This window comes from Trichomycterus rosablanca, chromosome 11 (genome assembly GCF_030014385.1).
Source record: "Trichomycterus rosablanca isolate fTriRos1 chromosome 11, fTriRos1.hap1, whole genome shotgun sequence".
Classification (NCBI taxonomy): Eukaryota; Metazoa; Chordata; class Actinopteri; order Siluriformes; family Trichomycteridae; genus Trichomycterus; species Trichomycterus rosablanca.
Window position 1 is genome coordinate 39,543,788 of NC_085998.1, and position 141,854 is coordinate 39,685,641.

General features: G+C 41.5%; 12 protein-coding genes across 12 annotated transcripts; 2 read left to right on the forward strand and 10 right to left on the reverse strand.

The window, feature by feature from the left end:
• Positions 1-783: 783 nt before the first annotated feature.
• LOC134323433 (extracellular calcium-sensing receptor) lies at positions 784-4,909 on the reverse strand. The gene is made up of 6 exons (XM_063004960.1): positions 4,746-4,909; positions 4,289-4,574; positions 3,420-4,208; positions 3,090-3,317; positions 2,892-3,015; positions 784-1,691 (listed from the first exon to the last, which is right to left on the reverse strand). Exons 1-6 carry the CDS (start codon positions 4,892-4,894, stop codon positions 784-786), a joined length of 2,484 nt encoding a protein of 827 aa, XP_062861030.1. The 5' UTR covers positions 4,895-4,909.
• A 6,871-nt stretch (positions 4,910-11,780) lies between these two features.
• Positions 11,781-17,155, reverse strand: LOC134322970 (extracellular calcium-sensing receptor-like). The gene is made up of 7 exons (XM_063004374.1): positions 17,111-17,155; positions 16,071-16,348; positions 15,653-15,941; positions 14,272-15,009; positions 13,189-13,416; positions 12,975-13,095; positions 11,781-12,694 (listed from the first exon to the last, which is right to left on the reverse strand). Exons 1-7 carry the CDS (start codon positions 17,153-17,155, stop codon positions 11,781-11,783), a joined length of 2,613 nt encoding a protein of 870 aa, XP_062860444.1.
• A 1,185-nt stretch (positions 17,156-18,340) lies between these two features.
• Positions 18,341-23,817, reverse strand: LOC134323434 (extracellular calcium-sensing receptor-like). The gene is made up of 6 exons (XM_063004961.1): positions 23,621-23,817; positions 23,196-23,484; positions 21,773-22,528; positions 19,787-20,014; positions 19,567-19,690; positions 18,341-19,254 (listed from the first exon to the last, which is right to left on the reverse strand). The coding sequence occupies exons 1-6, from the start codon at positions 23,812-23,814 to the stop codon at positions 18,341-18,343; spliced, it is 2,505 nt and encodes an 834-aa protein (XP_062861031.1). The 5' UTR covers positions 23,815-23,817.
• Positions 23,818-26,073: 2,256 nt separating this feature from the next.
• Positions 26,074-33,721, reverse strand: LOC134323435 (extracellular calcium-sensing receptor-like). The gene is made up of 6 exons (XM_063004962.1): positions 33,525-33,721; positions 33,116-33,404; positions 27,844-28,599; positions 27,514-27,741; positions 27,301-27,424; positions 26,074-26,987 (listed from the first exon to the last, which is right to left on the reverse strand). The coding sequence occupies exons 1-6, from the start codon at positions 33,716-33,718 to the stop codon at positions 26,074-26,076; spliced, it is 2,505 nt and encodes an 834-aa protein (XP_062861032.1). The 5' UTR covers positions 33,719-33,721.
• An 850-nt stretch (positions 33,722-34,571) lies between these two features.
• LOC134323437 (extracellular calcium-sensing receptor-like) lies at positions 34,572-39,650 on the reverse strand. The gene is made up of 6 exons (XM_063004963.1): positions 39,454-39,650; positions 39,038-39,326; positions 37,439-38,176; positions 36,899-37,126; positions 36,686-36,809; positions 34,572-35,485 (listed from the first exon to the last, which is right to left on the reverse strand). Exons 1-6 carry the CDS (start codon positions 39,645-39,647, stop codon positions 34,572-34,574), a joined length of 2,487 nt encoding a protein of 828 aa, XP_062861033.1. The 5' UTR covers positions 39,648-39,650.
• Positions 39,651-41,946: 2,296 nt separating this feature from the next.
• On the reverse strand, positions 41,947-46,784 carry LOC134322971 (extracellular calcium-sensing receptor-like). Its single transcript, XM_063004376.1, has 7 exons — positions 46,725-46,784; positions 46,111-46,388; positions 45,703-45,991; positions 44,039-44,776; positions 43,613-43,840; positions 43,396-43,516; positions 41,947-42,860 (listed from the first exon to the last, which is right to left on the reverse strand). Exons 1-7 carry the CDS (start codon positions 46,782-46,784, stop codon positions 41,947-41,949), a joined length of 2,628 nt encoding a protein of 875 aa, XP_062860446.1.
• Positions 46,785-48,311: 1,527 nt separating this feature from the next.
• Positions 48,312-52,117, reverse strand: LOC134322972 (extracellular calcium-sensing receptor-like). The gene is made up of 4 exons (XM_063004377.1): positions 51,965-52,117; positions 49,917-50,144; positions 49,718-49,841; positions 48,312-49,225 (listed from the first exon to the last, which is right to left on the reverse strand). The coding sequence occupies exons 1-4, from the start codon at positions 52,115-52,117 to the stop codon at positions 48,312-48,314; spliced, it is 1,419 nt and encodes a 472-aa protein (XP_062860447.1).
• A 1,893-nt stretch (positions 52,118-54,010) lies between these two features.
• LOC134322973 (extracellular calcium-sensing receptor-like) lies at positions 54,011-59,664 on the reverse strand. Its single transcript, XM_063004378.1, has 6 exons — positions 59,471-59,664; positions 59,051-59,339; positions 57,812-58,549; positions 57,246-57,473; positions 57,026-57,149; positions 54,011-54,924 (listed from the first exon to the last, which is right to left on the reverse strand). Exons 1-6 carry the CDS (start codon positions 59,662-59,664, stop codon positions 54,011-54,013), a joined length of 2,487 nt encoding a protein of 828 aa, XP_062860448.1.
• A 12,816-nt stretch (positions 59,665-72,480) lies between these two features.
• On the forward strand, positions 72,481-78,237 carry LOC134323438 (extracellular calcium-sensing receptor-like). The gene is made up of 6 exons (XM_063004964.1): positions 72,481-72,596; positions 73,633-73,918; positions 74,015-74,836; positions 75,831-76,052; positions 76,169-76,292; positions 77,339-78,237. Exons 2-6 carry the CDS (start codon positions 73,658-73,660, stop codon positions 78,235-78,237), a joined length of 2,328 nt encoding a protein of 775 aa, XP_062861034.1. The 5' UTR covers positions 72,481-72,596; positions 73,633-73,657.
• A 3,711-nt stretch (positions 78,238-81,948) lies between these two features.
• Positions 81,949-87,178, forward strand: LOC134323439 (extracellular calcium-sensing receptor). The gene is made up of 6 exons (XM_063004965.1): positions 81,949-82,025; positions 82,194-82,482; positions 83,493-84,317; positions 85,287-85,517; positions 85,699-85,822; positions 86,271-87,178. The coding sequence occupies exons 1-6, from the start codon at positions 81,949-81,951 to the stop codon at positions 87,176-87,178; spliced, it is 2,454 nt and encodes an 817-aa protein (XP_062861035.1).
• Positions 87,179-88,987: 1,809 nt separating this feature from the next.
• Positions 88,988-93,635, reverse strand: LOC134322974 (extracellular calcium-sensing receptor-like). The gene is made up of 7 exons (XM_063004379.1): positions 93,484-93,635; positions 92,552-92,662; positions 92,190-92,481; positions 91,299-92,099; positions 90,948-91,178; positions 90,586-90,709; positions 88,988-89,993 (listed from the first exon to the last, which is right to left on the reverse strand). Exons 1-7 carry the CDS (start codon positions 93,633-93,635, stop codon positions 89,095-89,097), a joined length of 2,610 nt encoding a protein of 869 aa, XP_062860449.1. The 3' UTR covers positions 88,988-89,094.
• Positions 93,636-102,358: 8,723 nt separating this feature from the next.
• On the reverse strand, positions 102,359-127,952 carry LOC134323440 (neprilysin-like). The gene is made up of 23 exons (XM_063004967.1): positions 127,890-127,952; positions 121,602-121,772; positions 120,627-120,662; positions 120,103-120,264; positions 118,603-118,686; positions 118,278-118,373; positions 118,074-118,192; positions 116,493-116,558; positions 113,782-113,916; positions 112,861-112,962; positions 112,593-112,729; positions 110,158-110,251; positions 109,932-110,060; positions 108,988-109,086; positions 107,762-107,839; positions 107,556-107,659; positions 107,277-107,335; positions 104,904-105,023; positions 104,403-104,536; positions 103,600-103,665; positions 103,376-103,471; positions 102,603-102,679; positions 102,359-102,505 (listed from the first exon to the last, which is right to left on the reverse strand). Exons 1-23 carry the CDS (start codon positions 127,948-127,950, stop codon positions 102,406-102,408), a joined length of 2,325 nt encoding a protein of 774 aa, XP_062861037.1. The 5' UTR covers positions 127,951-127,952; the 3' UTR covers positions 102,359-102,405.
• Positions 127,953-141,854: the final 13,902 nt, after the last annotated feature.

A 141,854-nucleotide genomic window follows, 5' to 3' on the forward strand; every position in this document is an offset into this window, starting at 1 on the left:
TGGGTAACACACAGCACATTCTTGTCAGGGTTACTGTGGGTCAAGTTTACCCAGAAACACTTGGTGCAGGGCAGGAATATCCTGGACAGGGCGCTAATCCATTGCAGGGCTTAGACTACAGCCAATCATGTCTGTTTCTATACGTGTCCAGTTAGCAGCACAACTGAGATTTGAACCCGGATCTGGAACAGCCCTGACCAGGATGAAGTGTTAAGTGGAAATAAATTGAAACTCCTAAAAATATTAGGCAGCGAGTGAACATTTTATCCTCGTGAGCGTGAGGATCTCACCCAGACGACTGGGTCAGAGCATCTCCAAAACTGCAGCTCTTGTGGGGTGTGTCCCGGTCTGCAGTGGTCAGTATCTATCAAAAGGGCTCCAAGGAAGGAACGGTGGTAAACCGGCGACAGGGTCATGGGCGGCCAAGATGCCCGTGTGGTCCGATCCAACAGACGAGCTACTGTAGCTCAAACTGCTGAAGAAGTTCATGCTTGTTCTGATAGGAAGGTGTCAGACTCCAGGCCTTGATGGGTCAGGGCTGTTTTGGCAGCAAAAGGGGGACCAACACAATATTAGGAAGGTGGTTTAGGTTATTATTATAGGAATTATAGGGTAGGCTCTGAAACCATTGTGACTGGTTAGAATAATGCAGTTACTTAAAATGAATAAATGTCTAAATTAATAATTATTATTACATTAAATTTATTGTTGGATTTGTTAGAGGATTATGCACAATTACAAATATACAGTCAGAACAATGAGTTTAATGTGAAACGAGAATCACTATGATTTTACACTAGCTTTACCCATCAGATGTTTTCTTGTGTTCTTTTCTGGTTTGAGTAAAATAATAAAACATTTAGGAAGAAAAATACAGAACAGCAAACTAAAACTTGAGGCCAGAATAGCAAAAATCTCCACAGCTACAGTAAATTTACCAGGTGAACTGACATACGCTGGAATAAAAGTGATCCAAACTGCACAGAATATCAACATGCTGAAGGTGATAAATTTAGCTTCATTAAAATTATCAGGAAGTTTTCTAGCCAGAAAAGCCAAAACAAAACACAGAAGAGCCAAAATCCCGATATAACCCAGAACAGCCCAGAAACCCACAGTTGAACCCAGATTACACTCCAGTATGATTTTATCATTGTAGTAAGCCATGTTTTTTAGAGGTACTGGAGGTTCCAGTGTCAACCACAGAACACATATGATGACCTGGAAAAGAGTGCAACAGAAAACACTCAGTCTCTGAATGGGCATCGAACACTGAGGAAACCTGCTGCCTGGCACCGTGGCTTTAAACGCCATTACAACTGCGATCGTTCTCGCCAGAACGCAGGACATGCAGAGTGCGAAGGTGATCCCGAACGCTGTGTGTCGCAGCATGCAGGACCAGTCTGAAGGCTGACCGATGAAAGTAAGTGAACAGAGGAAACACAGAGTCAGAGAGAAGAGCAGCAGAAAGCTGAGTTCAATGTTACTGGCCTTAACGAGTGGCGTATCTCTGAAGTAGAAGAACACCAGTCCTATAGCGATGGTTATAGATGCTCCTGTTAATGAAACGGCGCTCAGGAGGATCCCCATGTTTTCATCGAATGACAGAAATTCCACTTTCTTTAGAACACACAGACTGTGGTTTTCATTGGACCAGAACTCCAGAGGACATCTGATGCATTCAACAGAGTCTAAATGAGAGAAAATAACCACAATGATTTTAGAGACCTAGTCAGTTAAAACCACACGACATTTAAGCTGTTCTAGCTGCTTGTGGTGGCCCAAGACCTTACTAAGATATTTCCTGAATGCCTAGAATAAACACAAATACCCACATTTAACTTTATGTTTAAGGCTATACTGCTTGACTGGGAAGGGGGGTGCTGGAGCCTATCCCAGCTTTTCAATGGGCACAAGGCACACTGTAACACCCTGGACGGGGCACCAGTCCATCGCAGGGCAGACACACATACACACCCATTCGCCTATAGCGCAATTCAGCTGACTGCATGTTTTTGGACTGTGGGAGGAAACTGGAGCTCCCAGAGGAAACCCACGCAGACACGGGGAGAACATGCAAACTCCACACAGAAAGGACCCAGACCACCCCGCCTGGGGATCGAACCCAGGACTTCTTGCTGTGAGGCCACAGTGCTACCCACTGAGCCAGCCTATTTGCTAGATTTTTTTCAACTGGGTTGGTTTAAATGAGCGGCCCTCTGTTGTTAAGAAGCATTATAGTATTTATAGTTTATAGTTGATATTTTATAGTATTTAAAAAGGTTGTCGTGGTCTAACACACTAGCACACCACTGAATGTTGAAACTTGCCTAGCGTGGCTCTCTGCACGTGATAAGATTCTTTTTGGGAACCCAAGACTGGCTGGTGATAAGAAGTGGCCGCAGATTTGACACGTTTTGGAGGGGCATGTGGTGATACAGGTCTCCTTATTCAGATCGGGGGTTGTGGATGAACAGCAGTGGATTGAAATTGGGAATTGGACATGACTAGACTGGGAGATGAAGGAGAGGAATAGGAAAAAAAGAATGGGAGACAGAATAATTAGGCACATGGCACAAAATGGTCTAGACGCTCTTTCTGACAGACCATTTGTGTGTGTGTGTGTGTGTGTGTGTGTGTGTGCGCGTGCACTATTAGGTTCGGTGCAGCTTCTCATCAAAACGATGTACGGTGATGCAGGAAATGGGGCACGACATTATTACCAGCACTGTTTGTTTAAAAGTATATGAACACCTGAACATGTTGACCTTGTTGGAAATTCCATTTCAAAACCAGTAACAGCATTTACAGAGGTTATGGAGGTTATAATTTTTATATATAAATGTTTTGTAACTTAGGATAACGTACAGTTAAACAAATATATGAATTACCAGTATCGTTGCTGACTTCACCCACAGGGCATGGTACACATGCAAAGCAGCAGGGTGGTCGCCCTTTAATTTGTGCCTGTCGAAACCCAGCCTGGCAGCTCTCACTGCACACAGATCGTGGCCTCTACCACAAATTAGGAATACGTATAAAAATATAGAAATATATATTACAGTTCGGTTGCACTGTTATGAACTTACCGTGTTACTATTTCCAGCCCAACCTATATCGACAGGGTTCATGACGAACTGCTTGTCACTTGGCAGAGAGGCATCGTAGTAACCAACAGTAACAAAGTTTATATCCCCGTCCGCATTTTTCTGCCAGTTTACCAGCTCATACTTCGCAGTAGGGTCTCCATTCTTGTTGAAAAATACACGTTCGCCTAGGGGCATTGTAAAGTTCACACTCTGTAAGGCTTGAAGTACCTGCAGGAGGAAATCATGAGCTATTTGTATGAGCATGTTTATTTGCGTGTAAAACCTTACAAATGGAAATGTACAGATTTTTTTATTATTATTTTCATTTACCCGACCCAATAGAAGCAAATCCCTTTTGTTGCAGATTCCTTCTGCGTTGCAGGCCAGATTATGCAGGGCGTGAGCTATTGCATAAACCGCCTTGTAGACGTTGTTAGAAATCCTCAGCTCTGAGACGTCAGTGAAGGTGTTGTTTATGTTTTTGAGATCCTCAAATCCAGTACAAACCTTCACATCATCAGCTTTCGGGAGAAACTGGCATCCGAATGTCGTCTCCCAGAACTCTAACAGAAGGGAATTTGAAGGACTTTGGGATGGATGGACTTTAAGAAGGAAGTCTTTCAGGCCTGGAATGGTGGATTTGCTGATGGTGAAGCCTAGTGCACTGCTGATCACTTTCGAAGTCCTTTCAGTAGCCAAGTATCTAGCGGTTATCCAGGATTCACTACCTACCCACTGTAGCCCCGTCACATTCTGAGCAAAGGCTTCTTCTAACAAAACATCCATCTCATTCTGGGCCAGAAATGCTACCAGCACCTTAGATGTTCCTTTTTTGATGATTTCCACAACTTTAGCAATGGCCTCCTTGAAACTTGTTCTTAGAATGGCCTCGGAGTACTCAATGCAAACCCCTTCTTTTTTAGCAGCCTCCACAAAGGTGGCCATACCATTGTTGCCATAGTCATTGTCGCTTCTTACTGCTCCGACCCAAGTCCATCCAAAGTGCTTCACTAGCTGAGCCAGTGCTCTGCTTTGGTAGTAATCACTTGGAATGGTTCTGAAGAACGCTGGATACTCTTTTCGGTTGCTCAGGCAAGCGCAGGTTGCAAAATGACTGATCTGTTGGAAATAAGACACGTTAAAGCAGGGAAGGAATATTGCTTGACTTTAAATGTCATCTAACTAAAAGCTTATTTTACCACTGGAATCTTGAACGGTCCCGTTGCCCTTGACATGACGATGGTTGAGGAGGACTCAGATTCTCCTATAATGGCCTGTACGGCTGAACTGTTGGAGCAGGTCTGCTGTGCTGTAAGCTCCTGACCATTTATTAAAGCCATTGCCGATCTCATAGATGCTAATGTGGAGCCACAGCTATCAAATATTCTGTATCCAATAGAAATATTAGGAAGGAGGCTACTCTTGTTGATCTCGTCGATAGCAAAGATCATGGTCTGAACAAAACGGAATTCTCTGAAATTCAGGCTGAGTAGAAAAAATATAAACAGAACAAACACATTTAGTTAAAAGTGTCATGTCGTGTAGTATAGAAGTTTTGCATATATTGAATAATGGTTATGTTCTATTTTCTTGTGTTACCTTTACTAATCAAGCAGTATACCATATAACAGAAGTAAAAGTACAGAAGAAACAAACCTGGTGCAGATTAGACGCCGAGGTCTCTCAGTAAACGACTGTGTCTGTAATATAATTTTGCTGTGAATTGAAAAAGCTCCACCAATTATAACATCCCCGTCTTTGGAAAGCAGGGGGTACTCTGGGTTCCCGATCATTTGGCAGTTCATCAGTTCCCCCTTCACTTTAGAGTCACAGAGAAGCAGTAATACACAGAGAAACATGACCGAGGCTCCGGGGCACTTTTTACATTGCTGCTACGACACAATGGGGTAACTTTATAGGGATTGATGCACCAGTATTGGTTCATTATGTGTGCAATCATGTGAACGTTTGTGTCTGATCATGTGATCCAACAGAGTGATTTAATTGGATGCAAGTCTAAACCAAATCTAATTATTCATTGTTTTGTTTTTCTTATTATTATTTAATGTTTTAAACCATGAGAATTAAACTACTGCTTTAGTTAAATCATCAGGAAGCTGATATATCTCAAACCAGCTCAAAATAAAATAACAACAATAATAAATAACTTTCCAATAGTCCACAAAATGTAATCTACTTAATATGGACAAAAGTACTGGGACGCCTATTCTAATAATTAAATTAATGTGTTTCAGCCACAGCAGTTTGTGTGAGAAATCAATCATATAAAGGAAATTATGTGCTTCTGACTAAGCAGCAACACTTTAGGGAGGTCTTTTCCTGTTCCAGCATGACTGTGCCCTCATGTACAAAGCAAGCTCGATTTAAAGAAACTCCAGTGGCCTGTACAGAGGCCTGAGTTCCACCTCACTTAACAGCTTTATAGCTCTATATATTTGGCTATGGAGGACATGGATATATATATATATATATGATGGCTAGATGACTGGGTCAGAGTATCTCCAAAACTGCAGCTCTTGTGGGGTGTGTCCCGGTCTGTAGTGGTCAGTATCTATCAAAAGTGCTCCAAGGAAGGAGCAGTGATAAACCAGCGACAGGGTCATGGGCGGCCTGATCGGTGTGTGTATATACTGTATATACAGTGTATCACAAAAGTGAGTACACCCCTCACATTTCTGCAGATATTTAAGTATATCTTTTCATGGGACAACACTGACAAAATGACTCTTTGACACAATGAAAAGTAGTCTGTGTGCAGCTTATATAACAGTGTACATTTATTCTTCCCTCAAAATAACTCAATATACAGCCATTAATGTCTAAACCACCGGCAACAAAAGTGAGTACACCCCTAAGAGACTACACCCCTAAATGTCCAAATTGAGCACTGCTTGTCATTTTCCCTCCAAAATGTCATGTGATTTGTTAGTGTTACTAGGTCTCAGGTGTGCATAGGGAGCAGGTGTGTTCAATTTAGTAGTACAGCGCTCACACTCTCTCATACTGGTCACTGAAAGTTCCAACATGGCACCTCATGGCAAAGAACTCTCTGAGGATCTTAAAAGACGAATTGTTGCGCTACATGAAGATGGCCAAGGCTACAAGAAGATTGCCAACACCCTGAAACTGAGCTGCAGCACAGTGGCCAAGATCATCCAGCGTTTTAAAAGAGCAGGGTCCACTCAGAACAGACCTCGCGTTGGTCGTCCAAAGAAGCTGAGTGCACGTGCTCAGCATCACATCCAACTGCTGTCTTTGAAAGATAGGCGCAGGAGTGCTGTCAGCATTGCTGCAGAGATTGAAAAGGTGGGGGGTCAGCCTGTCAGTGCTCAGACCATACGCCGCACACTACATTAAATTGGTCTGCATGGCTGTCACCCCAGAAGGAAGCCTCTTCTGAAGTCTCTACACAAGAAAGCCCGCAAACAGTTTGCTAAAGACATGTCAACAAAGGACATGGATTACTGGAACCATGTCCTATGGTCTGATGAGACCAAGATTAATTTGTTTGGTTCAGATGGTCTCAAGCATGTGTGGCGGCAATCAGGTGAGGAGTACAAAGATAAGTGTGTCATGCCTACAGTCAAGCATGGTGGTGGGAATGCCATGGTCTGGGGCTGCATGAGTGCAGCAGGTGTTGGGGAGTTACATTTCATTGAAGGACACATGAACTCCAATATGTACTGTGAAATACTGAGCAGAGCATGATCCCCTCCCTCCGGAAACTGGGTCGCAGGGCAGTGTTCCAGCATGATAATGACCCCAAACACACCTCTAAGACGACCACTGCTTTATTGAAGAGGCTGAGGGTAAAGGTGATGGACTGGCCAAGCATGTCTCCAGACCTAAACCCAATAGAACATCTTTGGGGCATCCTCAAGCGGAAGGTGGAGGAGCGCAAAGTCTCGAATATCCACCAGCTCCGTGATGTCGTCATGGAGGAGTGGAAAAGCATTCCAGTGGCAACCTGTGAAGCTCTGGTAAACTCCATGCCCAGGAGAGTTAAGGCAGTTCTGGGAAATAATGGTGGCCACACAAAATATTGACACTTCAGGAACTTTCACTAAGGGGTGTACTCACTTTTGTTGCCGGTGGTTTAGACATTAATGGCTGTATATTGAGTTATTTTGAGGGAAGAATAAATTTACACTGTTATATAAGCTGCACACAGACTACTTTTCATTGTGTCAAAGTGTCATTTTGTCAGTGTTGTCCCATGAAAAGATATACTTAAATATCTGCAGAAATGTGAGGGGTGTACTCACTTTTGTGATACACTGTATATACAGTATATATACTAAATTAAAAAACATTGTTTTGATTAAAATGCTTTTGCTCATATAACTTATACTTGGCATTTGTGATATATTGGCTTACAAACTAAAAGATCAGATGAGGGAATATTATCCTTTTTATAAGGCATTGTTTATTTTGCCTACAGGAGTGTTTACATTAGGATTCAACTTTTTACCTGTATCCAAACTACACATTGCTTACTTGTTCTACCAACAATGTCTTGATTTGAAATCTATTTTATTAACCATGTTATCTCTTTTCTCTTTAGCATTTTACTGATTTGTTTGACATCTATTTAATAACTAAAGGGTGATAAAATATAGATTTAGCAAACTGAAGTGGAAACTCAGCACTTGACTAGTAAGCATAAGGTCTCTGGGTCAAGCCTAACCACTGCCAAGTTGGGCACTTAAGCACGGCCTTTAACCCTCAATTAACCATCAAACTGTATTCAGTCATAGTTGTAAGTCGCTTTAAAGATATAAGATTGCAGATTTTTGTTGCTCACAATCAATTTATACACCTAGCTCTTGGTTTTCTGCTATTAAGACCCAGACTATTTTATAAAATTACTACCTGAAACTGTAGCCCAAAGTCAACTGAAACTAACACAGTTTTCCCTCAGAATGCAAACAAAGGTGATAAAGAAAAAAAATCCAAAACTGTACGCTATGAAACTGATTTAAAAAACAAGTCTGACTTAATAGCTACTGGTCACTGAGTGTGTGATACGTATGTAAGGTGTGTAGTTGTGAAGATATGCTCAAAACCTGGAGTAGATTTTTTTGAAGATGTAAGTCTTACAGTACGAAGGCATGAGGCCCCTATGGCCCTGGATGCTGGGCGGTACGCAAAGAACGCAGCTAGTAATGTGTTCTGGTCTCGGTTACGGCCCTGACTAAGCATTCCTCTTATGGGGCAGTTCGCAAAGAACGCAGCCTTATCGAGATCTGGAATGGATCAACCTTGATATGGTATGTTTTGGCCTTGGTTACGGCCATGTCTCACTTGCAGAAGCATTCCTCTTGTTTGCTAAACTGGAAAGCTGAAATGCACAAACCCTTACCTCACCCAACCTTGATGAAACTTGGCACAACGCTCAGAAAGGGGGAGAGACTGGCCACCTCACCCCCGTTCTTACGCGAAGGTTCTAGTTAACCACGCCTAAATCACTATATCAAGGGGAAAAGTCGCTGGGTCAGTGTGCGTCGCCCGGTATTTCTGAGTTAAGTTGATCTCCTGCCAGAGCTGAAGGGGCTCCCCAGCTGATGAGCTGTATTAAATTATATGTATAAAATTCATTTATTTATATATTTAGTTTTACTAGCTGCCTTTACTAGCTGGTCAGGGTTTTTATCAGGTCTGGTACCACCTGTAACACTAAGAACAAGGCAGGAATACTCCCTGAACTGGGCACAGGCCTAAGGGAGAGTTAGAGCAGCCAATCCACTGCATTTTTAAATTGCGAGTTAGCCAGTTAGCCAGTAGCTGGGACGGCACGGTGCACAATGGGTTGCCTCCCAACAAGAAGGGCCTGGGTTAGATTCTTAGGCCAATTGAAGTTACTAAAAATTGCCCTAGGTGTGTTCGTGTGTCTGTGTGTGTATTAATAATGTTCTTTTATTATTATTATTATTATTATTATTTTGTTTTATTATTTTTATTATTGTTATTATTATTGCTATTATTATTATTGCTATTATTATTATTATTATTGCTATTATTATTGTTATTATTATTGCTATTATTATATGATTGTTATTGTTATTATTATTATTGCTATTATTATTGTTATTATTGCTATTATTGTTATTATTATTATTACTATTATTATTGCTATTATTATTATTATTGCTATTATTATTGCTATTATTATTATTATTGCTATTATTATTATTATTGTTATTGTTATTATTATTATTATTGCTATTATTATTATTATTATTATTATTATTATTAATATTATTATTATATACACAAAACATGATTTGTGTCAGCAAGGCCTGTGTACACCACATTTCCCCTTTAGATCAGGTAAAAACAGAAACACTTACAATTGGGACATGTCTAAACATTATGTCTTTTAGGGCTCAGGTTTTAATGTTAAATTCCCCCTGTGACCTTTGAATAATACAAAAACAATTAATCTTTTCCACCTGATTTAACGGTGTTTTGCATCATGTCGTTCTTACTGACTCACTGTTGATCAGAGGAAGCTGTTTAGGACTGTTTATGAGGTTCCTGCCAGCTGTGGTTTCATTAATAGGGCTGTTATTAATGATTACGGTGTTGTGAGGATCCTGTCAGACTGTTTTCCAGACGTCTGCTTTGTCACCCTGTTTTTCAGGTTCTAACATGTCACAGTGGTAAATCCCTTGACTCTGCGCCCCTGTTGTTGCTGTTGCACGGCCCCATCTGTACTGCCACCCCAAAGTTTCCACCTACAGGAAATCTTGTGTTGAACTTGGTTGTCTGTATTTTTATACATATTTATATTAAATATTATCCATGTTTATTATATGAGCATGGTCATGTAGAGTTATTTTAAATGTTTTAATATTCTATTATTTTAAATATTTAATTCCTCATAATAATTTGTCTAAAGACCTTTTGACTGGTGCAGTGTCAGCACAAATATCTGTTGTACTGCCCTCTGCTGACCAACAAAGCAACTGCTCAATATAAGTTTGTTTGTTTATTTACTAGGATTGTAATGTGATGTTTTACACTTTGGTTCCATTCATGACAGGACAGGTAGTTACTGCTTACACAAGATTCATCAGTTCAGGTTTTAATATCAAACACACTCATGAACTATTTTATATCTCCAGTTCACCTCACTTGCACATCTTTGGACTGTGGGAGGAAACCGGAGCTCCTGGAGGAAACCCACACAGACACGGGGAGAACATGCAAACTCCACACAGAAAGGACCCAGACCGCCCCACCTGGGGATTGAACCCAGGACCTTCTTGCCGTGAGGCGACAGTGCTACCCACCGAGCCACCGTGCCGCCTGCTGAATATAAGTAAATAATGTATTGATGTTTTAACATATATACAGTTGAAGCAATACAATTCCATACATTCGCAGGAGTTCCAACTGTTCTTTTTTTCTGACTGAATGATTAAAGCACTTATTTGACCAAATTCTTTATATTTTCATAATAAAGTTGATTATTTAAAACACTGGAAATCACGTATTTGCACTTTTGTCAGAAAAATAAACAAATCAAACATTTCACAGTGAGCAGGTAAATTGAAATAAGGTGAGGAAATCAATACTGGGTATAAAAGTCTGTATAAGCAATGATGGGGCATTAACATCCCAGTCCATGTAGGACAAGGCCAGAAACCACTATATATACTGGGACTGTGCTTGACCTTTAAACCCTGAGATGGAAAAATGCCACTGTATTATGAAAGAAAATTTATTTCAAAACATTTCTGGATGAGTTTATTTTGAGAATAAATATTTAGGGCAGTCGTAGCACCACAGGTGAGGTACTGGACTTAAAAATGTAAAGTTGCTTGTTTTGCCCCACCACCTTTATCACCACCAGGTTGTCACTGTTGGGCAATTGAAGAACAACCTTAATTGATTTTACTGTATTCTATAGGTGACTTTTGGTAAAAACATCAGATAAATGGCAAAAACGTTTCAGTCTTTTGTCCTAATCGTTGACCAACATACTTTGTAAGAAAACTCACCAGCTAAATATATAAAATTATAAATCATTATATCATTATCACCAAATAAATAATGCACAGAAGTTGCAGCATGTAAACCACAAAAATCTTACAATAAATCTTCTATTTTACTTTATTGGCAGTTTTGACACGTGAAGACAAACGTGTAACAAATTCTAACATTAAATTCACTAAAACAACCTGAAAAAATAACTAGAGGCACAACACAGGCAAGTTCTGCATGTAGCAATAAAACGATGAACATTTTACTATGGTATGTGCTGTTTACATCATTAAAAGAAAATGATGGCATGATTGAGGTCATGTTGGTATGGAGGACATTATGTTAGTACGAATGTTCACTGTTCCATGTGTTTCACGGTATGTGTGGCATTCATCAAGATAACAGTACAGACCTAAATGCTTGACCTTTATGGTAAGAGGTTCCTGTGGTTTTGTTATGCAGTAGGCCGTATTTTGCTTTCTATTGTGAGTGGACTATTTTAGGATGACACTACCCTAGAATATACTTCACCATTGCAGTTCCCTTTAGCTTCCTTTATCCTGTATATAGGCCTAAACACTAGCATATACTTGTTTAGACATAGTATATAGAACACGGCACTGGTGAGGTATTATATATACATGTGTGTATACCTCAGGAAAGGAAATTCAAGTGATTTTATTACAGTGTTTTTGCAGCAGTTTTTCCCATCAAACTTTTCTTTGTATTGAGTTCAGGTTTAAACAGGATAATATAGCATTTAGGTGTAAATATACAGAACAGCAAACCAAAACTTGAGGCCAGAATAGCAAAAATCTCCACAGCTACAGTAAATTTACCAGGTGAACTGACATACGCTGGAATAAAAGTGATCCAAACTGCACAGAATATCAGAATGCTGAATGTAATAAATTTAGCTTCATTAAAATTATCAGGAAGTTTTCTAGCCAGAAAAGCCAAAACAAAACACAGAAGAGCCAAAATCCCGATATAACCCAGAACAGCCCAGAAACCCACAGCTGATCCTAAACTACATTCCAGTATGATCTTTTCCTTGAAGTAGCTCATATTTTTGTGGGGAAAGGGAGGTGAAATTATTAACCAAAGAACACAAATAATGACCTGTATTAAAGTAAAAGCAAGAACACTGAGTCTCTGCTGTGGAGGCCCAAACCATTTCATGATGTTACTGCCCGGAAGTGTCGCTCTGAACGCCATCAACACCACTATTGTTTTCCCCAGAACACAGGAGATGCAGAGGACGAAGGTGATCCCGAACGCTGTGTGGCGCAGCATGCAGGACCACTCGGAGGGTCGACCGATGAAAGTAAGTGAACAGAGGAAACACAGAGTCAGAGAGAAGAGCAGCAGGAAGCTCAGCTCAGAGTTGTTGGCCCTGACAATAGGAGTGTCCTTTTTAATGAGAAACAGAATTGATACCAAGACAGATAATGCTGCTCCGAACAAAGAAAAACATAACAGTACTATTCCCATCACCTCCGTAAATGACAGATATTCTATTTCCTTTAACACACATTTATCTCTCTCTGCATTTGACCAGTATTCTCCTGGACACTGCTCACAGTCATTTGAATCTGCAAAATAATCAAAGTTTATTAGAAATAAAGACACACAGTAGCTGGATTTTCATCCAAAACAGGATTAGAAAAGCACATGAAGCTGCTTTTAATTGAAATTTGGGGTTATGTACATGGATGTAGTATGAATAAATATAAAACTTTACACGTTTCACATATTTAACATGATTTATTTACTGACAGTGTTGTTTTAGGTATTGTACCCTAAATAACAAGAGAACAATACAGAACGTACAACAAACCAGTTTTCTTTGGAATTTGGTAAGTCCAAAAATACCTGTGTCATTACTGATCTCTCCTTCAGCGCATGGTATACAGTCGAAACAGCAGATCGGCCTTCCTTTCTGTCCAGCTTTCCTGGTGCCTGGAGGACAGCTCTCACTGCACACAGACCTGGGCTTCTGATATGAACACAAACTTCATTTAACATCTCCATTATTACTTCTTAAACTGTAATTAAGTAAAAAAATTTAAATGAATGTTTTTCACACCTCAGCTTTTCCTCCAGCCCAAACTATGTCACGTTCATCTAGGACAAACTGCTGTCCAGGGGGCAAAGAGGCATCATAATAGCCCACTACCTTAAACTGCACCCCTCCATCAGGTCCTCGCTGCCAGTTCACCACTTCATACTTTGCAGCTGTTGCCCCAGTGCTATCAAACCACACATGGTCTCCTGATTTAGTGGTAAAATTCACCTTTTTCAGATATTCAGTGACCTAGGAGGAGGGAAAAACTATTTTATATATAAAAGCAAATAATACGAATACAAATACGAATCTTTTATTGTCATTGCACATTGTACTTGTACACTTGCACAACGAAATTGGAATACAACCCCCCCCCTTCCCCCTCGGTACAAGGAAAAAACAGCAAACAATAAAAAGTACTATATACAAATATGAATATAAAAATATAAAACAGTATTTAAACAAAAAGAAGCAGAACCGGAGCTATTGCACATGTCCTATTCAAATTAAATTAAATAAGAAGTTGCACATGTCCCATTTAAAGTGAAATTGCACAATACCCATTGAATGATGCATATTTGTGTCACGTTTGTGGTTAACAGAGCTATGGCCCTGTTGTAAAAACTGTCTCTTAGTCTATTAGTCCTTGTTTTTATTTGCCTGTACCGTCTACCCGAGGGCAGCAGTTCGAACAGTCGGTACCCTGGGTGTGTGCAGTCTTTTTTAATTTTGTGTGCCCTCCTGAGACAGCGGGTGCTGTAGAGCTCCTTTAGTGATGGGAGAGGGTGCCCAATGATTTTCTGATTTTCTAATCTTTGGTCCCCTGAAAATTTATTTAGCCCCTATACTTTCCCTTGTCTCAGATTGCACAGTTAGAATATACTGTAGTGAAGTACAGTCATATTTAGGTCAACTTGATCAATGAAATTATATTAGATTGAGCAAATTATATCCTCAAGTGTTCTAATTAGAGCCCTGGTTCTATTTTACAAGACCTGTTCATCACCATAAATTGGACAAATGTATGATTTAACTATTAAAACTCTAGTAAATTTTACCAATTCAAACTAATGTCACTTTTTCATGTTTGGATTATTTTATTACCTGTAAAGGTTGTATTTTCTGGCCTTTCATACAACTCTGGTTCTCTGTACATCTGAGCAGGCTGTGTAGAGAATGTGCCATGGCATAAATTGCATTGTAGATATTATTTGCAAATCTAAGTTCAGAGATATCATCATTGTAGTTTTTAAAGGGAATCATTTCCTCGTATCTGCTGCAGTCGATTTTTTTTGTCTCTGAACAAGGAAAAGCTGTTTCCCAAAACTCAGTGAGAACATACTCAGGAAAACCAGCAATGTTGAGTTTTCCCACATCAAATCCGAGGGATCCAATCAGGACATTGTAACTTGCTGGGGTTGCGAGATTGACAGCAGTGATCCATGATTCTACACCAATCATCTGGTAGCCTGTCACATTATTTAGAATCAGCTGGTCTATCAGGATGTTCATCTCAACTTGGGCAAGAAACAGAATGACTACTCTTGCCGTCCCTTTCTTAATGATGTCTGCAACGCTCATGATTTTGGCAAATTCTGATCGGTCAAACTTCTCAGAATACTCCACACATATTCCCTCCTCTCTAGCTGCATTTCGAAAAATGGCCATTCCGTTGTTGCCGTAGTCATTGTCACTGTTCACAGCTCCCACCCAAGACCAGCCGAAGTGCTTCAGCAAATAAGCCAGCGCTCTGCACTGGTAGTAATCACTCGCTACAGTCCTGAAGAAATATGGGTATTCTGTTCTGCTGCTTAAACATTCACATGTGGCACCATGACTTATCTGAGTAGGAAAGAAAAATGTGGTGTACACATGATTACTGATTTTCACTGATAGAGATTCATTTTAAATGTACAATAACAAAACTTACTCACTATAATAATAGAATAATGCACATTGTTTATTTTATTTTTTTCCTTTTAATACAACAAACCTTAAAAATAATAATTTGGTAACATGGCATGGTCTCCTAACTGCTCGCTGGTGATTATGATTCTAAATGACTACGTGACTGGTAACTTTTTACTGCATCCATAACTAATCGGCTGGTTTTACTGCACACATTACACATTCTGTATTTTAATGGTCTCCTTAATCTTAGTGACTACCCTGCAAAAAAGAGGCTATTGCTTCAAATCAGCACCTTAAAGCTGGAATGTGGTTTGTCACTTAATAAATAAGCAATGAAAAACAAGAAAACAGGCCTCTTTCTTGTGCAGCAGTATTTCTCTACATGCTTTTAGTGTATGTACATTTGTGACCCCATTAGGTTTTATCATATTATAAAAGAAAATCCTTAATAGACTTTAAGGCCTTGTTTTCCAATCAACTGGTCACAAATGCAGTAACTATATGAACAATTCATAGTTTAACTGAAGCATTTTAAGATTATAACCTTAATACAGGGTCAGTAAATGATTCTTACCACTGGGATCTTGAACGGTCCTGTAGTTCTTGTGAGTACTATAGTAGGAGAAGACTCAGATTCCCCAATAATGGCTTGTACTACCGCTTGTCCAGAGCAGGTTCCATCTGCTGTTAGGTCCTGACCATTCATTAAAGCCATGGCAGCCTTCATGGATAATAATCTTGTACCACAGTTGTCATAAATCCTGTAACCAATCGATATATTTGGGAGCAAGCTGCTGCTTCGATTGATTTCCTCAATCACAAAAGTCATGGTCTGAGCAAAGCGTAATTCTCGGAGATTAAATCTGTTGAAATATGTAACCAGAGACAAGTGAACAATCTAAATTAAATATCAAATATATAATAAAGCACAATAATCATCAATACTTAAAAAAAAGGTCAGTGTGTACAGTAAACAGCCCACTGTAACGAACCTGGTGCAGATAAACGGTGGAGGTTTTTCAGTATATGATAGTGACGGCACCTCTATACCACTGTGTATTGAAAATAAAGCACCGATTATCACATCTCCATCTTTAGACAGTAGAGGACTCGCCGGATCATCCAAAATCTTACAATTATCTGCTTTCACCAGGTTGAGAGAAAGCAAAAGTAGATGAAAATACATCACCAAGGCTGTTCCACTGCTCGTGCTGCATGAATACTGAACAGCTACAACATTCTGAGTTTTATAGATAAGCTCGGCTCTCTTCTGGATATGAGCGTTTAGTATGGACAAATCAGAGAGCTTTACATTTGTGATGTCATCAGTGTGAACGCTAGATGCTTGACGTGTTTTTTTTGTATTAGGTTTGATTTTATTTACTCTACACTGTTTTGTTTTACATATATTTGTAAGAGACGTGTAAAGTACAGCATATCATATCTAAAAGTCTACTCAACTTAAGGTTCCAATATTATCTGTACCATGGTGTGGAACAGTGGTTTTTTTAAAAACCTAAACTGTCACCTTATGCTGAGAGAGAATTTGTCGAAATGTGTCTGTAATTCGTCCCCATTGGTTATGGATGCTATGCAGGGGCCAGAACTTGGGCGTTGGCTTTCTCCTTTGTTCTCTTTGTTGGACCACAGAGCACAGAGGTCAGGATTCATGGTATGCAATCCGGTGAAGGCGTTGGTTTCTGTATGTGCAACCAAATTAGATTTAAATAAGTTTACCCTGCTAATACTAAATGCAGGCGATTGGATCCAAATCCCAGTGTGCTCTTTAGCTTGATGTAAGCAGCGCACTAACCTTGACCAGTTTACTATGAGTGTGAATAACGGCGTAACTTGAAAAACCTCCACACCTTGTTCTCAGAACAAGAACCAGATTTGGCAGTTTCCTCTGTAAAGCACCACATCCACCGCTGCAGGAAAGTCTGGAGAACTGTCGAGGCGGTCCTGTTAACGTCCCCGACCTCCACCCAGCGTTCAGCCAACCGCTACCAAAGACCCAGTACCCAGTACCTACCTGGTCAGTCTGGTCAGACATATGCGTGTTCACCCCGTTTTCCATGTCTCACAGGTAAAGCCTGTCCACCACTCCAACCTTTGCCCTCCTTCAAAACCCCCTCCACCCGCCGGCTCAATAAAGGGCACCCAGCCTACACAGTCCGCCGCCTAGTTGACTGGGAGGGCTATGAGCCTGAGGAATGCTCTTGGGTTCCTCGTTCGGCTATTTTAGATCCCCACCTCATCCAGGAGTTTCACCAAGACAAGTAGTGTAGGTCACCGGGAGGCGCCTGTTAAGGGGGGAGTACTGTCAGGAGTTCCATCTGGGCAGGTTTATTCATTGTGCTAAACCAAGGATGCGTTGGAGACATCTGGGGAGCTTAAGAGAACTGCACCAGTCTAACTGCCTCTGCAGCCCAGCCAATGGATCTCTCCCCTGGCTAATTAGACACACCTGGTCTCAATCAGCTCCTCATTACCCTGCCTTCATAAGCCTCTGGTTTTCCCCCACTCTTTACCAGATCGTCCGTTGCTGCCAGTCTGTTTACTGCTCAGCTCTACTGTTTTTTAGAATTCCAATTTATTATATTTTGTGTATTTTTTCTTTGGATTTCCTACCCTCCAGGTTCCTCCTGCCTCCTTTCTAGTCTCCTGGATCCCTCGCTGCTCCTTTCTAGCACCTTCTGCCCTGAGTATTTTGAATCTTGAGTCCTTAATAAATTAGTGAAATCTTACCTCTGTGTCTGGTGTGTGTGGTGTTTTTACTGGTTTACTGCCAAACCTAACAAGAGCGTTGTCATTGGTCAGCCTAGGTGGCACCCAACACGTTAGCTACAAAAAGAGCGTTTCACTGGAGGTTGTGTGGTTGTTGAATGAAGTCATGAATGTTTTTTTATTTATTGTTGATTGTTTGATGTACATTTAAATGTTGCTCATCAAACTCAAACAAAAGTCTCAGAATATTTCCTAATCACACACACGTGCTTATTGGGTTTTATTTGCACACATTCACTAAGGTCACAATTAACAGAAAACAATGAAGTTGAAAGGTCAAAACTAATTAATTTTATTTGTGCTGTTTTCAAAGGTTATAAACACCGGTTACAGTGAATTTACAAATTACAGATCACTGCTTTCTAATTTTATCTGCCTTTTTTAGACATAAAACACATAAGAGGCATCACTAATGGGGGCAAAGCAGCAGTTTACAGTTCATGTACAGTAAATATACCAGTGATTATTATTGTTATTACAGTGATTTTGCAGCAGTTTTTCCCATCACATTTTTCTTTGTATTGAGTTCAGGTTTAAACAGGATAATATAGCATTTAGGTGTAAATATACAGAACAGCAAACCAAAACTTGAGGCCAGAATAGCAAAAATCTCCACAGCTACAGTAAATTTACCAGGTGAACTGACATACGCTGGAATAAAAGTGATCCAAACTGCACAGAATATGAGAATGCTGAATGTAATAAATTTAGCTTCATTAAAATTATCAGGAAGTTTTCTAGCCAGAAAAGCCAAAACAAAACACAGAAGAGCCAAAATCCCGATATAACCCAGAACAGCCCAGAAACCCACAGCTGACCCCAAACTACATTCCAGAATGATTCTTTCCTTGAAGTAGCTCATGTTCTTGATGGGAAAAGGAGGTGAAATTATTAACCAAAGAACACAAATAATGACCTGAATTAAAGTAAAAGCAAGAACACTGAGTCTCTGCTGTGGAGGTCCAAACCATTTCATGATGTTACTGCCCGGAAGTGTCGCTCTGAACGCCATCAACACCACTATTGTTTTCCCCAGAACACAGGAGATGCAGAGGACGAAGGTGATCCCGAACGCTGTGTGGCGCAGCATGCAGGACCACTCGGAGGGTCGACCGATGAAAGTAAGTGAACAGAGGAAACACAGAGTCAGAGAGAAGAGCAGCAGGAAGCTCAGCTCAGAGTTGTTGGCCCTGACAATAGGAGTGTCCTTTTTAATGAGAAACAGAATTGATACCAAGACAGATAATGCTGCTCCGAACAAAGAAAAACATAACAGTACTATTCCCATCACCTCCGTAAATGACAGATATTCTATTTCCTTTAACACACATTTATCTCTCTCTGCATTTGACCAGTATTCTCCTGGACACTGCTCACAGTCATTTGAATCTGCAAAATAATCAAAGTTTATTAGAAATAAAGACACACAGTAGCTGGATTTTCATCCAAAACATGATCAGAAAAGCACATAAAGCTGCACATTTTATTAATGGCTATAACATATTTTTCATATTAATTGAAATTTGGGGTTATGTACATGGATGTAGTATGAATAAATATAAAACTTTACATGTTTCACATATTTAACATGATTTATTTACTGACAGTGTTGTTTTAGGTATTGTACCCTAAATAACAAGAGAACAATACAGAACGTACAACAAACCAGTTTTCTTTGGAATTTGGTAAGTCCAAAAATACCTGTGTCATTACTGATCTCTCCTTCAGCGCATGGTATACAGTCGAAACAGCAGATCGGCCTTCCTTTCTGTCCAGCTTTCCTGGTGCCTGGAGGACAGCTCTCACTGCACACAGACCTGGGCTTCTGATATGAACACAAATGGTTTGCAATTAGATTTGCAAGATGTTACTATTTTAGACAGTATTTAATCGATATCTTTAAAATGAGACATTTTAATACCTCAGCTTTTCCTCCAGCCCAGACTATGTCACTTTCATCTAGGACAAACTGCTGTCCAGGGGGCAAAGAGGCATCATAATAGCCCACTACCTTAAACTGCACCCCTCCATCAGGTCCTCGCTGCCAGTTCACCACATCATACCTTGCAGATGTTGCCCCAGTGCTATCAAACCACACATGGTCTCCTGATTTAGTGGTAAAATTCACCTTTTTCAGATATTCAATGAACTAGAAGAAGGGAAAAACACTATCTTAGAGTCCTGGTTCCATTTTACAAGACCCGTTCATCACCATGAATTGGACAAATGTACAAAGCGGATTCCAAAAAAGTTGGGACACTAAACAAATTGTGAATAAAAACTGAATGCAATGATGAGGAGATAGCAAATGTCAATATTTTATTCGTAATAGAACATAGATGACAGATCAAAAGTTTAATCTGAGTAAATGTAACATTTTAAAGGAAAAATATGTTGATTCAAAATTTCACAGTGTCAACAAATCCCAAAACAGTTGGGACAAGTAGCAATAAGTGGCTGGAAAAAGGAAATTGAGCATATAACGAACAGCTGGAAGACCAATTAACACTAATTAGGTCAATTGACAACATGATTGGGTATAAAAAGAGCTTCTCAGAGTGTCAGTGTCTCTCAGAAGCCAAGATGGTAAGAGGATCACCAATTCCACCATTGTTGTGCAAAAAGATAGTGCAGCAATACCAGAATGGTGTTACCCAGCGTAAAATAGCAAAGACTTTTAAGTTATCATCATCAACCATGCATAACATCATCAAAAGATTCAGAGAATCTGGAACAATCGCTGTGCGTAAGGGTCAAGGCCGTAAAACTCTACTGGATGCTCGTGATCTCCGGGCCCTTAAACGTCACTGCACCTCAAACAGGAATGCCACTGTCAAGGAAATAACAGAATGGGCTCAGGAATACTTCCAGAAAGCATTGTCAGTGAACACAACCCACCGTGCCATCCGCCGTTGCCAGCTGAAACTCTACAGTGCAAAGAGGAAGCCATTTCTAAGCAAGCTCCACAAGCTCAGACGTTTGCACTGGGCCAGGGGTTATTTAAAATGGAGTGTGGCAAAATGGAAGACTGTTCTGTGGTCAGATGAGTCACGATTTGAAGTTCTTTATGGAACACTGGGACGCCATGTCATCCGGACCAGAGAGGACAAGGATAACCCAAGTTGTTGTCAACGCTCCGTTCATAAGCCTGCATCACTGATGGTATGGGGTTGCATGAGTGCTTGTGGCATGGGCAGCTTGCATGTCTGGAAAGGCACCATTAATGCAGAGAACTATGTTCAGGTTCTAGAACAACATATGCTCCCATCTAGACGTCATCTCTTTCAGGGAAGACCCTGCATTTTTCAACAAGATAATGCCAAACCACATTCTGCAGCAATCACAACATCATGGCTACGTAGGAGAAGGATCCGGGTACTGAAATGGCCAGCCTGCAGTCCAGATCTTTCACCTATAGAGAACATTTGGCGCATCATAAAGAGGAAGGTGCGACAAAGAAGGCCCAAGACGATTGAACAGTTAGAGGCCTGTATTAGACATGAATGGGAGAGCATTCCTATTTCTAAACTTGAGAAACTGGTCTCCTCTGTCCCCAGACGTCTGTTGAGTGTTGTAAGAAGAAGGGGAGATGCCACACAGTGGTAAAAATGGCCTTGTCCCAACTTTTTTGGGATTTGTTGATGCCATGAAATTTTGAAACAACATATTTTTCCCTTAAAATGATATATTCTCTCAGTTTAAACTTTTGATCTGTGATTTGTGTTCTATTCTGAATAAAATATTAGATGTTGGCACCTCAACATCATTGCATTCAGTTTTTATTCACAATTTGTTTAGTGTCCCAACTTTTTTGGAATCCGGTTTGTATGATTTAACTATTAAAACTCTAGTAAATTTTACCAATTCAAACTAATGTCACTTTTTCATGTTTGGATTATTTTATTACCTGTAAAGGTTGTATTTTCTGGCCTTTCATACAACTCTGGTTCTCTGTACATCTGAGCAGGCTGTGTAGAGAATGTGCCACGGCATAAATTGCATTATAGACGTTATTGGCAAATCTAATTTCAGAAACATCATCATTGTAGTTTTTAAAGGGAATCATTTCCTCGTATCTGCTGCAGTCGATTTTATTTTGAGAAACGCTTCCATTTGTCTCTGAACAAGGAAAAGCTGTTTCCCAAAACTCAGTGAGAACATACTCAGAAAAACCAGCAATGTTGAATTTCCCCACATCAAATCCGATGGATCCAATCAGGACATTGTAACTTGCTGAGGTTGCCAGATTGACAGCAGAGATCCATGATTCTAAGCCAATCATCTGGTAGCCTGTCACATTCTTTAGAATCAGCTGGTCTATCAGGATGTTCATCTCAATGTGAGCAAGAAACAAAACCAGTACTCTTGCCGTCCCTTTCTTTATCATGTCTACCACGTTCATGATTTTAGCAGATTCTGATCGGTCAAACTTCTCAGAATACTCCACACATATTCCCTCCTCTCTAGCTGCATCCCGAAAAATGGCCATTCCACTGTTGCCGTAGTCATTGTCACTGTTCACAGCTCCCACCCAAGACCAACCGAGGTGCTTCAGCAAATAAGCCAGCGCTCTACTCTGGTAGTAATCACTCGCTACAGTCCTGAAGAAATATGGGTATTCTGTTCTGCTGCTTAAACATTCACACGTAGCACTATGACTTATCTGAGTAGGAAAGAAAATTACATTTAAAAATGTGGTGTACACAAACTTTCCAAGATTTTCACTGATATTCATTTTAAATGTACAATAACAAAACTTACTCACTAAAATAATAGTAAATCATGAATAGAATAATGCACATTGTTTATTGGATTTTTTTCTTTTTAATACAACAAACCTTAAAAATAATAATTTGGTAACATGGCATGGTCTCCTAACTGCTCGCTGGTGATTATGATTCTAAATGACTACGTGACTGGTAACTTTTTACTGCATCCATAACTAATCGGCTGGTTTTACTGCACACATTACACATTCTGTATTTTAATGGTCTCCTTAATCTTAGTGACTACCCTGCAAAAAAGAGGCTATTGCTTCAAATCAGCACCTTAAAGCTGGAATGTGGTTTGTCACTTAATAAATAAGCAATGAAAAACAAGAAAACAGGCCTCTTTCTTGTGCAGCAGTATTTCTCTACATGCTTTTAGTGTATGTACATTTGTGACCCCATTAGGTTTTATCATATTATAAAAGAAAATCCTTAATAGACTTTAAGGCCTTGTTTTCCAATCAACTGGTCACAAATGCAGTAACTATATGAACAATTCATAGTTTAACTGAAGCATTTTAAGATTATAACCTTAATACAGGGTCAGTAAATGATTCTTACCACTGGGATCTTGAACGGTCCTGTAGTTTTTGTGAGTACTATAGTAGGAGAAGACTCAGATTCCCCAATAATGGCTTGTACTACCGCTTGTCCAGAGCAGGTTCCATCTGCTGTTAGGTCCTGACCATTCATTAAAGCCATGGCAGCCTTCATGGATAATAATCTTGTACCACAGTTGTCATAAATCCTGTAACCAATTGATATATTTGGGAGCAAGCTGCTGCTTCGATTGATTTCCTCAATCACAAAAGTCATGGTCTGAGCAAAGCGTAATTCTCGGAGATTAAACCTGTCGGAATATGTAACCAGAAACAAGTGAAAAGTGTAAATTAAATATCAAATATACAATAACATACAATGATACTTGTTTTGTAAACTCATTGATTAAGTTCAGTGTGTACAGTAAACAGCCCACTGTAACGAACCTGGTGCAGATAAACGGTGGAGGTTTTTCAGTATATGATAGTGACGGCACCTCTATACCACTGTGTATTGAAAATAAAGCTCCGATTATCACATCTCCATCTTTAGACAGTAGAGGACTCGCCGGATCATCCAAAATCTTACAATTATCTGCTTTCACCAGGTTGAGAGAAAGCAAAAGTAGATGAAAATACATCACCAAGGCTGTTCCACTGCTCGTGCTGCATGAATACTGAACAGCTACAACATTCTGAGTTTTATAGATAAGCTCGGCTCTCTTCTGGATATGAGCGTTTAGTATGGACAAATCAGAGAGCTTTACATTTGTGATGTCATCAGTGTGAACGCTAGATGCTTGACGTGTTTTTTTTGTATTAGGTTTGATTTTATTTACTCTACACTGTTTTGTTTTACATATATTTGTAAGAGACGTGTAAAGTACAGCATATCATATCTAAAAATCTACTCAACTTAAGGTTCCAATATTATCTGTACCATGGTGTGGAACAGTGGTTTTTTTAAAACCCTAAACTGTCACCTTATGCTGAGAAAGAATTTGTCTAAATGTGTCTGTAATTCGTCCCCATTGGTTATGGATGCTATGCAGGGGCCAGAACTTGGGCGTTGGCTTTCTCCTTTGTTCTCTTTGTTGGACCACAGAGCACAGAGGTCAGGATTCATGGTATGCAATCCGGTGAAGGCGTTGGTTTCTGTATGTGCAACCAAATTAGATTTAAATAAATTTACCCTGCTAATACTAAATGCAGGTGATTGGATCCAAATCCCAGTGTGCGCTTTAGCTTGATGTAAGCAGTGCACTAACCTTGACCAGTTTACTATGAGTGCGAATAACGGCGTAACTTGAAAAACCTCCACACCTTGTTCTCATAACAGGAACTAGACCTGGAAGTTCCCTCTGTTGAGCACCACATCCGCCGCTGCAGGAAAGTCTGGAATACTGTCAAACCGGTTCTGTTAAAGTCCCAGACCTCCACCCAGCGTTCCGCCAACCTCTTCCAAAGACCCAGTACCCAGTACCTCCCTGGTCAGTCTGTCTGGTTATCCTCCTAAAACATCCCACTGCGCACCGACTCCAGAAAACTGGCACCTCGTTTTATTGACCTCTACACAGTCCAGAAAGTCATCAGCCCCACTGCAGTCCGTCTAAAGCTCCCCAGACATATGCGTGTTCACCCCACTTTCCATGTCTCACAGCTAAAACCTGTCCACCACTCCAACCTTTGCCCTCCTTCCAAACCCCCTCCCCCCGCTGGCTCATCAAAGGGCACCCAGCCTACACAGTCCGCCACCTCTTTGATTCCAGATGCCATGGCCAGGGCCTCCAATACCTAGTTGACTGGGAGGGATATGGGCCTGAGGAATGCTCTTGGTTTCCTCGTTCGGCTATTCTAGGTCCCCACCTCATCCAGGAGTTTCACCGAGACAATCCTGACAAGTAGGGTAGGTCGCCAGAAGGCGTCTGTTAAGGGGGGAGTACTGTCAGGAGTTCCATCTGGGCAGGTTTATTCATTGTGCTGAACTTTAGGATGCTTTGGCGATGTCTGGGGCGCTTAAGGGAACTGCACCAGTCTAACTGCCTCTGCAGCCCAGCCAATGGATCTCTTCCCTGGCTAATAAGACACACCTGGTCTCAATCAGCTCCTCATTACCCTGCCTTCATAAGCCTCTGGTTTCCCCCACTCTTTACCAGATCGTCCGTTGCTGCCAGTCTGTTTACTGCTCAGCTCTACTGTTTTTTAGAATTCCAATTTATTATATTTTGTGTATTTTTTCTTTGGATTTCCTACCCTCCAGGTTCCTCCTGCCTCCTTTCTAGTCTCCTGGATCCCTCGCTGCTCCTTTCTAGCACCTTCTGCCCTGAGTATTTTGAATCTTGAGTCCTTAATAAATTAGTAAAATCTTACCTCTGTGTCTGGTGTGTGTGGTGTTTTTACTGGTTTACTGCCAAACCTAACAAGAGCGTTGTCATTGGTCAGCCTAGGTGGCACCCAACACGTTAGCTACAAAAAGAGCGTTTCACTGGAGGTTGTGTGGTTGTTGAATGAAGTCATGAATGTTTTTTTATTTATTGTTGATTGTTTGACGTACATTTTTCTTCTAAATTGTTTAAATGTTGCTCATCAAACTCAAACAAAAGTCTTAGAATATTTCCTAATCACACAGACGTGCTTATTGGGTTTTATTTGCACACATTCACTAAAGTCACAATTAACAGAAAACAATGAAGTTGAAAGGTCAAAACTAATTAATTTTATTTGTGCTGTTTTCAAAGGTTATAAACACCGGTTACAGTGAATTTACAAATTACAGATCACTGCTTTCTAATTTTATCTGCCTTTTTTAGACATAAAACACATAAGAGGCATCACTAATGGGGGCAAAGCAGCAGTTTACAGTTCATGTACAGTAAATATACCAGTGATTATTATTGTTATTACAGTGATTTTGCAGCAGTTTTTCCCATCACATTTTTCTTTGTATTGAGTTCAGGTTTAAACAGGATAATATAGCATTTAGGTGTAAATATACAGAACAGCAAACCAAAACTTGAGGCCAGAATAGCAAAAATCTCCACAGCTACAGTAAATTTACCAGGTGAACTGACATACGCTGGAATAAAAGTGATCCAAACTGCACAGAATATGAGAATGCTGAATGTAATAAATTTAGCTTCATTAAAATTATCAGGAAGTTTTCTAGCCAGAAAAGCCAAAACAAAACACAGAAGAGCCAAAATCCCGATATAACCCAGAACAGCCCAGAAACCCACAGCTGATCCTAAACTACATTCCAGTATGATTCTTTCCTTGAAGTAGCTCATGTTCTTGATGGGAAAAGGAGGTAAAATTATTAACCAAAGAACACAAATAATGACCTGAATTAAAGTAAAAGCAAGAACACTGAGTCTCTGCTGTGGAGGTCCAAACCATTTCATGATGTTACTGCCCGGAAGTGTCGCTCTGAACGCCATCAACACCACTATTGTTTTACCCAGAACACAGGAGATGCAGAGGACGAAGGTGATCCCGAACGCTGTGTGGCGCAGCATGCAGGACCACTCCGAGGGTCGACCGATGAAAGTAAGTGAACAGAGGAAACACAGAGTCAGAGAGAAGAGCAGCAGGAAGCTCAGCTCAGAGTTGTTGGCCCTGACAATAGGAGTGTCCTTTTTAATGAGAAACAGAATTGATACCAAGACAGATAATGCTGCTCCGAACAAAGAAAAACATAACAGTACTATTCCCATCACCTCCGTAAATGACAGATATTCTATTTCCTTTAACACACATTTATCTCTCTCTGCATTTGACCAGTATTCTCCTGGACACTGCTCACAGTCATTTGAATCTGCAAAATAATCAAAGTTTATTAGAAATAAAGACACACAGTAGCTGGATTTTCATCCAAAACAGGATTAGAAAAGCACATGAAGCTGCTTTTTTATTAATGGCTATAAAAAATGTTGCATATAAATTGAAACTTGATATTATATACATGGATGGAGTATAAATAAATAAATAAAACTTAAAACGTATTACCTATTTAACATGATTTATTTACTGACAGTGTTGTTTTAGGTATTGTACCCTTAATAACAAGAGAACAATACAGAACGTACAACAAACCAGATTTATTTGGAATTTGGTAAGTCCAAAAATACCTGTGTCATTACTGATCTCTCCTTCAGCGCATGGTATACAGTCGAAACAGCAGATCGGCCTTCCTTTCTGTCCAGCTTTCCTGGTGCCTGGAGGACAGCTCTCACTGCACACAGACCTGGGCTTCTGATATGAACACAAACTTCATTTAACATCTCCATTATTACTTCTTAAACTGTAATTAAGTAAAAAATTTAAATGAGTGTTTTTCATACCTCAGCTTTTCCTTTAGCCCAGACTATGTCACTTTCATCTAGGACAAACTGCTGTCCAGGGGGCAGAGAGGCATCATAATAGCCCACTACCTTAAACTGCACCCCTCCATCAGGTCCTCGCTGCCAGTTCACCAGTTCATACCTTGCAGCTGTTGCCCCAGTGCTATCAAACCACACACGGTCTCCTGATTTAGTGGTAAAATTCACCTTTTTCAGATATTCAATGACCTAGGAGGGGGGAAAATGACAACAGCAAAAAATAATTGAAGGAAGAGAGATAATAAATCCTGAACCATTTCAGTTTTATACCCATTTTGATACTTTTATTACCTGTAAAGGTTGTATTTTTTGGCCTTTTCTACAACCCTGGTTGTCTGTGCATCTGAGCAGGCTGTGTAGAGAATGTGCCACGGCATAAACTGCATTGTAGATATTATTGGCAAATCTAAGTTCAGATACATCCTCATTGTAGTTTTTAAAGGGAATCATTTCCTCGTATCTGCTGCAGTCGATTTTATTTTGAGAAACGCTTCCATTTGTCTCTGAACAAGAAAAAGCTGTTTCCCAGAAGTCAGTGAGAACATACTCAGAAAAACCAGCAATTTTGATTTTTCCCGGATCGAATCCGATGGATCCAATCAGAACATCGTAACTTGCTTGGGTTGCCAGATTGGCAGCAGCGATCCATGATTGAACACCAATCATCTGGTAGCCTGTCACATTCTTTAGAATCAGCTGGTCTATCAGGATGTTCATGTCAATGTGAGCAAGAAACAGAATGACTACTCTTGCCGTCCCTTTCTTAATTATATCTACCACGTTCATGACTTTAGCAGGCTCTGATCGGTCAAACTTCTCAGAATACTCCACACATATTCCCTCCTCTCTAGCTGCATCCCGAAAAATGGCCATTCCACTGTTGCCAAAGTCATTGTCACTGTTCACAGCTCCCACCCAAGACCAGCCGAAGTGCTTCAGCAAATAAGCCAGCGCTCTACTCTGGTAGTAATCGCTCGCTATAGTCCTGAAGAAATATGGGTATTCTGTTCTGCTGCTTAAACATTCACACAGGGCACCGTGACTTATCTGAGTAGGAAAAAGAAATAAATGAAGAAAAACTAAATGTAGCAGAAACATGTTTAGTACAAGGGACTGGCAAATTCACAATTAATGTCATTATTGTATTGATAGAGATTGCACAGCTCCCCTGGAGCCAAGGGGGTTACAGTGGCTGTATGGCAGAGCCAGTAATCAAGCCCACAACCTCTAATTGTTAACCCACAGCTCTACCCACTAGGCCGCCACTGTCTGTTATTGACCACAATTTTGAAAAAGGACTTGGCACAACATTGGCCTGTGTAAATGGAGCTAAATACAACCATCAAACTTAGACTCTCTTGGATGGTTTTGGCATTGTTCGGACAGTATCTGTACCTGCAGTCAAAGTCTAAATACACCCTATAAATTTACTGTTAACACACAAAAATGATATTAAAATACTATAAAGTAAAAGAACTCAGAATTTTTTGCACCCACAGTGCCATAAATGATGAAAATATATTTTATTCACACAAAGCCTCACATTTATAATGTGTATTAATTTTACTTTGTGTGTTAATTTCAATTTGCAACATACATAATACATATTCTAGTGATGAACATAAACGTCACAGCAGTGTCGAGATTTTAATCATTTCTGCACCTATTTTTAACAGTGGCTGAATGATTCAACATTCTGATTGTATCTTTAACATGAAATATTTAAAATAATAATTTGATGACATGGTATGTTCTCTGGCCTCCTTGTTGGTGATTATGTTTCAGTATAACTAAAGCTAGGGAGTGTCAGGACAGTGGTAACCTAGTGGGTAGAGCTTTGGGCTATCAACTGAAAGGTTGTGCGTTCGAATCCCAGCTCTGCCATGCAGCCACTGTTGGGCCCTTGAGCAAGACCCTTAACCCTATCTGCTTCAGGGGCGCCGTGCAATGGCTGACCCTGCGCTCTGACCCCAGCTTCCAAACAAGCTGAGATATGCGAAGAAAGAATTTTGTTGTACTGTACACCTGTATATGTATATATGGCAAATAAAGCCGTTCTATTCTATTGTATTCTATTCATATATAAGAGGCTGCTTTGACTGCACACATTACAAACAATGTGAAGTGATGTCTCTTTAATCTTAGAGGCAGAACCTAAAAACTCAAATTTGGTTCATAAATAGAAAATAAGTAAATGGGCTATTTTTGTGCAGCAGTATTAAACCTATAAACGGCTCTCAAATCAGAATCAGAATCACTTTATTTCGCCAGGTATGTTACACATACGAGGAATTTGCTTTGGTGATACACTCAATGATACACACAATAGTCCACACAGTAGTACACACAATACACATAATAGTACAGATAATTACACATGTATGACATGTAACATAGAACATATTTAACAGACCCGACAGCACACGGACTGTTAACCAGTATTTACCAACATTTACCCAAGAGAACAACTTTGGTTAAAAAGTGTTACAGCTCTGGGGAAAAAGCTGTTAGCGTGTCTTGATGTGTTTGTTTTTATTGTCCTGAGTCTTCTGCCAGATGGAAGAGTTTGAAAAAGGTTATGTCCAGGATGAGAGGGGTCTGCTGTAATTTTGCCGGCACGCTTCAGCACTCTGCTGTTGTAAATGTCCTGAAGCGTTGGCAGACTACATCCAATGATCCTCTCCGCTTTCCTGATTATACGCTGGAGTTTGGCTCGTTCATGTGATGTTGAGGAACCAAACCAGATGGTGATGGATGATGTAAGGATGGACTCTATTATTGCTGTGTAGAACTGGATCAGCAGACTCTGGGGCAGGTTGAATTTCTTCAGCTGTCTCAGGAAGAACATTCTCTGCTGAGCCCTCTTGGCGATGGAGAGTGTGTTCTTTTCCCACTTTAGGTCCCTGGATAAGGTGGTGCCCAGGAACTTAAGTGACTCCACCACTGAGGCCATAGAGCCATTAATTGTGAGGGGGTGTAAGGAGGGAGCGTTGCGCCTGAAATCCACCAACAACTCTACAGTCTTTTGTGTGTTGATCAGCAGGTGGTTGTCGCTGCACCAGGAGACCAACTGCTCGACTTCTTTTCTGTAGGCAGACTCGTCACCATCGGTTATGAGGCCCACCACAGTGGTGTCATCAGCAAACTTAAGGATCTTTACAGCTGGTTCCTTACAAACACAGTCATTGGTATAAAGACTGAAGAGAAGGGGTGAAAGCACACAGCCTTGTGGTACACCAGTACTTAGGTTCCGCTGGTCTGAAGTGTGTTTTCCTAGCCGTACCTGCTGTGTCCTATTTGTCAGAAAGTCCATGATCCACTGGCAGATGGCATCCGGCACTGACAGCTGGGACAGTTTGACCTGCAGCAGCTCTGGCACTATGGTGTTAAAAGCCGAGCTGAAGTCCACAAACAGAACTCGAACGTAGGTTCCAGGACTGTCGAGATGCTGTAGCATGAAGTGCAGGGCCACGTTGACTGCATCATCGACAGATCTATTTGCTCTGTATGCAAACTGCAGGGGATCCAGTAAAGAATTTGTGATGGTCTTCAGGTAGGCTAGGATCAAGCGTTCGAAGACCTTCATGACTACAGATGTCAGGGCTACAGGTCTGTAATCATTCAGTCCAGAAATGTTCGTTTTTTTGGGGACTGGTATGATGGTCGATGTTTTGGAGCATGAAGGAACAGAGCAAAGTTCTAATGATCTGTTAAAAATGTGAGTGAAGGTAGGTGCCAGTTGATTGCTGCAGTGCTTAAGGGTGGATGGAGAGATTCCGTCTGGCCCAGGAACTTTTCTCACCTTTTGTTTCTTAAACAGTCTGTTAACGTCCCGCTCGTTGATGGTTAAAGGAGCCGGGGACAGAGGTGAGAGAGCCAGGGTGGAGGAGGAGGATGAAGAATTGGCTGAGAAAGGCTGAGAATTGTCCTTATTGTATTCGAATCTGCAGTAGAACTCGTTCAGGTCGTTGGTGAGTTGACGGTCATTCAGGAGAAGGGGGATCTTTCACACCTTGTATTAGTGATCTCTTCGAGGCCCCTCCAGACTGAAGTTGGGTCGTTAGCAGCAATCTGGCTTTTCAGCTTTTCTGAATATTCCTTTTTTGCTGATGGGATACCTTTCTCCAGCTTGTATTTGGCCTCTTTGTAGAGAACTCTATCTCCACTCCTGAATGCTGACTCCTTTTCCCTCCGAAGCTGTCTGAGTTCAGCCGAGAACCACGCTTTATTGTTGCTGTATTTTACCCGTGTTGTGGTAGAAATACAGCTGTCCTCACAGAAACTGATGTATGATGCTACAGTGTCTGTATATTCATCCAAGCTGTCTGTCGCCTCCTCAAAGACAGACCAGTTTGTGCATTCAAAGCAGTCTTGTAGCATTTCGATGTCTTCGCTGGTCCACTTCTTCACTGTTGTAATGACAGGCTTGTTAGTTTTGAGTCTCTGCCTGTAATGTGGGAATGAGGTGAACGAGATTGTGGTCGGAATGTCCGAGAGCCGCACGCATGACGGAGCGATAGGCATTTTTAACAGAGGTGTAGCAATGATCCAGAATGTTTCCTTCTCTTGTGGCACAGGTGACATGTTGCTTGTATTTCGGCATTTCTTTGGTAAGATTTGCGCTGTTAAAGTCTCCCAGGATGATGAGCAGTGAGTCCGGGTTCTCCCGTTCTGCTTTCATTATCTGATCGGCCAGCAGTTTCTGTGCATCTCTCATGCGCGCATCCGGCGGAATGTAAACAGCGACCAGAATGAATGAAGAAAACTCTCTGTGAGAGTAGTACGGTCTACAGTTAATGAAAAGTGATTCTAGATGAGGAGTGCATGATTTTAACAGTACCGTTGCATCTTTACACCAGCGTTCATTGATGTAAAAGCACAGTCCTCCTCCTCTTGTTTTGCCGCTAAGCTCCGCGTCCCTGTCCGCTCGGTGCAGCTGAAAGCCAGGGAGATGCAGCGCACTATCCGGGGTCAGCTCCGAAAGCCAGGTCTCCGTAAAGCACAGCGCAGATGTATTTGAAAAGTCCCTGTTAGTTTGGTTGAGCAGGAGTAGTTCTTCCAGTTTGTTGTGCAGAGATCGCAGATTGGAGAGGAAAAAAGACGGTAACGGTGTTCGGACTCCACGTCGCCTCATCTTTACGAGCACTCCGGCTCGTCTGCCTCTCCGCCGCTTTCTTGCCAGGTTGAGTAGAGTCAGCGCACCTGTTGTGAGGATTTCCAAAAACTCTGAAGGATTTTGAGAAAACTCCGGAATAAAAGTTGGTGAAACATTGTCTCTGAAGGTCAGTAACTGTTCTTTGCTCCAACTGACCGAGTTTGACGCACAATAAATAACATTAACAAACATAAACCAACACAAAACATAGAGAGCTCTCACCGAGGCAGCCATCTGCGGCGCCATCCCATACCATTCTCAAAGCCTGTGTTCCAATAATCCAGTCAACATAAGAACATCATTAACATCTCCAAACTGCAATAACATCCATGTCACAACTGCATGTATAGTTCAACTGAAGCATTTTAAAATTATCCCCTTAATACAGGGTCAGTAAATGATTCTCACCACTGGGATCTTGAACGGTCCTGTAGTTTTTGTGAGTACTATAGTAGGTGAAGACTCGGTTTCCCCAATAATGGCTTGTACTACCGCTTGTCCAGAGCAGGTTCCATCTGCTGTTAGGTCCTGACCATTCATTAAAGCCATGGCAGCCTTCATGGTTAATAATCTTGTGCCACAACTGTCATAAATCCTGTAACCAATCGATATATTTGGGAGCAAGCTGCTGCTTCGATTGATTTCCTCAATCACAAAAGTCATGGTCTGAGCAAAGCGTAATTGATGGAGATTAAATCTGTTGACATAAGTGACTACGAATAAGTAAAAAAGTGAAATGTCAAACATATAATAAAGCACAATAATAAATACTTTAAAAAGGGTTAGCATGTAAAGTGAACAGCCCACTGTAACGAACCTGGTGCAGATAAACGGTGGAGGTTTTTCAGTATATGATAGTGACGGCACCTCTATACCACCGTGTATTGAAAATAAACCTCCGATTATAACATCTCCATCTTTAGACAGTAGAGGACTCGCCGGATCATCCAAAATCTTACAATTATCTGCTTTCACCAGGTTGAGAGAAAGCAAAAGTAGATGAAAATACATCACCAAGGCTGTTCCACTGCTCGTGCTGCATGAATACTGAACAGCTACAACATTCTGAGTTTTATAGATAAGCTCGGCTCTCTTCTGGATATGAGCATTTAGTATGGACAAATCAGAGAGCTTTACATTTGTGATGTCATCAGTGTGAACGCTAAATGCAGAAAAAAAAAAAAACATGATGTGTTTTTTTGTATTAAGTTTGATTTCATTTCCTCAACACTGTTTTGTTTTATATGTGTTTGTAAGAGATGTGTTTGTATCAAAAAGTTCTGGTGTGAGGCATAGTTACCTATTGCACCAGTCAGTGGGTGAGACGTGAACACAGCACAAGACGTTTCTTTGCTATAACTGGTAACTTTTGTTAAAGGTTCTGGTTTGGAGCGTCATCATTGGTCAGCCTAGGTGGCAGCCAACACGTTAGTTACAAAAAGAGCGTTTCACTGGAGGTTGTGTGGTTGTTGAATGAAGTCATGAATGTTTTTTTATTTATTGTTGATTGTTTGACGTACATTTTTCTTCTAAATTGTTTAAATGTTGCTCATCAAACTCAAACAAAAGTCTCAGAATATTTCCTAATCACACACACGTGCTTATTGGGTTTTATTTGCACACATTCACTAAAGTCACAATTAACAGAAAACAATGAAGTTGAAAGGTCAAAACTAATAAATTTTATTTGTGCTGTTTTCAAAGGTTATAAACACCGGTTACAGTGAATTTACAAATTACAGATCACTGCTTTCTAATTTTATCTGCCTTTTTTAGACATAAAACAAATGAGGCATCACTAATGGGGGCAAAGCAGCAGTTTACAGTTCATGTACAGTAAATATACCAGTGATTATTATTGTTATTACAGTGATTTTGCAGCAGTTTTTCCCATCACATTTTTCTTTGTATTGAGTTCAGGTTTAAACAGGATAATATAGCATTTAGGTGTAAATATACAGAACAGCAAACCAAAACTTGAGGCCAGAATAGCAAAAATCTCCACAGCTACAGTAAATTTACCAGGTGAACTGACATACGCTGGAATAAAAGTGATCCAAACTGCACAGAATATGAGAATGCTGAATGTAATAAATTTAGCTTCATTAAAATTATCAGGAAGTTTTCTAGCCAGAAAAGCCAAAACAAAACACAGAAGAGCCAAAATCCCGATATAACCCAGAACAGCCCAGAAACCCACAGCTGACCCCAAACTACATTCCAGAATGATTCTTTCCTTGAAGTAGCTCATGTTCTTGATGGGAAAAGGAGGTGATATTATTAACCAAAGAACACAAATAATGACCTGAATTAAAGTAAAAGCAAGAACACTGAGTCTCTGCTGTGGAGGCCCAAACCATTTCATGATGTTACTGCCCGGAAGTGTCGCTCTGAACGCCATCAACACCACTAATGTTTTACCCAGAACACAGGAGATGCAGAGGACGAAGGTGATCCCGAACGCTGTGTGGCGCAGCATGCAGGACCACTCCGAGGGTCGACCGATGAAAGTAAGTGAACAGAGGAAACACAGAGTCAGAGAGAAGAGCAGCAGGAAGCTCAGCTCAGAGTTGTTGGCCCTGACAATAGGAGTGTCCTTTTTAATGAGAAACAGAATTGATACCAAGACAGATAATGCTGCTCCGAACAAAGAAAAACATAACAGTACTATTCCCATCACCTCCGTAAATGACAGATATTCTATTTCCTTTAACACACATTTATCTCTCTCTGCATTTGACCAGTATTCTCCTGGACACTGCTCACAGTCATTTGAATCTGCAAAATAATCAAAGTTTATTAGAAATGAAGACACACAGTAGACACAAAATCTACACAAACCTACACTTACACAAATGAGTAAGTAAATAAAGATTTTACAGGGTTATTGATTGATGACCCGCAGCTTTTTATGGCTTGTCACAATTCTACATATTTATGGTCATGACAGGGTCACACACTGTCATAAACACACTCATATATAACATTACTGTACAATAATATGTTTAAAATGGGCAAACTGATGGTACAAACAACACTTTTCCCATCCCAAGCAGGTTTCAAGGTATCACGGCAGTGCAAATTAAAATATTTAAAATGTCACTTAATGTATAATTACTGATCTGTAAGATATCATTAGTTTATTAGTATTATGTTTTTATGAGAATATTTGGCCGGTTTTCCAAGCATTTTGACGGATTGTAAAATACATATTCATACTGTACCAATCTGGCAACCCTAATAACGGTTAGATTTGCTTCAGTAGTAGCATATGTGAGGTGTTTCTATTTGATTTTAATACTTAAAATGCTCATAAAGTAGATGTTTGAAATATTACTAACCCTGTGTTTAGTTTAATTCCCTAAACTAACTTTCAGTTTGTCTCTTCAAGTACTGAATACAAGTCCCTGGGAGATGCTAACGTTGCTAACATTAGCGATAGATAAAATATCAGTGCAAAAATGAATGGAAATTGTAGCCTTTGTGTGTGTATCCATGTACATTTTTGTAATGAATAATTTATTTTTTATTTATTTTAAATAATAAAAAAACTCTGAAAAATCTTTTTTGCTGACAGTTTGTTATTAGTATTATAATGATTAAAAGTAGTAATAGTAGCAGTATTAGTATTATAATTTACATATCAGCATATCAGAGTAAACAACCCAACATTCATGGTAAAATTAACCCAGTATTGAGTAAAAAAGAACCTTACAGTTGGGTTGTTGTAACAAATCAGCACAATGGTTAAATTGCATACCCCAAATAACCCAGTGTGTGTTCTGTCCAATATTTACCCAGCACTGGGCTGCCAAATAACCCAGGTTGGGTGGAAGAGATGGATGGAATCCCCCAGATTGTTTTACTGTGTTATTTACTGACAGTGTTGTTTTAGGTATTGTACCCTAAATAACAAGAGAACAATACAGAACGTACAACAAACCAGATTTCTTTGGAATTTGGTAAGTCCAAAAATACCTGTGTCATTACTGATCTCTCCTTCAGCGCATGGTATACAGTCGAAACAGCAGATCGGCCTTCCTTTCTGTCCAGCTTTCCTGGTGCCTGGAGGACAGCTCTCACTGCACACAGACCTGGGCTTCTGATATGAACACAAACTTCATTTAACATCTCCATTATTACTTCTTAAACTGTAATTAAGTAAAAAATTTAAATGAATGTTTTTCACACCTCAGCTTTTCCTCCAGCCCAAACAATATCACTTTCATCTAGGACAAACTGCTGTCCAGGGGGCAGAGAGGCATCATAATAGCCCACTACCTTAAACTGCACCCCTCCATCAGGTCCTCGCTGCCAGTTCACCAGTTCATACTTTGCAGCTGTTGCCCCAGTGCTATCAAACCACACACGGTCTCCTGATTTAGTGGTAAAATTCACCTTTTTCAGATATTCAATGACCTAGAAGGAGGATAAAACACTTTTCTTTTAATGACAACAGCAAAAAAGAAAAATTAATCACCTGAAAAATTAGAACTACAGCATTTTGTAGTAAAGTAGGTTCTGAGTTTTTAAGGTCCACGTGATCAACAAAAAATGTTCATTATGACAAAAAAAAACAATGTTGTGACGTCTTTCATTTCTCTGTGAAAGAGACTCTCACAAAAGAGTCAAACTATGTACAAAAGATAAGATAAAACTGCATTGGATGAGGGCACGTTCTTGTCTCAGTGTTACTAAACATTGATTTATTTATACTGATTATTTTATTACCTGTAAAGGTTGTATTTTCTGGCCTTTTCTACAACCCTGGTTCTCTGTACATCTGAGCAGGCTGTGTAGAGAATGTGCCACGGCATAAACTGCATTGTAGATGTTATTTGCAAATCTAAGTTCAGAGATATCATCATTGTAGTTTTTAAAGGGAATCATTTCCTCGTATCTGCTGCAGTCGATTTTATTTGTCTCTGAACAAGGAAAAGCTGTTTCCCAAAACTCAGTGAGAACATACTCAGAAAAACCAGCCATGTTGATTTTTCCTGGATCGAATCCGATGGATCCGATCAGAACATTGTAACTTGCTGGGGTTGCCAGATTGGCAGCAGCAATCCATGATTGAACACCAATCATCTGGAAGCCTGTCACATTCTTTAGAATCAGCTGGTCTACCAGGATGTTCATCTCAATGTGAGCAAGAAACAGAATGACTACTCTTGCCGTCCCTTTCTTAATCATGTCTACCACGTTCATGATTTTAGCAGATTCTGATCGGTCAAACTTCTCAGAATACTCCACACATATTCCCTCCTCTCTAGCTGCATCCCGAAAAATCGCCATTCCGTTGTTGCCAAAGTCATTGTCACTGTTCACAGCTCCCACCCAAGACCAGCCGAAGTGCTTCAGCAAATAAGCCAGCGCTCTACTCTGGTAGTAATTACTTGCTATAGTCCTGAAGAAATATGGGTATTCTGTTCTGCTGCTTAAACATTCACACAGGGCACCATGACTTATCTGAGTGGGAAAAAGAAATAAATGAAGAAAAACTAAATGTAGCAGAAACATGTTTCGTACAAGACTGGCAAATTCACAATTAATGTCATTATTGTATTGATGAAGATTCATTTAATGTGTTTCTACAACAGAAACCAGTAATCTGGGGCAGATGGAACAGAACGTCTTTATTTGTCACATATACAAATATTCTTGTTCCACATATCTCAGCTTGTTTGAAAGCTGGGCCAGAATGCATTGCACAGCTCCCCTGGAGCCAAGAGAGTTAAGGGCCCTGCTCAAGGAGCCAACAGTAGCTGTATGGCAAAGCCAGGATTCAAGCCCACAACCTCTAACTGTTAACCCACAGTTTTACTCAGGCTACCACTGTTTGTTATTGACCAACATCACAGTATATAATAAAAATTAACTTAATACAACAATCAAACTTAGGATTGTGTCTGTACTTGCAATTTTTTTGTGCAACTAAAGTCTAACAATGCCAAAACCATCCATTAGAGTCTAATTACACCCTACAAATTTACTGTTAACTTTTTCACATTTACTATGTGAAGTCATGGTCTCTTTAATTTTAGAGGCAAAAAATCAGCACCTTAATGCACAAATTTAGTCAATAAATATACAAGAAAAAAACAAGTAATTGGGCGTCTTTCCTGTCCAGCAGTATTTCTGCACATGATGTTGATTTATGTTTTCACTTATAAACGGCTCTCAAAGTCTGTGTTCCAATAATCCAGTCAACATAAGAACATCATTAAAATCTCCAAACTGCAATAACATCCATGTCACAACTGCATGTATAATTTAACTGAAGCATTTTAAGAATATAACCTTAATACAGGGTCAGTAAATGATTCTTACCACTGGGATCTTGAACGGTCCTGTAGTTTTTGTGAGTACTATAGTAGGTGAAGACTCGGTTTCCCCAATAATGGCTTGTACTACCGTTTGTCCAGAGCAGGTTCCATCTGCTGTTAGGTCCTGACCATTCATTAAAGCCATGGCAGCCTTCATGGTTAATAATCTTGTGCCACAACTGTCATAAATCCTGTAACCAATCGATATATTTGGGATCAAGTTGCTGCTTCGATTGATTTCCTCAATCACAAAAGTCATGGTCTGAGCAAAGCGTAATTGCTGGAGACTCAATCTGTTGGAATATGTGACCAAAAACAAATAGTAAAAAAGCGAATTAATACATATATAATAAAGCACAATAATAATCAATACTTAAAAAAAAGGTCAGCGTGTACAGTGAACAGCCCACTGTAACGAACCTGGTGCAGATAAACGGTGGAGGTTTTTCAGTATATGATAGTGACGGCACCTGTATACCATCATGTATCGGAAATAAACCTCCAATTATCACATCTCCATCTTTAGACAGTAGAGGACTCGCCGGATCATCCAAAATCTTACAATTATCTGCTTTCACCAGGTTGAGAGAAAGCAAAAGTAGATGAAAATACATCACCAAGGCTGTTCCACTGCTCGTGCTGCATGAATACTGAACAGCTACAACATTCTGAGTTTTATAGATAAGCTCGGCTCTCTTCTGGATATGAGCGTTTAGTATGGACAAATCAGAGAGCTTTACATTTGTGATGTCATCAGTGTGAACGCTAGATGCTTGACGTGTTTTTTTTGTATTAAGTTTGATTTTATTTACTCTACTCTGTTTTGTTTTACATATATGTGTAAGAGACGTGTAAAGTACAGCATATCATATCTAAAAGTCTACTCAACTTAAGGTTCCAATATTATCTGTACCATGGTGTGGAACAGTGGCCCCATTGGTTATGGATGCTATGCAGGGGCCAGAACTTGGGCGTTGGCTTTCTCCTTCTTTGTTCTCTTTTTGGACCACAGAGCACAGACTCATAGTATGCAATCCGGTGAAGTCGATGGACTCTGTATGTGCAACCAAATTAGATTTAAATAACTGATGGGTTAATGGGACTGGAACTTCTCGGGTTTCTGGTCTAAGCAGTTTGGCTAAAGCATATTTTAGGCCTCAGTATGAGTGTTCTGTAGGTTATGTGGTTAGCTAATTTTAGTGGTATTTGGCTCTTTGTCACTTTGGTCACTATGCTATGGGGTGACGTCTGCCAGAAGGTGTGTTTGCTGGTTTACAGGTGCTTTCTCTTTTCCACTCTAATCCTCTGCACTTAGCCAGTAGCGCCAGCATATACAGTAGATCACATCAACATCATGGTGGCACTATTTGCCTGAAGGTGTGTGTATGCTGGCCTGCCTGTTTTGGGTGGGTTTGAGAATATTGGTATCAGAAGGTTCTGCTGTGATGCATCGTTACCTTTTACTCCAGAGACGTAAACACAGCAGAAGACGTTTCTTTGCTATTACTGGTAACTTTTGTTAAAGGTTCTGGTTTGGAGCGTCGTCATTGGCCGGCCTAGGTGGCAGCCAAAGTACAAAAAGAGCCTATCACTGGAGCCACGGTAGTTTTGCATGTTACTTTACTTTGCTTTGGTTCTTTTTTATTTGAAACCTGGTTTGTTTCGTTACCTATTTTTGTATTTTGTATTTAAGATTTTCCACATATTGTTTAATCCTTATTTTTGTTATTTTGCCTGCTTATTTAATCTAATTATTCATTAATCATTTCTATTGATTGAATGTTTTTTTTCGTTCTGTTGCTTTCGTACTTTCTTGTTTACTGTTGGAGCTTCAGGTTTTCTGGCTGTAGGATCATCTGGAGTTTATTTTAGTTTGGTATTGATGGTTGTTTGTTTTTTTCCCTCTCTTGTAGAGTATCTCGGTGCGTGCAGTGTCCCTGCGGTTAGTCAGTCATTTTCATGGAGGCATTCCTTTCTTTCTTACCTGAAGTGGTAACGTCTGCAGTGTATTAAATAATGTATGTTAATGTTTTGTGCCTGTGTGGTTGTGTCTAAGCGTGCAGTCATAGGTGTATAGGATCATGCTCTTGTTTACTAATATATACTAATAACTGTTCCTGTTTGGAAACATGCACACCCAGTATACCTGACCTTTTACCTTTTTCCATATACTGTATGCTATTCAGTAATACAGGCATAATGAGGGTTCCTTTTAATATGTTTTTTTAGGGCCTAGTGATCTTAAAATGGTGTATTAATTATGTCATGAAGGTGTGTGTATGCTGGCCTGTCTGTTTATGGGTGGGTTTGAGAATATTTCTATCAGAAGGTTCTGCTGTGACGCATCAGAACCTATCACACATCATTACCTTTTACTTCAGAGACGTGAACACAGCACAAGACGTTTCTTTGCTATTATTGGTAACTTTTGTTAAAGGTTCTGGTTTGGAGCATTGTCACTGGCCGGCCTAGGTGGCAGCCAAAGTACAAAAAGAGCGTTTCACTGGAGGTTGTGTGGTTGTTGAATGAAGTCATGAATGTTTTTTTATTTATTGTTGATTGTTTGACGTACATTTTTCTTCTAAATTGTTTAAATGTTGCTCATCAAACTCAAACAAAAGTCTCAGAATATTTCCTAATCACACACACGTGCTTATTGGGTTTTATTTGCACACATTCACTAAAGTCACAATTAACAGAAAACAATGAAGTTGAAAGGTCAAAACTAATTAATTTTATTTGTGCTGTTTTCAAAGGTTATAAACACCGGTTACAGTGAATTTACAAATTACAGATCACTGCTTTCTAATTTTATCTGCCTTTTTTAGACATAAGAGACTGGCATCACTAATGGGGGCAAAGCAGCAGTTTACAGTTCATGTACAGTAAATATACCAGTGATTATTATTGTTATTACAGTGATTTTGCAGCAGTTTTTCCCATCACATTTTTCTTTGTATTGAGTTCAGGTTTAAACAGGATAATATAGCATTTAGGTGTAAATATACAGAACAGCAAACCAAAACTTGAGGCCAGAATAGCAAAAATCTCCACAGCTACAGTAAATTTACCAGGTGAACTGACATACGCTGGAATAAAAGTGATCCAAACTGCACAGAATATCAGAATGCTGAATGTAATAAATTTAGCTTCATTAAAATTATCAGGAAGTTTTCTAGCTAAAAAAGCCAAAACAAAACACAGAAGAGCCAAAATCCCGATATAACCCAGAACAGCCCAGAAACCCACAGCTGACCCCAAGTTACATTCCAGTATGATCTTTTCCTTGAAGTAGCTCATGTTCTTGATGGGAAAAGGAGGAGATATTATTAACCAACACACACAAATAATAACCTGTATTAAAGTAAAAGCAAGAACACTGAGTCTCTGCTGTGGAGGCCCAAACCATTTCATGATGTTACTGCCCGGAAGTGTCGCTCTGAACGCCATCAACACCACTATTGTTTTACCCAGAACACAGGAGATGCAGAGGACGAAGATGATCCCGAACGCTGTGTGGCGCAGCATGCAGGACCACTCCGAGGGTCGACCGATGAAAGTAAGTGAACAGAGGAAACACAGAGTCAGAGAGAAGAGCAGCAGGAAGCTCAGCTCAGAGTTGTTGGCCCTGACAATAGGAGTGTCCTTTTTAATGAGAAACAGAATTGATACCAAGACAGATAATGCTGCTCCGAACAAAGAAAAACATAACAGTACTATTCCCATCACCTCCGTAAATGACAGATATTCTATTTCCTTTAACACACATTTATCTCTCTCTGCATTTGACCAGTATTCTCCTGGACACTGCTCACAGTCATTTGAATCTGCAAAATAATCAAAGTTTATTAGAAATAAAGACACACAGTAGCTGGATTTTCATCCAAAACATGATCAGAAAAGCACATAAAGCTGCACATTTTATTAAGTGCTACGAGGGAAAAATCATGACAGTGGAAAGCAGTTAAATTTCCTTTAACAGTGTTAGTTTTCATTTATAAACTTTAATTATATATGTTTGCTGCACATTTGAAATATTAGATTATATATTTTGGACTAAATCAGTTTTCTACACAAACATGATTGTCTACGTCTGCGGAAGGGTGGGGGTTGTTATGGATTGGAACCCTGTCCCAGTATTTCCCATGGGAGCCATACCCGCCACAGCCCTGACTAGGATAAAGTGGGTTAATGGAAATGAAATTAAATAAAAGTTAAAGAGATGGATGGAAACCCCCAGATTGTTTTACTGTGTTATTTACTGACAGTGTTGTTTTAGGTATTGTACCTTAAATAACAAGAGAACAATACAGAACGTACAACAAACCAGTTTTCTTTGGAATTTGGTAAGTCCAAAAATACCTGTGTCATTACTGATCTCTCCTTCAGCGCATGGTATACAGTCGAAACAGCAGATCGGCCTTCCTTTCTGTCCAGCTTTCCTAGTGCCTGGAAGACAGCTCTCACTGCACACAGACCTGGGCTTCTGATATGAACACAAACTTCATTTAACATCTCCATTATTACTTCTTAAACTGTAATTAAGTAAAAAATTAAATTAAATGAATGTTTTTCACACCTCAGCTTTTCCTCCAGCCCAAACTATGTCACTTTCATCTAGGACAAACTGCTGTCCAGGGGGCAGAGAGGCATCATAATAGCCCACTACCTTAAACTGCACCCCTCCATCAGGTCCTCGCTGCCAGTTCACCAGTTCATACCTTGCAGCTGTTGCCCCAGTGCTATCAAACCACACATGGTCTCCTGATTTAGTGGTAAAATTCACCTTTTTCAGATAATCAATGACCTAGGAGGGGGACAAAAGCATAAAAGACAATTATCAGTTCCTCTACATTTTTCATATTTCATTGTCTCGGATTTCAGGCTCATTTCACATATTCTATAGTGAAGTAGGGTCTGATTTTTTAAGGTCTACTTGATCAATACAACAACATTGTTCATTATGTCAAAAAACATCTTGTGACGTCTTTCAATATTTTATTACCTGTAAAGGTTGTATTTTCTGGCCTTTTCTACAACCCTGGTTCTCTGTACATCTGAGCAGGCTGTGTAGAGAATGTGCCACGGCATAAACTGCATTGTAGATGTTATTTGCAAATCTAAGTTCAGAGATATCATCATTGTAGTTTTTAAAGGGAATCATTTCCTCATATCTGCTGCAGTCGATTTTATTTGTCTCTGAACAAGGAAAAGCTGTTTCCCAAAACTCAGTGAGAACATACTCAGGAAAACCAGCCATGTTGATTTTTCCCGGATCAAATCCGATGGACCCGATCAGAACATCGTAACTTGCTGGGGTTGCCAGATTGACAGCAGTGATCCATGATTGAACACCAATCATCTGGTAGCCTGTCGCATTCTTTAGAATCAGCTGGTCTACCAGGATGGTCATGTCAATGTGGGCAAGAAACAAAACCAGTACTCTTGCCGTCCCTTTCTTAATCATGTCTACCACGTTCATGATTTTAGCAGATTCTGATCGGTCAAACTTCTCAGAATACTCCACACATATTCCCTCCTCTCTAGCTGCATCCCGAAAAATGGCCATTCCACTGTTGCCAAAGTCATTGTCACTGTTCACAGCTCCCACCCAAGACCAACCGAGGTGCTTCAGCAAATAAGCCAGCGCTCTACTCTGGTAGTAATCGCTCGCTGTAGTCCTGAAGAAATATGGGTATTCTGTTCTGTTGTTTAAACATACACATGTGGCACCATGACTTATCTGAGTAAGAAAAAGAAATAAATTAAGAAAAACTAAATGTAGCAGAAACATGTTTAGTACAAGACTGGTAAATTCACAATTAATGTCATTATTGTATTGATGAAGATTCATTTATTGTGTTTCTACAACAGAAACCAGTAATCTGGGGCAGATGGAACAGAACGTCTTTATTTGTCACATATACAAATATTCTTGTTCCACATATCTCAGCTTGTTTGGAAGCTGGGGCCAGAATAGAGCCGGGAGGATTAAGGGCCCTAATCAAGGAACCAACAGTAGCTGTATGGATTCAAGAGCCCAGGATTCAAGCCCACAACCTCTAACTGTTAATCCACAGCTGTCTGCACCACTGTCTGTTATCGACCAACATCACAGTAAATAATAAAAAAGGATTTAGCACAACATTGGTATGTGTAAATGGAGCTTTGATTATTATATTTTTCCTTCAATTATCATAATACAACAATCAAACATAGAACAGTGTCTGTACTTGCAATTTTCTGTGCAATTAAAGTCTAACAATGCCAAAACCATCCATAAGACTCAAATTTACTGTTAACACACAAAAATTATAATAAAATACTACAAAGTAAAAATACTCTGAATTATTAACACCCACAGTGCCATAAAACTGCACACATTACAAACTATTTGAAGTCATGGTCTCTTTAATCTTAGAGGCAGAAAAGCAGTATTTCTTCACATGATGTTGATTTATGATATTGATACCCAGCAGATTTTGTCATATTTGTACTTATTAAACTTATAAACGGCTCTCAAAGCCTGTGTTTCATTAATCCAGTCAACATAAGAACATCATTAAAATCTCCAAACTGCAATAACATCCATGTCACAACTGCATGTATAATTTAACTGAAGCATTAAAAGATAATAACCTTAATACAGGGTCAGTAAATGATTCTTACCACTGGGATCTTGAACGGTCCTGTAGTTTTTGTGAGTACTATAGTAGGAGAAGACTCGGTTTCCCCAATAATGGCTTGTACTACCGCTTGTCCAGAGCAGGTTCCATCTGCTGTTAGGTCCTGACCATTCATTAAAGCCATGGCAGCCTTCATGGTTAATAATCTTGTGCCACAACTGTCATAAATCCTGTAACCAATCGATATATTTGGGAGCAAGCTGCTGCTTCGATTGATTTCCTCAATTACAAAAGTCATGGTCTGAGCAAAGCGTAATTCTCGGAGATTAAATCTGTTGGAATAAGTGACTAAATGTCAGTGAAATATCAAATATATAATTAAGTACAGTGATAATATTTGTACAAAAAATGTAAGTTCAGTGTGTACAGTGAACAGCCCACTGTAACGAACCTGGTGCAGATAAACGGTGGAGGTTTTTCAGTATATGTTAGGGATGGAGGATTTATACCACCGTGTATCGAAAATAAACCTCCAATTATCACATCTCCATCTTTAGACAGTAGAGGACTCGCCGGATCATCCAAAATCTTACAATTATCTGCTTTCACCAGGTTGAGAGAAAGCAAAAGTAGATGAAAATACATCACCAAGGCTGTTCCACTGCTCGTGCTGCATGAATACTGAACAGCTACAACATTCTGAGTTTTATAGATAAGCTCGGCTCTCTTCTGGATATGAGCATTTAGTATGGACAAATCAGAGAGCTTTACATTTGTGATGTCATCAGTGTGAACGCTAGATGCTTGACATATTGTTTTGTATTAAGTTTGATTTCATTTACTCTACTCTGTTTTGTTTTACATATATGTGTAAGAGACGTGTAAAGTACAGCATATCATATCTAAAAGTCTACTCAACTTAAGGTTCCAATATTATCTGTACCATGGTGTGGAACAGTGGTTTTTTTAAAACCCTAAACTGTCACCTTATGCTGAGAAAGAATTTGTCTAAATGTGTCTGTAATTCCTCCCCATTGGTTATGGATGCTATGCAGGGGCCAGAACTTGGGCGTTGGCTTTCTCCTTCTTTGTTCTATTTGTTGGAGCACAGAGGTCAGGACTCATATTATGCAATCCGGTGAAGAACAGGAACTAGACCTGGCAGTTTCCTCTATTGAGCACCACATCCGACTGTTAAAGTCCCAGACCTCCACCCAGCGTTCAGCCAACCGCTACCAAAGACCCAGTCCCCAGTACCTCCCTGGTCAGTCTGTCTGGTCATCCTCCCAAAACATCCCACTGCGCACTGACTCCAGAAAACTGGCACCTTGTTTTATTGACCTCTACACAGTCCAGAAAGTCATCAGCCCCACTGCAGTCCGTCTAAAGCTCCCCAGACATATGCGTGATCACCCCACTTTCCATGTCTCACAGCTAAAACCTGTCCACCACTCCAACCTTTGCCCTCCTTCCAAACCCCCTCCCCCCGCTGGCTCATCAAAGGGCACCCAGCCTACACAGTCCGCCACCTCTTTGATTCCAGATGCCATGGCCAGGGCCTCCAATACCTAGTTGACTGGGAGGGATATGGGCCTGAGGAATGCTCTTGGTTTCCTCGTTCGGCTATTCTAGGTCCCCACCTCATCCAGGAGTTTCACCGAGACAATCCTGACAAGTAGGGTAGGTCGCCAGAAGGCGCCTGTTAAGGGGGGAGTACTGTCAGGAGTTCCATCTGGGGAGGTTTATTCATTGTGCTGAACTTTAGGATGCTTTGGCGATGTCTGGGGCGCTTAAGGGAACTGCACCAGTCTAACTGCCTCTGCAGCCCAGCCAATGGATCTCTCCCCTGGCTAATAAGACACACCTGGTCTCAATCAGCTCCTCATTACCCTGCCTTCATAAGCCTCTGGTTTCCCCCACTCTTTACCAGATCGTTCGTTGATGCCAGTCTGTTTACTGCTCAGCTCTCCTGGTGTTTTGAATTCCAGTTTATTATATTTTGTGTATTTTCTCCTCCTTCCACCTTCCTACCCTCTGTTCCACCGGTTCCTCCTGCCTCCTTTCTAGTCTCCTGGATCCCTTGCTGCTCCTTTCTAGCACCTTCTGTCCTGAGTATTTTGAATCTTGAGTCCTTAATAAATTAGTTAAATCTTACCTCTGTGTCTGGTGTGTGTGGTGTTTTTACTGGTTTACTGCCAAACCTAACAAGAGCGTTGTCATTGGTCAGCCTAGGTGGCACCCAACACGTTAGCTACAAAAAGAGCGTTTCACTGGAGGTTGTGTGGTTGTTGAATGAAGTCATGAATGTTTTTTTATTTATTGTTGATTGTTTGACGTACATTTTTCTTCTAAATTGTTTAAATGTTGCTCATCAAACTCAAACAAAAGTCTCAGAATATTTCCTAATCACACAGACGTGCTTATTGGGTTTTATTTGCACACATTCACTAAAGTCACAATTAACAGAAAACAATGAAGTTAAAAGGTCAAAACTAATTAATTTTATTTGTGCTGTTGAATTTACAAATTACAGATCACTACTTTCTAATTTTATCTGCCTTTTTTAGACATAAGAGACTGGCATCACTAATGGGGGCAAAGCAGCAGTTTACAGTTCATGTACAGTAAATATACCAGTGATTATTATTGTTATTACAGTGATTTTGCAGCAGTTTTTCCCATCACATTTTTCTTTGTATTGAGTTCAGGTTTAAACAGGATAATATAGCATTTAGGTGTAAATATACAGAACAGCAAACCAAAACTTGAGGCCAGAATAGCAAAAATCTCCACAGCTACAGTAAATTTACCAGGTGAACTGACATACGCTGGAATAAAAGTGATCCAAACTGCACAGAATATGAGAATGCTGAATGTAATAAATTTAGCTTCATTAAAATTATCAGGAAGTTTTCTAGCCAGAAAAGCCAAAACAAAACACAGAAGAGCCAAAATCCCGATATAACCCAGAACAGCCCAGAAACCCACAGCTGATCCTAAACTACATTCCAGTATGATTCTTTCCTTGAAGTAGCTCATGTTCTTGATGGGAAAAGGAGGTGAAATTATTAACCAAAGAACACAAATAATGACCTGAATTAAAGTAAAAGCAAGAACACTGAGTCTCTGCTGTGGAGGCCCAAACCATTTCATGATGTTACTGCCCGGAAGTGTCGCTCTGAACGCCATCAACACCACTATTGTTTTACCCAGAACACAGGAGATGCAGAGGACGAAGGTGATCCCGAACGCTGTGTGGCGCAGCATGCAGGACCACTCCGAGGGTCGACCGATGAAAGTAAGTGAACAGAGGAAACACAGAGTCAGAGAGAAGAGCAGCAGGAAGCTCAGCTCAGAGTTGTTGGCCCTGACAATAGGAGTGTCCTTTTTAATGAGAAACAGAATTGATACCAAGACAGATAATGCTGCTCCGAACAAAGAAAAACATAACAGTACTATTCCCATCACCTCCGTAAATGACAGATATTCTATTTCCTTTAACACACATTTATCTCTCTCTGCATTTGACCAGTATTCTCCTGGACACTGCTCACAGTCATTTGAATCTGCAAAATAATCAAAGTTTATTAGAAATAAAGACACACAGTAGCTGGATTTTCATCCAAAACCTACACAAATCTACACTTATAAGTAAGTGAATAAATAAAGATTTTACAGGTTTTTTGATTGATGACCCACAGCTTTTTGGGGCTTGTCACAATTGTACACAATCAGAGTGATTAATTCATATTTAATATTTCTGTATAATAACGTTTAAAATGGGCAAACTGAGGATACAAACATCCCCTTCCCAAGCAGTTGAGAATTGGGAAATTTTCCATAAAAATGAATGTTTTTTTCCACTATTTTGTTTGTTTATTGTCTTTCTGATACATATTCAAAATTTAAATTAAAGAGATGTTTGAAAACCCCCAGATTGTTTTACTGTGTTATTTACTGACAGTGTTGTTTTAGGTATTGTACCCTAAATAACAAGAGAACAATACAGAACGTACAACAAACCAGTTTTCTTTGGAATTTGGTAATCCCAAAAATACCTGTGTCATTACTGATCTCTCCTTCAGCGCATGGTATACAGTCGAAACAGCAGATCGGCCTTCCTTTCTGTCCAGCTTTCCTGGTGCCTGGAGGACAGCTCTCACTGCACACAGACCTGGGCTTCTGATAGAGACAAAGATTTGCAGTTAGCATCTCGAGATGTTACTAATTTATTTAGTATCTCCAAAATTGTCATACCTCAGCTTTTCCTCCAGCCCAGACTATGTCACTTTCATGTAGGACAAACTGCTGTCCAGGGGGCAGAGAGGCATCATAATAGCCCACTACCTTAAACTGCACCCCTCCATCAGGTCCTCGCTGCCAGTTCACCACTTCATAACTTGCAGCTGTTGCCCCAGTGCTATCAAACCACACACGGTCTCCTGATTTAGTGGTAAAATTCACCTTTTTCAGATAATCAATGACCTAGAGGGAGGAAAAAACACTTTTCTTTTAATGACAGCAGCAAAAAATTATTGAAGGAAGGGAGATAATAAATCCTGAATCTTTTCAGTTTTACATCTATTTTAATTATTTTATTACCTGTAAAGGTTGTATTTTCTGGCCTTTTCTACAACCCTGGTTCTCTGTACATCTGAGCAGGCTGTGTAGAGAATGTGCCACGGCATAAATTGCATTGTAGACGTTATTGGCAAATCTAAGTTCAGAGATATCATCATTGTAGTTTTTAAAGGGAATCATTTCCTCATATCTGCTGCAGTCGATTTTATTTGTCTCTGAACAAGGAAAAGCTGTTTCCCAAAACTCAGTGAGAACATACTCAGGAAAACCAGCCATGTTGATTTTTCCCGGATCAAATCCGATGGACCCGATCAGAACATCGTAACTTGCTGGGGTTGCCAGATTGGCAGCAGTGATCCATGATTGAACACCAATCATCTGGTAGCCTGTCACATTCTTTAGAATCAGCTGGTCTACCAGGATGGTCATGTCAATGTGGGCAAGAAACAAAACCAGTACTCTTGCCGTCCCTTTCTTAATCATGTCTACCACGTTCATGATTTTAGCAGATTCTGATCGGTCAAACTTCTCAGAATACTCCACACATATTCCCTCCTCTCTAGCTGCATCCCGAAAAATGGCCATTCCACTGTTGCCAAAGTCATTGTCACTGTTCACAGCTCCCACCCAAGACCAGCCGAAGTGCTTCAGCAAATAAGCCAGCGCTCTACTCTGGTAGTAATCGCTCGCTATAGTCCTGAAGAAATATGGGTATTCTGTTCTGCTGCTTAAACATTCACACAGGGCACCATGACTTATCTGAGTAGGAAAAAGAAATAAATGAAGAAAAACTAAATGTAGCAGAAACATGTTTAGTACAAGACTGGCAAATTCACAATTAATGTCATTATTGTATTGATGAAGATTCATTTAATGTGTTTCTACAACAGAAACCAGTAATCTGGGGCAGATGGAACAGAACGTCTTTATTTGTCACATATACAAATATTCTTGTTCCACATATCTCAGCTTGTTTGGAAGCTGGGGCCAGAATAGAGCCAGGATGATTAAGGGCCCTAATCAAGGAACCAACAGTAGCTGTATGGATTCAAGAGCCCAGGATTCAAGCCCACAACCTCTAACTGTTAATCCACAGCTGTCTGCACCACTGTCTGTTATCGACCAACATCACAGTAAATAATAAAAAAGGATTTAGCACAACATTGGTATGTGTAAATGGAGCTTTGATTATTATATTTTTCCTTCAATTATCATAATACAACAATCAAACTTAGAACAGTGTCTGTACTGTAATTAAAGTCTAACAATGCCAAAACCATCCAAGAGAGTCTAATTACACCCTACAAATTTATTGTTAACACACAAAAATGATACTAAAATGCTATTAAGTAAAAATACTCCGAATTATTAGCACCCACAGTGCCATAAAACTGCACACATCACAAACTATGTGAAGTCATGGTCTCTTTAATCTTAGAGTCAGAAAAATCAGCACCTTAATGCACAAATTTAGTCAATAAATATACAAGAAAAAACAAGTAATTGGGCGTCTTTTCTGTCCAGCAGTATTTCTGCACATGATGTTGATTTATGTTTTCACTTATAAACGGCTCTCAAAGCCTGTGTTCCAATAATCCAGTCAACATAAGAACATCATTAAAATCTCCAAACTGCAATAACATCCATGTCACAACTGCATGTATAATTTAACTGAAGCATTAAAAGATAATAACCTTAATACAGGGTCAGTAAATGATTCTTACCACTGGGATCTTGAACGGTCCTGTAGTTTTTGTGAGTACTATAGTAGGTGAAGACTCGGTTTCCCCAATAATGGCTTGTACTACCGCTTGTCCAGAGCAGGTTCCATCTGCTGTTAGGTCCTGACCATTCATTAAAGCCATGGCAGCCTTCATGGTTAATAATCTTGTGCCACAACTGTCATAAATCCTGTAACCAATCGATATATTTGGGAGCAAGCTGCTGCTTCGATTGATTTCCTCAATCACAAAAGTCATGGTCTGAGCAAAGCGTAATTCTCGGAGATTCAATCTGTTGGAATAAGTGACTACATGTCAGTGAAATATCAAATATATAATTAAGTACAGTGATAAAATTTGTACAAAAGATGTAAGTTCAGTGTGTACAGTGAACAGCCCACTGTAACGAACCTGGTGCAGATAAACGGTGGAGGTTTTTCATTATATGTTAGCGATGGAGGATTTATACCACCGTGTATCGAAAATAAACCTCCAATTATCACATCTCCATCTTTAGACAGTAGAGGACTCGCCGGATCATCCAAAATCTTACAATTATCTGCTTTCACCAAATTGAGAGAAAGCAAAAGTAGATGAAAATACATCACCAAGGCTGTTCCACTGCTCGTGCTGCATGAATACTGAACAGCTACAACATTCTGAGTTTTATAGATAAGCTCGGCTCTCTTCTGGACATGAGCTTTCAGTATGGACAAATCAGAGAGCTTTACATTTGTGATGTCATCAGTGTGAACGCTAGATGCTTGACATGTTAATAGTGTTTGACTATTCTTGTATAGGTGTCTAAAAGTCTACTTAACCTAAGGTCCCAAGATCATCTGTACAAAAAACTTTTACAAAATAAAAGTACAAAATATATGGACTTTTTGCCAAGATTAAGGGAAAAAAAACTGTAGCTTATTTAGGTAGATCATTGATTGATTGAAGGAACCACCATGGTCTGCTTACATTAAATTTTTTTGGTCCGAAATTGTAATTTTAGCCTATAAAAGATAGAATTTGATCGGTTTGATTTGTGTCTCATGGTGCCACCAGCCTGGTCGGGTATTTAACAGTTTCAACTGGAGAAAGAACCACCTTACTACGTTCTCCACCAAAGTTCTAGGTATCATTCATGTAAGTGTGAGGAAAAAACTCACACTTTATTCTTAATACCTAGGAATAAAGTATTAGGTAATTATTGGTACTTACCATCATCCAACTTACAATCATTGACAAAAGGATTAGGGTTAGGCAGCTTCACATTGGGCAGTTTCACCTTTGAATATCTGGTCCTTAGACTCTTATTTTGTAGTCCTGGTTCTTGGTGTTTTTTTTATTCTTCCTGACAACTCATATTTTGAGCAGTGGTTGAACTACAGGACTAATAAATAGAGGGTTGCTGGTTCAAGTTAGATTCACCACCCACAGGTAACCACAGTTGGGCAGTTAGGCAAGATCCTCAATTTCTTGATTAGTATTTGGTCACAATTGTTTTGCTTTAGATAAATACCAACATTAAAGCCCTATTTTAAGGAAAGTCACCAATTTTTTTTTACTAATAAAGTGGTGCATTTAAGTTGCAGCATGTACAGTATATTTATAACTTATGAAGCCCAAAGTAAGCTAATCAGACAACTGCTGTCATGCTGACATGTTCAAAAGTAAAAAATGAGACTACACTGGCAGTACAAACATGTAGACCAAATGTTTTTAATGTCTTTGATTGGAATTAAATTGTGATTATTACCAATAATGGAAACAATCACTGCTCTGTATGTAGATTACATAATTTATGTGAACATATAGATAAAAGTACAACCTGAATAAATGAAGAAACACAACACAGATAAATGCTTTCAAAAATACATTCTGCATGTAGCAATAAAGCACCTTAAGTCTTACTACAGTCTCTAACATTAATAAAGTCTTAGCAGGTCCAGCTGCCAAACATTGGTGATTGGTCATTTTTTTGGATGGCAATTCCCCCATCCAAAAGACATAATGATTCAATCTTCTCTTTCTTTATAAATCTACCAGTGGTTTTTATTACAGTGATTTTGAGGCAGCTTTTCCCATCAAACTTTTCTTTGTATTGAGTTCAGGTTTAAACAGGATAATATAGCATTTAGGTGTGAATATACAGAACAGCAAACCAAAACTTGAGGCCAGAATAGCAAAAATCTCCACAGCTACAGTAAATTTACCAGGTGAACTGACATACGCTGGAATAAAAGTGATCCAAACTGCACAGAATATGAGAATGCTGAATGTAATAAATTTAGCTTCATTAAAATTATCAGGAAGTTTTCTAGCCAGAAAAGCCAAAACAAAACACAGAAGAGCCAAAATCCCGATATAACCCAGAACAGCCCAGAAACCCACAGCTGATCCTAAACTACATTCCAGTGTGATCTTTTCCTTAAAGTAGCTCATGTTCTTGATGGGAAAAGGAGGAGATATTATTAACCAAAGAACACAAATAATGACCTGTATTAAAGTAAAAGCAAGAACACTGAGTCTCTGCTGTGGAGGCCCAAACCATTTCATGACGTCACTGCCCGGAAGTGTCGCTCTGAACGCCATCAACACCACCACAGTTTTGGCCAGAACACAGGAGATGCAGAGGACGAAGGTGATCCCGAACGCTGTGTGGCGCAGCATGCAGGACCACTCCGAGGGTCGACCGATGAAAGTAAGTGAACAGAGGAAACACAGAGTCAGAGAGAAGAGCAGCAGGAAGCTCAGCTCAGAGTTGTTGGCCCTGACAATAGGAGTGTCCTTTTTAATGAGAAACAGAATTGATACCAAGACAGATAATGCTGCTCCGAACAAAGAAAAACATAACAGTACTATTCCCATCACCTCCGTAAATGACAGATATTCTATTTCCTTTAACACACATTTATCTCTCTCTGCATTTGACCAGTATTCTCCTGGACACTGCTCACAGTCATTTGAATCTGCAAAATAATCAAAGTTTATTAGAAATGAAGACACACAGTAGACACAAAATCTACACAAACCTACACTTACACAAATGAGTAAGTAAATAAAGATTTTACAGGGTTATTGATTGATGACCCGCAGCTTTTTAGGGCTTGTCACAATTCTATATATTTATGGTCATGACAGGGTCACACACTGTCATAAACACACTCATATATAACATTACTGTACAATAATATGTTTAAAATGGGCAAACTGATGGTACAAACAACACTTTTCCCATCCCAAGCAGTTAAGTATTGGGAAATTATTCATCACAATGAATGTTTTATCCACTATTCTGCTTGTTTGTTGTCTTTTTTCTACTTTTTCTTGCTGTTTTTCTGGTACATATTGAAAATTCTAATTACACTGTAAAACGCAGGGTTGAGGCAGTTGAGTTACTTTGCTGGGTTATTTTCTGCTCAGATAACCAGATTGTTGGGTTAGCAGGTCCTGTTAAGAATATAAATGTACGTTTGTAACAGCCTGTGTTGCCAGATTGAGCGGATTTTATTTGAAATTGACGGAAATTGGCAGGTTTCAAATTCAAGGTATTACGAAATTGCAAATATTTTAAATGTCACTAAATGTATAATTACTGATCTGTAAAATATCCGCAGTTTATTAGTATTATGTTTTTATGAGTATATTTGGTCGGTTTTCCAAGCATTTTGTCGGATTTTGAAACGTTTTGACGCTGTACCAATCTGGCAACCCTAATAACGGTTAGAAACTGCAGTTCGGAGATATGCTTCAGCAGCATATGTGAGGTGTTTATAGTTTATTTTAATACTTTAAATGCTCATAAAGTAGATGTTTGAAATGTTACTAACCCCTAATGTTTAGATTAATTACCTGAAAACTTTCAGTTTGTCTATTCAAGTAACGTTGCTAACATTAACGATAGTACACCGATCAACCATCAGCTCCACTAACCATATAGAAGCACTTTGTACTGAGAATTCGTCCATTAACCAAAAATATCCAGCCAACAGCGCCCCGTGGGCAGCGTCCTGTGACCACTGATGAAGGTCTAGAAGATGACCGACTCAAACAGCAGCAATAGATGAGCGATCGTCTCTGACTTTACATCTACAAGGTGGACCGACTAGGTAGGAGTGTCTAATAGAGTGGACACGGTGTTTAAACACTCCAGCAGCGCTGCTGTGTCTGATCCACTCATACCAGCACAACACACACTAACACACCACCACCATGTCAGTGTCACTGCAGTGCTGAGAATCATCCACCACCTTAATAATACCTGCTCTGTGGAATTTGTGAATTTCCCTCAGGGAAACGTTTGTGAGTGTGGGCAAAAGAATTGTAGACATTAAACCGTAATGTTTCTAACCATGTTTATTATTTCTTGCTACTTTTTTAACAGTCTGGAATCAACGTGGTGCAGCGGTAGGAACACAGGAAGCTCTTCCCATTTGTATGATCCTTAAGAACAGCATCTCTTATCCAAACCTAATAAATAATCTGTGGGCTGCAATCAAAGATATGTACAGTATGTAACACTTAAATAAGTGTAAATAATATATGAATCTGTCTGATTTAATGTTAACCTTTTCCAAATTAGTTTTCTGTGTGTATCCATGTACATTTTTGTATTTAATAATACATTTTTTATTTATTCTAAATATTTAAAAAAACTCAAAAACATCTTTGTGCTGACTGTTTATTATTGTTATTAGTATTATAATGATTAAAAGTAGTAATAGTAGCAGTATTAGTATTATAATTTACATATCAGCATATCAGAGTAAAAAACTGAACATTCATGGTAAAATTAACCCAGTATTGAGTAAAAAAGAACCTTACAGTTGGGTTGTTGTAACAAATTGCATACCCCAAATAACCCAGTGTGTGTTCTGTCCAATATTTACCCAGCACTGGGCTGCCAAATAACCCAGGTTGGGTGGAAGAGATGGATGGAATCCCCCAGATTGTTTTACTGTGTTATTTACTGACAGTGTTGTTTTAGGTATTGTACCCTAAATAACAAGAGAACAATACAGAACGTACAACAAACCAGTTTTCTTTGGAATTTGGTAAGTCCAAAAATACCTGTGTCATTACTGATCTCTCCTTCAGCGCATGGTATACAGTCGAAACAGCAGATCGGCCTTCCTTTCTGTCCAGCTTTCCTGGTGCCTGGAGGACAGCTCTCACTGCACACAGACCTGGGCTTCTGATATGAACACAAATTATTTGCAATTAGATTTGCAAGATGATACTATTTTAGACAGTATTTAATCGATATCTTTAAAATTAGACATTTTAATACCTCAGCTTTTCCTCCAGCCCAGACTATGTCACGTTCATCTAGGACAAACTGCTGTCCAGGGGGCAAAGAGGCATCATAATAGCCCACTACCTTAAACTGCACCCCTCCATCAGGTCCTCGCTGCCAGTTCACCACTTCATACCTTGCAGCTGTTGCCCCAGTGCTATCAAACCACACATGGTCTCCTGATTTAGTGGTAAAATTCACCTTTTTCAGATAATCAATGACCTAGGAGGGGGACAAAATCATAAAAGACAATTATCAGTTCCTCTACATTTTTCATATTTCATTGTCTCGGATTTCAGGCTCATTTCACATATTCTATAGTGAAGTAGGGTCTGATTTTTTAAGGTCTACTTGATCAATACAACATTGTTCATTATGTCAAAAAACATCTTGTGACGTCTTTCAATCTGCTAGAGACTCATATAGCTATAGCCAAACTATAATGAAAAGAGCCCTGAAGTTCCTGATTACAGATAAAACAACCTTGGATAAGGACACATTCATCAGCATTTATTCTTGATTACCATTTCAGTTTTTATCTATTTTAATTATTTTATTACCTGTAAAGGTTGTATTTTCTGGCCTTTTCTACAACCCTGGTTCTCTGTACATCTGAGCAGGCTGTGTAGAGAATGTGCCACGGCATAAACTGCATTGTAGATATTATTTGCGTATCTAAGTTCAGAGATATCATCATTGTAGTTTTTAAAGGGAATCATTTCCTCATATCTGCTGCAGTCGATTTTATTTGTCTCTGAACAAGGAAAAGCTGTTTCCCAAAACTCAGTGAGAACATACTCAGGAAAACCAGCAATGTTGAGTTTTCCCACATCAAATCCGAGGGACCCGATCAGAACATCGTAACTTGCTGGGGTTGCCAGATTGACAGCAGTGATCCATGATTCTACGCCAATCATCTGGTAGCCTGTCACATTCTTTAGAATCAGCTGGTCTATCAGGATGGTCATTTCAATATGGGCAAGAAACAAAACCAGTACTCTTGCCGTCCCTTTCTTAATCATGTCTACCACGTTCATGATTTTAGCAGATTCTGATCGGTCAAACTTCTCAGAATACTCCACACATATTCCCTCCTCTCTAGCTGCATCCAGAAAAATGGCCATTCCACTGTTGCCATAATCACTGTCACTGTTCACAGCTCCCACCCAAGACCAGCCGAAGTGCTTCAGCAAATAAGCCAGCGCTCTACTCTGGTAGTAATCGCTCGCTATAGTCCTGAAGAAATATGGGTATTCTGTTCTGCTGCTTAAACATTCACACGTAGCACTGGGACTTATCTGAGTAGGAAAAAGAAATAAAGAAAACATATTGTGGCAGAAACATATCGCTTCTATAAGGGACGGACTGACAAATATGTTAATATTTTTGCTGATACTTATTCATTTTGTATGTGTCTTTACAGAGGGAGTTAAAATCTCAATAACCTAACCTGACCAACGTAATAATAAATAATAATTAATCAGTACTTAGCACACTATTGGCCTACTTAAATAGAGCTTTGACAACCATATTTTGACCAGCAGAATATAACAATCAAACTGTCAGCACAGGTAAAAATCCAATCTATTAGCTCTCATAATGCCATCAAATATGTAGATGCATTTTAATTACAAAAATCTCACATTTATAAATTGTATTTTTCAGAACACAAAAGAGGCATGCATGTCATAGTGTCGGGATTTAACTGCACTGACATACAGTACATACTAGTGCAATTCTTATTAACCGTAGTATTTTAAGATTATAACCTTAATACAGGGTCAGTAAATGATTCTCACCACTGGGATCTTGAACGGTCCTGTAGTTTTTGTGAGTACTATAGTAGGAGAAGACTCAGATTCCCCAATAATGGCTTGTACTACCGCTTGTCCAGAGCAGGTTCCATCTGCTGTTAGGTCCTGACCATTCATTAAAGCCATGGCAGCCTTCATGGATAATAATCTTGTACCACAGTTGTCATAAATCCTGTAACCAATCGATATATTTGGGAGCAAGCTGCTGCTTCGATTGATTTCCTCAATGACAAAAGTCATGGTCTGAGCAAAGCGTAATTCTCGGAGATTAAATCTGTTGGAATATGTAACCAGAGACAAGTGAAAAGTCTAAATATCAAATATACAATAACATACAATGATACTTGTTTTGTAAACTCATTGATTAAGTTCAGTGTGTACAGTGAACAGCCCACTGTAACGAACCTGGTGCAGATAAACGGTGGAGGTTTTTCATTATATGTTACCGGTGGAGGATTTATACCACCGTGTATCGAAAATAAAGCACCGATTATCACATCTCCATCTTTAGACAGTAGAGGACTCGCCGGATCATCCAAAATCTTACAACTATCTGCTTTCACCAGGTTGAGAGAAAGCAAAAGTAGATGAAAATACATCACCAAGGCTGTTCCACTGCTCGTGCTGCATGAATACTGAACAGCTACAACATTCTGAGTTTTATAGATAAGCTCGGCTCTCTTCTGGACATGAACTTTCAGTATGGACAAATCAGAGAGCTAAACATTTGTGATGTCATCAGTGTGATCGCTAGATGCTTGACGTGTTCTCTTCTATTAGGTTTGATTATTGTTATTATTTTTAGATAAACTGTGATAATCAGAGTTCATTTAATTCATTACAACATGGAAAACTACAAGTATACCAAGACCTACTCATTAAATAATTCTGAAATACTGTAAATCGTAGCTTATTGGGATTAAAATATTGGTTGATGGTTATATGACAATATGTTTTGGCAACAAAAATAAACTAAACATAGCCAAAGTATGTGGATGGCCGGTGTTGTGCCGAATTCCCACTCCCCTGCAGAATCCGGCTCCCATTCGCCTGCCGAAATCATACTCCCCCCCATGATCTCAGCAATGCAGAGTCTGAATCACATGTCATTTATTTTTCTAGCATGTGTTGGTATGTATTTTGTGTCCTGAAAAGCATTTTGCCCTACGTTCAACAGGGGGGATTTTATTGGGGGGGAGTATGATTTCGGCAGGCGTCATAATAACACTGCTGAAATCATACTCCCGCAAAATACCCCCCCTTCCCATTGAATTTAGTGACATATGCTATACTGTAATCCACAAGCGAAGATAAGCCACGAGAATTAATTAATTAATTAGTTAGTTAGTTAGTAGTTGCACCCTAGAGCTGAGAGGGGCATAATTAATTTCAACAGGTTCAAAATACTCCTTCTGACTCTGTAAAAGCTGCTGACATTTCCACCCACATTAATCTGATAGTTATAATCATTATATATAATTAAAATAATAATTACTGCAAATGTTATTAGTTATAATTATTATATATAATAATGGATGTCGGATTCTGCCCGGGAGTGGGAATTCGGCACAACAGCAGCACCGGCAACGCCACCTTTTTCCCTTTGAGGGCTTAACCACAAGATTTTAGAGTCTGTCTGTGAAATTTCGGGCCCATTGTGATGTGGTCTCCTAAGAATCTAAATGTTTCGTTCATTTTTAACATAAGTTGTGTATGTATATGAAGTAATAGTTACATGATTGTATGTGATAAGTTTGCTAAAATAATTTGTCTTTAAAAAGGACGAGTTTGTGTTTCTTTGTACTAGTTAATGTAAAGTTGAATGGTTTATTCACGATGTGTCCTATAGGGGGCGCACGGCGCTTTAATAACAGAACTTTACCTCAGAGAAGTTCGTTCCTGTTGTTTATAATTTACTTCTTTTAGTTGAGCATCCTGGTTTAAAAGTTATTCATATTTATGTAACTGGTTAATATAAGTGAATATTTCATGTTAGAACGAGTGTGGTTTAAAATATGTTTGTTTAATGGATTTTTTGTTGTCTAAAGAAGCATGCTACTTGCTAATTACATAACATTAATTCAGATAAATGCATTAATGGTATTAATTCGCACTTTGATGGATTTGATCTTTATTTGTACTTGTTAATTACACTGATCAGTCATAACATTAAAACCACCTTGTTTCTTCACTCACTGTCCATTTTATCAGCTCCACTTACCATATAGAAGCACAGTTCTACAATTACTGACTGTAGTCCATCTGTTTCTCTGGATGCTTTGTTACCCCCTTTCATGCTGTTCTTCAATGGTCAGGATTCTCACAGAGCAGGTATTATTTAGGCATCAGATCAGACACAGCAGCGCTGCTGGAGTTTTTAAACACCGTGTCCACTCACTGTCCACTCTATTAGACGCTCCTACCTAGTCGGTCCACCTTGTAGATGTAAAGTCAGAGACGATCGCTCATCTATTGCTGCTGTTTGAGTCGCTCATCTTCTAGACCTTCATCAGTGGTCACAGGACGCTGCCCACGGGGCGCTGTTGGCTGGATATTTTTGGTTGGTGGACTATTCTCAGTCCAGCAGTGACGGTAAGGTGTTTAAAAACTCCAGCAGCACTGCTGTGTCTGATCCACTCATACCAGCACAACACACACTAACACAGCACCACCATGTCAGTGTCACTGCAGTGCTGAGAATCATCCACCACCTAAATAATACCTGCTCTGTGGGGGTCCTGACCATTGAAGAACATCATGAAAGGGGGGTAACAAAGCATGTAGAGAAACAGATGGACTACAGTCAGTAATTGTAGAACTACAAGGTGCTTCTGTATGGTAAGTGGAGCTGATAAAATGGACAGCGAGTGTAGAAACAAGGAGGTGGTTTTAATGTTATGGCTGATCGGTGTATTTGATTCATTCAGTAAAAGTAAAGATGAAGTTTGTTTATAATTTTCCCCGTTCACATTTTGGAGGCACTGCTGGGATGAGCTGAAGTAAGATTAATGTCCGAAAAAAAGGAAAGACCCTTTTATCAGTCGTAAATAAAATAATAAAAAAGCAATTCAGCCAGCAAACAGTCCATCAAAGCAGAAACAGTGAAGATGAGGCCTTGTGTCTCATAAGTGTGCATCCTGAAATAAGCAGAGTACCCACCGGGGGGCATCAGGAGAACCACCCAGCATTAATACCGCCAGCAACACAACAGCAAACACTGGAATACTGGGATCAGAGTGTGATCATTATCAGCTTGAGGTCAAAGGAGCCCTGTATAAACTCAGTTTAGTCCAGTTAGTTGAGATTTCAGAAACACCACATTGAACATGTGGCCAGAAAACATGTAAAACTGTGACTTACTTACACCAAAGTGACTTACAATCTACAATATGAGCAACTGAGGGTCTTGCTCAAGGGCCCAACAGTGGCAATAGTAGCAATAGGGCTTGAACCAATGGCCTTTTGATTACTAGTCTAGCACATCAACCACTGAGCTACCACTGCCCTATCAGTGAAAACCTTAATAGAGAAGAGTTGGCTGGGTTGGAGTGAGGGCATGAGGGCATGGTGGACCACTTAAGTTTGAAAGTCAAAACAAAATGTACAAGTAATTTGGAATTAAATAAATCAAACTCATACAAGGAGCAGGAAAGAACTGAAATAGAACTGGGACAACTGGAACTCATCATGCAGGTCAAATTCTGAGGGTGAAATTCTAAGGCTAATGAAGAAAAACAGGACATCATGCAATCAAAAGAAACCCTGTTCAAGCCAGAAATGTACAACGTGGTATAAGATTGTAAGATTTCTGGCCATGTTTGGCAGCCTCTCCTCAGCCTGTTACATGAACAGTGGTCAACTTGTGACCCGAATGTTCCAAAAAGGGAAACCCGTTTATCCAAAGCGACTTACAGCACTGTGACAGTATATTGTCTAAGCAATTGAGGGTTAAGGGCCTTGCTCAAGAGCCCAACAGTGGCAACCTGGCAGTGGTGGGGCTTGAACCGGCGATTTTTTGATTACTAGTCCAGTATCTTAACCAGTAGGCTACAGGTCCAGTAGATGCTTGCTCCACCGAGACACCCAGCCACTCGCATCCGACCCAAGTGTTTCATGTGCCAACATTGTGCAGTGAACATTTTAGAGCTGGTTGCAGGAGATACACAGAACTATTGACCCAGAAGGACAGAGAGTAACTGGTACCAGTAAAAGGTCCCAAACATGTCAGAAATAATACAGGGAAAAATAAAACTGGGAATTTAAACTATGTTCTGTCTGTAAGAATGGACTGTACTGCTCCAGAGACTGGCAGGGAAGCTAATTCATGTGAAAGAACGACAAAGCAATCAATGGCTTACATGTAAAGCTAAGAATAATAACTTATAATCATTAAAATAATTTTTATTTTTGTTATTTAATTTTGAATTTCTGTCTATAAGCATAGTGTAATAAACAAAGGTTATATTCAACCCTCAATGTCCAAGCATTAGACATTAAACTCCTCTACAGTGAACTTATAATAATAATAATAAATAATAAACTAATAAATAACATTCATTTTGTGCCATCTATAGTATTCTTAGTTGCTAAACACTATTTTAATGGCATAGTGAGTTTGTGGGATCAAATCTCAGCCAGGCCTGTTGGGCCCTTTAGCAAGGACCTTAATCCTCAACTAATCAGCCAAATGTAAGTTGCTTTGGATGATTTATTTATTTTTTTATTATCATTTTATTATTTATTATTAATATATGTTTATTGTTTTATTATTTTTATTTTGGCTTTAAGTGTTTGGGCCTGTAAGTTAAAAAGTTCAACTACAACTGCAAGGAAAAAATGATAAAAATAAAACCCTTATTGCATCATATTGTTTCATGTTTTTATTGTTGATGAGAGTTGATCTAAACCCCTGCAGATTTCTAATTGTTTATGAAGCTGCTGCCAGCTGTGGTTTCATTAATAGGGCTGTTATTTGTGATGACGGTATTGTGAGGACCCTGTCAGACTGTTTTCCAGGTTTGTGCGTCCCTACAGGAGTGTTTTGTCAGCCGAGTCTTCAAGTTCTAACATGTCACGATGGTAAATCCCTTGACTCTGCTCCCCTGTTGTTCCTGTTGCACGGCCCCATCTGTACTGCCACCCCAAAGTTCCCAACCTGCAATAAAACTTTTTACTATTTACATTTACTACATTTACTACTTACGAATTATCCATTTAAAGACTCAGTAGAAGATATTTATATGTATAAATATATGATTATTTAACACAAATAGTTAAATTATAAGACATACTTGAACCCACTAGCTATACGTATAATCGTATTTACTGTGGATTTTTGTTGGTTTATAGTTGGTATACCGAGTGAGGCCCAGCTTTTGCTTGTCACAATTTCCTAACTACCTTTAGGCCACCACTGACCCAATATTAGTGGAACCTGCTACACAGGACTGACACTATTATTAAATGGCATATTAGTTGTTGTTTACATCTTCAGCATTTAGTGAATGCTTTTATCCAAAGCGATTTACAGTACTGTGACAGTGTACAGTCTAAGCAATTAAGGGTTAAGGGCCTTGCTCGAGGGCCCAACAGTGGCAACTTGAACCAGCGATTTTTTGATTACTAGTCCAGTACTTTAACCACTAGGCTACAACTGCCCTTGTTGTGCTAGCAATTCTGTGTTTACTTTGTTAGGTTGGACATCCTATTTTAAAACATGGCATTATTATGGAGTTGTCCACCACCCCATCCACCAGTCCTCCATCCTTCACTCTTCTGGAAACTGTTCCTGTGGACATTTGTACCCATTTAATTTAACAAACATTTAGGAGCTTAGGTATCAGGTTACTGGGTCGACATCAAACTATTCAAACCATGCCTTTATTAACCTGGCTTTGTGCTGGTACATGAAAGGGTCTTCCCCAAACAGTTACCACACAGTTATAGACATATTATTTACTTTATTCACCTGTTAACAATGGATGTGCCCTAAAACCCCAAAAATGAACCCAATTATTGAGAAGGGTTTCACATAGTTTCTGTTATACTGTGGCATAGTGGTCAGTTTTTGTAGGTACAGGCATGAGGTTGGTGTGACAGAGGAGGAGATTCAGGACAGCTCGAGATGGAGACCATTCATGCGCTTTATTGACCCCTAACGGAAGCAGCCGAGAGAAGATAGAGATGAATTTGTTACCTCACTATGACCCCACCCATGAACTCTCTCATCCCATGAACTATTTTACAGTGTATTAAAGTAAATAAGTGTAAAATTCCACAGTAAATAGATTAAAACTGACCTTTAGTACCATTCTGGTCTGGAATTAAACTATCCTACAACACCTTTCTGTCTTTGGTGACCCCTGAGGTTGAGACGCTGCTCTAATCCTTATCACCGCCCGGCCCACTGGACACGTCTGACTGGGAATGGTTGATTAATGGATTATTGTTCCTTTAATTATTCCAACAACCATCAAACTATGCCAGTCAATCCCAATAAATTTTAGTAAGGTCACAGTTGCACAGTGGCTTGGTGGGGAGCGCTGTCGCCTCGAAACGAGAAGGTTCTCCTTATGTCTGCGTCGGCCATGAACTAATGAATCATGGGTAACCTGTAACTACCTGTCCTGTCATGAGTGGACCACAGTGGAAAACAAACATCACCTTACAATCCTAATAAATCAATCATTATAAAAAACTGTTTTAATAAATGTGTTTTTATTGACTTGATGTGACACAGTTAAAACTGGTTTTATTTTTTAGTTTCATCTTAGCTTCTGATTAACGTATATAAAGAGTTTGGTATGTTCTTTTGTGACTGTGTAGGCTTCATGTAGGTACTTCAGTGTAATGTAAATATAACACTGGCTCCTGTTTCATCAGGACCCTGATCAGAATGAAGCAGCGACCGTAGATCCACTCTTTACCCAGATCAGTGCTGTTTATGGTGCCGTTGGTGCTGCACAGACTCAGCGGTCCAGGTTCGAAACTCGGCTCAGTTTGATGTCCGTGTGATTTGGCATGTTCTTGTTCCACCCAATTATTTACTGGGTACGTGTAAGTGTATGTCCAAGATGTACGCCCACTGTGTGTTCCCAAACAAAAGCTCCTGACCCATCACCACCCTTTGGGCCACCCTTTATTCAGGCCTGCAGCAGGTGCCGTAGGTGTTGCTCAACCTCAGCATTTCTGGTTTGATCCTGTCAGCGTGATTTGGCATGTTGCTCTTGTGACCGTGTGGGTCCTTTTACATTCCAAAAACATGGCTGAAGGTGGTCTATAGGATCTTAGGCGTGAAGGAGAAGGTTGCTGGTTCAAGCCCCACCACCACCAAGTCACCACTGTTGGGCCCCTGGGCAAGGCTCTCAACCCTTAATTGCTAAAATTGCATTCACTGATAATTGTAAGTCGGTTTAGAAGAAAGCGTCTGGTAAATGTCTGTGGAGGATTGTGGTTCCAGGATAAACTCTGGACCCACCATGAACCTGATCAGGAAAGCACCTGAAGATAAATGAACCACTCTGAGGTTTATTATGGTGCATCTTTGTGCAGAAGTATAATTTGGAGACCTTTCACCCTGACCTCAGAGTTGTCCCAGAGTTCACAGCAGGTACTGTTGCTGAGTGTGACCTGTGTAGAGTGGCACTCGTCTCCAGTCTTCCAGTGTTCCCGGGCCCACCACAGCCCTGACCGGAATGAAAAGGCCACTACAGCTGAATGATGAACCATTTACCAGTTAATTAGACGTGAGCTGTTATTGCTGGAGACCACAACTACTGGTGATGGTCAGTTCTTAGCTTGATAGTCATGATGGTAACTTTGGTCGTCTTTGGGGTACTGAAAAAAAAATAATAATAATAATTAAATGGTCATTTTAATTGTTAGCAAAATAAATAAGTATAAAGAAACTGTGTTCTGTAGTTCTGTGATCGTTTAATTTTAATTATTGCATCATTTAATGGTTTATTGTTTCAGATGTGAGCGCGCCAGGCTTGTGCCAACCTGTCATCCACAGGTCTGTAGAGATCTTGGCATCATCACCCAAACCCGTACAGCGGCTAATTAATGATGAAACAGTGTCTCACACTGATCCAAGCACTTATTTCATTTACAAATATGGAAACAGTTACCTGTCGGCACATGCCTAACGAGCCGTACCACACCTGACACCCGCCCCCCTCGGGCAGGGCACAACCGATCAGCCACAGAATCAACTCTTCTCCTGAAAGTCCCTCAGCGGGGGCACGTTTACCACCTGACTGCTTCTCAATTCTTACCACCAATTAAACCGTGGCCGCGGGTGTTCAGGGCGTTCGCTGATTAAAACTGTAGCACATGTGGAAGGTAAAACGCCGTCGTGTATAAGGTTTAACAACAGACCTCGACCCCTGAGACCGGTCCCGTGTGTTCCTGGCAGACTGGAGGCATCACTCGCTCCCAGAAGACGCTTGAGGGGATCTTTCATGACCTTTTATTAAAAACAAAAAATATTAAATAAAAAACACTCTCAGAGGGGTTTAAACTTAAGAAAACACTTAAAATATTAACAAAGTTTGATTCTTGAAGTTCTACAGTATGACTTTACTGACCCCTCCACCCCAGTGTGAGTGAGAGTGAAGTGTAGTGTCCGGTGATAAAACTGTAAGTGTAATATTTAAAATATAGTAAAGTAAATGAATATAGTTGTGTGAATGTAAACACTATATGACCAATAGTATTTGGACACCTGACCCTGAGATTATTGGATACCCCATATCAAAAACAAACGGTATTAAATTATAGTGACATTTTCAATGTGATCTTTTCATTTAGAACAACAAAGGCTTCTCACTAGATTGTCTGTGGGAATTTGTGCCAATTTAGCACAGCTGGGAACTTTTTGATCAGTCGGTGTTCCGGTTCATCCCAGAGCTGTTGAGTGGAGCTGAGGTCAGGGCTCTGTACAGGACACTGGAGCTTTTCTTCACGTATTGATAGAGCTTAACTTTGTGCACAGGGGTACATGTATGCTGGAAAGAGGCCTTCCCTAAACTGTTGGTGCACAAGTTAGAAGCATGCCATTTCATGCTTATAGATGATTTATTACACCGTTTAGCAACTGTTGTGTATATATGGTTTGGGGTAGCAGGGCAATATTAGTACAGGACAGAAAGTTTTAACCACAATATGTTGCTAAATCTATCTATCTATCTGTCTGTCTGTCTGTCTGTCTGTCTGTCTATTGATCTGTCTATCTGTCTGTCTGTCTGTCTGTCTGTTAAATGTGGCATTTTAGGTGTGATGGTTTTTGGGATGGTACCTGGAAGCACCTCAGAGCTTAAATCACTTAAATCCTGCACCGGCAGCAGCAGAACGTGACGAGATTCAAGATATTTTAGGATCATTTATTGCTGACTGCCAGGATTCAGACAGTAGAAAAAAGTTGTTTGTACATAAATAATGTTCTTTAGAGCTTCTTTAGATTTAGGAAACTTTTAAAGTAATAATATGGAACTAATTCTAACAGTGGATGTAAATCTGGTCCTGATTAAACAGAACAGAAACAGGAAGTTGGACAGGATGATGGTGTGAGCTCTGTCCGTGTATTAAATGACTCCCTGCCCAGCAAAACACCAGGGTAAAATTACCATCCTTAATATCTCAACACTGCGAGCACGATGAGAAAAATCAACAGTGGGATTTTGTTATGATAGGGCGAGATAGGGGCGACTCTTCCTGGAATGGAGGATTTGGACGTTATTAGATGTTCCAGGAAGACACCAGTAATGCAGAAGATCTCTTATAAAGAAATATAATTCTGGTACTCCGGGGAAAACGATGGAAGTGAGTGATGAGCCAGAACTCGAGCAGTTTTTGGTTTTAGAGCTTAATAAATAAGATAAATAAGAGACAGAAGATAGAACAGAGTTCTTTAACCATATTTAACTTCACAGTAAAAGCTTGTACTCACAGTCAGAAATGTCATGTTGATTTAAAGTAAGTAAAGTAAAATACATGAACACATCATGTACTGGGATCAATCATTAATTTTATTTTCCAAATATATCAAATTCATCAAATAAACAGCAATTATGGATTAATTTACACTAGTACCTTGTAACTCCACGTCCCCTAAACTCAAAATCTTTGTTTGTTTACATTTATACTCCGTTTTACTTCAAATAAATGAGCATTTAAAAAATTCAGAAAAAGTTTAATATTTGATCATGCTTTACCATCATTGCAAAATAAAAGTGCACGGTAAACAGCAGCACCGCGACCCAGATCAACCACACAGCAGCATAAAATCATAACTGCTGCTTACCTGAGCTTCTCTTCTTCAAATAGAGACCAAATCTATATCCGTGTGTTGTTCCATTAGGGATATAATCCACTTGTGTTTCGTCTTTCTGTCTGTCTGTCTATCTATCTGTTTATCTGTTTATCTGTCTGCCTATCATCTATCTATCTATCTATCTATCTATCTATATATCTATCTATCTATCTATCTATCTATCAGCACCGCAACCACACAGCAGCATAAAATTATAACCTCTGCTTACCTGATCTTCTCTTCTTCAAATAGAGACCAAATCTATATCCGTGTGTTGTTCCGTTAGGGATATAATCCACTTGTGTTTCGTTCCATCTTATATGTTTCCAAAATATTTCCAGAATATATACATTTCCAGCTGTGTTTGTCCACATAACGAACAGAAACTGTTTTAGATCACTGTTTTAGTATTCTCTCGGCTTTCGCGGTAAAAGGCTGAAACTGGTCATTCGTTCACTAAGCTGTCACTTATACAACAACTAATGAAGAGACAGATTTTCAATGCCAGCTCACCTAAATGACGCACATTAGCATATATTGCTTTGGATTAGAGGAACAACTGAAATTCCACCCAAAATCCTGATTGGTTTATACAGCTGTTTATCAAGACCTGAACCACGACTGAATCTCTGAATCAAACCCTTGTTTGAGTTGTTTACGCACGACACCATAATGAAACAGAGAGAGCAAAATGAATAAATCTTTACCATAGATAAAAGCACAGCTCCCTGATTCCATTCACATGAAAAATTTGAATAATTTTATATTATAATATTATATCTGCAGCTCCACGGGACCATGGACGCATTAACAGGTTTCCCAAACATCCTTATGGGAAAAATAACTTGAAACTCAATGTCTTTAAAACTCAACACCACTCCCAGAACCAGTTAACGTTGAGTTTTAAGGTACCCGTGTATGCAGAATTGTGTTACCTGTAAAGGACGTGATCATTTATATGATTTATAGGGTAGTGGTAGCTCGGTGGTTAGGGTACTGGACTAGTGATCAGAAGGTCCCTAACTAAAGCCCCACCACTGCCACTGTTGGGCCCCTGAGCAAGGCTCTTAACGCTTATGTGCATTGTATTCAGTCACATCGCTTTGGATTAAAAAAAATAATATTTTAAAGCATTAATAAAGAGATGTTCAAATTTTTATTGATGGAATCATAATTGTATCCTTTATACGTTTTAATGAGATTTATTTTAACTCCCTCTACATCATCATCAAACCTAAGTGATCGCATAAGAGGGTCAGAATAACAGCAACCCAGCATCCTTAATCTCCACAAATGTCTATGACCTTAAACCCCAAAGCTCTGTGTCTTTATCTCTAGTCAGGTGGACAGTCCCTGCTGCAGGGGACAAGTCAGGTGCACCCAGATGAGCCAAGATATCATGGCTGAAAGTATGTGGACAGCATGACTGTTTGGACCTTATTTTTATTCCCAATAATAATGGCTTTTATAAAGTTCTAAAAAAAATATACACGTTGACTGATATTATTGTGTAATAAACGGTGTATTAGGAATTGAACAGTGGTACAGGTGGAACATGTGTTCACTTCCCCTTGTATTAGATCCTCGTTGTGAGCTACAGCATGTTCTTCAGACCTGAGACCATCCTGAGAGAGTTCATCATGACAGCGGTGGTACTGATCTCCTGATGCTATTAGAGGCCTGAGTAAAAACAATCGCCTGAAGCCACAACAGTGTTCATTATTGTAAATCCCTCTACATCAACACTGCCTACAGCGCTTCTGCCTGTTATCTGCTCCCCAAAGCATCACAATAGATTTTAATGAGGTATTAATGAGGTATTAATCTAAACACCTTAAACACCCCACCGAGAGAGCCTCAGGCCAGACAGAGACAGTACCTGCACCGTACCTGCACTGTACCTGCACCGTACCTGCACCGTACCTGCACCGTACCTGCACTGTACCTGCACCGTACCTGCACCGTACCTGCACTGTACCTGTCAACCTTTATTTAAAGGTATTCATTTCCAGTCTTGTACATTTATAACTCCTCTGGTTGTAGAAAAGTAAATTATGGATCAGTTACAGTGACAGGAAATAAGTATTTAGCCACATTTGTCTTTATTATTTAATAAACAACTCTATATTCAATTCTAAAAAAAAAAAACTGAGACAGTAGGTAAAGGTAGGCACATAAAAACAGAACAAACTGGAATTCAATTAATTAATTTAAAACAGCACAAATAAATGAATAAATAAATAAATGAATAAATAAATAAATACATTAATAAATGAATAAATAAATAAATACATTAATAAATGAATAAATAAATAAATGAATACATTAATAAATGAATAAATAATAAATAAATAAGTTAATTAATAAATAAATAAGTAAAAAAATATGTGAATAACACATTTCCAAAAAAGTTGGATGGGAGCAATATGGGACTGAGAAGTTTGTGGAGTGATTAAATTCACCACGTATACTACTTTATACCACATCAAATGTCGGCTTTTATCTGAAAACAAGCTGATGGACGGATCTGACCACAGCAAATGTTTCACTGTCCTTCGGTCCATCTGAGATCGGTTCAGTGTAAAGAACTCAGAAAGTTGCATGCAATGCATTCTGGGGGCTATAAGGTCCGTTTCAAAATCTGAATGTTTAAGACGGTGTAACTTGAAGATTCTAAAAACCGGTCATTGTTATTTTACCCCGTCCATGTTGCAGGTATCAGATAATAAATAATAAATATTGAGTGCGACTGGGGGGGGGGGGTGTTTTTGCACTTTGTGTTTATAGGGAGCGATTCTGTTTCCACTGAACAATTTCTCCAGGGGACTCGGGGCCCGGTGTCACACAGGCATCACGTAGAACATAAAAGTGGGCACGAGGAACTTCAGTATTCCACACGTGTGTCGTGTATGTGTGTTAGAAAATGCCACGCCGCAGGGTGCAGTGAATACTGAGCGACCGTATGCAGGGGGTCACGATGCGCTCCGGGATTATTCCGGTGTTTTCATGTGTGTTTGTGTTTCTGGGATTCCTCTGTACTCTCATCTCTCCCCAGCTTCTCCAGCAGCAGTCGTGTCAGATCATCTCCAGCCTTCCAGACCTGCCTGTGGTGTCCAAACATGGGGACGTTACTCTGGGGGGGCTGTTCTCTCTTCACGATGCAGTGAGGGAGACTCGGCTCTCTTTTACTGCTCAGCCCGAACCGGCTCAGTGCACTGGGTCAGTCACTAAAGAGCTCCGACACCTATCAGTGCAAAGACATTTACTGGGTTTCTGTTATTTTTTATTTATATTCACTTAAATGAAATGCTCTTTATAGGGTTTATATTGTTTGTCAATTTATTCATTTATGATGTTTTTTTTCTTCTTTTTTAAATTATGAATGCATTTATTTTTTTATTATTTTGTCTAATTTGATTATTTTTTGTGCATTTCTGTTCCATTATAATTTTTAAAATGTATTTATTTATTCATTTAAATATTTTTAGACCTTTTTTTTACATTTTTTAATATTTATTATAATATATTATTTACAGGGTTTTACTGGTTTTTTAAATTTATTAATGTTTTTTTTTCTTTGTTGATTAATTTAATGTCTTTTTATCTAATCTTATTTTATTAATTTGTGTATTTAGATTTCATTATTATTTTTAAAATGCATTTATTTATTCCTTTATTTATTTATTTATTTATTTATTTATTCCTTTAATTTGTTTGCTAAGAATATATGGTACACTCAATATTAAAACATTTTCTTGTATTATTTTAATTATTTAATTAAATAATGTATTTATTTATTTATTGCCTTGGAAAATATTTCATTATTATTTTTAAAATGTATTTATTTATTCCTTTAATTATTTGCTGTGAATATACAGTACACTCAATATTAAAACATTTTCTTGTATTTTTTTTAAATTAATTAATTTATTTATTTATTTATTACCTTGGAACATAATTCATTATTATTTTTAAATGTATTTATTTATTCCTTTAATTATTTTGCTAAGAATATTCGGTACACTTCATATTAAAATATTTTCTTGCATTCTTTAAATGTATTCATTTATTTATTTTTATTTATTTATTGTCTTGGAAAATATTTCATTATTACTTTTAAAATGCATTTATTTATTCCTTTAATTATTTTTCTTTAATTGTTTTTTATTATACACTCTATATTAAAACAAATTCTTGTATTTTTAAAATTTAAATTTAAACATTTAATGCTTTTTAATGATCTTGTTTCTGCCAGTTTTAACTTCCGGACCTTCCGTTGGATGCAGACTATGATCTTTGCGATAGAAAAGATAAACAGAGATGAAGCGCTTTTACCCAACATCACCCTGGGTTATAAGATCTACGACTCCTGCAGCAACCCTCTTCATGCCCTGCGCACTGCCATGGACCTGATCGGGGGTAAAGAAAACAGTAGTGGGGGTGCAGACTGTCGGGGCGTGGTGCCAGCTGTGATCGGTGACGGGGGATCCACCCTGTCTATGGTGGTCGCACATTTTATAGGTGTTTTTCAGTTACCACAGGTGAAGTTCATATAAAAAACAGAATAAATACATCAAAAGCTAAATGTATAAATGATTTACATTAATTCTTTATTTCTCCTCATCTGTCCTGTACAGGTCAGTTATTTCTCCAGCTGTGCATGTCTGAGCGATAAGAAGGTGTTTCCCACCTTCCTCAGGACCATGCCCAGCGACTTCTTCCAGGTGAATGCCCTGGCACAGCTGGTGCAGCACTTCGGCTGGACCTGGGTGGGAACCGTAGCGGGGGACGACGCGTACGGTCGTGGAGGAGCCCAGATCTTCAACGACAAAGTGACCAAATTGGGAGCGTGCGTTGCTTTTTATGAGATCATTCCTAAAAACCACGCTCCGGCCGAGATGTCCAGAATCGTCGGGCGCATCCGGGGCTCGGGCGCTCGTGTGGTGCTCGTGTTCGCTTTAGAACAAGACGCAAAAGCTCTGTTCACCGAGGCTCTCAGACAGAACCTGACCGGGATCCAGTGGCTGGCCAGCGAGGCCTGGATTACGGCAGCGGTCCTGACCACGTCAGAGTTCCGGACCATCCTGCAGGGATCCATGGGCTTTGCCATTCGCAGGGTGGAGATGCCCAGTTTGCAGCCATTCCTGCTGCGTCTGAACCCCTTCACCTCCTCCGGCGATTCCTTTGTTTCGGAGTTCTGGGAGGAGATGTTCGGATGCTCGCTCCACACCCCGGCCGGGGGGCAGAGCTCGAGTAAACCCCCCTGTAAGGGCTCGGAGGATCTGGCTCACGTCAGGAGCTTATACTCCGATGTGTCTCAGCTGAGGATCTCGTATAACGTCTATAAGGCGGTGTACGCTATTGCACATGCTCTGGATGCCATGCTGAAGTGTGTGCCAGGGAGGGGACCCTTCTCAGAGGGGGGCTGCCCCGACCCCCACAGCATAAAACCATGGCAGGTAAAAAAACAACATCATGTAGACGCTAATGATGGATTATTTCTGGATATTTTAATTACACTTAATTAAGTGATAAGTGCAAAAGTTTGTACCCCCAGTGCCCTATCCCATTTTTAATCCACCCCCCCCCCCCCCCCCATTTATCCTTCCAATATAGTCATATCCAATTCCCTGATGGTATTTCACCTTTGCTTTCATTGTCTGTTTTACCAAGACTTTATCCGAGTCGGGGTTGTGGTGGGTCTGACTCAATGGGCAAGGGGTAGAAAACAGCCTGGACAGGTTGCCAGTCCATCACTGGGCAAAGACACACACAAACACACACACACACACACACACTTAGTGTAATTTGTAGTAGCTCCAGTTATTCTGACTGCATGTGTTTGTACTGTGGGAGGAATCCGGAGCACCCGGAGGAAACCCACACAGACACGGGGAGAACATGCAAACTCCACACAGAAAAGTCCCGGACTGCTTCACTTGGAGATAAAGCCCAGGACCTTCTTGCTGTACAATGACAGTGCTACCCACCTAGCCACTGTGCCACCTCTGTAGCAGAAGAAATGGGCAAAAGGCAGGAAACACCCTAAACAGATCACCAGTCCATCACAGGGCGAACACACACACACACACACACACACACTTAGTGTAATTTCTAGTAGCTCCAGCTATTTTCACTGAATGGATTTGTACTGTGGGAGGAATCCGGAGCACCCGGAGGAAACCCACACAGACACAGGGAGAACATGCAAACTCCACACAGGAAGGACCCGGACTGCCACACTTGTAGCCCAGGACCTTCTTGCTGTACAATGACAGTGCTACCCACCTACCCACTGTGCCACCCTTGTTGTCTGTTCTCCACCTCAAAACCCATGGGGGGGTGCAAACTTTTGCACTCAGCTGCACTTTAAGCTGCATAATTTAATCTGTACATTAAAGCTGATCAGATTAAACATCAGCGCCCGGTCTCTCCTCTCCGACCTCCTCTCAGCTCCTGCACTATCTGAAGCAGGTCGACTTCACCAACGAATACGGCGAGCGAACCAAGTTCGACGAGAACGGCGACGCGGTGGCCATGTACGACCTGATCAACCTCCAGATCTCACAGAGTGGTGAGGTCCAGTACGCCACTGTGGGCACGTTCGACGAAACCAAAAGCTCCAAGCTGGTGATCGAGGAGAAGCAGATCATCTGGAACGATAATCAGACACGAGTAAGACCGACGCGTGCAGTTTTCAGTTAATCATTATATTAATAATAATGATAATGTTTTGTTCTTAAAAATCGTAGATTTATATCTGTTTAGTCGTCCTGCTCTCTGCTCTGCAGGTCCCCGTGTCTGTCTGCAGCAGCAGCTGCCCCCTGGGCACCAGGAAGGCCATCAGGCCCAGTTTTCCCGTCTGCTGCTTTGATTGCGTTGTCTGTGCAGCTGGGGAGGTTAGCAATCAGACAGGTACGCCGCACCCTAATCACGTCCCAATCATGATTTAGCGTTTTATAAGCAAAACAAAGCACAGAAGCACAGAAGTACAATTACTCCCAGATTATTCACATGAATTAGATTTTTCAGGCTTTTTGAGAATCACAAATACTGAACTTCTCTACAGCAGCAAAATAAACCTGAATCAATAATCAGATACAAAATAAACACATGATGGAGGGAGAAATGGAAACAGACAGACAAAGAAAAGAGAAGGAAGAAAGAAAAAGACAGACAGACAGACAGACAGACAGACGGATTAAAAGGAATTAAAAAAAAAACAGACACTGATTAAAACAAAAAAGAAAGAAAGAGACAGACAGACAGAAAGGAAGAGAGACAGACAGACAGACAAAAAGAAAGAGAGACAGGCAGACATACATAAATGAAGACAGACAGACAGACAAAGAAAGAGAGAGACATAACTGACATAAAGAAAGACAGACAGACAGACAGACAGACAGACAGACAGACAGAAAGACAAAAATAGAAGGAAAGACAGACAGATAGAAAGAAAGACAAAAATAGAAGGAAAGACAGACAGATAGAAAGAAAAAAAGAAAGACAAAAAATATAGACAGACAGAAAGAAAAAACAATACAAAAAAAGAAAGAAAGACAGACAGAGACAGAAAGAAAGACAGACAGACAGAAAGAAAGAAAGGCAGACAGAAAGAAAGAGAGAGACAGACAAACTGACATAAAGAAAGAGACAGAAAGACAGAAAGAAAGAAAGAAAGAAAGAAAGAAAGAAAGACGGACAGACAGAAAGGCAGAAAGGCACCACTTGCAGGGTACCATACACTCAAACCTAGGAGCCGATCCGTCCATGTTCTCCTTGCATCCATGTGGGTTTCCTCTGGGTGCTAAATCAAACCCACTGCGGCCCTGACCAGGATAAAGCGTTGGTAAAACAGACAGTGTTCTGCACTACATCACTACAGTATCTGTGTAAACTGGGACCAGTAACAGTGTGAGTTATTGTAAATTATGTGACTGGTTCCTGTTTGTTATCCTCAGATGCCATAGAGTGTGTAACATGTGGTCCTGAGTTCTGGTCCAACCTAAAGAGAGACGCCTGTATACCCAAGCTGGTGGACTTCCTGTCCTACACCGACACCATGGGCGTGGCCCTGCTGGCTGTGGCGCTGCTGGGATCCTGTACGACACTCGCAGTCGGGCTCATTTTCACCCATAAGCGCCACACGCCCCTCGTCCGGGCCAACAACTCGGAGCTCAGCTTCCTCATCCTCAGCTCTCTGTGGTTGTGCTTTCTGTGCGCTCTGACCTTCATTGGGCAGCCGACGCCCTGGTCGTGCCAGCTGCGCCACACGGCGTTCGGTATTGCCTTCTGTCTCTGCCTCTCCTGCATCCTGGGAAAGACGATGGTGGTCCTGATGGCGTTTAAAGCCACGCTGCCGGGCAGCAACGCCATGAAATGGTTCAGACCCCCTCAGCTCCGCGCCCTGATCTTCCTCTGTACGGCGGTGCAGATCGGGATTTGTGGGGCGTGGCTGGGTCTGGCGCCTCCCGTCCCGCGCAGGCTGATGACCCGGGAGTCGGCACACATCATCCTTCTGTGTGATATGGGTTCAACTCTTGCTTTCTCTCTGGTCCTGGGCTACATCGGCCTGCTTGCGGCCATCTGCTTCCTGCTGGCTTTCTTCGCCCGGAAGCTTCCGGACAATTTCAACGAGGCCAAATTCATCACCTTCAGCATGTTGATCTTCTGCGCCGTGTGGATCGCCTTCGTCCCGGCGTACGTCAGCTCTCCGGGGAAGTACACCGTAGCCGTGGAGGTCTTCGCCATCCTGGCGTCCAGTTACGGACTCCTGCTGTGTATATTCGCTCCCAAGTGCTACATCATTCTACTCAGACCAGAGAAGAACACCAAAAAACATCTGATGGGCAAAACATAACAGGAATGAAGTTTAACGCTGTAAATTTAGGCTAATTTAATTTATATATTTATGTTTAGCACATCATCAGATCTGTTCTAAAGTTGAATAAACTCTTCATTAAAATATTAATACAATAAAGTTAAAGGTTTGGTCTACGGTGTTATAAAATCAATATACAGAACACAGAAGTCAAACATACTAGCACACCAGAGCTGACATCTCAAACTCGCAAGTTCGAATCCCATCTCTGCGATCGTCCCAGCCAAAGGTGGGATTCTATATAACTGCTGTAGTTACGCCCTCTGCTGGTGGATCGATGGTGCTGCACATCATAAGACGGGGAATAACGGAGATCTGTGCGTGGTATGGATCTCCGTATAAACCCGCCTGGCGCAGGTGAAAAGAAGTGGTCGGTGCTGCACATGTGTCGGAGGGGGCGTGTGTCAGTTACAGCCCTCCTTGGTCAGGAATGGAGGTTTGCAATACCATTGAGGGAATTGGATATGACTAAATTGGGAGAGTAATGGGAGGAAATGCATAAATAAAAAGAAAATAAATAAAAAAGGAAATCAATATATAGAACGTTTATGGTCCTGCGATGGACTGGCGCCCCGTCCAGGGTGTTACTGTGTGCCTTGCGCCCATTGAAAAGCTGGGATAGGCTCCAGCACCCCCCGTGACCCTGATCGGATAAGTGGTTAAGAAAGTGAGTGGGTGAGTGAGAATATTTATAGGTGAGTGAATCTAAAAAAGGACCAAATTTAACTTTACGTCATTTAGATGCTTTAAGGGTCTTGCTCAGGGGCCCAACAGTGACAACTTGACGACAGTGGGGATTGAACCAGCAACCTTTTGATTACTAGTCCAGTACCTTAACCTCTAAGCTACCACTTCCGTTTCTAAGATGAACTGAAGATAATCTGTCTCATTACCAACATCCTTCCTGGTGTGTTCAGCTCCATGCCCCCCAGTACAGCCCATTAAGCCCACCTGTACCCCCACGCCCAATTAAAACCATATTCATTAAGCTGTCATGTAATGCGTCCGACTACAGCGTCTGATCCGACTGACTGGGTCTCTGAAGATAATTTTATTAGTTGGTTTTCCGTGCGAGTGATGGAAGGTTTGAGTTCAGCTCCTGAGATCTCCGTCCTCCTGAGGGGGTCGTGTTATTACCAGCGTGCCAAACACAACAACAGCAACAACAACAACAACAACACTGCCGGCAGGTAAACCAGTTTTGAGCCAGTTTGATGAGGGCCGAATTGTGATGGCTAGACGACCGGGTCAGAGCATCTCCAAAACTGCAGCTCTTGTGGGGTGTGTCCCGGTCTGCAGTGGTCAGTATCTATCAAAAGTGGTAAACCGACGACAGGGTCATGGGCGGCCAAGTCTCACTGATGCCCATGTGGTCCCATCCAACAGAAGTTCATGCTGGTTCTGATAGAAAGGTGTCAGAATACACAGGGCAGCACAGTTTGTTGTGTATGGGGCTGCATAGCTGCAGAGCAGTCAGGGTGCCCATGCTGACCCCTGTCCACCACCGAGAGTGCCAACAATAGGCACGTGAGCATCGGGACTGGACCACGTAGCAGACAGGGTTCAACATTGGATGCATAGCAAAGGCTGGATTTGAACCGACAGTCTTCCAAAGCTCTACCCACTAAGCTTACTGGTCTTTATAATCTCAGCTCGGCTATGTTGTTGGGAATAATATGAACGTGATAAATATTAACAAATATTTTCACTGGCAAGGGGTTCCATTTCATTCCAGACCATTCACTTTATTTCCCATGTAATCAGTAACTCCTAAAGCTTTGTTATTGTCCCATATGTGTCCTTCCCCTAAACCCCACAGATCTGGTACCGGTTATCTGATGGATATGTCTAAAAACAAAGCCTCAAGTCACACAGACCGCACTTCCTTTCCTGCCTCGTTTCTGGAATTCTTGGCATGTTTCACACTTGGCCTGGTTCCTCGTTCCATATCAGTTCATCACAAGTATGTTTTTGGACATTTGGTTGAGGTGAAATCTTTTCAATGGACCTCCTTGCTTGTACAATATATGAACAAAAGTATGTGGACACCAGACCATCATGCCGAACTCCTATATGATCTTCAAAACCATGGATATTAATTCAATCATCCATCACTAACTCTGTCTCCTTTTGCGGCTGCATCCGCCTCTACTTTGGACAGTTTTGGAGTGTATCTGTGAGTGACTGGTGCCCATTCAGTCAAAAGAGCATTTATGAGGTCAAGAACTAATATTCAACAGGAAGATTAAGTTCTGGGGTCTGTGCAGGCCACTGGAGTTCCTCCACACCAAACCACCTGTTGTGTATGAGGACCCTGACGACCAGCCGGGTGCCTACACAGACACAATCGGCAAAGGGATTCCTCATTACCTTTGCTGTCTTCTCAAAGGTGTCTGCACAAGGATGGTAAATAACATAGAGCAGTGTGTGGCTCTTCATATGGTGCTGCTCTCTCTCTGGCAGGTGAAAAGAAGCGGTTGGCTACTGCGCATGTGCCGGAGGGTGTGTATGTTAGGTACAACCATCGTTGGCCAGACTGCATCAGCAGAAGGAAGATATGACAAGGAAATCAGAAACGACTAGATTGGGAACTCCGTATGGTGCAGGTGAAAAGAAGCGGTGTGTCAAGGGGGTGTGTTTGGGGGGGGGCAGGGTGTTAGTCTCGGCTCTCCTCGGTTTAGGCGTGGAGGTCTGCAGCAGTAGAGGGGGAATACGATCGGGGAATTGGATACAACTCCTCAAGTCCAACTGATGATAAAAGCTGGTGTCAAGATAGCTGTTCCAATAAGTGCACTTCTAGTTCATTTAATAAGCTATGATGGACTGACCTAGTCAGTGTGGCTGTAGTTTCATATTTGTACACATTTGATTCTTTAATGACAAACTGAACCAAACTCCCGGGCATGTTTAACGTCTCTAAAACCTAGCACTTGCAGAGTTTTTATGATTGAATTAGGGCAGTTACAGTCTAGTGGTTAAGGTACTGGATTAGCAATCAAAAGGTCACTGGTTCAAGCCTCACTGAGGTTGCCAGGTTGCCACTGTTGGGCCCTTGAGCAAGGCCTTGAACCCTCAATTACTTAGACTGTATACTGTCACAGTACTGAAAGTCGCTTTGGATAAGAGCGTCTCCTAAATGCCGTGAATGTAAATTAATTCCTGATTCGTTTTTCTCCCGTTCTGTGCCATAGTGAAAGACCTCACAAAGAGACAGACTGTCTGGTTTTATAAAGTAAATCAAACCAGCTAGTGATCCAGTTTTATATACGTATAACTCTTGTGCAAATGCTTGAAAGCTTGTCATTACACACAGAGATAAACACACGTCTATGTTAGAAAGTTGGTGATCAGTTTTTAACAGCGCTGTCGTTTCATGCGTGCATCTCCAGTGAATGCGCATACATGCATGCACGCACATCCAGACGCGCATGCGCATCCTGCTTTCGGTGCATAACTCACTCACCCCTTTAATTTCCCCGCAGAGGCGCTTCACATGAATCGGCATCTATAAAGTTCCCCCGTCGCTCCGCGCTCGCCGGAGTGGCCGTCAACATGCCGTTCCTGCAGGTCCTGGCACTGCTGCTGTCGCTGCTCTGCCGTGAACACGGCGCCTCCGGGACGGACTGTGAGCGCTGGCAGGACCTGGACCCTGCGGTGGTCCAGAAAGAGGGTCAGGTGATCCTGGCTGCCATGTTCCCCATCCATTCTAAGGGTGTGGAGCAGGAGCTAGACTTCACCAGTGCGCCAGAGAAGAGGAGATGCAGGGGGTAAAGACTACTGAAGCTGTTGAAGATTATATATATATATATATACAGTATATATATTTGTTCTTTTTTTAATATGATGTCCTGTCAGTACTTGATACTAGATGTTTGTACACTCAGATTAACTAAAACTGTTCATATTAAAATATTAAACACTATCTTTGATTCCAGGTTGAATCTGAGGGCGTTACGCTGGTCCCAGGCCATGATCTTCTTCATTAATGAGATCAACAGAAACCCTGACCTGCTGCCCAACGTGACGCTGGGTTACAGGATCTACGACACGTGTTGGACGGTGGCGCTGTCTGCCAGAACAGCCCTGTCGGTGGTCTCCCAGCCCCTGAAGAGGAACAGCACGGGGGCATGTTCGTCCCCGAGCATCCCTCTAGTCATCGGGGACTCGGGTTCCAGCCTCTCTATAGCTGTCTCCAGAATTCTGAACCTGTTCAAGGTCCCACTGGTAAGAGAATCCCTGCACATGTGCAGAGGACGCTGTGTTTATCCACCAGTATGTGCACGTTTAATGGTCGGATTGGGTGGAAACCAGGCCACAAAGGCCTATTTGAGTGAAGGAAAATAATCAGGGCAGTGGTAGCTTGGAGGGTTAATGTACTGGACTAGTATTCAGAAGCTTGCTGGATCAAGCTCCACCAATGCTAAGCTGGCACTATTGGACTCCTGAGCAATACCCTCAACCCTGAATCGCTTGAATTGTATTACTGCATCTCCAGTTGTGTTAAATTCATTCATTCATTCACTCATTGTTTGTTTCAGCACTGTTTTATCCTGGTCAGGGTCACGGTGGGTCTGATTCATTGGGCGAAGCTCAGTTGTCCTGACTGCATGCTTTTGGACTTTGGGAGGAAACAGGAGCATCCGGAGAAAACCCACACAGACATTTACATTTTCAATACTCAGCCGACGCTTTTATCCAAAGCGACTTACAGTACTGTGACAGTATATTGTCTAAGCAATTGAGGGTTAGGGGCCTTGCTTAGGGGCCCAACAGTGGCAACCTGGCAGTGGTGGGGTTTGAACCGGTGGCCTTTCGATTACTAGTTCCTTAACCACTAGGCTACACCTGCCTAGACACAGGGGGAACATGCAAACTCCACACAGAAGGGACCCTGGCTGGGGAATCGAACCCAGGCCCTTCTTGCTGTGAGGTGACTGTATTAGAGAAAGCACATCCCAACCTTGAGCCTCCTCAAATGTTAGCTGATATATAAATAAAAGCTTTTTAATGTTTGTATTTGTATTAATAAGTAAGTGAACATTAGTTCTCAAGTCTCAGGTTCTTTTTTAATTGAAATGAGTAAATAAATGTTTAGTAATATATGATAATATTTTATTATTTATTGCATATTTACTGAAGCACTTTTATTCTTTCATTGAAATGATAAAATACTGATAATTATTTTGTATTTATGATGTTTTATCCTCTTCTCTCTCATTTCTCTACTTCCTCAGATCAGTTACTTCTCCTCCTGCGGCTGCCTGAGTGATAAGCAGCAGTACCCTCACTTCTTTCGAACCATCCCCAGCGACACGTACCAGGCCAGCGCCATGGCTCGTCTCGTCAAGCACTTCGGCTGGACCTGGGTGGGCACGCTGGGCGCCGACGATGCTTACGGCCGGACGGGCATCGACATGTTCACGGCTGAGGTGACACGTCTGGGCGTCTGCGTGGCTTTTCGGGTCGTCATCCCCAAAGTACCGGGTCACAGTCAAATCAGGGACATCGTGAAGACGATTCGGGACTCCGCCTCCCGCGTGCTGGTGACCTTCGCCACCGAGGAGGACATGGAGCCGGTGGTGGAGGAGGTGGTCCGACAGAATGTGAAGGGCCGGCTGTGGGTGGCCAGTGAGGCCTGGGTGACCTCCACCCTCATATCCACCAAGTACCCGTCGCTCAGTGGCACCGTGGGGTTTGCTATACGTCGAGCCGAGATCCCCGGACTGAAGGATTTCCTACACGGCCTGAAACCGTTCGCCGAGCCGTACAACCCCGCCGCCCGGGAATTCTGGGAGACGGAGTTCCAGTGCTCGTTTAACACGAGCAGGCCGGTCGGGTCGATGGCCGATTCTGTGCAGTATGAGCGCACGTGTAGTGGACAGGAGAGGATTCAGGACACCGAGAGCATCTATAACGACGTGTCTCAGCTCCGGGTCACGTATAACGTCCACAAAGCTGTTTACGCCGCAGCACACGCATTACACAACCTGCTCATGTGCCAGAACAACAGCTCCTCAAAGCACCAGTGTCCAGATATTTACAACCTACAGCCCTGGCAGGTATATCACGCCCTGTCAAGATAGAAAAATGCTTTTTCATATTATTAAATATGATCAAATACCTGTTATAATGGTATAAATCCTTATATATACTACTCAAGTTTAACTTTATACTGTTTACGGTGGGTTCAACCTTCTAGATTTTTTTCCAAATGTTAATGATTGTGAAATTATAAATTGAACATATTTCTACACACTTAAACTGTCTACATACAGCACAAGTTTAATGTAAATTACCTTTCTAAATGTATGAATTTTATTAATATTTAAAAAAGAAATTGTCCCTGTAATATCTGCATTATTAAATCCACACAGCTTTTAGTAAATCATCTTCAAATCAATTCAAAAATCTTTGCTTTTTACACATATATTAAAGTTAAATTAACTGATTTATACACATATATTCATTTTATATGCAAATTGTTGTACAGCTTTGGCCAAAAAGTGGCTTCTGTAGCTTTTCTCAGTAGGTCTATTATGCTAGAGCACCACTTCAGAGATCCTGGTTCAAATCTCGTGGTGCTATACTCCTCAAGTTCAAGTTTCAAGTTTATTTATTGTACATTGAAATGTATGTTGGGAGGCTCGGGAACCCTGCAGATATGCAAACATAAGAGAAAGAAAAGGGAACAGAGAACAGGGGGTCGGGTAATAAGACAAGAAAAATATATATATATAAATATAGTGTGTCATATACATTAAGGCATATGTAAATTGCAGATATGCATTGTAAACTATAAAAACATTTGTCCAGTGTTGGCAGTGTTTCTGGGCCCGATCCTGACCAGGATTAACTGGTCTAATAAAATATTAGATACATTTGCCTAGATTTAAGATGTTTTGCTGTTATTTATTGAGTAATTAACCATAATGTGTGACTTTTCTATGTTGATAAACTGAATAAAGTTAAAATCTGCTACTGACTTTTCCTAAACTTCTTCTCATGCATGTTTGTTTTCCCCCCACTAGGTAATAAAATACCTAAAGGAAGTGAATTACACCAACATTTTTGGGGACACGGTGAACTTCGATGAATTTGGAGACCCTGCCGGCTCTTATGATATAGTAAACTGGCAGAAGGGGTCGGACGGAGGGCCGATGCAGTTTGCCACAGTGGGGCGCTTCGACTCCTCTATCCCATCCGAGCATCAGCTGATGCTTTACCAGGACATCATTACGTGGCCAGAGGGATCCAGAGAGGTGAGTGAGGTAGAATTGACTAAAAATTAATAATATTTCTTGAAAAAATAACAAAACCAATTGCGTTTAAATCAGTTTATTAATATTTTCCATGTTCCAGAAGCACACATGTGAGGATTATTCCGACCACTATGTTTAAATGGGTTTGGGTGTTTCCTGACCCCCGCTTTTTCTGTCTCAGGTACCAGTATCAACGTGCTCAGCCAGTTGTAAGCCGGGCTACAGGAAAGCCACGCGTAAGGGCGAGCCTATTTGCTGCTATGACTGTGTGCCCTGTACGGAGGGCAGCATCAGCAACAGCGTAGGTACGTCAACACAGAACTAAATCTACTGTAAATCCCTTCATGCAAAAGTCTCAATCTTCTCATTCATTTAAAATAAATGAATAAAGGCTTCTTTATTCTACAATACAAACAATTTTCGGACACTATAACACCTATGGGTGGTCAACAAGGCATTTTTTAACAGGTAGGGCCGAGACGGGTTGGAAAACTTACTTTGTTAACCAAAAGCACCAAATTTTGTGCCAGCCTCCGCAATCCTTGTTTAGTAAACATGAGTGTATGGGTGTGGATAAAGCTGATAAGTCCCTGTACTACTGTACTACTACTGTACTACTGTAAATAGTATACTAAAATACACTGCTACTGGTGTTATTACTAAATTCAAAATAAGTGGCAAAAATAACATGGACTAAAAAACAATGAATAATGAAAGGAAGAAAACGTTTAACTGTTTTCTCTTTGTATTTAGACCAGTCGGAGTGTGCCCTGTGCCCGGAGGACCTTTGGTCTAACCCACGACGCGACGGCTGTGTCGACAAACAGATTGAGTTCCTGTCCTACACCGAGGGCTTTGGCATGGCCCTGGCAGCCGTCTCTATCCTGGGCGTGGTGACCACTCTGACGATAGCTGTCATTTTCCTGCGCCACAGAGATACCCCGCTGGTGCGGGCCAATAACTCCGAGCTGAGCTTTTTACTTCTGATATCTCTCTCTCTCTGCTTCCTGTGTGCCCTCACCTTCCTGGGCCGGCCGACACACTGGGCATGCCCGCTCCGACGGACAGCCTTTGGCTTGACCTTTGCTCTGTGTCTGTCCTGCCTGCTCAGCAAAACTCTGGTGGTTCTCATGGCATTCAGGGCCACACTGCCCGGCAGTAACTCGGCACGCTGGTTCCGCCCCCCTCAGCAAAGATTCGGGGTGTTCTTCTGTTCGGCCGTGCAGTGCGCTGTGTGCGTGGCCTGGCTGACCACACACCCGCCGTATCCGGTCAAGAACACATGGCTGTACCGTGATAAGATCATACTGGAGTGCCACCTGGGTTCAGTGGCATTATTCTGCTGTGTGCTCGGCTACATCGGCTGCCTCGCTGCCTTTTGCTTTATTTTAGCGTTCTTAGCTCGCAAGCTGCCCGATAATTTTAATGAAGCCAAATTCATCACGTTTAGCATGCTGATATTCTGCGCGGTTTGGATAGCCTACATACCCGCGTACGTCAGCTCTCCTGGAAAGTTCACCGTGGCTGTAGAAATATTTGCTATTCTGGCCTCCAGTTTCGGGGTCCTTTTGTGTATTTTTGCCCCCAAATGTTATATTATCATTTTTATGCCTGAGAAGAATACTAAAAAATATCTCATGGGGCAAAAGGGTGGAAGGTGACAGTTTTACATGTACATGAAAACAGGAAATATATAAAAATATATAAATAAATAAAATCATTATTTTAAAGCCTGTTTGTATAATCACTGGTTAAATCACTGAATGCAGGAGTGAATAAATAAGTAAATGAGTGAGTTAGTGAGTGAGTGAGTAAATAAGTAAATGAGTGAGTGAGTTAGTGAGTGAGTAAATGAGTGAGTAAATAAGTAAATGAGTGAGTGAGTGAGTGAGTGAGTGATGCCATGCATTGGATTCTTGCCCTGTCCTGTGTTTTAGTGAAGACTCCACCGTGGTTCCACTGTCACCTGCAACCATAATAAAGTAAATACTGAACATTAAAAAATAAATGTATTTATTATTTTTACTATTCTTATTTTATTATTATTATTTTACTATTAGGATTTTATTATTATTATTACTATTATTACTATTATTATTTTTACTATTCTTATTTTATTCTTATTTTATTATTATGATTTTATTATTATTATTATTATTATTACTATTATTATTTTTACTATTCTTATTTTATTATTATTATTAGTATTATTATTATTATTATTATTATTATTATTATAAAGCAGTTGTATTTTCTTTTTTGACCACCAGGGGACACTCGTGTTCCAAACTGTGACCCATCATTCAACTATACAAGCAAACTGAGCTCTTGATACACACACACACACACACACACATACTAAAAAATGTAAAATAAAATAAATTAATTAATTAAACTGCAACTGTCATATGTTTGTTGGATTTTCACTGCAGATTCAGCCATAAAACAGAAATGAATATATAATTAATAAAGAAAATATATTGACATTAATATTCATATTAATAATAAATAAATACATATTTCTTTGTTTTTAAAATACTTTGGTGGGTTCTGTTTTATTAGTCAGGAATTAATCAAAAATATCTTTCCATTATATTCTATATAAATCCGAACATGCACAACAATCATCAGCATCATTAAAACTTCTCAAATGAGCTTTTAACCACCAAACTAAACCCTCAGTGCGTCCTGGTAAACAGATCCACAAGGTTGCTGAATTTTAAAACACACAGGAACAGTGTGACCTGGTGAAAGCGGTCAGTAAACAGAGATAAATAAACGAGGAAGATTAAAGTTGTTAAAGCTGTAGTCAGACTGAAATTCTAGGTTATCTGTGAGTAAAACGGTTGGTGGTGAATAATTGTTTAAAGCTTTGTAGCTGCGTATTTAGAACTGCACAAAGGCGGATTCATCCTGAAAAACGTGACCATAATTATGTTATTAAACACAAAAGCTCCAGGATCAGCCGGATCAGGACGTCTGTACAGGCCGAATCCTGCGTCGTCTTACACGACTCCTCACCCACATCGTCTCCCACCGGAGACGCGCTAACCAGAGACGACGATAAAGTTGTTCAGGGTGACGGACGTCTTTATTTAGGTGCTGCTGGTTCAGTAATGACTGTGAGACACTCAGGACGGGCGTGTCCCCTGAGAACCTCCGAGGGGAAACTCGGAGAGACTGCAGGAGTCTGATAGAGCCAGAGACAACTGAGCCAGAGGGAAACGTGTATAGATTATAATTATAATACAATAATAATGATATAATATAATAATAATAATCACTTTACCAACTTATTTATTTACCTAAAATAATAAAACCATTAAATTCTTCAGCTGTTGAGTTCAACTGTAAATATGAGAAATAGAATCACACAGAATGACAGTTTATTTACTCGTCTACAACTTTATTATTCTGTAAATAATGTAGTAAAATCCATTATAAATACCATCTTATACACATCTGTCTTTAATAATTATGCAAATAAACTTTCACTGTATAAAACAACATGAATTAAATAAACTTTAAATAAATAAGTCTTTCTATAAAATCCACCACGTCTGTTATTAATCCCACGTTATTTAGCCATCATGTTCTTTTTGGTGTTCTTCTCTGGTCTGAGTAGAATGATGTAGCACTTGGGGCCGAATATACACAGCAGGAGTCCGTAACTGGACGCCAGGATGGCGAAGACCTCCACGGCTACGGTGTACTTCCCCGGAGAGCTGACGTACGCCGGGACGAAGGCGATCCACACGGCGCAGAAGATCAACATGCTGAAGGTGATGAATTTGGCCTCGTTGAAATTGTCCGGAAGCTTCCGGGCGAAGAAAGCCAGCAGGAAGCAGATGGCCGCCAGCAGGCCGATGTAGCCCAGGACCAGAGAGAAACAAACCATGGAGCCCACGCCACAGAGCAGGACCACCCGGGCCCCGAGCTCACCCCCCGCGCTCTCGGTGGGCGTCGGAGGCGCCAGGACCAGCCACAGCACGCAGATGCCCACCTGTACCAGCGTACACAGGAAGATGCCCGACCTCTGCTGGACCGGACCGAAGTAGCGCATCACGCTGGAGCCGGGCAGAGTCGCTCTGAAGGCCACCAGGACAACCACGGTCTTACTGAGCACACAGGCCAGGCACACCACGAAACTCACCCCGAACAAAGTGTGGCGCAGCATGCAGGACCACGAGGCCGGGCGCCCGATGAACGCCAGGGCGCACAGGAAGCAGAGAGAGAGTGAGACGAGCAGGAGGAAGCTCAGCTCGGAGTTGTTGGCCCGGACCAGCGGCGTGTCCCGGTGGAGGAAGAAGGCGAGCAGGACGCTGACGGTCAGAGCGGCTCCAGAGACGGACAGCACGGAGAGGACCACGCCCATGTTATCCTGGAAGGACAGGAACTCCAAAATCACCGGGATACATTCTGTCCGATCAGCACCGGACCAGAAACGATCCGGGCACCTGGTGCACTTTATAGAGTCTGAAAAGAGACAATTACAAAGCTCAATAATAATATTAATAATAATAACAACAACAATAACAATAATAATAATAATAAAAAATAAAAAAATAATAATAACAGTAATAATAAAAAGAAAAATAATTACAATAATAAAATAATAATAATAAAATAATAATAATAATATAATAATAATAAAAATATAAAAATAATAATAATAACAGTAATAATAAAAAATAATAATAAAAATAACAACTTTTTTAATTAATAAATGGGGTATAGGAGGGTGACAGGGTGTACAGTCCAACAGAGAAGATACAGTCAGTGATTGTACACAAATTGATAAATTGATCGTGTGTCAGCGTGGGTCTCATCCAGTTTGCTCCCAGTTCCTAAAACCTTAACAGTAGGTGGATTGGTGTAGGGTGTATATTGGTAAATCAGTGATAAACACCGTGTGGACCGACTGCTCTGAAACAGGTTCGAGTGAGTCAATAAAAACATGTTGTTTTCGGGAGGCTCAGGATCTTATGCAACCCTGACCGGGTCAATAATTAGGAAAAATGAATTAATAAACAAATAAATAATTAAAAACAAACTATTCGTTCAGTACCTGTGGTGTTGCTGATCTCTCCTGATGCGCAGGGTATACAGTCGTAACAGCAGATGGGTTTTCCTTTCTGCACGGCCTTCCTGGTGCCCGGCGGGCAGCTCTCACTGCATACGGACACGGGCACCTGAAATAAAAAAGAGAGAGAGATCACACACACACACACACCTACTGGCATGTTTGTGGGAAGCTGAGAGAACCAATGTACCCAGATTAAAGACATGTCCAAATGTACCGTGAAGTTGTGCAGCACCGACACATTCTGCTGAAAACATCGCACCACCCTGAATAATTAAATGTTTATATTATATATATATTTATAAATCACAGTAAATTTTACTCTAATGAATGATCAAGTGTTTTACCTCGTTACCGAAGCTTCCTCCCCACGAGACCTTGGGCAGATCCAGCTGAAATTCCTGCTCTGGTCCCTTCACGGAATCAAACTGTCCGACCTGTAAGAACTCCATCCGGCCTCCGGCTCCCACGTGCCAGTTTATGATGTCGTACGAGGCCGACGGATCCCCGTTCTTATCGAAATTCACCTCCTCACCCACCGGTGTTGTGAAGTGTACAGCTTTCAGGTAGTGCAGAAGCTAACGATCAACAACAATCAACACTTTATATATTGTACAATTATATACCAACATAAACAAATACATCTATAGACCGAGGAGACCAGTGGTGACTGGTAACTAGGGTAGGTTTAGGTTTACCTGTTTAGGTTTTATCGGGTTAATATCAGGACACTCTCCGTTCCCGAACGGTCCGTTCCCAGGTTGGCATGCTAGTATGTCCTGAATAGCGTTTGCAATAGCATAAACCGCCTTATACACATTATAGTTAATATCAAAGTAAGCTTCACCTTGCTCCTTTATTTTCTCCAGGTCTGTACACTGTAGGTTTGCGGGTCCTGATCCATTGTCCTGCCCAATCCTGCACCCAAACAGCTCCTCCCAAACATCCTGTACCAGCTCCTCCTCTGGGTACTGGTTCAAATCTACGTGCGTCAGATAGGAGCCCAGATTTGGGATATCAACCCTCCTCAGAGCAAAGCCGATAGTCCCTGCCAGGCACGCCGGGCTCAGAGCGGCATGCTGGCTGGAGGTGCTCCAGGCTTCGGTCGCGATCCACTGCCTATCACAAACGTCCATCCTCACCACCTCCTTCAGCAGGACCTCCATATCAGGGCTGATGGCGAAGGTCGCCACCACCTGAGCCTTCGAGCTCTGGATCCTCTCCACAATTCTTCTCATCCTGCTCGGTGCGAAGGACTTGGGGATGATCTCCAAGTAGTCGATGCACACTCCCGAGCCCTGCAGTTCCTGTATCAGGAGCTGCACGCCACTCCTCCCGTAGGCGTCGTCTCCGGATATGACCCCCACCCAGCTCCAGCCCATGAGTTTCAGTAGACGGGCCATGGCTTTAGCCTGGAAGGCGTCGCTGGGGACGGTGCGCAGGAAGGTCGGGTACTTGGTGCGGTCACTGAGGCACGCGCAGGATGCAAAGTAGCTGATCTGGAGATGAAATAAATAGAGGTTAAGAGAAAGAAATTCCTTCAAATATAAAAATAAATTCATAGTCAAGGATTGAGGTTGTGTGTTTACCATGGGGATCTCAAAAACACCCAGCGTGTCAGCCACCACGATGGAAGCAGAAGAACGGGCGTCACCGATAATTACGGGCACGTTCGGTGCCGTGGTGCACCGTTCTGCAGATACCGTCTCATCCTGACCTGTCACCATGGCCAGCGTGGCACCAAGCGTGCTGCCCTCGGTCAGGCAGGTATCAGCAGCCAGGTAACCCAGTGTGAAGTTGGGTAACAGACCCGAGTCCTGGTTTATCTCCTCCACCGTGAAGATCATAGTCTGCATCCAGCCGTACGACCGCAAGTCAGCGCTGAGTAAACAAACCAGGAATTAAAGTTTTCAGTAATTTAGGACAAAAAAACACCCCAGAATGAACTCACCTTCCACAGCGGCCGGACTGAACCTTCTGCGTGAACGTGTGATCGGGTTCAGGGGCATCGAAGTGAACGGGGAAGAGACCCCCGATTATAACGTCACCTTCCTTATACAGACTTCCAGAGAGGGGTTTGGTCTGCAGGGTACAGGAGAGTCCCACCGAGTGCACCCATACCGGCCCCATCACAGACCCCAGTGCCAACAGCCAGGCACCCACAGCCATCACCTGACCCGTGAGATGCAGAGAGATGAAGAGACAAAGACGAGGATGAGAACCAGGCATGATGTCTCCCGTCTCGTCGAAAGAGAGAGGAGCGAGAGGGGTGTCGCATTTTGTAGGGCTAAATTTGCCCAGAGCAAAAAGGTTTGGGGTAATTGTTGAAGGTCCGGGTGGAGCTGGAGCAATTATTCAGGGTCACCAAAACAACCGGGACAAACTGCTGACAGAAAAACACTCCTATCCTATACAGTGGCTTTCAAAGTGATTACTAAATAAATTGCGTCTTACGTCTAAATACCCGAAGATTCATTCGTTATGCTCATTCTTCTGTTTTTATTTTTAACAAGAGCTTCCTGATTCGAACCCACAGGGAATCAAGGGACAATTAAAACAAATTAAGCCATTAGAGAAACCTCAGGGACTTCATTTCTTCAGGCTTGTGAGTGCACGACTTCCCTCCCTTCTGAGACGTGTCGGAAAACACTGGAACCTGCTGCATTTGGGGGTAATTACATTCCCAGTTGGATGAAAGATCTTACACGGGAGGAAAAGACTATTCGTGGGAGCTGAAGGTCTTTAAATATTAACATTAATTGGTCAAGATGGATTGGTGTGAGAAGATTGGCACGTGGACCCTGGAGACCTGAGTCTGATCACTGTCTCTGGTCTTCTCCCTGTGGCCGACTGGGCTGATTTTCTTCCAGGTGCTAAAAACACCTCGTTAGGTGAAATTGCCCCTCTAATTGCTCACAGGGGTAAGTTAGTAAATGTGTAATAGTTTGTTGTCCTGTTGTGGATCGGTTCCCTTCATTCACGGTCCAGAACATGTTCCTGGGTGGAGCTGGTGTCCCGAGTGGTGCCAGAATCATTTCTAAAATAAAAAATACCTTTTTTTTTGCAGAGCTTCCTCAAAGCCCATGACGTATGAAGCTTGAAGTCTTGGAATCGACATTCCAATTCATCCCAATAAGGTTGAGATTGTGGGTCTGCACAGGACATCAAAGTTCTACGTCATTAAATGCAGCCTTGCTGGAAGGGTCTTCCCCAAACTGCTACCACACTTTGAGTACTTTTAATCATAGTCTCTTTTATAGATAAAGCCAAAGTGTTTTTCATCTTCGTCACGTCAAAGTCAAATTTCACTGAGAAATCGTCTCTAATAAATTTCTGAACGCATTTTGAGTAAAATTCGAGCTTCGAGGTCCTCGTGTTCGTATCTACAGTGTCTTTGTAGACCAGCAACAAAGCTTCATTCACCGAACGGTGCAAAACAAACCAGTAAAAGCTGAAATGTAAATGAGATGAAAATGTTCGTCCCACTCGATCTGCACCCACTCACATTCTGAGCTCCGGCGTTCATAAAGACGCTTCAGATAAAACGTGGGGTCGAATCCCGTGCCGGTTATTTTAAGGTTGAGCGGATCGTTCGGTACTTCTGAAATAAACTTCAGCTCTCGTTTCTCTGAATCGGCTCGTGATGGTTGATAGATTTTGGACTAACAGTGTGAGATGAATATGGATCCAGTATTACTCATCAGGTCCTGATCTGTCCTCTAATATACACACTACATTTATTTAAATATAAGTTTTGCTCACTCAAACCTATTTACAGTAGAATGTTGGGTTAACAAACTTACTGACCTGCCTCTACTATTGACATGGTTTACTCACTGAGTGTCTAAACGCTTTCTTCTTCTTCTTCCTTCAACAGGAAATGATGCATGTATAACTTATAAACACTTAAACTCTTAGATTTAATGTCAAAATAAACAATATATGAAAAAATACATCGATTTTTTTATTCCTTTTAGCTTCTCCTGAGTTTTTTGATGCTCTTTCTGACGAAACATCCTATTGTTATCTGGGCTTGGTCCCTCCCACCACAAACCAAGTCTGACCAATAGCACTACTGAGATTTGAACCCCAGACCTTCCACATCTCAGCGATGATGGGCCGGTGTACTTTACCGTATATGACAAAAATAATAAAACACTGGTGCAGTGACACTGGGGAAAACCATTCGGCAAGTCTAATAGATTAAAAATATACATTTAAATCATATTTTGCAGGCGCTTTTATCCAGAGCGACCAAATACAAACTGTAGGGTCAGGGGCCGTGCTCAGGGATCCAACAGCGGCACCTTGGCAGTGGTGAGGTTTGAAGGTCCAGTACTTTACCCAGTGAGCTACCGCTGCCCTGTACAGTATAAACTTCTCTACAATATAAATAAATTATTAGAGAAATAAAGAAATAAACATCAAATAAAACATTGTGGATGCTTGATCATTCTTTTGTGTTTGTTTTTCCATTAACGGAAAGCACGTTTGGTGTATAAATAAAATATATTAATAATAAAATAAAATCTTCATGTTTTTACATACAATAATTAATATTGGGCATTTAAACAGTCGTTTCTAGAACAGATCGGTTCTGCAGCACTTTCAGGGTTCATGTGTGTAAAACATGAGCGTAACCCTGCTGTTCTGGTGAAACGAACTAAACTGATGTGTGGTTTTGGATCCCAGAGACCCCGGTGCTGTGTGGATAAAATAATAAGACATTAAATAACCCAGTAAACCAGAGAGAGAGAAACTAAAACCATATAAAAAAAATTTTCTAGCTCTGGAGTCTCTGAGAGCCCCAAACAGACGTGAATTATTTTGGGGGTGTTTGGAACACAAACTCAATATAAAAATATTATTTATTTACAGTTTCCATTAAATGAGGAACATTAAATTATGTCGTGATGTATCGAGTTCAGGAAAAAGGTTCAGGATATTTTCCGAGCTGTTAAAGAGACTCCAGGGTCTCAGAGATGCCAAACACGACACGAGGGTTAAAAATATCATCTAATCAACCCTGATTTATTTATGTCTGGTATCTTTCCCCTAACCTACACTGCTGATGTGTGTTTAATTCTTCACACTGCTGATTTATTAACGTTAAAATATTTAAGTTTTAATTTAGTTTGAATTGAACAGCTTGTTTTCTCCAGTAATTCGTTGTTTGTTTGGTCCTCGATACACAAGATAGAACTCGTTGGTGACGGTAGCTCTCGCCCTGTGTACGTCCCCCTTGTGGACTTATCTTTTGTGGTCAGTTTGTGTATTGTGTTTGGTACTCGTGGTTTTTTGGTACTCGTTGTGCCTCCTGGAACCAATTACTGGTGACCAAGGTACCACTGTACTGGGTGCCACACCTATCCAGACATGTCTGTGTGGATGCCCAGCAGCCCGATAGCACCCTGAGATGTCTAACCGAAGTGGTCGGCTGAACTAATAGATCGCTGTGCCACCCAAGCACCAAGAATATAGTCTATAGATTAACCTAAAGATTTGCTAGCTAGCATTTGCGAGCTTGTAAATAAAGTGCGTCCCTACAGCATCGGTGGGCTAGAAGGATCCTTACAAGCCAAAATGTAGACAAAGAAGTCTAAGAAATGAGTTAACTCTTACCTTATCAGTTTACATGCAATTAGCAAACAACAAAAACTCACTCACACTCACACGAAAGGAATTCTGCCCGAATGACACGACCCCTATTTATATAAGTAAGCCGCGGGCGTGTCCGCCCATTTACGACACCTTAGGCAACAAATAGCTACCGGATGTCTCAATTAACTGACGGCAGCTGTGGGTTGCGCTGGTATTGTTATTAGCGTAGAGCTAATTGGCAAGCTGTTATTCTCAGATTATCACGTCCCCTAAAGATTAGCCAGGTAGTTTCTATTGATTACACTGGACTTAATATAACTGGAACGGCTTTTAACCTTTATATTGCCGCACGAACTCCAAAAAATGCTTCCATTCAACCGTTTAACAAGCCGTACGTTGCTTGTACTGTCCTGTCTGGAGCGCTGCAATGTTTAGCATGCTTTTCTTGCACCCCCATGCAGCAGCACGTCAGTTTTGCTCTTTATAACGGCTGGATAACAGAACTTCTGCTCCTCTGTAGTCCCACAATCGTTTATCTATTTAAAGCTGCATCCACCGATACCAAACTATCTAAATAAAACCCTGATTTCCGGGCTCATGTGATCCGCCAGAGTTTTGGTTTTAACGCGCTGCACTGATGCGCTGGTGCTCTGATGCTCATCCCACATCCAGCGTTTCCAAGTTTTAGATATAAAACACAGGAGCTACGTTACAAAAGCCTGTTTTTCACCTTCCTGAAGACCTAAATACACCCACACCGACCTAAAACGAGCTACGCTTATCTTTAAAAAAACACTAATGGCCATAAGAGCCCAGTGGTTCCTCTGTCGCCATAGCAACAGCATCCTCTCTAATGCTGGATGTTTTGGAAGCGTCTGGCTCTCCACGAACGCTCGGCACTCGGCGCGGCGAGCGATAAACATGCCGAGGACAGCGCGGTGAGAGCGGCGAGCAGAAATAAAGATACGAATGAATAAATACGTGTACGTTTAGATTCATATCAGAGGCCTCAGAGCTTTAATCACTTTTAATGATCTAACACGAGTCCTGAAAGGTTTGTGCTCTGATGTTGGACTTTTCTCCACAAAAAAATAACAGATTTTCAGGTTCTTTGGAGACAAAGAAAACATCCACCTTACAAGTAGGTGCTGCAGAACTAATAGATAGACACACAGATCAATCGAGCACTTTACTGATCCCAGAGAGAAATTTGTGTGTTTACAGCTGAGCAGTAGAGAAAAGACGAGAGTAAAAAATAACTGTTATTAAAAATTACGTAATTACTGCTAATGAATAGAGATATTGATTGATTGATTGGTTGATTGATGACTTTATTGATCCCCAAAGGGAAATTGCAGTGCTACAGCAGCAATTTACAATCATCACAAGCATCACACAACGACACGTCAGTGTAGTGCAAGAAAATTAGAACTAAACATTTTAAGTACAAAGGCTAAACATATGAAAGATTAAAGTTTTATAAAATAAAGAGCAGATATCGGGCCTCTGTGCTCCTTGAGTGGGTTTATGTGCCACGCCCCCCTCTCCAGGAGCACATGCTGAAGCCAACGCGGTTCCCTGCTGCTAATTACCCACAGCGGCACCTCGGCTAAAGTGTAATGTGTAGGGCTTAAGAAGGCAGCTGTGGACAATTCAGCAGCTATTTTGATTTGCTTTGGATTTTACAGTTGCCTTTACCCTGTCTGTTAGCTCTTAACTCCTGTTCATGTTTAGGAGTCTTGCCTTGTTCATGTTTTGATTTTAGTCAGTCACTGTTCTTTGTTAACTTACTGTAGCTTAGGGTTTAGGTTCCTGCTTCATGTGTTTAGCTTTAGTTTTGTTCTTGTGTGTTTAGTTAGCTTTAGCATCTAGCATAGCATAGGTCATGTGTGTTTGTATCTGGTCTTGTCTTGTTTAAACCTGTCCTGTGTTGTCATTTCTTTTCTTATTATTAAACATTTTGTTAGGTAACATCTCTGCGTGTGTCCGCCACTTTTGTTCCGGCTTTTGTTTATTTATGTTTCTTTACACAGTTTGTGTGATTTTTGTATAAACTATATATACTGTGTAAAAGTTTTGTGTCATTTGTAGACATTAAAATGTTTGCAGCTCCTTGTGCAACTGTTGCTCCTGCACCTTACCAAAAGGTGCCATGTCAAAAGCACTGGTTTTAGAACCAAATGTCCCAGTGTGAGCACTTAATTCCAGCTTCAGTACCAACACGGGTCTTAGTTTAAATAGATCCCACCTTTAGTACAAGGTTTTCCAGATCTAATGTCATAAATACTTGTTCTAGTACCGAATCTAACCCAAGTTCCACCACCAGCGGTTCCAGATCCAGTAAAAATGGTTCCAGATCTAATAAAAACATTTCCAGATCCAGAAAAAAAAGGTTTTTCTGCAACTCGATCATATTTGTTAAAGGTGAATATAATATATACACAAATTGTATTTTATAACCAATAACAAATTCTGTTTTTGTCCTTCCATACATAAATATGACGTGTTAGAATCCCAAACGTAATGTACACGTGTTGAAATGAACTCCCTCTTAAATCTTAGATTTGTGTCGTGGGTGTGGCAGCATTTTTATTCTTAGTCTTTCTGTACATGATGAGATAAATAATAAAAAAGTAATTATAAATAAAGCTGTAGAAATAATTCCAGCTGATGCATGAGCTCTGTAAACTGACCTGTTCAAACATTCTGTATTATAAATGTTTTGTACTTTCTTTTGTGTAAAGACGCTCAAATGAAATTATGCATCGTGGACGGTTTGTTTCTACACCGTTAGGTTGGCGCAGTGGGTAGCACGGTGGGCAGCACTTTGTGTGTTCTGTTTTTCTGTTCTTGTGGGTGGTAGGCGTGAATAAAACGGGTGTGTGCTCGATGATAGCCGTGCTGAGAGATCATCGATTGCTGTAATTCCTGGAATGCTGTGAGCCGTGGCTTGCCAGGCGTACCGTGGCCTCGTGCCACCACATGCCAGAGGTTCCAGCCAGGGTTCCATCCTGGATAAATAAAAAGGTTCGATGTGAAGGAACAGTTCTGTGTTTAGTTTTGAGCTGTATTTATGGCTGTGATAGCTCGAGTGAGCACCAGCGCGTCATGCTGAGCTGTTAGTAACGGCTTTACGGGGATATCGGTGACCCACGGGTCAGATTTCAGCTCTCGCTTGGACCTGTCATCGGTGCGCTCGTAAATCAGGAACGGGCAGCATGGGGTTCATTTAACACCTCTTTAGAGACCCAGTAAAGACCTCTGTGGCCTCCGCAGCATCAGTGCAGTTAAACAGGATTAAAAAAGAACATTAAGAGCTTTAACAGTAACTGGATCTGTTCTGTTCTGATCTGTGAAGCGGCTGTAAGGGGCTCGAATTATTTAAGTATGAGTGTGTGAGTTATTGCCAACTTCAATCCATCGCTTGAACTTTAATGTGCTGAGAAACAGGTTGAGTCTGTTGGGAACATACAGTGTAGGTCTACAGATAGAGACTGGAGCGTTTCCCTTATTGGGATTGGAGCTATATTGCCCTCCCAGCATTAAAATGATGTTTAAAAACCCCAACAACACTACTGCACCTGATTCACCAATACCAGGTCAACAAATCAACCATGTATGTGTCGCTGCAGTCCTGAGGACAGTCCAGTACCCAGTAAATCAGGGTTCTCTGGGCGTAAAAGATGCTCTATTTTCTATTTTATTTCTACATTTTTCTCCCAGTTTATCGTAACTAGTTTGTCTCCCCCTGCTGGTGGATCCCTGATTGTAGGTGAGGTGGGTATATTGGTGCTCACACCTCCTCTGACCCGCGTGCAGCCCCTAGCAGAACCCTTTCCCACCCATGCATTCTGCACAGACGCTTCTATCTGCCAATCAGGGTCCTTACACAGCATTTGAAGAAATCGCCTACACAGTCCGGTCATCCCACCCTAGCAGAAACGTGTCTGCTGCAGGCACTGCCGATCATGTCCACTAGATGGTGCCTCACATCCCTCCTGAGCTCTGTTGACCAACGCATTTGATTCCTGATCACCACTGAGCTCACGCGGGCCGGTCGGGGCAAAATGACAGGATCCAGTTCTACTTACCTTCAAGTGTTCATTTAACACTACAAATACCAGTATTACATCCCACAATGCCCTGCATGGCACGTTTACCCCCGAATAAAACACTTGATTCTTTGTTTAACTGCTTTAAATAAACGTTTGCATTTATAGAAACTACCGGAGTGTCAATGCAAAGAAACACGAGAATATAAGAGTCAATTTCTCTTTAATTGTTTTATTATTACAACTTTTTTATTATTATTGTAGACATTTATTATCACAAAGTGTTTAAATACAGGTAGTTGAGGTATATCCATCTGTGTGTGTATACGAGATGAGATGGAGTTTATGTGAGAAATAATCAAATAAAGAAATAAAGAATAAAAATGACTTCAGTTTGTTTACATTATTACTGGGTGATTTTTTTATTCCTTATTAGAATTGTATTGATTTGATTTCTTAAACAGAATCTCAGTTATTAAGAATAAAATCTCGTACACGTCATGAATGAGTCCCAAATGATCTTATATTAAAGTGTGTGAATGAATATGTGATTATATTCATTCTTTACTCATATTCTGTTTCAGCACATTCAAATTAACAGTCAATCACATTAACCCTCCGTGTTCCGCCTGGGGCCCCTGAGAACCCAGAGACCACATCTGGATTTGAAATGACCCCCATAACGAGGCCCCCAAACCACGCAGAGACGCAGCAAATCACTTTACAACAAGGTTTACTAATGACCACGCAAGAGCAAATCAACTGGTGTATTTTAATGCATTATCCCTCGAATTTAGTCGTATCCAATTCCTAGATGGTATTTCACTTGTACTCCTGACTGACCGCTTCTTTTCACCTGCACCAGACGAGTTCAGAGAGTCACGCACTGATCTCCGTTATCCCCCGTCTCTGTGCAGTGACATCGATCAGCCAGCGGAGGGCGTAACTGCAGCACTTATGAGGAATCTCCTTCGGCCTACCGGTAGCAGAGTTGAGATTCAAACTCACGAGCTCAAGATGGTAAAGTAATCGAGTATATATATATAAAACTGACTTTTTAGCGAGTCTAATTACCCGATTGCGTCACGCTTCCTCTCCACCAATGCCGATCCCCACTCTGATTGAGGAGAACGAAGCTAACCCACGCCCCCTCCGACACGTGGACAGCAGCCATATGAATCTTATCACCTACACTTTGAGGAGTACAATGCGGATCAGCACTGTGTACGGAGAGACACACCCTGATCCGCACTCTTTCCCCGTCTCTGTGCAGGCGCCATCACCCAGCCAGCAGGGGGCATAGTGCATCAGTTACGATGAGTCCCTATCCGGCTTAATACCCCACCCCTGTATGAACAACAGACCAGTCGTTGTTCATGTGGCCCAGCTATGGGTAACCAAGTATTAGGGGAGAAATTAAACTTAAACTTTATTATTTATTAGTTTATTAGTTCTGGGGAAATGCATCATTATTAATGAATGATGCTCGTTAATTAATAATAAAGCAAATACGTCAGTTTCCAAACAGTACTCCACTAATTCATGATTTATTTGTGCATAATTAGTAGATAACCTGATTGTAAAGCGTCTTCCACAAACGTTACCGACACTGGCATGTTATTCTGTAAAACACCACAGGACTGTTGGGTTCTTTGGCATGAATAGCTCTAGTAACTCAATACGACTCGATTAAGAGAAAAATTGAGACAAAAAATGCAGAAAAATGATCTGAATGTCGGTTCTTTGCAGCAGGATTCAGGATTTTTTGATTATTATGGGATTTATTGTGAACAAAAAAATAATCTGCTAGATATTAGGAAGCGGCTATGTTTAAAATAAGTACTTAAAACAAATGATCATACAAAATGCTACTGAGATCCCTGATTCACAGTTTGATTTGAGAGCGTCATAAAATCCGTCAACAGTTCGACAATTTCTTTTAAAAATTTACACGATTGTATAAACGATGAGCTCAGATCATGTGATGATCCTAACAAACAACCGACGCCCGGTCTGTACAGGATCGAACCCGAGCGCTGGAGAACGGGCGTGTCCGGTCTGGAACGACCGCGGTCCTACAGTCAGACGAGAGTCTTCAGGGTTTATTATTATTATTAAAATAGACCCTGTACTGTCCCTCTGTGTGGGGCGATCACCACACCCGGCACGACTTCTCGGGCACCATGAAGTCGTTTTTCTGGCACTTGAAAGCTTTGGCAAATTCTGGGAAGTTCTGCAAAGATCCGAGAACCCTGAAAAGAGAATCAAATCCTTTATAAACACAAAAGCTAGAAGAAGAATTTAGGATTTAGGAGCGGGTTAGGGTTAGGGTTCGGGTTAGGTTCCTACCTAAACTTCCCTGGACTGTGGACGTCAGTTTTGATGGAGTTGACGGCATGCTCAGGTCTGTAGGTTCCACACCAGACCTGGAGACAAACAAGGTGTGGATCACCAAGAAAGTATTCACCCGATTTAGTCGTAGCCAGTTCCTCTTCCTCTGCTGGAGACCCCGATGGTGTACTGAGGAGGGTATATTCTCCTGACACGCCCTTCCTACGACACGTGTGCACTCTACGACCCCTTCTCATCCCCACATACTTTGGTGGGTCGGTGCGTGAGGTCGGTCTCGCTCACGGAGAGTCACGCACTGATCTCCACGTTCCTCCACTTCTGTACAGGCGCATCAGACTACTAACCAGGGTCCTTACACAGCATCCAAGACCCCGCCCACTTTTTAGTCTCGTCTTTTCCCCACCCAGCAGACTAGTGGCTGATTTTTTTTGCTGCAGGCACTGCCAAATGTTGCCCAGTCAACCTCAATCTATTCTGATCGAGGTGTAAAAACATGGGCGTGTTCTATTCTGATCGAGGTGTAAACATGGGCGTGTTCTATTCTGATCGAGGTGTAAACATGGGCGTGTTCTATTCTGATCGAGGTGTAAACATGGGCGTGTTCTATTCTGATGGAGGTGTAAACATGGGCGTGTTCTATTCTGATCGAGGTGTAAACATGGGCGTGTTCTATTCTGATGGAGGTGTAAACATGGGCGTGTTCTATTCTGATGGAGGTGTAAACATGGGCGTGGTCTATTCTGGTAAAAGCCCTCGTGTCTAAATCTCACCTGAGCAAAATTGAGGAAGAAGAGCTGGTCGTGGTTTAGGTCGAGTCCCGGCAGCGGAGCTTCTCTTCCGTTCTTCCTGACGTAGTTCTGATAAGCCTGAAGTAAATAATGATGAAATGAGCTGGAGGTTTAACTGGATTTTGGTCCGGATGTGTCCGACTTTGTCTCTGCTATAAGATAAAATGACTGTAGTAGAAATGAAGGTCAGAATGTTCCGCACGTACCTGGAAGGACTGGCGAATTCCCCCGTTATCGGCAATATTCTCCCCGAGCGTGTTGTTCCCATTCAGCTTTTCATACAAAAAGAGAGAACAGAATAAAAAAGAAGACAGAAGATAACTTCAGGCTGAAGATTTCAGGCTGAAGAGACACTGAGAGATGCTGGGACAAAAACTGAGTCGAGTCGAGGTCACGCTGTCCCAACCTGCCTGTGAAACAGCCACAACTTGTAACCTGAAAATGGTCATGATGTGATATTTCATTACTTTTGCTACCTGCAAGTGCGGCACCACCTGTAAACGCTAGATGTGGAAGTGCCTCCTGGACACGGTGCTGATTACATTTACATTTATTATCCAGAGTGACTTACAGAGGAGCTTCCATAGTGAACATCACCATCCTCTGGTTTAGGTACACCGCAGGTATACAGCAGGTATAACATTTTGAGCACTGACAGGTGAAGTGAATAACACTGATTATCTCAGATCAGTCGATTTCTGGAAGTAAGAGTCAACCAAAGTGTCCAGACAATCCTAGCATGGACGTTTGGGACAGTGAATGAAAGGTAGGATCAAACCCAGGATCTTAGGGTTGATGTTATCCTGGCACCCACTTTGAACAAAGCAATTCCTGTATGAGCAGAAAGAAACAGGACAAAAGTACCAGACCATAGTTCCAGGAGTAAAGCCCAGTGTTGTAGGAGGTTCCAGACCTGCAGCAACCCTGACCAAGCTAAAGCTGGTGATAATAAATAAATGAACAACCTTATACTATACAGATGAAGTGCTAATATACTGTAGGAGCGTACGTTCTGCCCGTTAGCCAGGTCCCAGGAGAAGCCGCTGTACTGGTCCACGATACATTTAGAGAGCTCCTGGAAGTTCTGCGTTGAGGACGGCGTCCACCAGTCCTTCAGGTCTCCGTCTTTATCAAAGTTACGGCCTGTTAAAGTAAAAATAAATTAATACAGCGTTTAACATCATCCTTCAGTCCTGAGAAGAGGGCGTGTCTAAATTGTTAGATCCCTTAAAATGTTCCTACTGAGGCGCCTTAATTCTGAGTGATGATCTGGGACATGGGTAGATTTTTTTCTACTGAGGGAGCTCAGTAAGTTTTAAGACACAACCAAAGTACAATTGTGCTCAGGGGTCCATCAGTGATGATACTTATAGTTGCCCAGACAGTCTGAACTCCTTCTGTTACTGTCAGAAATCATCCAGATGTACAGAATCCATAAGCACAGAGACCAAGTTCATGTATTAAACACGTGTCATTTATTAGCCGGCAGGTAACAGATCTGATTTCTCACCATTATCATCGAAGCCGTGAGTGATCTCGTGCCCGATGACCATGCCAATACCACCGTAGTTGAGGGACCAGGGCTGTCCTTTACCAAAGAACGGAGGCTGGAGGATGCCGGCAGGGAATACTGTTAAAAATAAAGCATGGAAGAGTGACTTTACCGGGAAGTTTACATACACTTGAATACTGAGGGTTAAGGTCAGGGTCCTAGCAGTGGCAACCTGGCAGTGGTGGGGATTAAACCATCAACCTTCTGATTACTGAGTACTGACAGCCCAACCCTGCTTAGCTTCTGAGATCGGACGAGATCAGGCTTACTCAGGGTGGTGTGACCATAAGTAATTTCTTCAACACCACTTACAGGGGTTGGACAAAATAACTGAAACACCTGTCATTTTAGTGTGGTAGGTTTCATGGCTAAATTGGACAAGTCTGGTGGCCAATCTTCATTAATTGCACATTGCACCAGTAAGAGCAGAGTGTGAAGGTTCAATTAGCAGGGTAAGAGCACAGTTTTGCTCAAAATATTGCAATGCACACAACATTATGGGTGACATACCAGAGTTCAAAAGAGGACAAATTGTTGGTGCACGTCTTGCTGGCGCATCTGTGACCAAGACAGCAAGTCTTTGTGATGTATCAAGAGCCACGGTATCCAGGGTAATGTCAGCATACCACCAAGAAGGACAAACCACATCCAACAGGATTAACTGTGGACGCAAAAGGAAGCTGTCTGAAAGGGATGTTCGGGTGCTAACACGGATTGTATCCAAAAAACATAAAACCACGGCTGCCCAAATCACGGCAGAATTAAATGTGCACCTCAACTCTCCTGTTTCCACCAGAACTGTCCGTCGGGAGCTCCACAGGGTCGATATACACGGCCGGGCTGCTATAGCCAAACCTTTGGTCACTCGTGCCGATGCCAAACGTCGGTTTCAATGGTGCAAGGAGCGCAAATCTTGGGCTGTGGACAATGTGAAACATGTATTGTTCTCTGATGAGTCCACCTTTACTGTTTTCCCCACATCCGGGAGAGTTACGGTGTGGAGAAGCCCCAAAGAAGCGTACCACCCAGACTGTTGCATGCCCAGAGTGAAGCATGGGGGTGGATCAGTGATGGTTTGGGCTGCCATATCATGGCATTCCCTTGGCCCGATACTTGTGCTAGATGGGCGCGTCACTGCCAAGGACTACCGAACCATTCTGGAGGACCATGTGCATCCAATGGCGGTGCCGTGTATCAGGATGACAATGCACCAATACACACAGCAAGACTGGTGAAAGATTGGTTTGATGAACATGAAAGTGAAGTTGAACATCTCCCATGGCCTGCACAGTCACCAGATCTAAATATTATTGAGCCACTTTGGGGTGTTTTGGAGAAGCGAGTCAGGAAACGTTTTCCTCCACCAGCATCACGTAGTGACCTGGCCACTATCCTGCAAGAAGAATGGCTTAAAATCCCTCTGACCACTGTGCAGGACTTGTATATGTCATTTCCAAGACGAATTGACGCTGTATTGGCCGCAAAAGGAGGCCCTACACCATACTAATCAATTATTGTGGTCTAAAACCAGGTGTTTCAGTTATTTTGTCCAACCCCTGTAGAAGCTGCTGGAACTTGGGTGAGTGTCTACAGTCAAGTCAACTTTATTTACACAGCGCTTTTACAACAGACATTGTCTCAAAGCAACTTTAAGAGAATCCAGGACCAACAGACCAAAAACCCAGAGGGCGACAGTGGCAAGGAAAAACTCCCTTAAAAATACAGGAAGAACCTTGAGAGGAACCAGACTCAGCAGGGACCTCCATATTTCTTGGGTGGCCTGAAGGAAACTTTAAATAAATAGGATTTAAACAAATCGTACACACACTATTAAAATGAACTAAAAGTTATAACTAGCAAAAATTGTTTGAGTTATTATTGTAGAGAGACAGACGAGCCTTTGGATTAAGGGTATTAATGAAGCTCATGGTAGCTCACTTGACTGTGGACACGATTATGTTACAGTAGCTTTTAATTTACTGCTTTTATTATTGTTATTTTGTTTGTGAGTGTTGTTGGATTACGTATGAACATCCAGATAAAATTCCTCTCAGCAGAAGATGATGGTTTGGGATTCTTTTCTGATTTCCATAATATTTGTGTCTTTAAAGTTATCATTTGTGACCAAAGTGACCAAATACTAATAAAGCTTAATTAACTGCGATAAAACACTCTAGCACACTGAGGGTGAAAGTGCTGCAGTTACTCCCTCTGCTGGCTGATCACTGGTGCTGCAAAGAGACGGGGGATAACGGAGATCAGTGCGCGACTCTCCGGTATGGGATAAAAAGCTGCCTGGTGCAGGTGAAAATGCATTAAATATCTCGTTACCTATTTGATTTCTGCTGGATGAGTAGAAGGCGTTGACCACAGCCGCTCCTGAGATCCACCTGTAATAAAAATCATGACTTCATTTTAGAGCAGGTTAGAGTTTCACCACTGTTCTTTATTTATAAGAGGATTCGTTGTTTGTTTGTATGGACAAAAAACATTTTCCAGATTCAGATCAGGCCACAGACTGAAGACGTTCTGCATTAGCAAACATCCATCTCGACCTAGAGTTCATAAATATGTAGAAACCAGTCAAATATAATAAAACAACCATCGTACTCTTCTTTATTCACTTTCACTCTCAGTCTCTTCAGACGTTTCTTCTGCCCATATTCCAGATTCTTCAGGATGTTCTCAAAGTATTCTTCTGAACTGTAGCTCAGCTGGAATATTAAAACATAAATAAATAAATAATATCTGGTACAGATGTATGTGTATCTGATCTTTAAGATGCTGCTGCTAGTCACCGTATATAAACAACTCACGTCTTTATACTCCTCATCCAGGTACGTGATGTTCTTGATGTTCTCGGAGAAGCCGATTCTCTCCCGAATAGCACGAGCCTGCAGAAGCAACCGAGTCACAGTCAAACCCTGGTCACTTTAAATGTGCATTAAAGCTCCTCTTATATCTATTATAATGTTATATCTATTATAATGTTATATCTATTATAATGTTATATCTATTATAATGTTATATATATGATGGAATATATGAAGCTACGATACACAGCACAGCTACATTAATAGATGAATATAAACCCAGAACATCCAGCGACGGTGCGACGCTTCATGTTCTGTCTCACATACAAAAATTCTCCTCCATGTTTTACGTCCACAGAATCGGTTGTTAGTTTTGCAAACTCAGTTACCCGAGTCGTGTTTTTAGCTGCTTTACACTTCCACATCTTGGACGTTTTGACTAAGCGATTACTAACTGAATTGCCGTAGGATTGTTAGTGTAAGAGACTTTTCTGACAGTGTGTGATGCGTGTGTTTATGTATTGAGGCATTTTGTCCCTTTGTGGATTCCATAATGAATGTAAAAGTGTGTTTCTCTACACACATGATCGTTTTCTGCTCCCCAGAGTGTTCAGTTTATTTCTCTCTTTATAAACTCAGCAGCTCTAAACACGCTCGGTTACACCAGGACGCCTCGTAGTGCAGATTAACCAGGAAACCTGATACACTTGAGCACTGCATGAATGTAAACATTAAAACACTAAACACAAACATTATAGTTTAAATTTCACAGCAAAGTACATATTACACGGGAAGCGGCTCATTTAACGGGTCCATGACGTGATTTTCACGTCCTTAGTTATAAATGACAAGCAATACTGTTAACAATAATAAGAAATTAGGACAGAACATAATGATTAGAAAGCATCAGCTGATGTTATTATATTACAACTTTAAACCACCCCTGTAAAATAACATCTATATCGACCGCTTTGGTTTGACGAGCAGTAATTAGACGTGACGACGCCCATGAACCTGCTCACAACCAATCCAACATAACAAATCAACTAATATATTCATTTACACAAACGTTCTGATTTTATTTACTTCCAGAGAGACTTAGAATTATAACTGAATACAATCTGAGTGATTGAGAGAAACAGTGGGGTTTGAACCAGCAACCTTCTGATCTCTAGCTGAGCACCATTAATCACTGAGCTCTTCCTGCGACTCTGATATGAGAGACCCACCTTTTCTTCAGCAGCTCTCCTGGTCTCAGCGTCCATCCAGGTGAGGTCCTGCAGGTTACTGATGAACACCTGACGGATGTTCAAAATCATCTCGTCCATCTGCACCAATCAGAGAAGAGCTCGCTCGTTCTACTTCTACTTTATACTTAATTGTAGATCATTATTACAAAAATGTTTAAAAGATTTTAGCAGCTGTTGTTGTTGGACTGGTTAGGATTGATGTTCTCGTTATCTTCTTAAATCTTTTGATTATATTATGCACGGAAGATGGTGAAAGGCCAAAAATCATTGTAATTATTTATTAAATAATGGTTTTATTTGTATCATTCGCTGATGCATTTGTGCCAAGCCTCTACTCATCCATGTTTATAAAGGACTGAGTATTTTATAGATGGTCGTATCCAATTCCCCGCTGCTACCACTGCAGAGCTCCACTCCTGCCCGAGGAGGGTCATGACTAACACATGCTTCCTTCGACACATGTGCAGTACAGACCGCTTCTTTTCACCTGCACCAGGATGGTTCATAGGGATCCATATTGCGCACAGAGTCATGCACTGATCCCCATTATCCCCCGTCTCTGTGCAGCACCATCTGTCAGCCAGTAGAGGGCGTAATTACAGCAGATATAAGGACTATAAGATATAAGGAAGATATAGGGCACTCCCACCCTCAGACGAGCCGATTGTTGTCTGTATAGGTGCCCAGTCGGCCGTTAGCAGAGCTGAGATTCAAACCCATGACTTTGGGATGCCAGCTCAGGTGGGTTAGTGCCAAATCTGCTAATCTTTGGTTATTTATTTGAACAAATCTCTGACGTTCTGGGTTTTAGCCTTTTCACCTCCTCACCTAGTTTTCTGGAATGGATCCTTGAGTTGACCAAGTAACTAACTAGCAACTGCACTAACTATTTAACCAACAGTGACCACACCCACTCGACTCACCATTTCCTTGCTGTCTCCAGCGAAGGCTTCCTCCACGTACAGCCTGCCAACCGCATTCTCCATGTTGTTGTTGACGTAGTTGGCGCACTGCCTCCATATCGCCGCCTCCGTTGTGGTTCCAGAGATGGCCTGATAGAGGAGGGGTAACCACCGTAAAGGAGAAGAAGGTTAATTAAAGTCACTGGTCGTGGTTTCATTCATTAGGGAGAAGAAAGGTGGTACAGACTTTTCTGAAGGCTTTTCTGGTGTCTCTGTATTCTCGGCTCAGTCCCACCACCATGTTCATCACAAACCGCCACACCATGTAGTTCTGGATTTCTCTACACACACACACACACACACACACACACACACACACATGAAATAGATTTACCTGTAAAATATAAAGGACCATCCAACCCACAACCTTCCACTTGGGTAGAGCTGTGGGTCACCAAGTGGAAGGTTGTGAGTTCAAAGCCATTATTGGGCACTTTGGGGGGCCCATAAGGCTCTAGGGGGGTCATACAATGACTGATTCTGCACCCAAACAAAAAATGATTTTATTTTACTGTACTTATGTACATGTTTATATTATAAAGATGTTAATCTTATTATTATTATTGTTATTATTATTATTATTATTTATTATTATTATTATTACAGTCATTTTATTATTATTTATTATTATCATTATTATTATTTATTATTATTATTATTTATTATTATTATTATTATTGTTATTGTTATTGTTATTATTATGTATTATTATTATTTATTATTATTATTATTTATTATTATTATTATTACTATTATTTATTATAAATATTATTGTTTTTATTATTATTATTGTTGTTATTATTACGTTTAAGAGATCATATGAGGAACAAATAAATTTAAAAAATTACAATAAATAATAATAATTAATAATAATTTTTACATTTTCCTGCTTTGCTCTTGTTTATTACAGTTAAATCACATTTACCTCCAAACACTGTTTGCGTTTAGGAAACTGGACTCATAATCATAAGGTTGCCAGTTTAAGCCACACTGCTGCCAAGTTGGGCCCCTGAACGAGGCCCTTATCCCTCATTTGCTTGGATTGTGTTCAGTCATAATTGTTGATAAATGCTGCAATTTTAAACGTAATTTATGTGTTTCAGTCACAAGAGTTACTAACAGGTGTAATAAATCATATAAAGGAAAATATGAGCCTCCAACTCTGCAGCAACAGTTTAGGGAAGGTCCTTTCCTGAAGAGAAGCCCCCTGAGCTCAGCCCCACTCAACAGCTCTGGGATGAACTGGAACACTGACTGTGGATTGCTTGACCAACATCATTTGACTGAATGGGCTTAAATTCCCACAGTCATGCGTCACAATCTTGTTAGAAGCCCTCATAACATTCATAATAAAGTAATTTATTCTATAAATAAACCCCGTCCGTGTCCCCGAGGGCCCTCAGGAAACCCCGCCCGCTAGTTCTAACACCTGTGGAGGCGGAGCTGCTAGCACAGGAACCCATAGTTACGTTCCCATTCCTAATGATTACAGATCCAGGTGTAACCAGTTAAAAGGGATATAAACACTCTAAACAGACCCTCCAGCTCTCAGAACAGGGGGTGAGTGTGGTTAAAGAGGCTCTGGGGGGTACTTTAGTGCTATTTCTAAATGTCAGTTGGGTTTTATAAATGTTATTATTGAGCATTTGATGTTCTGTGTAGTTTTTAAACACAAAGAAAAAAAAAAAAAGGAAAAAACACCTTGTTTTGTTGTGGTTAGCAGTTTAGCTAATTTGAGGCTTTTCTGCTGCTGCTGCTAACTGCACATTTACGACATAATTCAGTTTTTTTAGCTTTGTAAATGCAAACCAGCGTCCCTAAATGATTTTAAAAGTATTAAACCAAGTTATTTACACACACAGCAGTTAGTACGATGGGATTTATCATCCTGCCTTGTTTTGTTTTGCTTTATAGTTGCTAGCAGGTTAGCTAAAACTCAAATAGCAGAGCATTTCCACATCTTTCAGAGAGCTTAAAATACGTTCGATTGTCCTAAAATACACTGTAAAATCTCCCACAATGCATGCCGATTTTGTGACCCACAAATTTACCACATCTCACCACTAGATGGTGGTGTTTCCACATCAGTGTTTAACTGAGGCAGTTTTCCAACAAGTGATGCTGAGAAATATTTACAAATAATCCCAAAATGTACAAGAAGAGAAAATTGAAGCAGAAGGAGGAAATTTAATGAAAGATGTGAAAGTGAAAATGAGTTTGTGCTTCTGGAAGAGAAAGCGGTGCGCCTCTTGTGTTATGAGGCGTGTCTGTGGTAAAGGAGAACAATATAATTGTAGATATACGTTATAAATATACAGAATAAATTTGGCATTTTGACAGCAAACACAGAATTTAGCCTCCAAGAAAAACAAATTGTCCAAGACTTGTCTCTCAGTCTGCACTGTCGCCTCACAGCAAAAAGGCCGTCAGGTTAATCGGAGATACTAAATTCCCCCGACCTGTCCGGGTGTTTCCTACCTTTCGCCCAGTGAATTGCACCCACCACGATCCTGACCAGGATAAAGTGGTGGTAAACAAAACAAAGACAATGAATGAATGATTGAGGTTTTCCAGAAGCAGAATTAGATGCACCAGTTTTGGAACTGTTTTTGAGAGACTCACCTCTTGGTGTAGCGAGCCAGGACCGGATTAAGTCGTTTCAGGTAGTTTGGGGCGTAAAGAATCACCTGCTCGCTGTCCATGATGGGGGTGTCGACTGTGCCCATGATTTTATTGGTGAACAGAGTCCAGTTAAAAACCTGAACCAGGAAAATCACATTTTATTATTATTTATTATTTATTAGCCTTTAATTTAATAAATAAAAACAATTCTGAGAACTAAAAGCCGAATAAACAAGCGAGAGTTTAATAAAAATATAAGTGAACGTACGGTGGAGTCGAACTCCAGAGTGAAGTTGGTGTTGAGGGTCTCCAGGGGCATCTTGTTATACAGCAGAACTGGATTGTTTCGGTCTTCTGGAGTGTCTGTGGCCTAAAGGAACGAGAATTTGGGAATTAGATACTCACATTTATTAACTGAAATACTGAGAAGGTTTTGGGTTCGATTCCCAGGTGGAACGGTCCGGTTCCTTTCAGCCAGTTTGAAAGCCGACAGTGAGCAGTAATGGAGACGGAGCTGATGAGTGTAAGCTGTGTTGGGAAGAAGTGCTTTTTTTTTCACTTGCACTTTCTCCCAGTTTAGTCATAGCCAGTTCCTCTTCCTCTGCTGGAGACCCCAATGGTGTGCGAGGAGGGTATATTCTCCTGACACGCCCTCCCTCCAACACGTTATATTCGCCCGTACTTCGGTGGATCGACGCGTGAGGTCGGTCTCGCTCATGGAGAGTCACGCTCTGATCTCCACGTCCCTCCACTTCTGTACAGACGCCTCGGGCTACTAACCAGGGTCCTCACACGGTGTCAAAGTCCCCGCCCAATTTTTAGGCCCGTCTTTTCCCACACAGCAGACTAGCGGCCGATTGAGGCCGCTGATGGGCGCCCAGCCGACTGGTAGCAGAGCTGAGATTCAAACTCAGAGAGTCCATCACCAGTGCACCACCTGGGCACCTATGACAACATTGTTCAGGACTATTTGTCGGTCTGTGGGGGCTCCAAGTGGCAAATAAATAAATAATAAATTATAATATAATATAATATAATAAATAATATAATATAATATAATATAATATAATATAATATAATATAATAAATAAATAAATAATATAATAAATAATAAAAATAATAAATAAATAAATAAATAATATAATAAAAGTTTGATGAACATAAAGACTTTTTTCATGTCACTACTCACGTTAGCGAGCTCCTTCTCCATCTGCATGACCCTCACCACCTCCTGCCTGACGCTCGTCTCGTTGGCCTCCAGGTTCCTGTCCTTACGGACCAGCATGGCCAGATTAACCATGAAGTCTTCATACGTGACACACGCCTGAGAACACAGCAAACTCACACCGGTGAGGACAGAGGGGCGAGGTGGGGGGTTCCGGGGGTGAATAAGCTATTAAATTATGAACTAATCTTCCCCTCCTGACGTTCGGCTCCCCGGTTATTTAGGAAGCATTGTGGAACTCCCATGATGCATTATGCAACCTAATTGGGTTCGTCTTGTTACTGACCCCGTCTGTCTGTCCTTCCTCTCGTGACGGTTCACACCGCCTGGGCATTTTCACGCCTCCTGATTGGTTAAATCAGATCACATGCAGAGGACACGATGTCCCGTCTCTTTTGGGTTCGTCCAGCGGGACTCGTGCTGAGGGTCTCGTTTTATATCATTATTGGTTCTAATTTCCCTCCGGGTCTGGAACACTTTACACCCACGTTTTTCTAGTCGTATCCAATTCCCAGAGTGCACTTCTCTTCCATCCATGTCCCCTATGGCACTTGTGCAATACAGACCGCTTCTTTTTACCTGCAAGCAGGTGAGTTCATACAGAGGTGTGTATCGTGAACAGAGTCTCCGTTATCCCCCGTCTCTGTGCAGCACCATCGATCAGCCAGCAGAGGGCGTAACTGCAGCATTAATGAGGAATCCAGTCCAGCACTCCCCCCTCAGACGAGATGCCAGCTGCTGATGTGCTAGAGTGTTTATAATAATGATGATAAAAAGCTAAAACCTCACACATCATATCGTAGGTCCTTCATAAGACCTCAACCATTCTTCACCCCCAACTCCAAACCAAGGCAATCATCTCTGCATGAGGATCTTCACTAAGTTTCCTCACGTGTATATTGTGGTTATAAACGGTGAGGGTGGAGGAGGAGGAATCGGGCGTGTCTGAGAGACTGAGAGACGCTTATAGTCCTGATTTAGCTCCATCTGATTTCTACCTTTTTAGTTCTGTTCTGTTTGGTTTGGTTCTGTTTGGTTTGGTTCTGTTCTGTTCTGTTTGGTTCTGTTTTGTTCTGTTTGGTTCTGTTCTTTTCTGTTCTGTTTGGTTCTGTTCTTTTCTGTTCTGTTTGGTTCTGTTCTGTTTGGTTTTGTTCTGTTTGGTTCTGTTCTGTTTGGTTCTGTTCTGTCGTAATCGCTCGTATCTGAGAGACTGAGAGACGCTTATAGTCCTGATTTAGCTCCATCTGATTTACACCTGTTTGGAGGCTGAAAGAAGCTTTAAGGGGAAGAAGATTTTCATGTGATGATGTGAAAGCACCGGCGCATCAGTGGCTACCCGATGGATCGACAGCACCACTGGGAATTCCAACCTTGAACCCGGGGCAGCAGAATTTACCACTGCGCCATCTGAGCGCCCCGTACACACATATACGTACATTTGATTATAGTTACTAAACAACATTTACTTTATCAGTTTTATTTCTTGTGTATAAATCCACACTTTTGTTATTATTTATAATTAGTAAATATTTGTACGTTTAGAAGAACGTAAAAACTTTAATCATATTTAATAAATTAAACTAAAAGCTTGAACGCTGGTACATCTGAGCTAACGCGTCTTTGTTAGCGTTTCCTATAAATGAGACTTTTGAAGGTTCCTGCTGAAACCCGGTCCTGTTGAGACACGTCCGGTGCTCACGGCCCTGAAAGTGGAATCTGTTGGCAATAAAATATCAGCCTGTTAGCCGAAACGTCCTCAGTGTTCCTGTCTGTAACACCAAACCTGTTCAAGCCCAAAAACGCTTCAGCTTACTGAATTACTTGGTAACTGAGTAGGTGAGTGGTGTTTAGCAGACGCTTTTATCCAAAGTGACTTACAGTCTAAGAAATTTAGGGTTAAGGGCCTTGCTCAAGGGCCCAACTATGGCAACCTGGCAGTGGTGGGGTATGAACTGGCAACCTTCCGATTACTGGTCCAGAACTTGCGAGTTCAAATCTCTCAGCGCTGGAAGTGATTCCTCATAACTGCTGCAGTTACTCCCTCTGCTGGCTGATCGATGGCGCTGCACAGAGACGGGGGATAACGGAGGTCGGTGCGCAACTCTCTGTGCGCGATACGGATCTCCGTATGAACCCGCCCGGTGCAGGTGCAAAGAAGCGGTACTGCACACGTGTCGGAGGTGGAATGCGATGGTTAATCAGTGAAAAGTGTTTAAAGAAGAGGAATAAAATGCTCCTAGAGAAAAAGGGTTAAAATTGAACAACAGTGCATTATTTATTTATGTATTTATTTATTTAATTTGTGCATCTGTTTATTTATTTAATTTTTTTTTTTTATGTATTATTTATGCAATTTTTGTATTTATTTATTAGTGTATTTATTTATTTGTTTAATTTATTTATGTATTTATTTATTTTGTTGTATTTATTTTATTTATGTATTTAATTTGATTAATTAATTTATTTATTTTATTCATTATTTACTTCATAGAGTAAATAGTGAAAGCAAAGCAAAATCTCGGAGGCAAACACAAATTTTACTTCCAAAGTCCCTTATAGAGTCACAAATCAGTTCCGTTTCTAACGTTTCACCTTCGAACATCACACGTCCTGTTTCCTGCGTCTCCACTGGGACTGAAACAAACCCCCTTTCTTATAAAAACCTAAAATATTACCTCCTCGTAGGGTCCGGTGCAGGCGTAGTAATCTCTGGAAAGCAGGCCGAGACTCGGCTGGTCGAACTGGTGAAGATAATCAGAGCGACACACAATCAGCCTTTCATTCTCTACAGGAAACGTAATGCGCCCCCCCCAAACACACCCCCCACACACCCAACAAACCCCCACTACACTCCCATTACCTAAACACGATCAGTTACCAGGAATTAATATAAAAGCTTTTTAGGAGACGAATCCGAGCCCTGAAGACAAAGACGTGACTGTGAGGTTGTGAAACTTCAGCTTGTGTGTTCAGACAGGAGGAACCTGGAATCTTTCGGTGCCCTAAAGGAAACCCCAGAATGTCCGAAATGAGAAAAGGAAACGTTTAGGGAACAGTGGGAGCCTCGTTTGTAGAGCTTTGAGCCACTGTTGGACCCTTGAGCAAGGCCCTTTGCCTCGTCTGCTCTAGGCGGGGCCGTACCAGGGCTTTTGTGTCCCTAAAAAATTGCGAACGTCCTAAATAAAGTTGGGCAGCAAGTATTTCCTAAATAATGTGGACTTTAATATGACCTCTGACCCTGCACATGGTCTGTATTTACTGTCTGTGTGTCTTTTATGTTGTGGGAGCCTAGTGGGTGGAGCTTTGGTTTATCAATTGGAAGATTATGGGTTCATATCCAGGCTCTGCTATGCAGCCACTGTTGGGCCCTTGAGCAAGGTCTTTAACCCCGTCTCCTGCAGTTGATGGATGGTGCTGCACAGAGACGGGGGATAATGGGGATCAGTGTGTGACTCTCTGTGCGCTATACGGATCTCTGTATGAACACGTCTGGTGCAGGTGAAAAGAAGCGTTCCTCGGTTAGGAACGTGGGTCGGGGAATTAGATATGACTAAATTGGGGAGGAATGAACGAGAATCCGCGTCTCCGATTGGCCGACGAGTGATGACATCAGAACGTCGGATCAGTGATGTCAGACACGCTACGAACATTCATGCGAACACGAGTAAATGAGACGAAACGGCACGACGGCTTAACGTGACGGAGAGAAGGTCCTGGGTTCGAGTCCCAGTTTAGAGAAGCTAAACCTAGCAGGACTGACGCTCAGAGCAGACGGCGGGTTCGTTATCTGCCGGAATTTGTTACCGGAACGGAGCCGCGTGCAATTAGCAAAGCGCTGAGAGATATCTCACCTCAGTGCCACGCCTCTTTTATGTGTTCGCAGCTCGGTGTTTATTGATTACTGGCGCCAGTGTGAGTTGCTCGGGCCCCTGGGTTCCATCATCGTCTTTTGTCGCCGTCGGAGGACGAACGTTCGCTATGTTCTCCTCGTGTGTTCTCGTCCTACATCAATAGGTGTCTGGAGTCAATAGGTACGTATACCTACTAAAAAAAAGGGGTACGTGGGTGTGGTATCCTCCTATTAATTTAGTCATATCCGATTCTTACGGAGATCCGGAGATTCCTCATGACTGCTGCAGTTACGCCCTCTGCTGGCTGATCGATGCCGCTGCACAGAGACCCTCGGACGAGCCGATCGCCCCACAGCGCCCCCAAGAGTAGAGGAGGTATGAAATACAAATCAGGAATGCACCTACATGAATGATATGAGCGTTGGAGTCCCGGTCGTCGGTCCCGATGAAGAAGCTGATCAGGACCTGCTTGCCGTATTTCTCGTTCAGTCTGGCCATCACGTCTTCTGCTTTCCAATTTGTCCCTGAGGAAAATAATAATAAAATAGCAGATCCGTGAAGCTGGACTATTTGTGCAAGTAAATAGTTCGTAGTAACGTTGATATTTACCGAATTTTGCGTCCCAGTCGTCCACTGCGATGGGCCACTCGTGTACGTCCGGTAGCATCTTTAGCAGAGGCGTTCCTCCTCTCTGTTCGATCAGACCTGTCCAAAATAATAAGGAGCTCTGGGATGAACCGGAACATCGACTGATCGATCAGTGCCCAGCCTCATACACACACATGGTGTCATCCTTCGATTAAATGGGCACAAATTCCCATACACAGACACACTTCTCAGAAGAGCTGCTGACGTTCTGGCCGAAAAGATCACACGCGCTCGCGGTCAGGCGTCCGAATACTTTTGACCATATGGTGTGTATACGTGGACTTACTCTCATTGATGCATGATCTGTAGAGGGTTTTAGCTTTGGTTGAAGAGCTGCCGGTGCTGCCTCCATCTTCTCTCTCCAGGACTCCTGGACGAAACAAACATGAAACAGAGTCAGATACCGGTCGGCTGGGCGCCCCCTAGCGGCCACTAGTGTGCAGGGTGGGAAAAGACGGGACTTAAAAAGTGGGTGGGGTCTTCGACGCTGTGTAGGGACCCTGGTTAATACCTGCTCTGGTCCATAGTGCTTCTGCTTTGCACAGTTGTGTTAACGTGTATCTGTTAACGCAACGGCCACCCGCGTTCACTGACGAGAGTTTTCCGAAGTCTTCTAATTTAAACGCAAACACGTTTATTCTCTGTGTTTCTGTTTGGGGTTTTTATTCGGTCCTTAATTGGGTCTGTTTGTAAATGCTTAATAAGAAAAGGGCAGCGGCTGCCTGCGCATCTATGATTGCCATACGGACGCTGGGTGGTCCCTAATCCAGAGACCCCATCCAGCTTTAAAACCGCCCCCTCAATCAGCCGCTCCGTTCCCATGATGTCTTTTATATATCTGACTCTATCATTTATTCACATCAATAAACCCTGATTTATATTTATACTTTATTATATATATTTATTTATATATAAACTCACTGTCCATTTTATCAGCTCCACTTAACATATAGAAGCACTTTGTAGTTCTACAATTACTGACTGTAGTCCATCTGTTTCTCTACATGCTTTGTTACCCCCTTTCATGTTGTTCTTCAATGGTCAGGACCCCCACAGAGCAGGTATTATTTAGGTGGTGGATGATTCTCAGCACTGCAGTGACACTGACATGGTGGTGGTGTGTTAGTGTGTGTTGTGCTGGTATGAGTGGATCAGACACAGCAGCGCTGCTGGAGTTTTTAAACACTGTGTCCACTCACTGTCCACTCTATTAGACACTCCTACCTAGTTGGTCCACCTTGTAGATGTAAAGTCAGAGACGATCGCTCATCTATTGCTGCTGTTTGAGTCGGTCATCTTCTAGACCTTCATCAGTGGTCACAGGACGCTGCCCACGGGGCGCTGTTGGCTGGATGTTTTTGGTTGGTGGACGATTCTAAGTCCAGCAGTGACAGTGAGGTGTTTAAAAACTCCAGCAGCGCTGCTGTGTCTGATCCACTCATACCAGCACAACACACACTAACACACCACCACCATGTCAGTGTCACTGCAGTGCTGAGAATCATCCACCACATAAATAATACCTGCTCTGTGGTGGTCCTGTGGGGGTCCTGACCATTGAAGAACAGCATGAAAGGGGGTAACAAAGCATGCAGAGAACCAGATGGACTACAGTCAGTAATTGTAGAACTACAAAGTGCTTCTATATGGTAAGTGGAGCTGATAAAATGGACAGTGAGTGTAGAAACAAGGAGGTGGTTTTAATGTTATGGCTGATCAGTGTATTTAACGTTGTCATTATAATAAACATTATTTTGAGTTGTGTATCGTGAAACAGAACTCATACCCTTCAGCACCACCTCCATCTCGTCCCGCAGAATGTCGAACGTACTGTAACGTGAACTGGTCTCGGGTATGATGTTCTTCTTTAACCAGCCTCCACAAGCGTACTGGTAGAAGTTTTCACACGGGTCCACGGTGTCGTCCATGTTCTCGATCAGACGAGAAGCTAAAAAAATAAAGACAATAAAAAAATTATTACTGTTTTATTTCTCCTTTTTCTCATGGTTTAGTCATAGCCTGTTCCTTTCCCTCTGCTGGAGAACCCAATGGCACGCCCTCCCTCCGGCACATGTGCAGCACCGACCACTTCTTTTCATATCTGAGAGTCACACACTGATCTCCGTTATCCCCCGTCTCTGTGCAGCATCACCGATCAGCCAGCAGAGGGAGTAACTGCAGCACTTATGTGGAATTTCCAGAATGCACTTACTTGGTTAAGAGGTTAATTAAAGCTCAAATCTTTCTGTGAGTTACCAGATCTGTATGTTTGTGTATTTTTGTTGATGCTAGTTAGTTAAAAGTGCTTACCTGAGCGTGTGCAGTCAGCCGTGGTGCAAACCCCATCTAGAAGAGATCAGGAGACTCTGGGTCAGCGCTTCACAGGGTTAATATATAATGCTGAGCGAGCAATGTTCTAAAGTCCTATTAATAATTAAATATGAGCCATAATAATGTCGGATAAATTACCATCGTAAAGAAATAAACGTGAGCTCAGCAGAGTAAAATCTATAACACAATTCTTATTATTCAGATTGTTGACGGTCTTTATTAAAACTTGATAAAAATCAATTTGCTGTGTTGGCCGAGAGATCAAATTTGCTTGATGGCAACTGATGAATAATCGCTCCTCACAGACCATCGGTCCTAAATCTGTTACACCTACAGCAATATTCCTACCAGCCCACAACATTCCCAGCTTGTAAATCCATCCTTGACTTTGACTCCTCCGTAGTGGTGCAGTGGGATATTCCGCTAGCACACCAGCGCTGAGACTCTGAACTCATCTAGCAGGCATAATCGGCAGTGCCTGCAGCATACACGTTACTGCTAGGGCGGGATGACCGGACTATGTGGGCGGGGTCTTCAAACGCTGTGTAAGGACCCTGATTAGCAGATAGAGGCACCTGTGCATAACGCATGGGTGGAAAAGGGTTCCGCTAAGGGCTGTGCACCTCTATCGGTCGGAGGAGGCGTGAGCAGCAATATACCCACCTCAACTGCAATCAGGGATCCACCAGCAGGGGGAGACAAACTGACTATGATAAATCAGGGAGAAAATGCAGAATGAAGCCAAATTAATTACTGATATAAAAATGATCAATATTGATGTAAATACAGCCTCATAATATTACAAAATATAAATATTATAGTTTATCAGAATGTACGTTTTGATTTTAAGGTAAATTATAAATAATATAAGCTAAAGCTTTTATGGTACGATCTCGTGAGGGATTAATTCCAGTTCTTAAGGTTTAGGAGTCACGGTTGGCCGCCGGTACTCACCGCTCTCTCTGTGCGTAACGAAGAGGACGATGAGGGCCAAGACGATGATGAAGAGCAGCGACACAATGGTCAGGAGACCTATCTCCAGGGACGTCCATCGAGACTTCTTCTTCTGCGTGTTGTTTTCAGCCATGGTGCGCCGTCCTTCTGGAGCAGCCTGGAGCAACTCACCTGAGAATCACCACAACAGAATTAAACACCCACATGAATCAGAGCTGAAGGTGAAAGCCAGCGCAGAACCACGGTGGACTCTCGGCGTTCCTCGATGAAGCTGATGTACCTCAGGAGAAACAAAGTCACGTCCTGATGCTCGGCGCTTCTGGTTTCTTTTTTCAGCCCTCGGACAACTGAGCAGTCCGAGCCTCGAGCTTCAGGTTGTTAAGTTTATCTCAACGCGCAATTAATCCTTGATCCCTCTGACAGGTGCGCGCACACACACACACACACACACACACACACACACACACTGGAGTTGGGAAGGACCTTCCTGCTGAGTTCGCTCTGACACGAGACTTTCCAGTACAAAGTTCCAACCTCGTGTTAATGAAGGAACGAACACCAGGCCACAAAGTTCTCGATAACGTACACCCGGAGACACCGGCCTGACGGAGAACGTCGGTAAAGAGGGTCAATAAAACAAAACTGTCCCGTTATCGGGTTTAATAGGCAGATGAGATAATAATGGAGCTTATTGTTATTATATATTTCATCTTTAAGTGTCTCCTGGCGAGCGTGACTCTGGTCTTCATGTTCCTTTGGGTTAGTATCCCATCCACTTTCCATGGATAGCGTATGTCTCTTATTTTTTATGATGTTTGCTCCTTTGTGACTCGTGTTTGTGCTTTTGGAGAAATGTTGGTATTCTGGACCCATTGTTTTCCCATTGGGAGATAAAGTCTCTCACTGTGGGTCAATAGAGTCCTTCAAAATTATTTATTTAGCGACCGCCTTTATCCAAAGTGACTTACATTACATTATACAGTCTGAGCAATTGAGGGTTTTGCTCAAGAGTGGCGGGGCTTGAACCAGCAACCTTCTGATTACTAGTCCAGTACTTTAAGGCTGGCAGCAGAGCCTAATCATTTAGCGAACACCTTTATCCAAAGAGACCTTACTTACTAAAACTAGAGTCCTTAGAAACTACTTTCATTTAGGAGATGCTTTTATCCAAAGCGACTTACATTACAGTAACAGTGAACAGTCTGAGCAATTGAGGGTTAAGGGCCTTGCTCAAGAGTCCAACAGCAGCAATGTGGTGGTGGTGGTGGGGCTTGCACCAGCAACCTTCTGATTACTAGTCCCTGGTAGCACAGCCGAGATTTGAACTTGCGAGTTCGAGATGTCAGATCAGACCAGATCATGTTGGGGACAGTGGAAGCCTTGAGGGAGATAAAGACTCTCGCTGTGGTTCCATAGAGTCCTTAAAAATTACTCATTTAGTGGACACCTTTATCCAAAACGACTTACATTACAGTAAGAGTATACAGTCTGAGCAATTGAGGGTTAAGGGCCTTGCTCAAGGGCCCAACAGTGACAATCTGGCAGTAATGGGGCTTGAACCAGTGACCTTCTGAGTACTAGTCTAGTACCTTCACCACTAGACTACGGTATGGCTTTTCTTTAACGCTGCTGAGAGATACCAGATTGCATCCGAGGAGAGCACGTCACTGTACATGCCTCTTCCGACACGTGTACAGCCCTCCTCTTCTCGACCCTGCATTCTGCACAGGCGTCTCTTCCGCCAATCAGGGTCCTTCCACAGCGTATGAAGACCCGCCCACCCACACATAGTCTGTTCTCCACAGGCACTGCCAATTATGCCCACTAGATGGCACCCAGCCGACCGGTGGCCAGACCGAGTTTCGAACCGAGAATCTGTGGTGTTTTGAGGCTCTATTTATCCAAACGCCGCTGAGAGATCACTGAAGCACTGTGGACTTTATAAAGTACCACAATATCGCCAAAAAATGTCAACTATGCACAGAATTAAACCCTCCGTGTTCTCATCCTGTTCCCCAAGAGTCCAAAAGAGCAGATCTGAGCGCCTGGAGGATCAGGAAGGATTCAGTACTGAAGAATTCCTCCAGATTTGATGTGCCGGATTCTCCCATCACATCCAACATTAATAATAGATGTTCAGTAGTATTACAACCTAACACTGATAATAATCATTACAATTAATATTACACTGATCAGTCATAACATTAAAACCACCTCCTTGTTTCTACACTCACTGTCCATTTTATCAGCTCCACTTACCATATAGAAGCACCTTGTAGTTCTACAATTACTGACTGTAGTCCATCTGTTTCTCTACATGCTTTGTTAGCTCCTTTCATGCTGTTCTTCAATGGTCAGGACCCCCACAGGACCACCACAGAGCAGGTATTATTTAGGTGCTGGATGATTCTCAGCACTGCAGTGACACTGACATGGTGGTGGTGTGTTAGTGTGTGTTGTGCTGGTATGAGTGGATCAGACACAGCAGCGCTGCTGGAGTTTTTAAACACCTCACTGTCACTGCTGGTTTGAGAATCGTCCACCAACCAAAAACATCCAGCCAACAGCGCCCCGTGGGCAGCGTCCTGTGACCACTGATGAAGGTCTAGAAGATGAGCGACTCAAACAGCAGCAATAGATGAGCGATCGTCTCTGACTTTACATCTACAAGGTGGACCGACTAGGTAGGAGTGTCTAATAGAGTGGACAGTGAGTGGACACAGTGTTTAAAAACTCCAGCAGCGCTGCTGTGTCTGATCCACTCATACCAGCACAACACACACTAACACACCACCACCATGTCAGTGTCACTGCAGTGCTGAGAATCATCCACCACCTAAATAATAGCTGCTCTGTGGGGGTCCTGTGGGGGTCCTGACCATTGAAGAACAGCATGAAAGCATGTAGAGAACCAGATGGACTACAGTCAGTAATTGTAGAACTACAAAGTGCTTCTATATGTTAAGTGGAGCTGATAAAATGGACAGTGAGTGTAGAAACAAGGAGGTGGTTTTAATGTTATGGCTGATCAGTGTATTTCTTCCACATTTACTTAATTATAAAAGAATTAATGTGATAAATTAACCAGAAAGACGTTTTTGTTGCTCTTCACCTCATTTCTGAGAATAAAGGCACAGAAGAAAGCATGAGAGAGTAAAAGCAGAGTTTGTGTAACCATGACGTGTGTGTGTGTGTGTGTGTGTTACGTCTGCTGGATGATTTTTTCCGGATGCTCCCTCGTGAAGCCCTATAATTTCCTGTGAATGCATAAGATATGAAAGGACCATAATCCTTTGCTCCTAATCCCCTCTAAAGCCTCGCCTAAAGTGAGCAATCAGCGCTCGCCTCCCCTGAAGTGCGTGCGAACGCGGCGGTGTGTGTCGGCGGGTGTGTGTCGGCGGGTGTGTGTCGGCGGGTGTGTTCGGAATCCGAGTCGCTCCTTGGCACGTTCACAAATCCTGGCAGCTCGAACGCCAAATATGAAAATACTTCATTTATGTAGAATGTTTGAACAATCTGGCAGAGATCCGTATCGCGCACGGAGAGTCACACACTGATCTCTATCATCCCCGTCTCTGTGCAGCACCATTCATCCGCCAGCAGAGGGCAGAACTGCAGCAGTTACGAGGAATCTCCCCTTCAGCACTCCCTCCCACCCATCATCACCCTGGCCGGAGAGAGTCACAGACTATCACCCACCCTCCAACATGTACACATTCTTACACTGGTCAGAAACGGAGTCTCACAGAGAGCCGCACCACGTATGTAATTCTGATTCATCTGTGTATTGTACGGAGAGTCAAGCTATGCAGCTCAGTGAGCCCCTTCTCCAAGCCAGCAGGGGTCGCCATTCCAGCAGCAATAAAAAAAAACCATCGACAAGGTGATAATGAGATCCAAACTCAAGAGACCTCAGCAGTGGTGGGCTGGTGCTTTTGACCACTGCGCCACACGAGCGCCCCAAATAAACAAACTCCCAGTTAACCACCAGAGTCAGAAAATATCCTGCTTTATTTTCCTTTTATTCTATTTGTGCCGCTCACCTGACTGAAACCCTGAGCTGGTTTAGGAACGTCGTTACCGTGCAGTTTGTAGCCTGGTTGATCTTTTCGAGAGAATTTCAATTATTCAGAACGTTTGAAGTTAATCTGATTCTACCTTTATCATTTACTAACGAGATATAGATTCCAACCCCCCTTTTACCCCCCCGCTTACCAAAAAAGAAGCACATATTTTACTGCTAGAAGATTATTTTATTATATTATTATTATTATTAATATAAATCCTACATGATTGAGGTGTGACGGACCTGCAGGACCATGCAGTATGACCTGAGCCGCTGAGTGACCACCGTGTAACGTGATACGCTGGTCAGTACGCAGCATGGATCCCGTCACCACGTGCTGAAATGTGCAGGATCGGGTCCTCTCAGGATCAGTCCTGGAGCCGGACTTTATCTCTCACATGATTAAAGTTTGGAGACGCTTGTGAGGAATTTGGCTTGATTGTGTCCCCCCCCCCCATTAAACCCCCCCCCCCCCACACACACACACACACATCCTCCCCAAAAGTTCCCAAGCAAAGCAAAAGGTGAAACTGAACCGTTACTAACTGCCTTCACACTACGAAAACATCATCGTTAATTCGGCACTTACTGTGTTTATACCCAGTGTTTAAGGTGGACTGGGTGTAAGGGGGGGGGGCACTTTATACACTAAACTGTAAATGTAAAAGAAAAAAAACCCACCTTAAATTCTTATTTTCTGTATTTAGCAGAAACAATCGTAATTTTAGATTTTCTACACAAAATAACAAACTACAACCAGATTTAACTTAAACTGAACTCTAAACTCGTCCGGCTATTAATCAGGCTTTAAAAAAACAGCTGGAACCGTCTGACCTCTGGGTGGCGCTCTCACATAAAACAAATCTAAAACTCTCCCCGTCTTCTTTCCCCTCGGTTACACCTACATTACCGTTCCCCAGTTTCTGGATAAACGCGGCAGCTCCAGAGAAACGAAAACTAGACACTGAATGCAGCTGAGTTCAGAGGGAAGTGGCTATGTTTAAGTTAAAGAAGTATAATTATCTTCTTGTTAGGATCGACACTGTGGACGATCATTAATCACTCAGATAAACAGGGAGTGGAATTGTTAGTAATCAGGAGATCTGTTAGATTCTGGGGCCCCGTGGTTGTGGCCCCGTGGTTGTAGATTTTTACTCCATCTGACCCCCAACAAGAAAAGGCTGATAGCAGCTCTGAGATTCGAACCCGGGTGGTGGGCTGGCGTAATAGACCGCTGTTGCTAGAATAATAAACTGTATCCGCCAGGACGAGGGACTAACTGAGTCCAAACTTCAGTCACTAATCACAAAACACGTCACCTCCAGATATTCTTTCATATAGTGCCTGTTTTACCACCTCTTAATCCTGGTCAAGGTTGCAGGGGGTCTGATTCACTGGGCGAAAGGTAGGAAACACCCTGGATGGGTCGCCAGTTCACAGGGCACACACAAACACACTGCATGTCTTTGGACTTTGGGAGGAAACTGGAGCCCCTGGTGGAAACCCACACAGACACGCGGAGAACATGCAAACTCTACACAGAAAGGACCCTCATTGCTCCGCCTGGGAACAGAACCCAGAACCTGCCTCCTGTGAGGCAGAAGTGCTATCTATCGAGTTACATCCTCTGATTTTCTTGTATGTTTACGTTAAGCTTGCTCGACTGTGGATATAAACAGGGAAGTTTCAGCAGCCTTTAATTCCTACCAGTGTTTAGATTCACATCCAGGTTATCCAGTTTGGGTTTTCTTCCTGACCTTGGTAGAAAGGCTACAGCTTCATGCACTTTATAATTACAGACAGCTGAAGGTTGTTTATATGTGTGTGTGTATGTATATTTTGTTTATATAAAAACAGATATTATAGAAATGTTCAATTTTACTTATAATTTACATCTCAGACATTTTAATGCTGCCAAAAGTCACGTGTCTCCCCTGATTCTAAACTAGGTGGACATTAGTGGTCAGAACCTATGAACCTAATGAACACGACTGTGGGACTTTGTGATGCTTTTGTCACATCAAACACCCTCCAACACCTGATCCAGGTCTAAACCTGCACCCACAGCTCATATCTGAATGTTTATCTCATTGGTCCTGATTCCAGGAGCGCATTAACATCATTACGCTGAAACATGAGCGAGGTTCTAGTAGTTACGATCGCAAACCAAACTGCACCTGATGAGTTTAATTATAAATCCATGTGGGTGCGAACAGACTCACCTGGTGTCTCAGGAAATTTGCGGTCGATGACATAAATGGGCATCACCAAGCGATCAAACATCAGCCGGAGATGGAGGAGCTCATTAAGCTTCAGCCACACACACACACACACACACACACACACACGCGGTTCCTCCACTAGAACATCTCCTTTATACACCCCACGATCACACACACACACACACACACACACGCGTGTCTCCCAGTACAAACACTCCGTGTGCTCTGCAGAAGTGCTGAAGTTGTGCTCGGGTTCGAGGTTTCCTCCCCTGAGAGGCGTTACGAGGAAAAGCCGCTCCGAGCCGCTGCGTGCCAACGAGCGCACCGAGCCGCGTGTGTGTGTGTGTGTGTGTGTGTGTGTGTGTGTGTGTGTGACAGAGAGAGAGAGAGAGAGTACACACTCGTTTACTTTGAGCTGAACTTTATTTTATATTATTTTCACTATAATTTATCTTTATAATTTATTTATTTTTCCATCATGTTGCGTAAAATGAAAATGTCGCCCCCTGTAGTCACAGGAATATTTTACACTTTTTACAGAGTAAAAACTAACCAACTAACAAACATTACAGCAGATTATAACAACATTGCTTTAATTATTTAGTACAAGGCAGGAATATTAAACACCCACCCATAACTCAGTTACACCGTGTTCATTTAGCCTAACGGTTAGGGAACTGGACTAGTTAGCAGAAGGTCGCTGGTTCAAACCCCACCACTGTCAGGTTGCACAGTTGGGCCCTTGAGCAAGGCCCTTAACCCTCAGTTGCTTAGATTTTATACTGTAAGTCGCTTTGGGTAAAAGCGTCTGCTAAATGCTGAAAATGTAAATGTAACTGTAGAAACTCCATTTTACTGATTTATTTATTAATTGATTAATTGATTGATTTATGCATATATTATACATACAAAATTTTATTATTATTATTATTACAATTATTTGTATTATTATTATTATCAGTATTATTATTATTATTATTATTACTATTATTATTTGTATTATTATTATTATTATATTTATTTTATTTAATTTTTATTGTTATTACTGCTATTATTATTGCGTATATTATTATTATTAATATTTTAATTACATTTATTTTTATTATTTTTATTATATTTATTATTATTATTATTAATATTATTACTGCTATTATTACAATTATTATTGCTATTGTTATTATTATTATAATAATTATTATTATTACTGCTATTATTATTATTAATAATATTATTATTATATTTATTATTATTATATTTATTATTATTTATTTATTTATATTATTGTTATCATTATTGTTATTATTATTATTACTATTATTATTATTATTATTAAATTATTAAAATATTATTTTTAAAAACATGCCTTTTATAAATGATATAAATTATAAACGATCACTTGCGTTCTAAACCTCTTGCTTGGCGTCTGAGCCCCTGTAGTGGTAACTTGAGCTGGATAACTGAGATCTTTCACCGTGGCACCTCCAGGACTGTAATTTAAGATGTTCTGAAATGTTCTCCACCCTCCTCATGTTCCAGAATAATTAGAAACATTTTGTGCCCTAATTTCTCTAGGATTGTTGTTCCTGGTATTTCGATTTTGGCCGTAGCTCGGCGCTCCTCTCGTGCTCGGGTGTGGTCAGTCTGTTTGGCATTAGTACCATGAGCCCGTCTGAGGAGGAAGGATCTTCTGAGATTCTTTCTTAAATTACGGCAGGCGAAGAGGACGCACCAGGCCAAAAACAATTCACCTCGTCAAGGTGAAGGATCAGGAGAACACAACAGCGGCATGAATGACTTCTATTGTGGGTTAAAATAATAAAACATTAAGTGTGTTAAATATTATAGCTGGAAAATATTTCATGTTTATTCATCGTTGCCACAAACCTCCAAAAATGATTCGATCTATTCAGAAATCTTCAGGGATTCGACCCACCGAAATTCTTTTTCTCTCATGTGGTGATTGTGGTTTGGGGGGGATTTATGGGTTTAGTTTGGCAGGATTTGCCCCCATTGTCTTGAATATCTGTAAAATTATGACCCCACAAGTGAAATGTTTGGAAAAGTTTTAACTGGGACCTGGTTTTGTTTAGTCACGCTGATTATCGTTAAAGTTGGGACAGTATGGAAAATGCAAATAACGAAAAGACCTGAAATGCAGGAATGGATGTTTATTAACGACTGAAATGAAGCTGACCAGATAGAACATGAAATATCTCAGGTCAGACTAGCTACCAACCGGTCGGGCGCCTATACGGATGGCGATTGGCTGGTTCGAGGGTCTCTGTGCAACGTCATTGATCAGCCAGCAGAGGGAGTAATTGCAGCAGATATGAGGATTCCCCTCCGGCTGATCGATGGTGCTGCACACCAGAATGGAGAAGGAGTCTGTGATGAAAGTAACTCCAGCTTCCTAATCTATTTATTTTAGGGTGTCGATACCACACGAGCATTTCCATTTTAAAGAATTTAGACATGCCCTCTTCTCAGGAATGTAGAATGATGTAAAATGCCCCGTGTTCGTTATGTTTTTGTCTGGCTGTGCTTGTACGGTGTTTTACTCTCAGTCTAGACATCCGGAGGGGTAACTCATGACCCCGTCAACTCTTCAGCAAAGTCAGAAGCATCATGGATCATTTCCTTTATATGTTTAATTTATTTTACATTCAATAATTAGAAGGGGCGTCCCAATACTTTGTGGACCCATCATATAAAACCCTCACAGTCGGCTTTATTTCAGGTTTCTTGTGCACCACACACGGACCAGAAGTCAATATGTTACCTGAACTAAACTCAACTGAACCTCACTCATCGTTATCAACCATCCAGAAGTGGCCGGTCCAGACCTCAGGGTCCGAGTAACAACTTCAAAGAGTTCCAAATCCAGAAAGGAACAAAAGGTCCCTGGAAAAACATCAAAGGAACCTGCTGACGTCTCGGCCGAGGTCGGTCCTCCTGACTCCATAGTGCAGATAAGGTCAGACCGGGATCCAGACCAAGATAGCAAGAAAAAACTGAAACGATGGTCTAAAATGTGCCAAATAAACGAAGTTTCATAATCAATCCAAAGGGACTTCTAATTATGACTGATACAATTTGAGCAATTGAGTATTAAGGGCCTTGCTCAGGGGCCCAACAGTGGCAACTTGGCAGTGGTGGGGCTTGAACTTGCAGCCCTCTGATTACTATTCCAGTACCTTAGATAGATTAGACAAATTTCACTCGAAGAAATATTAAATATAATGTCGAACCCAAATCAGAAAAGTTGGGACGGTATGTGTTTCTTCCATTACATTTACATTTACATTTTCAGCATTTAGCAGACGCTTTTATCCAAAGCGACTTACACGATGAGCAATTGAGGGTTAAGGGCCTTGCTCAGGGACCCAACAGTGGCAACTTGGTGGTGGGGGGACTTGAACCGGCAACCTTCTGTTTACTAGTCCAGTACCTTAACCACTGAGCTATCACTGGCCCATTAAATCCCCCCCCCCCCCAATTTAGTCATATCCAATTCCCCGATCTTCACTCCTGATCGAGGAGGGTTGTGACTGACACGCGCCCCATCCGACACGTGTGCAGCCCTGACCGCTTCTTTTCACCTGCACCGGGGTTATACGGAGATCCGTCACGCACGAAGAGTCACGCACTGATCTCCCTTATCCCCCGTCTCTGTGCAACGCCATCGATCAGCCAGCAGAGGGCGTCATTGCTGCAGTTATCATGAATCCTGCTGCAATTACTCCCTCTGCTGTCTGATCGATGGTGCTGCACAGAGACCCTCAGACCAGCCAATCGGTGTCGATATAGGCGCCCGGCCGGTCGGTAGCAGAGCTGCTATTCGTTAATAGGTCTAGTCCTATTACAAAGTGCATGGAACAGTGGTCTCTTGGTGAAGTTGATCAATCAAATTCAGGTCAACTATGAACTAGACGCTCCTGGAATGTAAACGCCCCTGTCCACAGTCAACCAAGCTTTAATACTAAGCTTGAACACTGCACAGTAAATTTGATCTGAGCTGTAAGGTACCAGTTTCAGATCAGGAGCTTCTTTTCTGCTTCATGGTTGACTGTGGGCGGCTTTTTGAATTGTGGACGGTTTAGATTGCCCCTAGAGGGCACTGTTTTACTTCTAGCCAATCTAGCCTTATTTATAAGAGCCGTAGTTGGTCATAATCGCTAACGATAAGTCTGAATGGCATTAAAAGACAATTCTACATCAAAAAATGAACAATTTAAGGTGCTGTCTATATATTTTTGACCCAGCAGACTTATATAAAGCTGAAAGTACTCGTCCTAACGCTGGTGGACGTAAACCTTCGACTCTGACTGAAGTTATTTCGAGTATTTCCTGTGCTGAAGCAGGCGGCGGTGCGGCGTGTTTTCTCTCCCCGTCTCTCATCGTAGCGCCCGAGTTAACGGGCACCGAGCGATGAAAGCTAGACGAGCGCATTCCTCCGGGCGCGACGCTAATCTGGCGAGCGCTCGCACAGCTATCTTCTCTCGGGACGGGCTGCTGAGTGAGCTGATCCACGTCAGACGGAGGTAAACCAGACCACACACGCGAAAACCTGACGTTCGTTTACGTGGACTGACGACGGAGGGTTTTGTTTACTCCGGTGTTACTGTGTTCTTCACTTCCAGGCCTGCAGGGCAGCGGCGATGACTCAGATAATGGGTGGAATTACCGCGGTTCAGTCAGGTGTGTTACAGGGGGCGTGGGTGGGTCGGGCGGGGTCGCCTGAGGTGATAATAAAAAACAATTATTTATTAATATTCATTAAACGTTTCATTCTAATACAGTGTGGATTCGGTTCCTACACGCTGATCATGTGACCTCGGCTATGAGGGAACCTCAGTCGGTTAAATCTGAGCTGGTGGCGTCTCTGTGCCCATATAAACAAAAATAGAGGTACATAGAACCGGGGTGAAGGTTTGGCAGGGCTGGGAATAACAAACCAAAACCTGATATCTGATATCCGTGATTAGCAGGATATTCATTCATTCATTGTCTGTTTTAGCACCGCTTCCTCCTGGTCAGGGTCTCAGTGGGTCTGATATATTGTGTGAAAGGCAGGACACTCCCCAGACAGGTTGCCAGTCCAGACTTTAGTACCTCCAGTTGTCCTGACTGCTCGCTTTGTACTGTGGGAGGAAACCAGAGCTCCTGGAGGAAACCCACACGGACACAGTAAGGTAACCTGGCTGGGGAATCGAACCCAGGCCCTTCTTCCACTCGACATGTCACCTCTGGTGTGCTGGCACGTTTTATCACTGTGCCACCCGAGTGCCCAGTCATTACTGATAACATTAAAGTGGGTTCTCGACTGACGCGCCTGCAGTCAGGTATTCATTGTTTGACCTTTGGAACTCTTTTAGTTGCCTCGTCTGTGTAGCAGCTGATACCCGGACCGCTGCTAGTCAGCAAACAACAGATTAGAACTCGTTGTTGAAGTCGTGTTTGGAACTGGGATGTGGTCACGTCTCAGCTGTGCTGTTTGTGCTGTTTTGTCCACAGTGCAAACAATTAAGATTCAAGGGCACAATGGTGGCAAACTGGTGATTTTGGGCATTGAACCAGCAACCTTCTTGATTACTAGACCAGAACTTTAAACGCTTGACCCACCAACGCCTTCGTGTGTCCATGATACGGTCACAGCATTTTACAGGTACAGGTACCAGGTACAGGTACAGGAACACTGGGATCTTTAAATATTGTGTTCAGAACGCATGAGTTCCAAACTCCTGGAGCAGGTGAAGTGTGGAGCTGCTGCCCTCTAGTGCTCGGTCAGCTCTAATACATCCGTGTGATTATTTATACCGTTTTCAGTGTCATAAAAATCGAACAGATTTAGGAACGAACCTCAGTGTGCAGAGCTGTACACACATTACACAGTCAAAAGTATCTGGACACCTGACCATGAGCTTGTTGGACGTCCTGTTTTAAAACCAAACAGTATTAAAACACAGTGACCTCTGTATGATATTGTCAGCTGTAAGAACAACCACTCTTCTGAGAAGCTTCTCACAAGACTGTGGGGATTTGTGCCCGTTCAGTCAAAATATGACAACATTTGTATGGCTGGACACTGACTGACTTCACAGTCGAAGTTCCGATTCATCCCAGAGCTGCTAAGTGGGGCTGACCTCAGGGCTCTGTGCAGGACGCTAAAGCTTACTTTGCGCACAGGGGCCCAGTCATGTTGGAACAGGAAAGGTCCTTCCCTAAACAATCTGACAGATCTGGAGCACTTTTGCTAGAGTGGGCAAAAACTTTTCTAGATTTCCTTAGGCTGATGCACAAAAACATTATGCTGATACTCATATACAACATTATTGTTATTAACTGTTATTATATGTTATTGTTATTACATATTATTATTATTATTATATGTTATTGTTATTATATATTATTATTATTATTATATATTATTGTTATTATATGTTATTGTTATTATATATTATTGTTATTATATATTATTCTTATTATATATTATTGTTATTTTATATTATTCTTACTATATGTTATTGTTATTGTATATTATTGTTATTATATATTATTGTTATTATATGTCATTGATATTATTATTATTATTGTTATATGTTATTACTATATATATTATTGTTATTATATGTTGTTGTTGTTATTATTATTATTATTATTATTACATATTATTATTATATATTATTGTTATTATGTTATTGTTATTATATATTATTATTATATATTATTGTTATTATTTGTTATTGTTTTTATATATTATTATTATTATTATATGTTATTGTTATTATATATTATTGTTATTATATGTAATTTTTATTATATATTATTGTTATTATATGTTTTTAGTATTATATATTATTATTATATGTTATTGTTATTATATATTATTGTTATTATATATTATTATTATTATTATTATTATATATTATTGTTAGGTGCATTTGATGTTTTTATTGTTAAATACTGTAAATAAATGTCAGATTAAATCACAGCAGCAGCTGAGCAGCAGTTAAAGCTTTAATTTCGTCTCCCATGTTGGGACTGATTATCACTAATGAAGAAAATAAAAAGTCCCTTGAGGTTCATGTTTTCACTAAATAATTATTCACAGCCGCCTCATTAAACAGCGAAACACCTAAAGGACCTGAAAGAGACCAACAGAGAGAATAAGAGAGTAATTATGAGCTGACAGGCTGGGATTCACAGCTCATTAATATTACACTTTAATTATGAGAGATTTATTATCCTGAGACCTGCATTTAACCCAAATTCTACTGTATCCAGCAGTAAAATAGACCTGAGTCCTTTTAAAGGCAGGCAATAACAGTCCCAGCTCCTTGAAACATCTTCTTTTTAGATATTACTTAATTTGTAATTTAAAGTTAACACACTTTCCTACTAATTTTTTTTCTTTATATTTACAATTTAATGAATGTTAAAGTTTATTTGTCTAATGTGTGTAATAATAATAATAATAATAACAATCAATAACAAATAAATAATTAAAATAAATTCTGAACAACTAGATAATTAAGTAATAATTGCATTGATAGTAATAATGTAATAAAACTATTAAATAAAATGTAAATAAACAAACTAAATTTAACAAATTCAAGAAATAAATTACAAAAATAATTATAATAAAATAATAATAAAACAATAACAGTAACAATATTATAACAAATATGTAATATGATTTATTATAATAAAGCATGAAGTTGATATTTCATGTTTGTACCACTAGATGTCGCCACATCACTCACATTCACCTCACTTCGCTTGACTGCAGGTCTTTGTACTGTAGGAGGAAACCCACACAGACAGAACATGCAAAACTCCACACAGAAAGGACCCAGATCGCTCCACATGGGAATTGAACTCAGAACCTTCTTGCTGTGCTACCCACCGAGCCAACCTGCCGCCCTAAAAACATTAATGTGCTTTAAATTTAAAAATTGAAATAATTTGGCACCATGTTAAGCCTTCCTCATGTTCTACATTAATACCTGGTTACTTTATCTCACAGTGAAACGTGGTGGTGGCAGCATCGTGTTATGGCTGTGCTTCTCAGTAGCAGGAACCTGGAGCCTAGTAAGAACTGAGAGGCTGATTAGTGCAGCTGAACACTCGCTGCATCCATCAATCCGGGTTTAAACTGTAGATCTCAAAGCAGAAGCTGTTTGTCATCAACGTCCAGAAACGACACCTATCGGGTTTAAGCATTAAATTTTTTATTTTAATTAAATCCTGTATTTTCTGGGAAAAATAAATACACAAAAACATGTATATGATATGAAACAGATTAAAGAACAGGGTACTGTTGTCGGTAAGGGCACTATGAGGGACAAAAGTATGTGAACCCCAGAATATGAGCTCAGACTCATGCTTTAACGTGGACTCACGGCACAGTAAAGGTTACACTCGCCCCGCGGGTCCTTTTTACCCCCTGACCCGCCCCGAGCTTTTGCTCTTACTGTAGGATTTAATCATTAATCTGGATGTTCAGCATGAGTAAGTTTCACTGAGGCTCCGTTAGGACACACTGACCTGCACCACACTGCTGAAGGTTAGGCCCTGATGGGATGAATGGGAAGGCGGAGGGAAGGGCGGGGCGGAGGCGACCCGTGAGCCGTCTGTGTAGCATTACCAGTTAGCCAGTGTTAGCAGTCGGGCTCTCGGCAGGCTGGTGAATATTTTACACGACTTATCGCGCCTCAGCGACTCTAATGGACTCGGTTACGCCGGTCTGTCTCACCGCGTGGAAACCAGCAAACAGGACACGTGACCCGCGGGACGGTGGCTCAGGACCCGAACCCCCCCGGGCTGGGCATGTGGGAGCGGGTTTATCTAAAAAAAGGGTTTAAGTGCCGACCTACTGCATCCCAAAACGCTCAAAGTGAAACGAGTGGAACCAAACCGAGGATCTGTGCTCGTACCGGAATCACTGATACAGATGATAGGGGCATAGAACCTGAAACCATCAAACTGGTGCCCATCGTTTACCTGTTTACCCACTCTGTATATTTTAGGTTGGGGTGTACCCATGCTGTGTATTTTGGGTTGGGCTGGGGTGTGCCCATGCTTTACCCACTCTGTGTATTTTGGGTTTGGGTGTACCCATGCTGTGTATTTTGGGTTTGGGTTGGGGTGTACCCATGCTTTACCCGTTGGCCCATACTGCTCTCTCTGTGATGGGGTTACCGTGTAGGTGAGCAGCTCTGATTGGTCGTGATGGTTCTCCGCCCGACCCCCCCACACGGATCCACACATGAACTCTTTACCCCTCCGGCTGTAAACGAATTTGAGCACAGAGGGTCGTTTTGTACCCCCCACCCCCTCCTCATGCCCACTCACCTCCTCGCCGTCCTCGCTCCATAATCTGATTAGGCCTCTGGGTGCAGCCGGGGATTCTGGGTAGGAATAATGTCACCGGTGTCTTAGCGTTTGTGCTCAGAGGATGAAGAAGGATGAAGGTGAGAGATCGTCTCTGTCGTCTCCTCACACACCCGTCACACACCCGTCACACACACCCGTCACACACCCGTCACACACACCCGTCACACACCCGTCACACACACCCGTCACACACCCGTCACACACACCCGTCACACACCCGTCACACACACGTCACACACACCCGTCACACACACGTCACACACACGTCACACACACCCGTCACACACACGTCACACACACCCGTCACACACCCGTCACACACCCGTCACACACACCCGTCACACACACGTCACACACACGTCACACACACCCGTCACACACTCGTCACACACACGTCACACACACCCGTCACACACACGTCACACACACGTCACACACACCCGTCACACACACGTCACACACACGTCACACACACCCGTCACACACCCGTCACACACACGTCACACACACCCGTCACACACCCGTCACACACACCCGTCACACACACGTCACACACACCCGTCACACACACGTCACACACACGTCACACACACCCGTCACACACACGTCACACACACGTCACACACACCCGTCACACACACGTCACACACACGTCACACACACCCGTCACACACACGTCACACACACCCGTCACACACACCCGTCACACACACCCGTCACACACCCGTCACACACCCGTCACACACACGTCACACACACGTCACACACACCCGTCACACACACGTCACACACACCCGTCACACACACGTCACACACACCTGTCACACACACGTCACACACACGTAACACACACGTCACACACACCCGTCACACACACGTCACACACACCCGTCACACACACGTCACACACACCCGTCACACACACGTCACACACACGTCACACACACGTCACACACACGTCACACACACCCGTCACACACACGTCACACACACCCGTCACACACACGTCACACACACACGTCACACACCCGTCACACACACGTCACACACACCCGTCACACACACGTCACACACACGTCACACACACCCGTCACACACACGTCACACACACGTCACACACACGTCACACACACCCGTCACACACACGTCACACACACGTCACACACACGTCACACACACACGTCACACACACGTCACACACACGTCACACACACCCGTCACACACCCGTCACACACACGTCACACACACCTGTCACACACACGTCACACACACGTAACACACACGTCACACACACCCGTCACACACACGTCACACACACCCGTCACACACACGTCACACACACCCGTCACACACCCGTCACACACACGTCACACACACGTCACACACACGTCACACACACCCGTCACACACCCGTCACACACCCGTCACACACACGTCACACACACCCGTCACACACACGTCACACACACCCGTCACACACACGTCACACACACCCGTCACACACACGTCACACACACGTCACACACACCCGTCACACACACGTCACACACACGTCACACACACGTCACACACATGTCACACACACCCGTCACACACACGTCACACACACGTCACACACACGTCACACACACACGTCACACACACGTCACACACACCCGTCACACACACCCGTCACACTGAGCTGCTGTGGAATATTACATAGAAATGAAAGAGAATCTAAAAGCTGAGTGTGATCATTTCTACAGCATTAAATCTCTACAGATCCACAAACACACTGACAAAATATATCGTAATAAAAAATAAAAAAAAAACATAAAATTTGGGGAATTTTATTTTAATTATTTTATAATAATAGTGCACGTCAGAAACGTATTAAATGTTGGGCTGATAGCGGGTACCCACTGTGACGTGTTAAATACAGCAGAATAAAATTAAATAGAATAGTACAAAATAAAATAGAACAGAACAGGATAGAATACAACTAAATAGAATAAAATAGAATAGAACAAAACAGAATACTGTAGAATAAAACAAAAGAACAGAATATGCTAAAATAGAACAGAATAGAATAGAATAAAACAGAACAGAATTAAGTAGAATTGAATAGAATAGAAGAGAATTAAATAGAATAGAATGCCTTTATGTGTCATACAGTATGTACATCCACACGTGTACAGTAGAATGTGCAGCACCATCGATCAGCCAGCAGAGGGTGTAACTGCAGCAGTTATGAGGAGGAGATTAATGATATCTGCTGCAGTGATGCCCTCTGCTGGCTGATGGATGGTACTACACAGAGACGGGGGATAACGGAGATCAGTGTGTGACTCTCTGTAAATATCGTTTCTTTTTTAAGAGTTGCAGTAATTAAATCTGGTTGTGTAAAAGATCCAAAATTCTGGAACTTTAATAAAAAATCCCCTGATTTTAGAAATGAGGTTTAAAGGGTTGAGCTTAAGAATGAGATGTGAGCAGTAAATAAATAAATCATTTCTATATAAATGTAAAAGAGGATGAAAGCGGTGTGTGTAAGTCGTGACGTGGGGGATAAACGTACGATTAAATTGTTTATATTTATGTTGTCGTCCGTACTCGACTTATTGACTCAGGAAACACTCGGCACGTCCTGGTTTTTATGTAGATTCTGTATCCGTCTGCAGCTGGAGGTGAAGAAAATCTAAACATCAGGAACCACGTCACACCCACACACAACCTCAGACGTCTTTTATATTCACAGGGACAGCGTATGGCGAGTCTGAATTATTCATCGTTTTGTTCGTCGAAGACGCATAAATCAGACGCTTACGTAAACATAAAAAAATGATCATGATTTTATTTATTAAAGCACATGGACTGTAACTGGATTCTGTGGGTCACGTGGGAGAAATAAAAAAACAAATATGATTCGGAGGGTGGCTCGGTGGGTAGCACTGTCGCCTCACAGGGAGAAGGGTCATGGTTCGATCCCTTCTGTGTGGAGTTTTGCATGTTCTTTCTGTGTCCGCTTGGGTTTCCTCCCCCAGTCCAAAGACCTGCAGTCAGGATCATTCATTCATTCATTCAGTGTCTGTTTCACCAGCGCTTTATCCTGGTCAAGGTTGCAGTGGGTCTGATTCATTGGGTGAAAGGAAGGAAACACACCGGGCAGGTCGCCAGTCCATCACAGGGCACACACACACACACACACACACACTGGACTGTTGGAGGAAACCAGAGCACCTGGAGGAAACCCACACAGACACGGGGAGAACATGCAAAACTCCACACAGTAAGGACCCAGACCGCTCCACCTGGGAATCGAACCCAGAACCTTCTTGCTGTGAGGTGACAGTGTGACCCACTGTCCGCCCAGTCAGGTTAATTGGAGCTACTTGGAATTGTGCGTGTGTTTCCTACCTTTCACCTGGACCCACTGCAACCCTGACCATGATAAAGCGCTGGTAAAACAGGCAGTGAATGAATTAATGAGGCTTTTAAAGGTTCCTTCATTAGATTCTCCAAAATAAATGAATAAATAAATAAAGACGTCAGCTCTGTGTGTTTCTGCCCTTCGACTGTCTGGACGTTTCATCACATCTTCAATAACTGTAAACAAGGTCACTTACTGTCTTCATGTGTGTGTGTGTGTGTGTGTGTGTGTGTGTGTGTGTGTGTGTGTGTGTGTGTTGCAGGGGAGGAAGTGATTTAATTTTTCTCTGACAGTGCCACGTCAATGCCACCCTAGAACCCCCCCCCCCCCCCCCCCCCAGTCGCCTCTCATCCACTCACACCTGAATGAATGAATGAATGAATGAAACCCACTCTGAGGTAAATCGTTCCACTGATGGAGCTGCTGTAGAATCGACACGGGTGGCCGTGACGCCGATACAACACGGAAATGAGGATTTAAAAACGCACTGACTGGAGCGTCGGATACAGGAAATACCCCACACACTTTTACCCTTCTGGCTTTCTACCCCCCTCCAAAAAAAACCATACCTGTATCATCCTATAGCGCACATCATCACTTCATCATTTCAATGCAGTTTGTATATACGTGTGTAAAAACAGTCGTGACTAAGACACGCCCCCTCCGACACGCGTGCAGCACCGACCGCTTCTTTTCACCTGCACCGGGCGGGTTCATACGGAGATCCGTATCACGCACAGAGAGTCACGCACCGATCTCCGTTATCCCCCGTCTCTGTGCAGCAGCATCGTTCAGCCAGCAGAGGGCGTCATGGGGAATCCACTGGACATGATGTTCAAAATAAAGTGGACATTGTTCTATATGTTAATTCCCCAGACTTACATACATTCAGTGATTGGAACTGAGTTCATTTATAGAAGCACTAATGTTATTTATTCATGATTTAAAATGACTGGAATAGAACTTTACATCTAATCAAAATTAAATAAACATATAAATTTAAAATAAACACAACGATGTTCAGATTAGACTTTTGTCCTTTACACACTGAAATACCTCTAGATTTCTTGAATCTTTCAATGATATTATGTACTGTAGAGGGAGAAATATGCAAATCTCAGGCATTTGTGGACAAACTGGAGATCCTCTGATCATCTTC

Coding starts and splice junctions, on each gene's coding strand:
- LOC134323433 (XM_063004960.1), bottom strand. CDS start 4,894: ATGAACTGCCAAATGATCGGGAACCCAGAGTACCCCCTGCTTTCCAAA. Junction 4,209..4,288: donor GACCGTTCAAGATTCCAGTG/GTAAAATAAGCT, acceptor TATTTCCAACAG/ATCAGTCATTTTGCAACCTG. Junction 3,016..3,089: donor GGGCTGGAAATAGTAACACG/GTAAGTTCATAA, acceptor AATTTGTGGTAG/AGGCCACGATCTGTGTGCAG.
- LOC134322970 (XM_063004374.1), bottom strand. CDS start 17,155: ATGGAAAACGGGGTGAACACGCATATGTCTGACCAGACTGACCAG. Junction 13,096..13,188: donor GGGCTGGAGGAAAAGCTGAG/GTGTGAAAAACA, acceptor TCATATCAGAAG/CCCAGGTCTGTGTGCAGTGA. Junction 12,695..12,974: donor AGAGATCAGTAATGACACAG/GTATTTTTGGAC, acceptor ATTATTTTGCAG/ATTCAAATGACTGTGAGCAG.
- LOC134323434 (XM_063004961.1), bottom strand. CDS start 23,814: ATGTATTTTCATCTACTTTTGCTTTCTCTCAACCTGGTGAAAGCAGAT. Junction 23,485..23,620: donor CCACCGTTTATCTGCACCAG/GTTCGTTACAGT, acceptor ATATTCCGACAG/GTTTAATCTCCGAGAATTAC. Junction 19,691..19,786: donor GGGCTGGAGGAAAAGCTGAG/GTATTAAAATGT, acceptor TGTTCATATCAG/AAGCCCAGGTCTGTGTGCAG.
- LOC134323435 (XM_063004962.1), bottom strand. CDS start 33,718: ATGTATTTTCATCTACTTTTGCTTTCTCTCAACCTGGTGAAAGCAGAT. Junction 28,600..33,115: donor GACCGTTCAAGATCCCAGTG/GTGAGAATCATT, acceptor TTTCCTACTCAG/ATAAGTCACGGTGCCCTGTG. Junction 26,988..27,300: donor AGAGATCAGTAATGACACAG/GTATTTTTGGAC, acceptor ATTATTTTGCAG/ATTCAAATGACTGTGAGCAG.
- LOC134323437 (XM_063004963.1), bottom strand. CDS start 39,647: ATGTATTTTCATCTACTTTTGCTTTCTCTCAACCTGGTGAAAGCAGAT. Junction 39,327..39,453: donor CCACCGTTTATCTGCACCAG/GTTCGTTACAGT, acceptor ATATTCCAACAG/ATTGAGTCTCCAGCAATTAC. Junction 37,127..37,438: donor AGAAAATACAACCTTTACAG/GTAATAAAATAA, acceptor TCCTCCTTCTAG/GTCATTGAATATCTGAAAAA.
- LOC134322971 (XM_063004376.1), bottom strand. CDS start 46,784: ATGAGTCCTGACCTCTGTGCTCCAACAAATAGAACAAAGAAGGAGAAA. Junction 46,389..46,724: donor AGGAGAAAGCCAACGCCCAA/GTTCTGGCCCCT, acceptor GCTCATATCCAG/AAGAGAGCCGAGCTTATCTA. Junction 42,861..43,395: donor AGAGATCAGTAATGACACAG/GTATTTTTGGAC, acceptor ATTATTTTGCAG/ATTCAAATGACTGTGAGCAG.
- LOC134322972 (XM_063004377.1), bottom strand. CDS start 52,117: ATGAAGGCTGCCATGGCTTTAATGAATGGTCAGGACCTAACAGCAGAT. Junction 50,145..51,964: donor GACCGTTCAAGATCCCAGTG/GTAAGAATCATT, acceptor TCCTCCCTCTAG/GTCATTGATTATCTGAAAAA. Junction 49,842..49,916: donor GGGCTGGAGGAAAAGCTGAG/GTATGACAATTT, acceptor TGTCTCTATCAG/AAGCCCAGGTCTGTGTGCAG.
- LOC134322973 (XM_063004378.1), bottom strand. CDS start 59,664: ATGTATTTTCATCTACTTTTGCTTTCTCTCAACCTGGTGAAAGCAGAT. Junction 57,474..57,811: donor AGAAAATACAACCTTTACAG/GTAATAAAATAA, acceptor TCCCCCTCCTAG/GTCATTGATTATCTGAAAAA. Junction 54,925..57,025: donor AGAGATCAGTAATGACACAG/GTATTTTTGGAC, acceptor ATTATTTTGCAG/ATTCAAATGACTGTGAGCAG.
- LOC134323438 (XM_063004964.1), top strand. CDS start 73,658: ATGCAGACTATGATCTTTGCGATAGAAAAGATAAACAGAGATGAAGCG. Junction 76,053..76,168: donor GGAACGATAATCAGACACGA/GTAAGACCGACG, acceptor TCTGCTCTGCAG/GTCCCCGTGTCTGTCTGCAG. Junction 76,293..77,338: donor GGAGGTTAGCAATCAGACAG/GTACGCCGCACC, acceptor TGTTATCCTCAG/ATGCCATAGAGTGTGTAACA.
- LOC134323439 (XM_063004965.1), top strand. CDS start 81,949: ATGTTCCCCATCCATTCTAAGGGTGTGGAGCAGGAGCTAGACTTCACC. Junction 82,026..82,193: donor GAGAAGAGGAGATGCAGGGG/GTAAAGACTACT, acceptor CTTTGATTCCAG/GTTGAATCTGAGGGCGTTAC. Junction 85,823..86,270: donor CAGCATCAGCAACAGCGTAG/GTACGTCAACAC, acceptor CTTTGTATTTAG/ACCAGTCGGAGTGTGCCCTG.
- LOC134322974 (XM_063004379.1), bottom strand. CDS start 93,635: ATGATTCTGGCACCACTCGGGACACCAGCTCCACCCAGGAACATGTTC. Junction 92,663..93,483: donor GGGCAATTTCACCTAACGAG/GTGTTTTTAGCA, acceptor CCTCTCTGGAAG/TCTGTATAAGGAAGGTGACG. Junction 91,179..91,298: donor ACCCGATAAAACCTAAACAG/GTAAACCTAAAC, acceptor GTTGATCGTTAG/CTTCTGCACTACCTGAAAGC.
- LOC134323440 (XM_063004967.1), bottom strand. CDS start 127,950: ATGTTTGATCGCTTGGTGATGCCCATTTATGTCATCGACCGCAAATTT. Junction 107,840..108,987: donor GGAGAGCTGCTGAAGAAAAG/GTGGGTCTCTCA, acceptor TTGCTTCTGCAG/GCTCGTGCTATTCGGGAGAG. Junction 107,660..107,761: donor TGGATGAGGAGTATAAAGAC/GTGAGTTGTTTA, acceptor TTAATATTCCAG/CTGAGCTACAGTTCAGAAGA.